The sequence below is a fragment of the Mus caroli genome, unplaced genomic scaffold (assembly GCF_978045245.1).
Source record: "Mus caroli unplaced genomic scaffold, Mus_caroli_1 scaffold_8, whole genome shotgun sequence".
Classification (NCBI taxonomy): Eukaryota; Metazoa; Chordata; class Mammalia; order Rodentia; family Muridae; genus Mus; species Mus caroli.
In genome coordinates, this window is record NW_028227263.1 from 23064815 (window position 1) to 23186710 (window position 121896).

The 121896-nt window shown below is 45.4% G+C and overlaps 1 protein-coding gene across 1 annotated transcript; it reads right to left on the reverse strand.

The window, feature by feature from the left end:
• Window positions 1-22854: 22854 nt before the first annotated feature.
• On the reverse strand, window positions 22855-121486 carry Cacng3 (calcium voltage-gated channel auxiliary subunit gamma 3). Its single transcript, XM_021168202.3, has 4 exons — window positions 120660-121486; window positions 37748-37831; window positions 30171-30311; window positions 22855-23877 (listed from the first exon to the last, which is right to left on the reverse strand). The coding sequence occupies exons 1-4, from the start codon at window positions 120868-120870 to the stop codon at window positions 23366-23368; spliced, it is 948 nt and encodes a 315-aa protein (XP_021023861.1). The 5' UTR covers window positions 120871-121486; the 3' UTR covers window positions 22855-23365.
• Window positions 121487-121896: the final 410 nt, after the last annotated feature.

Genomic DNA, 121896 nt, shown 5'->3' on the forward strand with positions numbered 1-121896 from the left:
ACATGTTTTTTTAAAAAAATGACTTTCTATTACATTGTAATATTGTATACTAGAATATACCAACACTGAGTGATTAGCTTAATGACTTTTTACATAAGTACATGTTTATGTAACCCAGCCTACATAAATGGTGTCTTACTCTAGAATGTTACTTCAGGCTTTTCAGGGGAAATTTTTTTTAAAAAGGCATCACTGTTTTAACTTCTATCACCCTAGCTAGTTTGGGCTATTGTTGTGCTTCAGTTAAACTCAGTAAATGTTAGATTACAGCTATGGCTAGGCAGTGGAGTATACCATTAATCCCAGAACTCAGAAGACAGGAACAGGTGGATCTCTATGAATCTGAGGCTAGCCTGGTCTACATAATGAGATCTGGGATAGCCAGGACTATACAGAGAAACCCTGTGTCAAACTATCACCCACTCTTTTTTTCTTTTTTCTTATTTATTTATTTTTATTAGATATTTTCTTTACATACATTTCAAATTTCAAATGCTATCCTGAAAGCTCCCTATACCCTCCCCTTGCCCTGCTCCCCTACTCACCCACTCCCGCTCCTTGGCCCGGGCATTCCCTTGTACTGAGGCATATAAAGTTTGCAATACCAAGGGGCCTCTCTTCCCAGTGATGACTGACTAGGCCATCTTCTGCTACATATGTAGCTAGAGACACGAGCTCTGGGAGTACTAGTTAGTTCATATTGTTGTTCCACCTATAGGGTTGCAGACCCCTTTAGCTCCTTGGATACTTTCTCTAGCTCCTCCACTGGGGGTACAGCTATGCATTTGCTTAGGCTGTAAAAACTGATTACATGGGAATCTAAGATAAGTGAAGTTGGCTGTTACACTGTTCTCTTAAAGACAGATAAAACAAACAGGCTGGGTACTCAACAGGATCACAGGCTAAGTCTTTTTTTTTTTTTTTTTGAGATTACTTTTTTATTTATTTATTTTTTTTAATATTTTTATTACATATTTTCCTCAATTACATTTCCAATACTATCCCAAAAGTCCCCCATAGCGCCCCCCACTTCCCTACCCACCCATTCCCATTCTTTTGGCCCTGGCATTCCCCTATATTGGGGCATATAAAGTTTACAGGCTAAGTCTTAAGTGACTTCAATGTTATTAACCCAGCTGTGAGGTCTAGCAAAAGTCCCAGTCTCTTTGAGTGTATTTTCATAAAGCCATATCGCTACAGTTGATGTCCTGTAAATGGGAACTCCACAGCCTGTGACCAGCACACATTAGTGAGAGCAGCGAGACACAGTCACTTTTGAGATCAATGCAGGTTCTCATCTATCCCAGTGATGATGGGAATTTGGTTGTTTTCCGTTGGTTTGGGTTATGTGCAAAGCTCCAGTGAACATTTGGTATGTGTCGTTGGATGTGCTTATTTTTCTCAGGTACCTAGAAGTGGAATCGTTGGGCAGACATGGGTTTAGTGTTTATAGACAAGGCATAAATTACTATTGGTGTCTGTTCAAACATTTTAATTTTATTATTATTGTGTGTGGCAAGGCACATTCCACACTGCACATGTGGATGACAGAGGACAATCTTCTATGAATATATGAAACTATGTGAGCAATAGAACAAAAGGGGGCACGCAGGGAACAGGTACTGTCAGCCTTAGTGAGACTCTAGTCTCAGGTCTGGTTTTGAGAGCTCCTGCGATGCAGATGCCAGGTTCACTCTTCCTAGAACTTGAGGCACGCCTAGGACATGGTGACTCAGACAGACAACAGGGCAGAAGACCAGTGGAGGTGGCTTAGCCAGTAAAGTGTTTGCCATAAAAGCATGAGGGCCCCTAGTCTGGATCCCCAGCAGCCGTGGCCCAAGTTAAAGTCAGACTGCAGCCCTGGGGAGACAGAGACAGGAGGATCTCTGAAACTCATTGCCCGGCCAGTGTAGCTGAATCAGGGAGCCCCAGGTTCAGCGAGAGACACCGACTTAAATTGTAAGTTGGAAAGTGGAGGGTCCTGCGTTCAAGAGGGACACTGAGACAGGTTTCTTGAGGGGAGTAAAAGTTGAGTAGAAGAAGCATTACTACCACGGACAAACAGACAGAGAGGAACGGGAGGGCTTTGAAGAGCTCAGAGCAGCACCAGAGTCAGGGTAGCAGTAGTTGGGGGAGGGGAGGATCTGAAACAAGGAAATCAGGATGCGCGTGGCAGAAGCAGGACTCTCTCCTTATATCTTTCTGAGGGTAGGAGTGTTTTCAAAGCACGAGCTTGCAGCTAGGCTCTCTGATTCCCAGGCAGGCGCAGGGCAGAGGGCAGGGTCAGGATGAGTAGCCACCAATACTCTCTTTAATATAAGTTCGCCTCTTCAGGTGTGGTGCTTTGCTTGGGAATTTTCCTCCTCCCCTAGGCTCCTACTTTTGACTATTTGGCCTCCAGGCGATAGAACTATTTGAGAAGGATCAGGAGATGTGGTCTTGTGGGAAGAGGTATGTCGTCGGGGGTGGGGGTGGGGAGCTTGAGGTTTCAAAAGACTCATGGCTTTCTCTGCCTGCTCTGCCTCCTGCTTGTAGATCAAGGTGTGAGCTCTCAGCAGCGGTTCCAGCTGCCTATCTCGGTGCTCCTGACCTGACATCATAAATTAACCATCTGGAACCCTATGCCCACTTAAACTCTTTCTTTATAAGTCACCTTGGTCATGGTATTTTATTACAGCAATAGAAAAGTAACCAAGACACCCGATAGGAGATCTGGGCAGCTGTAAGTCTGTTAGCTAGGAATCCACAGGCAGTGTTTCAGTAGAGGCTCTGGGTATCTGAGAGGTGCAGGGCCACTGCAGATTCCTGAGCAACATCCGGATTCTAACATTATACACTTTCTCACTGTCCTTTTCCCCTCTTTAGACAGACAGAGTCTTAGTGTATGACCCTGGCTGACCTGGAATTCTTGTAGATCAGGCTGTCCTCAAACTGACAGAGATCTGACTATGTGTTCCCCAAGTGCTGGGGTTAAATGTGTGCCACCACACAGGGCCCCTAACATTACATTCTTACAGAAAGTAACCGAGGACAATCTCTCTCTCTCTCTCTCTCTCTCTCTCTCTCTCTCTCTCTCTCTCTCTCTCTCTCTCTCTCTCACACACACACACACACACACACACACACACACACACACACACACATAGAAGGGGAGGTAGGCAGCTCCCTCCAGTTTGGGATGGTGACTGTTGTAAGCTGATAGTTAATAATCTTTTGACTGCTGTGTCCCTGAAAGTCTTGAGAAATTTTAGTTTCTCTTTAGTGACTTCAGCCTGGAAATGGGATAAGAGAGGATATAGAGGACCGACCACCTGTGTGGTACTGGTGTTTGGGTGAACACTTAAATGGTTAACATGTCCAGCAAGGTACAGAGTGAAGCAGGAATGTGACTTTAATGGTTGAGGTGGCCAAGGAAACAGAAAGCAGAGGCAGATAGCAAGCTTTCATTCTGCTTTAGTTGCCCACTAGATGGCTTCAGGCCCAGGGCAAAAAGTCAGAGCTTTTAGCCCAAGCAACCTCTCAGTCCTTACAGACTCAGGGACAGAGGAGTCTTTTCCATTCAAGGAGAAGCAGGGACAGGCCTCCAGAAGAGTCACTTTCTAGTGTGGGACCTTCCCAGCCCCTGCTGAGCAGTTCTATAAAAGCTCTGGAGGGGAGACCTGCCACAGGGGGGCCATTGTGGAACTGGGGGTGGCTGGGTGTGGACTCCATTCTCGTGTATGTGATCTTGTGGAAATATGAGTTATTTCTGCCCAGTGTTGTGACAGAATTATAAAGGATACGAAAGTGTTAACATTTCAGAAACCCGGCGCTGTCCAGGCCTAATATTAGTCATGAGGGAGTTTAATATTCCAACAGACCTGGAAGGAACTGGCCTTGTTAAACCCCCCTGCCTTTGTGTTCAAAGCAGACTTTATCTTCTCAAGGTGGAATGGCCTTCCATTTACATAATGGCTTTTCTTTTGTTCCTCCTGTTGTCCCAATTAATTGCCTTAGAATATCCGACCTCTGTGATTTTCTCTCTCTCTCTCTCCCACCAAGAACGATTTATGATCCACTTCCCTCTTGATATGTAAAATGTAAAGAAGTCCAGACACTTCAAAGGCTTCTCGGGGCTCCCCCAGGTCTGGACACTGACTGTGGGGTGCCAGAGAGTGGCGGAGCAGGGGCATGGGAGGAACGTGAGTGCCTGGCTTAATCAAGATGTCTCCTTATGTTATGGGAGGGTGGCTTGAAAGGAAAGGTTTTAGGATGGGAGTGTTAAAAACCTTGTGGGGGTTTGCTTTCCTGAGATTTGGGGTGAAGATAGCCTACATAGAGACAATAAATAAATAAATAAATAAATAAATAAATAAATAAATAAATAGACAGACAGACAGACAGACAGACAGACAGACAGATAGATAGATAAATGCAAAATATCCATACTTAACAATCAGTCTGGGCTCATTTGGAGCTTGGCCTTTAGTGACCCAGCATGTCTTATGCAGAATATCTGGAGCCTGACCTATATTGGCCCCATGATACTTTACACCAATGGCCAGGCTCAAGAAATATCAACCCAGTCTGTAGAATTTACTATTTGAGAAGATAATGAGAGGTCTGTCTGTCCCCTTAGCTATAAACTAGCAGAGGACTCATGCAATGAGACAAAGTAATTTCTCTCTCAATTGCTACAACAAAACAACAAAACAAAAAACAAAAACAAACAAACAACCTACTTCTCTCTCAGGGACAGGGTGCTCTCTTTGGGAACTGGCTGCCACAATGTTTTTCAATAAATTCTTCTCCTCATGTCTTGGTAAATTCTTTTGCTGCCAGTGTCACCAGACTTCCTATGCCATCTTACACAGTCCCTGTGCCTTTGTGTTTACTAACACCAGCTACATTTCTGTGACTCTGTCACAGAAGACAGAATTTCCCTAGAAGCTGTATGAGGAAAGAGTCTACGTAGTTAGTTAGTTAGTTAGTTAGTTAGTTGGTAGATTAGGGTTTGAGGCTTTCTAGCTTGTTTCTGTTTCTTTAGGGTTGTGAGACAATGGTGCCCAAGTTCCCTCACAGGTTTTGTCTTGCTTAATCCTCGAATATTCAAGTTGTCCTTGTTGGGGATGTGTGTGTATGTGTGTGTGTGTGTGTGTGTATCCATTTTCTCTCCCACAAGGGTGAGAAAGTGATGGTGAAAAGACAGGGTTTATTCTAGACCGCTCTGAGAATGGGGTACCATCCACCTTGGAGCTTGACAAAAGTTTCAGGACTACGAGGAAAAGAAACAAAAGCAGGCTGAGAGCAAGAAGCATGCACAGTTGCACTCTAATGAACCCATGGTCTGACTGCACAGTTACACTTTAGTGAAATCATGACACAGTTACACTCTAGTGATCTCATGGCACAGTTGTTACACTTTAGTGAACTCATGGCATAGTTGTTACACTTTAGTGAACTCATGGCATAGTTGTTACACTTTAGTGATCTCATGGCACAGTTGTTACACTCTAGTGATCTCATGGCACAGTTGTTACACTCTAGTGATCTCATGGCACAGTTGTTACACTTTAATGAACTCATGGCATAGTTGTTACACTTTAGTGATCTCATGGCATAGTTGTTACACTTTAGTGATCTCATGGCACAGTTGTTACACTTTAGTGAACTCATGGCACAGTTACACTTTAGTGATCTCATGGTCTGGCTACCAGACTCTGGTTGGATTGGTGGCTGTCTTGGGTTTTCTTCTGTTAGATCCTGCTGGCTCCAGAGAAAGTATTGCTGGAGTAGGTAGTTGTGCTTTCATTACGGGATGACCCTCTCCCTGTGGGCAGGTAGCTCCCATTGTTCTCATTGGATGATTTATTGTCCCTTCTGGGGTATGGGGTAGCTTCCATTCTGTCATGGGATGCTTAGCTTGAGAAATTTAAGCTCCATAACCCCCCCCCCCAAATCTCTGGATTACATTATCTTGATGTGTTCATCTTTAAAGGAAGCAGGTCAATTTAGGGCTAATCGACCTTGTGTTGCCAGGCTTAAATGGTTAAGTGACACTCCTTGAATGATTGGCAGGTCTGGGTTCATAAAGAGTGACTCAAAGTTTAAGGCATCAAGAGAGGCAGCTGTGGCCCCACAGGCCATTGCCTAGCCACAATAGCTCCCAATCCCTCTTATGCCATGGAGATGGATTCTGTTGGCATTGTTTTGTGATATTCAGGAAAAATCTCCCTCCTATCTTCTCATATTCAACATCTGGGTTCCCCAAATCAAGTTGATAAAAGACAGTTGAAGAAAAGAGAGGAAGCATGCAATTTTTACTTGTGGTTAGCATTTTAATTTCATATCTCCCTGGAGGACAAAGGACTGTTTCTGGATAGAGAGGAGACAGATGTGGCCCATAGGAAAATGGTGGTTTATAAAGGTACAAGGAGAAACCCTGTGTTATGATGAGGTATTTAATTTTAATTGGGCATGTTAATTAGGTGAGCCAAAAGGGGGCTCTTGATGACTGAACTTCAATACTTTGATAGCCAGACCTTGGTAATCAGCCCCAGGAGGAGGAAGTGGGCAAATAGGGAATAGACCTTGGTGGCTAGCTTAAGAATGTGATCAAATGTTTTTTAGCAAGGCAGAAGAAATGGGAGAGAAGGGCAAGGCTTGCCAGAGCCACATTTGCCATGCCCAGGCTGGCTAGAGGCCCTTCACTGAGAGTTTATGCACTATTTTAATAAAGAGCAATTTTACTGTGGAGAGTTCGTGAGACAAAGGGAAAGAGGTTGGACTTTTGAGAGTGGTTAATTGTGGGAAGGTAAATATGTGGAGGGGGTTTACTGGAAGGTTAAGTGTTGCTTGAGTGAAGCTTAGGTGTGCAGATGCAAGTTCGTGCCCTCCCCAGACGTGAGCCAGTGTTTCATCCTGGGACAGAAGAAGTGGGGAGAGACATCCAGCAACGGATTTATGCAGCAACGGAGAAGGCAGACAACTTTGCCCACCTCAGCTGTGTCTCAGTTCAAAATAATCTTCATGCCGACAGGGCATATTTGGGGTGGCCTCTGATCCTGTTCAGCATGAGAGTAAATAAAGTCACAGAGAGCCACTGAAGTCATGGAGAAGGGATTTGAACAGATCTGTTTCCCAAGTCAGGGATGGTGTGGCTATGGTCGCATGGGCTGAGCGCTTTGTTACAAGGTAATCACAGTCATATGGTTAAAAGAGTCTACACCCAGGATACTCAGTTCAAGAGAAACAGCTGCTGCGACTTGGAGGTGAGAAGCAGGCAAAGAAAGGAAGAGGACTTGAATCAAATCAGCAAACTTCTATCAGGGGACCAGAGGGTTAAAAATCAGAGAGGCATCAACACCAGAGGTGGGGGTAAAAGAAAAAAGCAGGGACAGGAAGGGATGGAAAAGAATATAGACTGTTAAGGACACGCTGCAAAGAACTGGTTTATGTGGGTGTGGGGGCTGGCTGGGTAAGTCTGAAATCTATGGGGTGGGCTATGAGGAAGGGCAGGCCGGGTGCTCTTGGGAAGGAATGGATGTTTCTGCTCACAGGTGGAATCTCTCTCTCTCTCCTTCTCCCTCTCTCTGACTTTACATTGATTCTTTGTGAGTTTCCCATCATGCACCCCTATCTCACTCATGGCCTCATCTCTCATATCTGCCCTCTGTCCCTGAAACCTTTCCCTCAAAAGAAAAATAAAAAGCCAACAAAACAAAGCATGAAATACATCTCATCATAGATACTGTAGTGTGTCACAGTGTGTCCCACAGCATATCCTTTTGTTCAGACATCTGAACTTGCAAATGTTCACTGAAATGAGTCATTGGTCTGATTCAAGGTCTCTGGGTTCTTCTACACTATCAGTACTGGATCCTCGCTTGGGATTCCTTTTGGGATCTTGTCATTGCCCTGTGCCATGGAGATCCTGCAGCTTTGGATCTGCAGGTCTGGCTCCTTTACATGCTCCAGCAGTTCATAGATGTTGGGGTGGGTCAACTCAACCCCCTGGGAAGGAGCTGAGTTAGTCAGTCTGACAGCTCCCTCCTATCTGTATCACCAGAGCCAGGCAGCTCTATTGTGCTGCCCAGGAGAGGTGCAGGGCCCATTCTCCCTAGTGCTGCAGCAGGTAAGAGGCAGGGCCAACTCTCCTGCTCTTCTGACCCCAGGGCCAGTTCTTCCAACTGCTGAAGGTGGCAAGTATCAGGGAGGGTATCTCAGGACTGGCTCGCCTGTGCCTCCATCACCAGCTCTACTGTGCTGCCTAGGCAAGGTATAGGTGACCCCACGCAGTGCTGTAGCATGTGAGAGGTAGAGTCAGCTCTCCAGAGTGCCACAGCCAGTGAGAAATGGGGCCAGCTCAGTACAGTCCTTGGCCTATGGTCAATCAGTGTGGTCATGGCTGGCAACTCAGACCAGGGACATCTGCATAGTCTTTGGTGGTAATCTGAGCCACAGACATCAACACAGTCTTGGACCTAGACATGGTCCTCAGGGGCATCAGGGCTCAGACGTCACCATGGTGCCTGGTGGTGGAGCAGAATACTCACAACAGGCTGCTTCTCTCCGCCGTTGTGTCTCCAGTTCCATCTCTCTTCATAACAGTCAAACTGCTCCAGTTCTCTTCCTCTCCCATCTGTTCACATACTTCCACATTGTAGAGGCTTCCACTGCGGTGGGCAACGTGGCCAGAGGGCGTCTGGATGTTCTCCTCTGCCTGTGCTGAGTGGCATGTCATGTTTGAGTTGGCCCACCCCAATATCTATGAACTGCTGTAGCATGTAAAGGAGCCAGACCTGCAGATCCAAAGCTGCAGGATCTCCATGGCACAGGGCAATGACAAGATCCCAAAAGGAATCCCAAGCGAGGATCCAGTATTGATAGTGTAGAAGAACCCAGAGACCTTGAACCAGACCAATGACTCACTTCAGTGAACATTTGCAAGTTCTGAACAAAAGGATATGCTGTGGGACACACTGTGACACACTACAGCTTCCATGACGAGATGTATTTTATGCTTTGTTTTGTTGGCTTTTTATTTTTATTTTCTTTTGAGGGAAAGGTTCCAGAGACAGAGGGCAGATATGAAGGATGAGGATATGAGTGAGATAGGGATGCATGATAGAAAACTCACAAAAAAAAAAAAATCCATGTAAAGTTAGAGAGAGGGAGAGAGATTCCACCTGTGAGCAGAAACACCCATGCCAGTCTGCCTGTGCTGAGAGGCAGGCCTCAGGGTGTCTATAGCTCAGCCATGCCTCATATTAGTATTAGTAATTAGTATTAGTATTAGTGCAGTACAGTACAATCAACCACCACTGTGCTCCGCACACACTGTGTGCCAGCATGCCGGCATTCTGAGACCTTGGGTTCAGGTCATCCAGTCTGGCCTCTGGGTGTCCTCTGCTCGCCTGTGACTCTGTCTGTCTGTCTGTCTATCTAACATCTATCTATGTATCTATCTATGTATCTATCTATGTATCTATCTATGTATCTATCTATCTATGTATCTATCTATCTATCTATCTATCTATCTATCTATGTATGTATCTATCTATCTATCTATCTATCTATCTATCTATCCATCTATCTAACATCTATCTATCCATCTATCTAATATCTATCTATTATCTGTCTATCTATCTATCTATCTATCTATCTATCTATCTATCTATCTATCTATCAAGAAGCCTCAGTTCAACATTTGAAGCATTTCAATGGATTGCACCAGGTCATTGAGCATAATCCCTTTTATTTAAAGCCAGCTTTAGAATTAGTCACAGCTGTGAATATCCTTCCCAACAACATCTAGATAAGCGTTTGTGTGATTCATTTGGTCCTTTAGGTCAGCCAAGTTGTGATGGTTCATCTTGACTGTCAATTTGATGGGATTTAGATCGCTATGGAAACAAACTTCTGAGTATGTCTCTGGGGGAATTTCTAAATGAGATTAATTGAGGTGGGAAGATCCACCCTGAATAGGCAGCATCATTCCAAGGGCAGGATTTCTAAAGAAGGAGAAGGCAGACTGAGTATCAGCTCTCCGCATCCGTACCATAGACACAAAGTGCTTCAGGTTCCTGCTACCATGGCTGCACTCACCTTAATGGACTGACCATACATGAGGGCTCAAACTGCGAGCCGAAAATAACCCCTTCTTCCTTTATGTTGCTTTCATCATAGCTATGAATCAAGTAACTAATATATGTATTGAAACATAAGAATCGACCACCACTGTGCTCCATACACAGTGTGTGCCGCCATTCTGAGAATTTGGGCTCACTTATTCTTTTACTCTCTCCAAAAAACATATGAGGGAGGCCAGCACTGCTCCTTGTGTTTGGAAACTGTACTGTGTTCTTATTGGCATTTGCTTTCCTCCCTTTCCCAGGCCTGTGGTGGGTTTCATGTTGCTGCATGCTCCCCATTTGGGATGGCTCTGACTAAAAGCATGTCATAACCTGTCTATCTTTTTGTCTCCTGCACATCCCCCTGAGCCATGTTCAGATGGTAGTTTCTGTCAGCCGTGGCATCCTGGTGTGGGTAACCAGAGCGAAGCCCAGCTGCTCTTATTGGGTGCACTATATGTGTTTTTAGCTACTAGTCTTAGAAGGCTGTTATGGTTGGAAATTACCTAGTGGGCTTATGTGTTGAAGGTTTGATTTCCCTGTGAAGCTAGGGGCTTTCAGAAGGACCTTGGACTCATCGATGGGTTAATCTGATGGAATCATGGTTTGATCAACCTCATGGAAGAGATAGTGGGAACTTTAAGGGGTGGAGCTTGGTGGAAGTGGCCACTGTGGATGTGGCCTTGAAAGATATATTTTGTCCCCATCTCTCTGCTGCTTCCTGACCATCCTGAGGTAAGCAGTTTTGCTCTACCACTGTCATGTTCTGTCTCTCCCACACCCAAGGATGGTTGAACCAAGTCACCATGGACTGAAGCTCCACAAGTCAAGAGAAACTGCCCCCCCTCCCCATGGTGGTTTGAATAGGTATGGCCCCCAAAGACTTGTGTTTGAATGCTTGGCCCTATATAGGGAGTGGCACTATTAGGAGGTGTGGCCTTGTTGGAGGAAGCATGTCATTGTGGAGGTGGGCTTTGAGGTCTCATATGCTCAAGCTATGCCCAGTGTGGCACACAGTCTCCTGCTGCCTGTGAATCCAGATGTAGAATTCTCAGTTCCTTCTCCAGCACGATGTCTGCCTGCATGCCACCATGCTTCCTGTCATGATGATAATGGACGGAACCTCTGAAACTCTAAGCCAGACCTGATTAAATGTTTTCCTTTATAAGAGTTGTTATGGTCATGGTGTCTCATCCCAGCAATAAACTCTAATTAAGGCATCCCATCCCCTCTATGCTGATCCCCCCCCCCACTCCCCAGGTATTGTGTTACAGTAATGGAAAGTTCATTCAGGGGTTGTTTATTTCTGCCATATAACATCATCATAGCCCGATCATGCCATTTTATGGGTGAAGAAACAGAGCCAGAGAGAAGTTAAGCAAACCGCTAAGTCACATTACCTGGCAGTGTTAAATGCAGGACTCAGACCAAATCTGTCAGCTCTCTGCCCTGAGCCCTGTAGTCACCCAGGTTGCCGTCTTTCTAAGGCTTGGTTCTTTCAACTCCCCATCTTTGGACCAGTCAGTGCTGTTCAGCTGGGAGTAACCTCTGCCTCCTCCCTTCAAAAGACATTCGACCATGGCTGAAAGGATTTTTGCTCATCAAATGTTGGCAGGCAAGGAGAGTAGAAGCCAGAGATGGTACATCATATCTTGCCTTGCACAGGGCAACTTCAAGACGGTCACCCAGCCTCAAATATCAGTGCTGCGGCTACTGGAAAGTTGGGATAGCCTTCCACACTAAATTCCCTGTTATTTAAGTTACCTACTGCTGCACCCCACTACCACCACCCTGTCTTCCTCTCTTCCCCCCCTCCCACTCTCTCTACCCATCCTCCTCCTCCATCCTCCCCCTCTCCTTCTCATAACTCTTCACTCTACCACCTCCTCCCCTCCCCCTTTGTTCCTCCTCCTCTACTCTTCTTTCACCTTCCCTCTGCATCTCCCCGCTCTTCCCCACCTCTTCCTTCTCCTCTTCAGTTTCCTTCTTCCTCCTCTACTCTTCCCTCCTCTCCCTCCCATGCTTACCGTGTTGCCTCTTTATCTGGCCAGTGATCTCAGGCTAGGGAAAGGTCCTGCACTTATTTAGGGTGTGTCTTCTTTCCATCCCAGTTAACCCAATTTACAAATTCCCTCACAGACTACGAGAATGAGCTGTCACACCCCGATTTTTGCCTGCTTGCAACCAGTCACGTGGTCGGGCTGTCGGAAGTTGCTCAGTGAATTGACAACAGCTGATGGTCGGTGCTGGGATGATGGTCTCAGCTGACATTTGCCTAGCTGATCTGGAGGTGTGAGTGCTGATGGCTCCCCATTTGCAGATGACACTTAACTGTGCCAGGTAGTGAAATGCCAGGCTGCTGCTGCTGCTGCTGAGCCGCAGGGAGATCTCAGCAGGCTGTGTGAGTGGGCAGAGGAGTTGCCAGGGATGGGCTTCAGTGTGGGCAAGTGCTAGGTGCCAAGCTTGGCAAAAAAAAAATCATCCGATCTATACTTAGAGGTTAGAATGGAAAGGGGAGATTCTGAATCAACTGCAGGGACTTCAGCAAGAGACTCCAAGCCTACCTGACTGTGAGACTCACCTGAGCCCTGGCCAGCTCTACAGGTGTCTGAACTCCTGACTCAGGGGTGGTTTCCCAGAAGTCTGGGCTTGTCTTTCTTAGGTCCACTTTTAATTCTCCGCAGGACAACTGAGCTGGGTTTTCTAGATGTCCAGAGTTTTTTGAGAGAAGCCAAAATAATCTTGTTTTTGTTTGCTTGTTGTGTCAAGTTCTCATTTCCTCTTTTAATAACTTTCAATTTGATATAAAGTCTATCCACCGAAAAATATTTAAGAGATCAGCTAGAGCTCCCATGTGCCCCGTGCCCAGATCCATCACCAGTTAACATTTTGCCCCTGCTGCTTTCTCTTTTCCATTTGCCAATTTAAAAATAAACACCCCACTGAACAGGCTGATTAAGAATGAATAGAATTTGGCCAAGCTATCAGTTGGTGATTTCTGAAGTCCAGCCCCATTCTGAGGCCAATTAAGAATTGCTGGGGTGTTGGGGGCTGGGGACATAACTCAGGCGATAAAGCGTGTACTGCACAAACATGGATCTGCATCCAATCACCAGCACTCATATGAAAAATTAGGCATAGTGGCATGCTTGTAATCCCAGCATTGGGAAGGCAGAGACAGGAGGGTCCCTGGGGCTTGCTAGCCAGCCAGCCTAGCATGCTTAGTGATTAACAGACCAGTAGGGGCTACCGTCTCTGAAGACCAAGTGGCCAGTGCCTAGGAAACAGCACTCCAGGTTGATTTCTGGCCTCCACACGCACGCACGCACAGCCCTGTGTGTACATGCATGCCCTTCCCCCCGCCAGGCATACCTCTCACATAACAAAGAATCACTGGGGTGGAGACTGGATCTTTTTATTTTGGAAAGATGTATTTATCGCTATTTGGTGTGTATGAGTGTCTGTGTATGTGCACTACATGTGTATCTGGTGCCCATGGAAGCCAAGAGGAGGTGTTGGATCTCCTAGTACTGAAGTTACAGGGCAGCTATGAGCCGCTATGTGAGTGCTGGGAATTGAGCCTGGGTCCTCTTGAGCACTGAGCCATCTTTCCAGCCCTCGGTCCTTTGCATTTGAATTAGGTGATGCTCCCGGTGTCGCTGAGGCTCAGAATTACTGGCTGTGCTCCCTCAGAGTGGGTCTACTCTGCCAACTACTGACTTACAGAACAAGAAACAGGCAGAAGGTCTCTCGGAGTGACCCTGGGCAAGCTTTCTCCATTCTTCAAGAGAGGTATTCCCTGTTGGATGTTCTTGAAGAAGAAAGGGAGAAGGTTTAGTCTATGGTGGGAACAAAAGCATGGCAGCAGGAGGCCATGTCGTCCCACAGCGTCATCCAGTCAGGAAGCAGAGCGAGCTGAGAGCTGCTCAGGCTGCTTATTCTTCCCGTCCAGTTCTGGCTTCCTGACACGGCGTTACCCATGGTTAGGTGAGTCTTTCCACCTCAATTGACCAAGCCTTAAAGTTTCTCACAGATGTGCCCAGAAGTTTCCCTTCTAGATGATCCTAAATCCTATCAAGTTGTTGATCAATATTAAGCACCATGGAATGAAAATGGGGAAAATGAACAGGCTCTGGCCCTTGGATTTCTTGTTAAACTGGTGAATTAATTAGCCTTGCTGCTCTTTGTCTACTTTTGTCCCCAGGGAGGGTACACTTTTCTTATTGAAGTTGTATGGCAGGAGTGACTAGTCACCTGCCAATGATATGTGTGTGATTATTATCCAGAAGCAGCTCTCCATCTATGGATGCTGTTTTCCAAATCCTTTCTTCTGGACTGCACACAGAGCCACTTGCTTGTTCTCATTAGTGGATGGGACATGAAGTACCTGAAGTACGTAAGCCAAGGTGGTGAAGTATGAGTTCATGATCTTTTGGCTTTTTTTTTTTTTTTTGGTTTTTTTTTTTTTTTTTTTTTTTTTTTTTTTTTTTTTTTTTTTGGTTTTTTGAGACAGGGTTTCTCTGTGTAACCCTGGCTGTCCTGGAACTCACTCTGTAGACCAGGCTGGCCTTGAACTCAGAAATCCGCCTGACTCTGCCTCCGGAGTGCTGGGATTAAAGGCGTGCACCACCACGCCTGGCTGATCTTTTGGCTTCTTACCATCTTCTCTTCCTCGCTCTTCCCATCGTCCAGGTGGCATTTGCCATTATGATTCCAGAGCTCAAGATAGCACAGCATTGATACTGAGTCACTGCTGGGAATGGAGCCACCCAAAGGGACCACTTGACCAGAAACACTTGTTCTGGTCTTCGTGGAGCCAAGAAATGAAGGTCCATGCTGATTTTGGTGTTGATTTGCCATGATATAATCTAAGTCTCCCTGACTAGTGTACACTGGCTAAGCAGAAGTGAGGTGTTGGCTGCTGCCAGAAGCATTTCACCTCAGGCATCGGAAGCAGGAAGCGATCATCAGGCCCAGATCCCCATCGTTGTAGCCAGGTGTGTTTCTTGAACTTGTGGAGATTCTCCTGCCTCAGCCTCCTGAGTACTGGGATTACAGATATGCACCACCATACCCAGTTAGATCACTGTCTAAAGATGGATTTGAAGGACTGAGAAGATAGCTGAGGGGTGGACCACTTGCCAAGAACATGCAAGGCCATGATATCGATTCTCAACACGGCTTCCTTGAGGTCCTTTCTTCTTTTCTTTTTTTTTTTTTAAACTTTATTTATTTATTAACTTATTTAAAATGAGTACACTGTAGCTATCCTCAGACACACCAGAAAAGGGCATTGGATCCCTTTACAGGTGGTTGTGAACCACCATGTGGCTGCTGGGAGTTGAACTCTGGACCTCTGGAAGAGCAGTCAGTGTTCTTAACCGCTGAGCCATCTCTCCAGCCCTCTTATTTTCAAAGAAGCAATCAGCATGGCAATGGTTATTTCTCAGGAGTCACTTGTCTTAGCTTGGTGCCTTGGGCCTGTCCACTGTCATTGTGATGTCTTTGATTTCATAGTTTACCAAACCCACAGACCCTACCACTTGGGTTCCTACATCTCTCTCTGTCTTAGCCCTCTGTGGACTGGGCTGGCTTTGAGGCAGTGTTCCTGACTAGACATCACTCTGGCTGGGCTTCCTGACGTCTCTCAGAGGGCCTTAGCTGCCACAGTATTGTTGGCTTGTTTCTTAGTTCTAGAAACTTGTAGAGATATCAGTTCTGGTCAATGCTTATTCAGTAATTAGGAACAGAGACACACTTAACAATTCTCAAGGTTAGGGGGACTGTGAAGGAGTATAAGGCACCCAGGGGTTTGAGAACAGGGTGTAGTTGGACCTTGAGGAATAAGGCAGCTAAGTTTTAGAAACCAAGATAATAGCAGTGGTTCTGATATCCTCTATAGAGCTTGCATTACACCTCCTCCCTCCTTGCTTCCTTCCTTCCCTCCCTCCCTCCTTTCTTTCCTCCCTCCTTTCCTCTCTTCCTTTCAGTATTTGAGCCCCATCAGGCATTAGGCATGGAGAATACAGTAGAAAACAAAATAGCCAAGAAACATGCTTGCATGGGAAACTTGTGAACAATTAAGTAAATGAATCACACACTAAAAGATAAAAACGAGCCATCAAGGGAACAGATGTAGAGTATAGTAAAGAATCGTGGGCCATTAACCTTAGAGAGCCCCTGAAGAATTCTTCTCTGAGGAAGTGACTGGTTAGCTCAGACCTGAAGGTTGACAAGGGAACAGGTATTTAGAGAGGGGAGACTTCAAGTTGAGGAAACATCAACTGCAAAGGCAAGAAACTCACTTAGCTTGATCAAGGACTAAAACTGGGAGATGGCAAGACTGGGGTGCAAGTCCCAATATGCACATTGCATGGAGTATCCACGAGTAGGTCAGCAGCCTCTTGGAATGCACGATCCTTCTGAACATAGGAAAATGTGGATTTACTTACTTAAGCACCTTTGAAACTTTGTAGGTTGTCGTATGCTGTTTGTCTCACATGCTTAAGGTCTGTTCCCTAACTGGTGGTCTAATAGTTGAGAGGTAATTGGATGCCAAGGACTCTAGCCTATAATCAATCCCTTGATGGAGTCACTATACAACGGTGTATTGGGAGGTGGTGGTATATAGTAGGCGAAGCCTAGCTGGAGGAAGCAGATCTCTAAGCACTGGAGAGACGTACCTTGGCCCTAGCACCTTCTATATCTCCTTGCTTCCTAGCCATGAGCTGGGCAGCTCTGCTCCACTGCAGTTCCATTACCACAACATTTTGCCATACTAATGCCTTGGGTATTTTGTCACACGAAAGAGAGGCTGACAATGTCGTTATTCTCTTTACCACGTGGGTCTTGATCATTTTAACTTAGCCTTGGTCCATAGTTAATGTTCTTCCTTCAGACTCTCTCAAATCCTCTCTGTTTCCTAGAGCCAATTAGCAATTTAGTTAATATTCCCAGGAAAGATCATTTGATTGGTCCATCTCATCTTTTGTAGTGAAGCCTTAAGTTCCAGACCACTGGCCATCCAGTGGTCGGCTTATCAGGGCTTTGGTCAGGCCCAGTCCTCTGATTTATCAGCTGTGGCTGTGAGCAGAGTCATGTCCAAAACGTAGTGATATCCACTTACTACGATGATACTGTCTGTGAGCTTAGCCTGAGAGGGATGGACTCAGAGATGATGGTGGAAAGGGGTGTTTTCCTGGGAATAGCTCTTACCAGACTTCAGAAAATAGAAAATGTTCTAGTTTCTCATGTGTGTGTGTGTGTGTCTGTATGTGTCTGTGTGTGTCTGTGTGTGTTGCTCGTGATGAGAGGGGAAGGAGTGTGAGGGTCATAGGTAAATTTGCAGGAGTTGGCTCTCTCCATTATCCTGTGGGTTCCGGGGAACAAACTCAGGTCATCAGCTTTGGGAGCGAGCACCTTTACCCACACAGCCAACTTTGTCAGCCCTCTACTTGACCTTTGGAGACAAAGTCTCTCACTGAACCTGGAACTTGATGCATTGGTTAGACTGGCTGCTCAATAAGCCTGCAGGGTTTGCCTCCTGTCCTCATGGAGATTCAGACTTATTTCACTATGCCTGACTTTCATGTGAATGCTGGGGACATTAAGTCAGGTCTTCATACTTATGCAAGCAAGCAAACACTTTACCCGTTGTGCCTGATTAAGACTCTCAGGTGACCTCAGACTACATGAATGCACTCAAGGCCAGCACGCCTGCAAATCCGCAGCCCCTGGACCCAGCTTCCTGGATTTTATTTTATTTTTTATTCCCTCCAAGCTCCCGGTCTCCGGGTGTTTGCCTTCACCATAAACCCACCTCTTAAACTCTCCTGTTCTTTTCCCTGAATAACTAACCTTTAGGTCTGATTCTAGCATTAATTTCTTTTCTTGATCACCCCCTAACATGGAAGACACTTTATATAGCACCACACTTTATTTGGTATGCATTCCTTTAATGGAACAGGGCACCATTTTAAACAATGTAGATTGCTATGCTCCCTGAACACTGTCTCCCTCAGCAGACAGAGAGTGACACAGCACAGAGGTCATTTCTGTTGAGATCATGGCTGCTTCTATGATCTAAGCCCTGAAGGAGCTGAATCCAGGGATGATTGAGGAAAGCAGTATTTTCCTGGGAACATCTCTTACCAACTTCTGAAAATAGACAGTATGTATTAGAGTTTCTGATATATCTTGGACTAAATAAAATGTGTATGTGGTAGGTGGTAGGTGCTTGATAAATGCTTCTGGTAGGTGGCAAATGCTTGATAAATGCTGGCTGGTGAAATGGCTCAGCAGGTAAAGACATTGCTGTTAAGATGACCCAAGACCTATCCTTGAACCCACATTGATGGAAAGAGCAAACTGATTCCTGCAAGCTGTCCCCTGCTTTCCACATACCTCCCATGGCAGAGTCCCACTCCCAGTAAAATAAAATAAATAAGTTAAATAATACATGTTAGCCGTGTGAAGGGATGAAAGGAAGGCTACAAGAAGTGGAGACTCTGTGGCCAGGGAACTGACTGCAGTAAAGATTTCACAGAAGGTGTGGGGATTGGTCTTGGCTTGGACAGGGAAAGTCTGGGGAAAGAGAAGTGAAGACATTGCAAGCAGGGATAAGATTTATTAATAAGGCAAAGAGCTGGAAATCAGTGTGATATAGCCAGGGTACTTGTTATGTAGCCCAAGATTGTCTCATTCTCACAATCCCCCTGCTTCCACTGTCTCCATGCTGAGAGTGGAGGTGGCGAATGGCTCCTGTGGGTGGTATAATACTTCAATTTCTTTCCCAAGTGATTTATGACTACAAACCCAACCACCCTTAAAAAATCGAGTTATATTTATATTTTATTGTTTGGTCAGTTGGGTAACTGGTTCTAATGATGGGAACTGAGGACTTCGTGGGTTTGAACACAGGCAGATACAGCTGTTCAGAGTAGAGCTTGAATACCAGGACTCGCCAGCTTTCCGAGAAAGCACAAAGGATCTGGTTTCAAGGCAAGGGAGAGGACTGAACACTGGAAAATGGCCGAGAAGCCCAGCAGCTCTGGTTCTGAGGTTGGCAGAAGAATGTTGCTGGTCTGGAAATGGTGAGTTGGGAAAGGACCCAAGTTTGGCAGAGGAGACGGAGTGCCCCAGGAGGGAGCCACCGGGAAATCTCTGTGATGGCTGTTGCCTAGGCTCTGGGGTCAGGAAGACATGGGCCATGCTTCTGTGTTGCTATGCATTTGTTAGTTCAACTCTATCCAATGGTTTAATAACTGCCTCAAAGGTTACTCAATGGGACAGAGTAAGTGGCGTTTCTAACATGGTGTTTGACATGGAGGTTGGAGGACTGGTGCAGGGGAAGGGATGTGTGTGTGAGTGTGTGTGTATGTGTGTATGTGTGTGTGACTGTGAGTGTATGTGTGTGTTTGTGAATGTGTATTTGGTGCAGGGGAAGGGATGTGTGAGTGTGAGTGTGTGTGTGTGTGTGTTTGTGAATGTGTGTTTGCACATGCATGGAAGTGTTCATGCCCATGTATGTACATATATGTGGAAGTCAGAATAACCTCTTATGTTGTTTCTCAGGAGTCATCTACCTTGTGTTTTGAGACGGTGTTTCTCAGGGGCCTGAGGCTTGCCATTTTGACTAGGCTGGCTGGCTAGTGATCTCCAGGAATCTCTTGTCTTCTGGGCTTGTTGGTGAGTGCCACTGCCCTTGGAGATTTTATCTGCATTCTGGAGATTGAACTCCTGTGAACAGCAAGCACTTTACTGACTGAGCCATCTTCTCAGCCCCTCTCATGGGGATTCTGATGATGAGGATTGACCAGAGTCCTGACTACAACCTGGGGATGCTCTTAGTGCATACTTGATGCTAGGCAGTTGAGCCCCTGGTGCCAAAACTTTTCCAGGAGCAGCCTGGATGGCACAAAGTGTCCTTCCAGGAGCAAGGGGGCCATATTTCTCCTCCAGCTCTCTAGCTTTTGCACAATAGCTTTATATTGATGTTCTGGGCCAGCACCCAGCTAGTGAACCACTGACCCAGATTCCCCGATCTTGATTAACTCCTGGTTTGTAAGATGGTCTGGAACTGCTGTTCCCTCCTCACAGCGTATGTCATCTACCTGATCCATTCACTAGATCCTTTCTGCAAGGAACCTTTCTCCAAGGTTGTCTGCAGCCCACATGTAGAGGAGGCTGGTCCTCTATCACAGCATCATGTCACCAAGTGGGACTCCTTCCTCCTTCTCTTTCCCGTTCCTGTTGATTAAGCCAAGGGAAGAGGCAGCTTCCCGAGCTAGGCTCTCTTTACTGCTCCTAGAATTTGGTGATATGCTTTTGATAAAGGGTAGCTGCAGGGCCAGCAACAGCTAGAAGACAGCACTACTATTTTATTTTTGTTGTCCTTTTTCCAGTTACTCTTGCTTATTTGAATTAATTCCACTTTCTAGTAGATAAGCTATATATAATCACCTCCCAAAATCTGTTTAGGGAAAGAAAAACTGAATTTATTTAAAGAAAACATTAGGTATATAATTGTGTTATGGGGGTAGGAACCGGCTCATAAAGCTGGCGCTCAGGGGGCCGAGGTTTGAAAAGTGCTGGCAGAGAAGGGGGTCCTGCCTCATGGTGGAAGGGCTGCCTACAAATGTGACTCTGCTCATTAGCACCCAAGATGCCTTACACACCTCAAGTCCCGACTTCCTCATGGACTCAAATGGAGAAAATGATTTCTAGAACATGAGGATATTTTGATGATTAAAAAGATAATTGGGGATGCATGTCAGCTGCATATGACAGCTGCTAAGGATCAAATAAAGTTAATTATTTCCAGTGCGCACTATTTTAAACATTTGTTTACTGGGGGGTGGGGGTGGGGTGGGGTGGGGGTGGGGGTGCATGTGCATATACCAGCTGTATTCTCCTTTTAGGTCCTGGGCTCAAACTCTGGTCATTAGGCCTAGCGGCAAGCACTTTTACCCACTAAACCATTTCCCCATCTCATCCCACCTACAGTGTGCACTTTATCATGACATTCACAGAGTAAGTTCCTAAGTTGCTGGGGCTTTGATCATGCCATAGAAGGACTCTTGGCAAGTCTCTCACCTTCTCCTGCTTTACTTGCCTCATTGGCCTATAATGATATTAGCAGTGTCATCTTTATGGGGCTCCTGGGAGGATCAGGCTTTGTCTTTTTTAACAGGTATATGGCCTAGGGTGATTGGGCTGCTAAGTGTGAGCACTTGAGGCAATGACCCTGTATCCCTCTGGGGCAGCATCCTAGGTGAGCAAGTTCTGTGGAAATGTGAAGCCCTGCATATGTGCCCCACACACTCCATGACACCATTATTGGCAGAGGGGATAAACCATTCCTGCTTTTAAAACTTAAATAGCCATTCAGCTGTGCCCTCACAACTCTTAAGGCCCCAGAGCCTGCATAAGAACGCTCTTCCCTCCCTTCATCTAGAATCACTTCCATTGGCTTTTATAATGTTCTCTCCAGTGTGGTGTGCTGTGGCCTCTTCAGATTTATGTGTTGAAGCCTTAAATCTCAGTGAGAAGAGATATGAAAGCATAAGGTCGTGGGTATGCCCACCCACCTCATGGTGACATTAGTAGTTCATAAGAATAAAAGAGATACCACCCCCAACACACCACATGAGGGCACACAAGAAGGGAGCTGTCTACAAGCCAGGATGAGGGTTCTTGCCTAGAGTCAAATATATGGACACCTTGACCTTGGATATCTCAGACTCCAGAGCAGCGGTTCTCAATCTTCCTACCACTGCGACACTTCAATGCAGTTCCTCATGGTGTGGTGACCCCCAGCCATAAAATTATTTCCATTGCTACCTTATAACTACAACTTTGCTTCTGATATAATTCAAAATGTAGAATGTCTGATATGTAACCTCTGTGAAAGGGTTGTTTGACCCCTAAAGGGGTTGCGACCCACAGGTTGAGATGCAATGCTCTAGAGCTAAGAGAAAGAAATGCCTGTTGTTTAAGCTACCTAGTGCAAGACATACTACCTAGAATCCATGTATAAAATAAAATTATATATATCCATCATCTGCCTGCTTGTCTAATATCTCTCTCTCTCTCTCTCTCTCTCTCTCTCTCTCTCTCTCTCTCTCTCTCTCTCTCTCTCTCTCTCTTATTCCTGGGCTGGGGATTTTGTTCCCTACCTAGCATGCTCAGTTCTCAGCACCACATTCAGACTAAACGTGGTGGTGCACGCCTATGGTCCCAGAACTTAGGAAATGGAGGCACGACACTTAGGAAGTTTAAAGCCATCTTTTGTTACACAGCAGGTTTGAGGCCAGCCTGACACCATGAGACCCTGTCTAAAAACTGTACATAACTGTATAGTGATCCTTTAAAATTACTAATCATTACACATACAGATCTTACTTAAGCCTCACATTTCTATTTCAGATGAGGAGGCTGAGTTTTGAATGTCAAGAGCTTTGAACGTCAGAGTTAGGTCTTGAGTGGCCAGCACTCCCACTCCTCCAGGAGCCACCAGAGGTTCAAGTGGCAGGAATAGGCTATAGAGATCTCAAGGGCCTCAAGTAAAAGGGGGAAATCATCCCTCATGGCTAGTGAGAGGAAGAGAAAGTTGTGGTTCTAAGAGTGACCTGAGCTGAGCTGGTGGTGGGAGAGCAAATTTGTGTAGGAAATACTTAGAAAACAAAACCAAACACCCCTAGCTCCATTGGTTACAAGGCAAAAACCTTTAATAACACGAGTGCTTATTACATGAGCTGCTTCGGGGCACTGACATCTGATTTCTGGTCATGTTTTTCTAACACTTAAAGGTGAATGCCTCTCTCGGGGCCACCTGTGTGGTGGGTTTCACGGAGAGTTTGTGTGGGTGGACAATGGGAACAGCTATGCATACAACTGTTAGGGGATTTGGAAATCCCCCGATGCTATGACTGCACCTTCGACTTTAGTCAAGTCCTTTCCCAAGGAGGGAAGAATGTCGTGGTCCTTCCAGGAAAGAAGGAAGAAAAGAAAACACTTGGCACAGATACACAGAGAGGGGTAACATTAAGGGACCAGCGAGAAAAGTTGGGGGAAGTGGACGGGTTAAGGTCTGGGGGATGAGGGACCACTGTGGGAGGGGGCTGAGTCCATTTGGTTTCGTTCTTTGTAAGAAGTGATACCATCACGAGGACCATGCCATGCAACCTTAGAGACATCTGTGTACACTTCCCCCAAGGCTGTGCTGGGCGTCGGGGCAGAGGTCAGAGGTCAGCTCAGACAGGCGTGGTACGTCTGTTGGCCGGATTGTTATGCAATGACTCTTTGAACTCTTTGGGTGTGGAGTTGTGGAACTGTAGAAAAGCATGGTCCCGGTCAGAGTTGAGAAGGGTCCCCATGGTAAGCTTAGAGGGGTCCCGGGAGAGGGTGAACATGGAGATGTCGGTGGAAGGGATGGTGTGGAAGCCTTTGCTGATGGGAGACAGGTCTCGGGATCTGGGTTCAGTGGAGCGAGAACTTGACCGTCTTCGGAATCTATACCTGTAGGGCGGCAGGCGCGCAAATGTAGACTTCTTCAGGAGCTCTGAATGGGATCTGGCACGCAACTGCTGATGTTTCTCGATATAGATGTGCACGGCGACCACGCCCACAATTTCCGCGATGATGAAAGAGAAGGCTCCAAAATAAAAGGACCAGCCATAGGAGTAGCTCTTTTTAGAGTCCCTCTGCCCAGGGTCTCCAGCATTGGCTGAGATATAAACTATGATGCCGATGATGTTGCTTAGCCCTGAGAGAAAAGGAAAAGAAAACACACATTCCATAAAGCCTCAGAGGCAATGACCATTTTTTTTTTTTTAGCATTGAGATACTGATAGAACATGTGGAGGTAATGGATTAGGGAGAGGAGGCAATGGATTAGGGCCAGGGAATCTCACAGCTGAGCTCTTCCTGCAAAGGTTGTCTGTTGGGAAATGAAGAATTCTGATGCTCAATCCTGGGCAGGGCACTGCCAGCTAAAGACTTTGTCTACTTATAGCAAGTACCAGAGAACCCAGAATTCACTCATTTCCCTTCAAAATAACCCATTCCATCACCACTTAATTTTGACACTAACTCACAAGAATGGCAAAATGAACAAGATATGGGTCCCTGACCTTAATCTCCTCACCTGCAGCTGGAGAGACTGACATGGAAATGTAATGAGAGCAGAATGCAACAAGGACCCCATTAGAGATGCACATGAGATGACTGAGCACAAGGGAGAGAGGGGGAGAGAGAGAGAGGAGAGAGAGAGAGGAGAGAGGAGAGAGAGAGAGAGAGAGAGAGAGAGAGAGAGAGAGAGAGAGAAGAGAGAAGAGAGAGAGAGAGAAGAGAGGAGAGAGAGAAGAGAGGAGAGAGAGAGAGAAGAGAGAAGAGAGAAGAGAGAAGAGAGAAGAGAGAGAGAAGAGAGAAGAGAGAAGGAGAGAAGAGAGAAGAGAGAAGAGAGAGAGAGAGAGAGAAGAGAGAAGAGAGAGAGAAGAGAGAAGGAGAGAAGAGAGAAGAGAGAAGAGAGAAGAGAGGAGAAGAGAGAAGGAGAGAAGGAGAGAAGAGAGAAGAGAGAAGAGAGAAGAGAGCCTTCCTTTGAAGTCGTGGTGGCATCTGAGTTGGATCCTGACAGCTGACAGGAGAGGCAAGGCTGTGGACCATGAGGTGTGAGAGAAGGGACAGAAAATGACTTGCAAGGATGTAGTCTGGATGCTGGTGAGGCTGGTGGCATCCTGAGCAGCAGGGAGGACCAGCTAGGGAATAGGGCATGCTAGATATATGGAGCTGGAAATGCTGATGAGAGCGCACTGGACACACACAGGGTGCAGGTGTAAGTAAGAGGTGAATGAAACTCCGGAGGAAGGAAGAGCACTTACATCTTTTTGGGGTGAGGGGGACTCAGTGCTATGAATGGACCCAGAGCTTTGTATAGACTAAGCTAATACTCTACCACCGAGCCACACCCATGACCTCCCAGTCTTTTTCTTTTCTGCACAGAATAAGATACACTTTAGGTCAGCTATTATTGGCGCACCAGGAATTAGAGTACACAAAGCTATTAACCCTGAAGACTCATTCCTAACTCTTGGTTATCAGCTTGACCATCAACCTAAATTTTATTGATGCCATCTAATAGGCTTGGGGAAGGGGTAGAGGACCCAGTCAAACACACATGCAAACTCCACCTCAAGTTATTATATCTGTTGCTGTTGCCATGGTCCCTGGACAGTGGATCTCAGCTTCTTCAGCCTTTCAACAGGGACTTAACCTCAGGTCTTTCCAGGGAGCTTCTAGGTCTTCAGCACAGATTGGGACTCAGAGGCTTCTGGCTCCTTGGACTGAGCAACCCAGAGGCTTTCTGCTTTTCTAGCATGTAAATGTTGCTGGATTATTTACCTCTCTTGGGTATAAGCTAACCCAATATTGCCCCGTGCCATTGTGTTTCTCTAGAGAGCTTTGGCTTAGTAATACACCTACTTTCCTCAAGTGGCTCCAGGCTACATTGGGAATAGCCAGCTGCTCACCCCTTAGGAGAGGAACTGATTCCCTCGGCACTGGTGAGAAGGAACAGTATTCCGGCTTCTGCTCACATTCACTTGCTTGACTCACAGTATCAGTCCAAAACACCTCTTTTTGTATCTTAATGTCAGGGGCTCAGGCTTGCTGCCAACAATGACCGAGGGAGCTGGTGTACCAGCTGGCATCTCCTGGCATCTAAAGTTTCACTACCTGGCAGGTGGCACTGTATGGAGTCTGTCTCTCTTTGGGGGCCCCAATACCAGGTGATGAATAACCCTTGCTGGAGCCTCTCTGTTGAGCCCTCCCCCCACTCCTAAATGTCCTGTACATTTGATATCCCTAAGGTTGTACAACCAAAGGGTTATCTGAAAGCTTTGTCTAGAGGCTACAGAAATGGCTTGTTGATCTTTCAGGGACTTGAGTTCAGCTCCTAGCACCCATGTCTGGTGGCTTAGAGCTTCCTGTAACTTCAGCTCTAGAGGGTCCCACGTCCTCTTCTGGCCTCTGTGGGTACCCCTCCCCCAAAACACATAAATAAAAAGAAAATAAACCTTAAGGTAGAAAACAAAGCGTTGCCAAGCAAAGTTACTTCAGTGCCAGCATTCTGATCGGCTGGTGCTTATGTGTGAGGTCTTATAAACATTTTGTTTATGACTCTGGTCATACTCAGTCTAGGACTTGCCCCTGGCAGGGAAAGGCTGGGTTCTCCCTCTGCCCCATATTCTCCCCTGGCCTTTCCTGGCACAAACTTTCTCAGGTAGGCAGCAGGTTCTGATCAGTGAGATGCCCCTGATACAAGAGATGACAGATCTGGCTCTGTCAGTCTTCACCGTCCCCCCTCCACCCGCCCCAGAATAAAAACCGGCTTCTTTCCCCCAAGTGTCAATTTGCCTGGATGATTAGCGGAAGACACATTCTTTTATATTAAAATGAACATGGATATAATAAGGAGGAAAAAGCAGAATTCACATGAATTTTTCAGTTAAGTGGGAAACTGACTTCAAAGAGACTTCAGCTCATTGATGCTTCTGCGATGCCCCGAGTGCCCAGGGCCATGTTCTTGCTCTCCCCTCTGACAGCAGGGAAATATGTGTGACAAAGTTTAGAAAGTCCCCCAAAAGAGGGCTTTGCTGGGGGTGGGGTGGGGTAAGAAGGTTCATGGTAATGCACAAAGGTCCAACTAGTTTAAAGTGGCAGGAAGCTAAGCAAGTTATCAGTCATTCGTGGGGCATTTGTTATAAGCCAGACACTGGGTAGCATCTTAAGTGACTTGTCTTATTTATTTTATGGTGCTGGTGATGGTACCCAAGGCATCGAGCATGCTAGGCAAGTGCAGTGCCATTCAGCTACCTGCTCCTAGCTATGAGTCTTCCCTTCGCCAGTTCAGTGTATTCCCTTCTATAGATGGGGGAATAACATGGATTAGTAAATTTCCATGTCCACACAAGTTAGGAAATGATCAAAGCAGAATTTGAACCCAAGACTTTTAGCCACGGTGGGTTGAGATTTCAGTAATGAGGGTCTTAGGGACAAGACACTTGCTCATTATGATTGCTCCAGCTTTTAGCCCAGAGCTTGACCTGAAGCAAGAACACGAGGTGTGTTTGTTGAATGAATGAGTAAGTGAATGAATGAATAGAATTGATGTACACATTAAACACACAAAGCACATAACAGTTACTTTATGTTGAGCCACACTGGGTGCTAGCCACAGTTTTGAATTCAGTTTATGGGTACAGATTCATCTAATCCTTTAAACAGCCTCCAGAGGCAGGGTCATTATGGCCTGGGCCTTTTAGGAGGGGAAACTGAGACACAAAGCAGTTTAGTCACTTGCCTGCTGCTGTACAGTGAGGATATAGAAGAGGGGAGCTCAGCACTGGGTAACCTGGCTTCAGAGCGCATGCATTTGTACCTTGTTAACAGGCCCAGGACACAGGAAGTGCACAATAAAAGCCATAAATTTTAGCACATACAGGGCCTTGAGGAGCATGGGGTCTTCCAATACTGTCATTTTATAGGTGGAAAATTTGAGGCTCTTGGGGCTCTAGAGGGAGGGGGAGGGGCTCTAATCCTAGACAAGTATTCCCTCAGGGCTCTCATAGTCCGCTGCATCTAACCTACCTGTCATCCCTCACAATACTCCCATGCAAAGACAGTAGCTGATGACACTTTCCCCTAACAATCCCCTGGGGGGACAAAATAATGATCTTATCTTGTTCTTAGTAAACTGTCACATCAGCACAACACTGGTGCAGATTCTCCTGGTTGGTCAGCCAGAGCAAGGACAGGGCTACCAGTGGGAGGAACATTCCTCAAAAGCAGTTAAGCCTCTGGGTTTTCTAGTTAACGCCTGTCACCACAGAGCATGGTCAGAAGCCATAGCTACCTCCGGCTGACCTGTCTCCTGAATAAGGACAGGACTTTCTCCCTGGTCTGTAACGTGAATGGGCTCTCTGAGGGTGAGAGTGGGATTCTGTCTGTCCAGCTCTCTCTGTAGAAGGGGAAACTGTGGGGGAAAGCCTGTGCAAGGCCTCACAGGGGACCGGATGCTGGGCTTCATGCTTGACAATGTCTTGTTGCTGCTTTTCAACATTGTAACTTGCATATCCAGTGGCCTTCCAGCAGCTCTGTGGAATGGGAGCCGTTGCTCTTTGCTGTGTTGGAGGTGAGGAAGCCAGGGGTACCAGCAGGCTGGGAATAGTTCCTAAGGCCACACAGGTGGAACAAGAACTCAAATTTTAAAATGTGACTTATTTACAGCCAACTTTGGCCCGGAAATAATGCAAGGAAATCCCAGAAAGAAGCAGTTCATATGCTTTAAATAGCCTTGTTACAGTTTATTATGATTCTTCTATTTTTAATATTTATTAAGTTCTTACTGTATGTAAGGTATACAGTATACTTTCATGTGTGTATGTTTACAGAGTGGATATTGTATGTAGTGGATTTGGTATTCCTCTTTGGTATGAGGATCCACTATGGTCCTTGGAAAGCATCCCTGTGGGTAAAAGAGGACCACTGAATAGTATTCTGAAGGTCACCACCAAAGCTGTCTTCCTCTCCCCTGCTATGGTGGTTAATAAGCACTGTCAACTTGATAGTATCTAGAATCTTCTAAGAGGAAGAAGGCCTGAGCCTTATCTGCGAGGGACACTTGAGGCTGTATTGATTAAGGTAGGAAGAGCCACTCTAAATGTGGATGGCATCCTCCTGTGGTCTGGGATTCTGGATTGAATAAAATGAAGAAAGTAAGCAAGCAAGCTGAACATCTGCTCATCTCTCTCTGCTTCCTGACTGTGGGCAATGGATCCAGCTGCCTTATGTTCCTGCTTCTTTCTTCACCACGACAGACTGTACTCTTAAACTGAGCCAAAAGAAACCCTTTCTCCCCTAGGCAGCTTTTGTCAGATACTTTGTTGCAACAATGAGAAAAGCGAGGAGTCAACTTTCCTTGTTCTCTGCTTCTCTAAAGACTTTCATCCTGTTGGCATTGACGTGCCTGGAGCAGGGGGGGATGGGAAGGGATGACAAAGACATGAAAGGAAGTGTGGAAACCCAGAAGAATGAGAGGAAGACGAGGACACCGGAGGAGGAAGGGTGGTGGTCGGGGGAGAGAAGGTAGTGAAATAGGACACATTTCTGAAGGTAGTTGTGTTTGAATATGCTTGGTCCATGAGAAGTGGAACTATTAGAAGGTGTGGCCTTGTTGGAAGAAGTGTGTCACTGTGTAGTGGGTCATTCAGTGTGGAAGAGACCCCCCCCCCCGGCTGCCTTCAGAAGAGAACCTCTCCCTGGCTGCCTTTGGATCAAGATGAACTCTCAGCTCCTCCAGCACCAAGCATGATGCCATACTTCCTGACATGACTATAATGGACTGAACCTTAGAAAATGTAAGCCAGCGCCAATTAAATGTTTGCCTTTATAAAAGTTGTCTTGGTCATAGTATCTCTTCACAACAATAAAACCCAAACGAAGACAATAGTCTCTCATTTCCTGTTCACCCTGCACTTCCGCCTGCTCAGCTGGTGTGGATGGATGACTAGGTCTTCCCCATGGACATCTGATGCTCTCCAGAGATGCTTGGGAGGATATGGGGACTTGAAAACTTGTAAGATTGTGAACAGCAATTGACTGGCAAGCAAGCATCTCGAAGCTCTCCTCAACCCTTCTCCATTCCTGTATCTCTTTTCTCCTTCTCTCCCTCTTCTCTCCTCTCTTTTTCTCTTGTCCTCTCCTTCTTCCCTCCTTACCTCCTTCTTTAGGGTTTCACTATGTAGCCCAGGCTGGCCTGGAATGGTGACTCAGCTTCCATAGTCTTGGCTGCTCTTTGGTTAATCGGTGTCCTTATCTCTTTGTCTCATAGACTCTGACATCGTGTCTCCTCCTTGTATTGCCTTTGCAGCAGCCTTGTCTAGAGTCTGGGTTTCTTATTGGCTAACAGAATCCTCAGCTGCACACAGGTTGATTGTTCACCATCAGTGTGGCTCTGGCTTTGGTTTGTTGTCCGGTTACATCTCAAGGCAAGACACTCACCTGCAGAGACGAAGAAGATGCCAGCGCTGAGGATCACACTATGCCTGCTGCGGTGGAACTCGCTGGCAGCCACGCAGAGTCCGCCGAAAAACAGCAGAGTGACGCTGAGGATGGGAAAGACACTGGAGGCCCTCACAGCTCCTGTGGAGAGAAGGAGAGAAGCTTCCATCTATGTTCCAGCCAGCCCTGGGACTCACCTGCTACGGTCATGTAGTGTCTGTGAACCAAACAGTGCAGAACTGGAGAGAAGTCCACATCCCATAGAGGTGTGGGACCAGCACCAGTCACCCAGGGGCCTGTGATCTGGAGGCCCAGTACCCGACAGCCTCTTGAAAGTCTAAGCAATCCTACCAGTCATGTGCATTGTAAATTATTGTCTAGGGACTTGGAGCTTGGAGTCACTGGGGACCCACTTTCGGCTAGCCGGCATCCTCTTAACTCCCCACTTCCAGACTTCCTGGGATGGGATGTTCTGTCTCAGTCTACTAACCAGGTCACCCTTCATTTCTGACGAGGGCCTGGGAGTGAACACAGGGAGAGTCAGACTTAGTTGCAAGCTCGAGGTCCTTGCATGCTGTTTCAGTTACTCCTGGGTGTCCCGTGCACAACAGAGGGCAATGTTAAATAATTAACGCCAGTGACAACCCAAACCTGACCATGATAGGGGAGGGAGGGTTGATTTGGGGTCTGTATTCTGAGCCTGGAACCCAGGATCTTCATTTTACATCTGGACTTGCAAATTATATAGGCAGTCTTGAATGCAGGGATTCCTGTCAGCCCATTTGCAGCTCATCAAGATGCAGAATCTTAAACACCTGTATTTGCATAGTAAAGAGCCTGGCAATACCCATTCAAAACCCATTTAGTCACAGAATGATTAGATGAATTTATGTATTTATTAGGCGCCTACTAGATGCCAGGCACCCCACCAGGTGCTAGCGAAGCCACAGCAAAAACATTTAAGGACCATAAAAGGCACAGCACTGTCCTTGGGAGACCCCCTGGGTGCCCTGCTGTGAAGCTGGTGGCTTCCTGGATCCTGGAGAGGTCTGAAGGCTCCATGGTAGAAGTCAGTATGACTAGACAGAACAAGAACATACATGACCTCAGCTTCTAATGGGTTGCGCCCTGATGGACCTTAGGACACTGGAAGTGCTATAGATGCAGCAGGCAGTAGATCCAGGGGTCATTTTCTACCTGGTTGGGGAGAACCTCACAGCGGTACAGTACACAGAGTGTGCCCGTCTCCCTTCAGCTGAAAGGCTATCTGGGAGCCTAGTTGACTGCTGCTGTACATCATGAGAGAATTATTTCACATATTGGTGGGTTAGGGAGAGACTCAAATTGGAAATGTGAAATGAAGCTTAGCTGAGCATGCGTGGCTTTCAAAACCACTGTAGGGTTTGCAAATCCCAAGATGAAATGCCCTATGCCAGGGACTGGCTGTATTTTCTGGCTTTGGTGGAGGATAGGAGGGCAGTTTGGGGGCAGCCTGTATTTTACGGCACAGAAAGGAGCAAGCACCTTTGTACAGCTAATGGTTGGCTTGTTCTGAGCTAATCTGCATACACGCATTATTAATGGCTTGCTTGTTCTAACTCTTCTGCCCAGACAGCACCTGGAGGAGTACAAAGAGTTGACTGGTAAGTGCCTAGGTCCAGATGTCCAGAAAGATAACCACGGGAGCACCTACCAGAGGGACAGGCTTGGGTGCTGCTGATAGACTGCCTCATTCTCAGTAACAGTGCTGGCTTGAGAAGAAGTGTGACACGGCAGGGCTAAGATTGTTCCCGCAGTCTGCTCTGGCCCCTGGCCCTCCCAATAAAGCTTAAATATCCAGTAACAGGGAGCACAAGCTTTGTTCCAGTTGCCTCATGGTCAGGCCTGGATAAAGAACCTGAACGGATTCTGTGCTCATCCATATATTAAAAAAGCCACAGGGCCCACACTCATGGGTCTTATGCTATAGTAGAAACCACTAGAAGGGCCAGCCACATAGTCTGCAGGGCCTTGTACAAAGGAAAAATATGACGTGTCCCATTGCAATATTAAAATTTCAAGGTGATGACAGCAGTGCAGTGATGAGGACTTTCTCTAGGGTTGGGCCCTGAGTGATTGACAGGACTTCAGGGATCCAGGTAAGAGTGGGCGTGGCTTGGACTAGTGCCGGGGACCATGGAAGGGATTGAATTCAAATGTTTTCTATGTGGAAGTATTAGCCGATGGGGAGATGATTCTTGAGTTTACTCTCAGTGTGGAGCAAATGGTGCCTTACTGTGGCCCACCAGAGGAGCAGAATAGGGGCAGGACTGGCAAGGGTGTAGCTCATTTTGGCCACCAGAGGTTCCGAGCTCCGGTCATGGCACTCACAGTCACGTGACTTAGCTCCAACCACTTTGCTAAAAGGAAAAAAAAAAACCCTTTCTAAGACAATGTGAGCAGTTTGGGTTGGTTGTGTGCTTGGGGGTGGTAACAAGCAGAAGGGGCAGGGCACAGTGGAGTGGGTTCTCCTAAGGCAGAAGACATGAGCTCGTCTGTATTTGTCTCCAGCTGTCTTCTTCTTCTTCTTCTTCTTCTTCTTCTTCTTCTTCTTCTTCTTCTTCTTCTTTTTCTTCTTCTTCAAGATTTATTTATTTATTTAATGTATGTGAGTATACTGTAGCTGTCCTCAAACACACCAGAAGAGGGCATCAGATCCCATTACAGATGTCTGTGAGCCACTATGTGGTTGCAGGGAATTGAACTCAGGCCTTCTGCAACAACAGTCAGTGCTCTTAATCTCTAAGCCATCTCACCTTAGGCTACAGGCCTGGGCAGTTTGTGATCCTGGCTAGCTGTGTCCTTCCCATCCCTCTGCTCCCAAGGTGACATTTTAGGAGGGATTTCAAACTGCCAGAAAAACTGGTTGAGAGAAAAGAGACATGGGAGAAGGGATCCTGGGCCCTAGAAGGACCAGATTAGATCAGTCCCCTCTGAGCTGTGGCCTGCCCTGGCTGTCCTTGGTACTGCCCTGGATTGTGCTGGGGGCTCAGAAAATGAGAACCTGAAAATACAGTGGGGTTTTGTTTTTTGTTTTGTTTTGACATGCTGAGTAATTTGATTTAAAGTAAATGAAAAAGCTTTCAAAAAGCAGGCTCAGTGTCAAGGTCCTTCTGACCTTGGTCATCCTCAGTATCCCAGCTTCATGCCCTGGCTTCATGTGCAAGTAGAACTTTTCTGTGAAATTCTCTTATCTGCCCTAAGACTGGCCCCACCTCAGAGGCAGCAGTGGCTCTAGTCCCTTCCCCGAGTCTCTATTATCTGAACCCATTTCACAGGATGAGTGCAGTCTGCCGACACACCTGGACAGACTTCTGTTTGTCACCCATGGCTGCTTCTACTTCCATTCCACAGAGAATCACTTACAAGCCATGTGTGTCCGGGGTGTCAGGGTTTGTCACAGGCCATTGCCTGTTTAATAGTCCCATGAGGGTTTGAGGAGAGCTGTATGCTTTCGCCATTCTCTCCTTTCCCTATGGAAGAAAGGAGTCTATAGGTTCCTGAGTCATGTTAGACTCCCAGTCCTGCTCTGGTGACCTTCAAACGTGATGTGATTTGCTCCCTCTTCCCCCCCACATTCACACATTTGTGAACCTCTTCCTCAGTCGAGTGTGTTTATTGCTGCTTCATTCCAGTAAAGCCTCAGAAGGTGCAGTGGGGGAGGGTTCCCCTTCACCTCAAGACTCTCAGGAAGTAGAGAGGATGCTCACAGGAATTTTGGTCCTCAAACACACCAGAAGAGGGCATCAGATCCCATTACAGATGTCTGTGAGCCTGTGAATCCAGGTAAGCTGGCTGGGGCATCTGGAGTGTAGGGTGTAGCTTAGGGGGTCCAACCTGGGGAGCAATTCATCAAATAATTCCCCAAAATTTCCATGTTTGATGTGTGGGTTTTCAAATGGACTCTTGGCCCAACCCTCCCCCTCCCTCCCCCCACACAAAATTGTGTGTGTTTGGAGGTCAGAGTGTACTTTGTAAAAGTCAGTTCTCTCCTTGCAGCGTGTGTTCTGGGATAGAGCTCCTGGTGTCAGCCTTAGAGGCAGGCACCTTTAATCGAGGAGCCAGGGGTTCTCAAGCTGTGGGTGGAGACCCTCCTTAGGAGTTGCACATCAGATAATTCTGCATATCAGATAGTTACGTTGCAATTTGTAACACTAGCAAAATCACAGTTATGAAGTAGCAACAAAATAGTTTTACGGTTGGGAGGGGCACTATAACATGAGGAGCTGTATTAAGGGGTGGGAGTCAGGGTCTGAGCCATTTTGCCTGTCTGTGAATCAACCTTTAAAGAGACCATTTGCATTGTGAGTTGGCAGGGTTTGCTTGAATATTCAGTGTAATGAGTTTATTTGATTAAAAGAATTTTTTAATTAAAAAAATGATTAACCTTTGAAATATGCCCCAAGGACATTAGAAGTGATAAGGTTGATTATAAAAGTGTATATTTGGACTGGCCTGGTAGCACAAACTTGTTATGCATTCTAGCAAGGAGGCTGAAGCAGGAGGAACACAAGTTCCTGATTGAGATACAAGGTTACTTCAAGGCCAGCCAGGGTAAACTAATGAGATCCTGTTTAGAAAAAAAGAAAGAAAGAGAGAAAGAGAGAAAGAGAGAAAAAGAAAAGAGAGAAAAGGGAAAAGGTGAGGGCCTGGAGACAGCTCAGTGACCTAGAACTTGTTTGTTGCTGGTTACAAGTGATGCCCCACCACACACACACACCCCAAAGATGTATCTGAAGCATGTGAGTATTGCCATGTGTAGAAGAAGGACTATAACTGAGACCAGAAATGGAGCAGGTCTTCAAAGCCAGCTTGGTCCAGAAAGCATCCCTAAGACAGGAAACTGAGCTTCTTCTGACAGAATGGTGGGTAATGAACTGCTAACTGCATTGCCTCCTGTAAGCTATCTCAATCTAGAATTGTACATCAATCAATCAGATTTGCCGTCATTTGCATGGTGGAGGATGAAGACAGGATTGGGTGATAGTAGTTTCTTACCCTGTTTCTATCCAAATGAATGAGGCCAGCTCCAAAAAAGAAGACCCCATCCCTGTCCCAAGCAGCCCAGCATCTTATACAGGCAATTGTTCTTCCTGTTTTACCTGCAGCATAGCAAAAAGCTTGTCATTTTTCTTCTCTAAAGCGTGGTGAGGCTGTTTCCACCATGGCTCAGTAGCAACTTGGTACCCCTGTTGGTGGTCAGCCCTCTCTCTGCCCACAAGCAAGATTTAAGTAGGTTCTAGAAACCCTGGCCACAGCCATTTCCCTTTTTCACATCTGGTACCCAAGCTCTCAGGGGCTGAGTTCAAGTCTTGAGAGTCAGAGGTAAGATGATTTGAGTGTAGTTTCATCATTGGCCAGAGTTGGGATATCTTCAGTTGATATGACTTAGGCCTTATTAATTAGCCTTCTATGATGCCATGAGTTAACTATGGCAAGTCAAAATTCTTGTACTGGAGACTTAGTCTAGAAATCTGCTCATGGCATTTGTAGTAGAGTCCTTGGGAGGTAACTGGAATTAGATGACTTCAGAGGGTGGGGCTTTGATGTAGCCATTGCTGGCTTTAAGGAGAGGGAGGAAATTGGAGATGACAGACTTGCTTCATCTCTCTGTGTGATGTCCTCTGCTACATTATTATGCAGCAAGATAGCCCATGCCCGTGGCTGCGCACCATGCTCACGGGCTTTCCCAAACTGTCAAACAAAGACGCTTTTCTTCTACATGAATTCCACAGGCAATACTCCATTGTGGCAGCAGATGGGGATGGGACTAAGATGCAGGGCTTTAAACAGCAGCCTGCACTCAAAGTCTAAGAGCAGAAATGGAGAAGGGAGGCTGGGCAGCAGCATCTGTTCATCTCCCTCTTAGTCCCGATTATGGAGGTCATGTGATGGGGAGCTGTCAGTTGAACTGTGAGCTAAAATAAACCCTTGGTGCCTAAGTTGCTTTTGAATCAGGAAACTTCATCACAGCAATGAACAAAAGAGACTGAGACCAAGATTCTAAAATTCTTGGCAAGAAAACCGTGTACTTGCAAAGGCCCATGCTTAAATTCCGGATTCTGTGGCTGTTGGTGAAGCCGCTGTTGGGTGGTGGTGGTGGTGGGGGGGGTGGTGAAGGAGCAGAGGTCTCTCCTTCCCCAGAAGGAGGGAGGAAAATGGTCAGAAAAACAATCGAGCTCTCCAAAGAATTTAAAATTGGTTTTGTGGGATGTGGCTTGAAAGCCATGGTTCTGCTTAGTCTCCAGTAGGGCAGGTATAAAATCATTTTGTCCAAGCAGGAAAGAAATACAAAGATAAACAATAAGGATTCTGGGAAAATCCCACTGGTATTGACTTCAAAGCCACTGTTTTTTGAGGGAGTCCTGTTCAGGTGCCATCCCCCACACTCCACCTGCCTCGCTCCTTCCTTTCTCCCCTCTTCCTTCCTCTCTCCTTCCATCCCTTCCTCCCTCCTTCCTTCCCTCTCTCCCTTCCTCCCTCCAGCCCACCCCTTGCTTACCTTCTTCTTCCTTTCTTCCTATCTTCCAGCCCCGCCCCCCGACCCATGCCTCCATCCCTGGATTGACTGTAAGCCTATATTCTATCCACTTTGGCCCCAAGATACTTGACCTCTGAGTCACAAAACCTAAATAAGACAATTTCTTGGAAGTTTAATTTATAGCCTCAGTATTAAAAAAGTCCCCTTAATCCTAGCATTCCTAAATAGCAAATTAAGTAATTCATTGTGATTTCCCTACTGCTTGAACTTGATACTTGTTCTTAATGAGGTGTCACAGGCATCCTAAACTAAGCTTCCTGTGCCTGGACCAGTGTAAGGCTCATCTGTATCTGACTCTGCTTCTGTAATCCTGTGTGGCAAGCCAGAGCTGACATATACACCACCTCATGTTTGGTCCAGGGCTAATGTACTGCACATTCTCATATGTATTTTTTGTGACCTTGTCAGATCATTGACATGATGATTTCCATTTCAAAACAGATGAAGAAAGTTAAGATAGTGAACTATCTTGTCCCAAGACCAACATCTCATGGAGGAGGAAGTCCAACAGGGACAAAGCTTGGCCTGTCACATTCCAGCCCCAAACTGCACTGGTTCTCATGGAAAACTCCTATAGAGTCACTGTCCCTGTCCCAGTAGGATTGGAATGGCAGAGATGTCAAAGGAGAGGTGAACTTTGGTTTGTATTTATCTTGCCAGGCCTTGCCCTTGGGGACCCCACCCATTAGCACATCACCCATTAGCACTTTGCCATTAGCACCTCACATCACCCGCTTGGAGAGGTGAAAACTGCACTGAGTGGAAGAAAATTCCTTAGATTTTCTTCTAGGGAGACTAAAAAGAACCTTTCAATTCGTTTTTTTTCTTTTCTATTTCTAGCTCATTGAAATGAAAGAAACTTCAACATCAGAGCCTTGGGAATGTATGTCTACACTTTGAGGTGGATAATGAGGAGCCTGACACTCATAGGTAAGTGGGTGATGGCAGCGGACCCTCTCCTTCCTCCATGGGAGACTGGGGAGGTAGGGGAACTTACGTAGAAGATATTCTGCTGTATCCTGTTCATAGTCTGCATCTTCTGGGAAGTGATCGATTTTCTTGCACACGCCTCGGAAAGCTCCTGTGAAAACAGACAGGGCCCTGAGCCAAGGGGACAGTGTTACTGGGACCCATGCTGGGTCTGCAACTCCATGTTGTGTATACTTCCCTGCTCATCAGCAGCTGTGCATAGAGGCCCAACAGCTGATTCATGTAGGGTGCAGAAAAGAGACTAGTTGCTGTAGTTTGGATCGTGAGTGTCCTTGGGAGACCCAAGCATTAAAGATAGATAGACCTGGGGCTGGGACTAGAGTTCAGTGGTAGTGTGTGTTCCTAGCATGCCTAATTTCCATCAAACATGCAGACAACAGACAGACAGACAGACAGACACACACACACACACACCTCTGCCATTGGTAGGAGGGGTTAGAACTTTTGAGCCCAGAGGGAGGAAGTTAGGTCATTTGGTGCATGCCTTAGAAGGGGATTTTAGGAGCTGGGCCCTTTTCTCTCTGTTTCCTAGTCACCATGAGGAAAGCAGCACTGTCCTCCCATGTCCTACCCAACATGAACCACTCATATTCTGTCTCACCCAAATCCCCAAACAACAGAGCCAACTAACTATGGCCTGATACCTCAGACTTAATGTCCACCAATCATTTCTTTTCCTTAAGAGTTGATTTATGCCAAGCATTGAGATAAACACCTGAGGTGGGGTAGGGTGGAAACAGTAGGGATGCGGGTTCAAGACCTGTCTGGAATACATGGCAAGTTCCAGGTCAACTTGGGAAACTGAGAAAGACTTCCCTTCAAAAGTAAGGCGATGGAGGCAGCTCAGTGGTAGAGCACTTGTTTAGTATGCTTAAGGTCTACACACGCACATGCACACAAATGCACATGCACACACACGCACATGCACACACACACATACACACACACACACGTTTGTCTCTAGTATTTGTTGGAGTGATCCACAGCTGAGTGATTATCAGCTGAGATAACAGCTAATAAATAGATAGGATAAAAACTAAGACTGAAATAATGGTGCTTTTCAGACATCTCATGCCATTGCTATCTTAGAACCAGGAAACACAAGGGCTTGGTGTGAGGGTCTCTGCCTAGCCTGCCCTTGGTGAAGTGTTTGATTTATCTTCCCATTTGACAGATGAATAAATATCTTCTCATTGGACAGATGAATAAATGAGAGTTTCACTTGCAGTCACTCATGTGAACAAGGAGCCAACATTCCACTCTGGGCATTGGGGAGTATTCTCTTGTCTCCAGCCTGCCAATCCTGACCATAGCCCCCTCCAGTCCTCTCTTCCCTCATGACCCACCCCTATCCCCTGCCAGTGTGGGTCATTCAGATCCACAGAGAAGCCATCAGCATTTTTCTTTCTTTCTTTCTCCAGCATAAACTTGACTCAACTCATTGTGTGTGTTTGTTAATCATTGTGGGTGTTTATTAACTAGCCAATTAACCAATCTCTGGGGCAGCTAATGACTCTGTCAGTTCTTATAAATGACAAACAGTATTCAGAATGTCTCACAGCACAGCGAGGAATTATGCCTGTGTTTCCTCTTTCCTGTCTGCAAAGACAGAGGCAGGGAGGTGGGGCACAGCACGGTGCAGAGCAAAGCAGGAAGGGGGTTAATCAGGCAGAGCCAGGCTTGCTTCTCAGAGAGGTCATTGTAAGATGAGGAAAGGCCATCTATGGAATATATATGTACATGTACTTCTTGTGAAGCTTGGGCACATAACCATAATATCTGCTGCTTATTAAGTATTTCTGGGGTGGAAAGAAGGCTTCATGGGTAAAGCCCTTGCTGCTAAGCATAAGGATTTGAGCTCAGATCTCCACTATCCACATAAAAATCCGAGTATGGTGATGCTGATGGCTGCCTATAATGAGAGGGCTGGAGAGGTAGAGACAGGAGGATTCCTGAGACCGCCTGAGCAGACAGCCCAGCTGAATTGGTGAACTCTTAGTTTAGTGAGAGACCCTGTCCCAAAACATAAGGTGGAGGGCTGACAGACGGACACAGTGGGTTTAGCCACTCAATTTTGATGATCTGCAATTAATTTTCAGAACCCACAAAAAGGTGGAAGGAAAGAACAGATTTCAATAAGTTGTCCTCTGACCCTTCCACACATGCTCTGTGGTATGTGAGTCACACACACACACACACACACACACACACACACACACACAAGTTAAAAAACAAAGATGGCTGGGTGTGATGTTCCATGCCTTTAATTTCAGCACTCCAAAATTGAAGACAGGCAGATCTCTGTGAATTTGAGGCCACCTTGGTCTATATTTTAAGTTTGAGGCCAGGAAAGCTGAAGCTACACACAAATACTATGTGCTTAGAAAGAAAGAAAGAAAGAAAGAAAGAAAGAAAGAAAGAAAGGAAGGAAGGAAGGAAGGAAGGAAGGAAGGAAGGAAGGAAGGAAGGAAGAAAGGAAGGAAGGGAGAGAAATGAAGAAACACTTGAAGAAAACACAATGGCCTCCATACACATAAACATGTGCATACATATATACACACCAACTTATACCCCTGAATATATATACTGAAATAAAGGTGTTTCCAATGGGCCAGGCACATGGATGGCCCCACCACCCAGGAGGCAAGGCTGTTACTATTGACATTTCTGATGAGGCACCAAGGATCACAGAGGCATCCTAGCGTGTGAGGCTTCAAAGCCTGAGGCTTCACCATCAGACTCTGAATGCCCATCACTGCTGTGTCTAATATTCTTGCTCCTATGATTATCTTACAATGCTAAGAGCGCTATCTAGTTAACTCCTTACTGCTCACTACTGTGAGTAGGCTCCGAGCCAGCAACATTTTACAGTAACTGCGATGAGATATATAGACTGCCTCTTCGGTTCTGATTCTTTGCTCACCAGGCAAAGTATAGACTCCGAATCCAGAAAAGGATCCAGGGGAGAGGACACAAGGAAATTCTCGGAAGAAGAGAGATCATATCTTCTCTTCTCATTTTGAAAACAAAAGATATTAATTTTCCTCAATTGTATTAGAGCTTCACTCTCACGTTTCCGTTTGTGGGATGTGTTATATCTTAACGAAAGACCCATGCAGCTCGCAGTCTTCAGGGTGATTGAGTCATGGGAGCTCTAAGTTTATCAGAGGATCTGATGAATTATAGCGCAACAGACTGGACACCATAAGAGAAGGAGGAGAGTTGGAGCAAGTGGGTTCTGGAGAATTGCATGCCCAAAGGCTGTATCTTGCCCTCAGCCTCATCCCTCTTTTTCTCCTTCTTGTTTGTAGCAATGGCTGTACTGTCAAAAGAGTAGCCTGCTCTGCCATCAACATGCCTCGCTGCACCCTTACTTAAGAGTCATGGGTTCAGCTGATGGCAGCCTGGAGCCTTCGAAACTGAGAGCCAAAAGAAACATATCCCAAGCATTTTTTTTTTCAAGACAGGGTTTCTCTGTGTAGCCTTTGCTGTCCTGGAACTCACTTTGTAGACCAGGCTGGCCTCGAACTCAGAAATCTGCCTGCCTCTGTCTCCCAAGTGCTGGGATTAAAGGCATGCACCAACAATGGGTAGTGAACTGACACTGGAGCTAGGGAGATGGCTCAACAGGTAAAGTGTTTCTTGCACAGGTGCAGAGACCTGAGCTTAGTCTGTCACACCTACAGAAAAATCAGGTACGGCATCATGTGTCTGTCACTTCAGTGCTAGTGTGAGGGTAGATCCTGCTGGACATTCAGGCTATGGACCACTTTAAGCATCTCACATGATTTATACTCTATAGCTCTCAAAATAAATAATTTTTGCGATCTAGTTTACAGACAAAAAAAACCTAAAGATCAGAAGCTTTCCCTACATTGGCAAGTACACAGTCACTCTGGTGTACTGTCTTACGAATTCCAAAACTGAAAGTCCTAAGGACTGTCATGAGTTTTGATTTCTTCGGTGGTTTTAGAAGTGGGAACACAATACTTTCCCAGGTGGCTTGGTGACAGTTTTGTGGCCATGTCTTGCTATTAACAATGGTGATGGTGCTTACCTTGTTTTCCCCACCTTTCCTGTGCTTCTTCTCTGAAACAGGCCAAGGCCACGTGACAGGGCAAAAGGCTTTGAGAGTGGGCAAGGGGCTTTGAAGAGAGTGACCTCACCTCACTGTGATCTGCTTTATATATTCTACAGAACATTTCACAGGAAGAAAAAATTCAGAGGGAAACAATGTAGGCTCTCTTAAAACAGACCACTGGAGATCACTGGGGGGATTAGGAGGAGAATGTGGGGAAGAGCCTTGAAGATATGGGCACAGGGGAAAAATTCCTGAACAAAACAGCAATGGCTTGTGCTGTAAGATCAAGAATCGACAAATGGGACCTCATAAAATTGCAAAGCTTCTGTAAGGCAAAGGACACTGTCAATAAGACAAAAAAGCCACCAACAGATTGGGAAAAGATCTTTACCAATCCTAAATCCAATAGGGGACTAATATCCAATATATATAAAGAACTCAAGAAGTTGGACTCCAGAAAATCAAATAACCCTATTAAAAATGGGGTACAGAGCTAAACAAAAAATTCTCACCTGAGGAATACCAAATGGCTGAGAAGTACCTGAAAAAATGTTCAACATCCTTAATCATCAGGGAAATGCAAATCAAAACAACCCTGAGATTCCACCTCACACCAGTCAGAATGGCTAAGATCAAAAATTCAGGTGACAGCAGATGCTGGCAAGGATGTGGAGAAAGAGGAACACTCCTCCATTGCTAGTGGGATAGCAAGCTGGTACAACCACTCTGGAAATCAGTTTGGCTGTTTCTCAGAAAATTGGACACAGTACTACAGGAAGATCCAGCAATACCATTCCTGGGCATATACCCAGAAGATGTTCCAACTTGTAATAAGGACACATACTCCACTATGTTCTAATAGTTATAATAGCCAGAAGCTGGAAAGAACCCAGATGTCCCTCAACAGAGGAATGGATAAAGAAAATGTGGTACATTTACACAATGGAGTACTACTCAGCTATTAAAAACAATGAATTTATGAAATTCTTAGGCAAATGGATGGATCTGGAGGTTATCATCCTGAGCGAGGTAACCCAATCACAAAAGAACATACATGATATGCACTCACTGATAAGTGGGTATTAGCCCAGAAACTTAGAATACCCAAGATACAATTTGCAAAACACATGAAACTCAAGAAGAAGGAAGACCAAAGTGTGGACACTTTGCCCCTCCTTAGAACTGGGAACAAAGCACCCATGGAAGGAGTTACAGAGACAAAGTTTGGAGCTGAGACTGAAGGAAGGACCATCCAGAGACTGTCCCACCTGGGGATCCATCCCATAAACTACCACCTAACTCAGACACTATTGCAGATGCCAACAAGATTTTGCTAACAGGACCCTGATATAGCTGTCTTCTGTGAGGCTATGCCAGTGCCTGGCAAATACAGAAGTGGATGCTCACAGTCATCTATTGGATGGAACACAGGGTCCCCAATAAAGGAGCTAGAGAAAGTACCCAAGGAGCTGAAGGGTCTGCAGCCCTATAGAAGTAACAACAATATGAACTAACAAGTAGCCCCAGAACTCCCTGGGATTAAACCACCAATCAAAGAAAACACATGGTGGGACTCTAGCTGCATATGTAGCAGAGGATGGCTTAGTTGTCCATCAATGGGAGGAGAGACCCTTGGTCTTGCAAAGATTCTATGCCCCAGTACAGGAGAATGCCAGGGCCAGGAAACGGGAGTGGGTGAGTTGGGAAGCAGAGGGATGGGAGAGGGTATTGGGGATTTTTGGAGAGGAAACTAGGAAAGGGGATAGCATTTGAAATGTAAATGAAGAAAATATCTAATTAAAAAAATCATGTGTCTATATGTAGGTATATGCACATGAGTGCAGGTACCCACAGAAGCCAGGGGTCTTGGATACAGTAGGGGCTGGAGGCACAGGTCGCTGTGTCCAGCTTGAAGTGAGAAACCAAACTCTCTAAGAGCAGTCTGTGCTCTTAACCCCTGAGTCATCTGCCCTGCCCCCACTTTCGGTTGTGTTGTAGTTTTGTTTGAGACAGGGCTTCTTATGAGCTGGGGGTTCAGGATCAGGGTAGACTGACAAGGCAGCAAACACCTGGGATCCTTCTGTCTCTACTCCCTAGTGCCTACATTGCAAGCATGTGACATCACTGCTTCTGGCTTTTTCATATGTGTTCTGGGGATCAAACTTAGATCGTTATATTTGTTCACCAAGTACTGTATCAACTAAGTGATCTTTCCAGCCCTGGCAGCCAGGGCTTGTTTTTTGTTCTTGTTGTTTTTGGTTGTTGTTTTAGTTTTATGCATATAGTGTTGTGCCTACATGTACGCCTGTGTATCACTTATGTATCTGGTGACTGAAGTGGCTAGGAGAGGACATAGCATCCCCTGGAACAGGGGTTACTGATGGTTGTGAACTGCCTTGTGGATCCTGGGAATTGAATCTGGGTCCTCTGGAAAAGCAGCCCATTCTTGGAACTGCTGAACCATGTCTCTAGCCCTGGCAGCCAGTTTCTAAAGGCCCAAAGTGGCCCGTGATCTCATTTTCTGTTTAATCAGCCAGGAATAGTATTTGCATATTTAGATGATTGAGAAAAAAAAAACAAAAGAAAAATATTATTTTATGATATGCAGTGAATAAAGTTTTACTGAAAAACAGCCATGCCTGTTTGTCTTCAGTCCCCATGCCGGTTCTCGTGCTACTAGGGCAGACTTGAGTATTTGTGACACAATACAGCAGGAAATATTTACTTTCTGTCTCTCTAAGAGTCTGCTGAGCTCTCCATGGTCCAGTAAATTCTGCTCTCTAATAGAAAAAGTGGAAATTAAAAAGGAATGTGGGTTTTTGCAGGGTATAGGGTGTGTGTGTGTGTGTGCTGTCACTGAACCTGGAGCTAGGTGGGAGGCCAGCAAGCCCCAGTGATCCCCCCTAAATCTGCTGTCCCCTCAGCACTGATCACAGGGGCATGTGGCCACACTGCCCTTTGTGTGTACCGGAGATTCAAATGGGGGTCCTTGGACTAGTGCAGAAGGCGATCTCACCTGCTGGCCCATCAGCCTGGCCCGGCAGGCCTTTAAGAAATTTGAGTCAAAAACTGTTTTGCTTGGTGATTTCGGTTGACTTGTATTCTTTAACCTGCATCTTTAGCTGCTTATTGTGCTTTATTTAAAAAGTTAAATGTTTAGCGCAATTTAAAACTCAGTGTGTTTACCATGAAAATCAGATTTTCACGGTTTCTTTTTAAAAATAAGGAGTTCGTTGTCACCTCTGTGTAACAAACAATCCATGTAGCCAGACATTAGCACTGTTTTTCAGTCTGGGCATGAGTTCACCAGTTTGTTAGGACCCCCAGTTAACTTGGTGGTACCCCATGTTTCTGCAGATGGATAATTCTGCTCTCTGTGAATGAAGCATGGTGAGTAAGAGGCCTCTCTTTGGAGTCACTTCTCAGTTTCAAACTGATCACTCACTAGTCATTGTCGTACTTGGTGAATTACCACTCTAGCCTTGGGGAGATGATGGTGGTGATGTGATGGAGTTGTCCTGAGGTTGAACTGGTGCAGCCTCAGTATCTTCAGCACCTGGTGCTGCTCTCTGCAGCCTCCTCACACAACTTCCAATCAGGCAAACACATAAAGCATTTAGTACAGTTCCTGGCACACGGAAAGAACCCAGTACATCAGACCAATGACGATCCCTGGTTTTGGTAAATATTTTAGCATGAGAAGAGACGGAGTGGTAACACTGTGGTGTGATTTTTAATAATAGTAAAGCATCCTGAAAGGGAAGACTGTCAAGGATTCCCCCAAGGAAGATGCCACACGGAGCATGGAGCTGTTGGCACCCCAAGTCAAATGCTTATCGTAAAGTGAACCTCGCCGTTCATATACGTAGCATATTGCTAGCTCCCAGAAATAACTACCAGTTAACATTTTTATATCTCTTCTGTGTTTTTTTCCCCTCCTGGGCCTCCACACAAGATTATTTAGTAGGGCTGGGATCATATACTCTTCTCTACTTACATTTTCTTAGAATAGTTCCCCATATCTGTACAATTTTTTGAGAATCTGTTTTGCCATGTAGTCAGGGTGGCTTTGAACTTGTGATCTTCCTGCCTCAGACTTCTGAATGCTAGAATTACAGGTATGTGCTTTAAAAACCATTCTTGTCAAGAATAAAGGCGTTTTAAGGGGGAGGTGCTTGTACCCCTCCCTTTAGTTACCAGACTGGACCCCAAGGAAATGGAATTTCCCCAGGAGTCTCCTGCTGGGAGAAGGCAAGGCTTGGCTTTGGTGCCAGCTGGAAGAAGAGCTTAAAGAGACTTTTTCCAGTTCTGGCAACTTGTCAGAATACCTGACAGGAGAAACTGGAGTGGCACAAAGATAGGTCAGTGGTGGTAGGAGCATGCTTTGGCCAGGACCATTTAGATACGCAGATCTCTGACCTTCCATTTAAACCTTGTCCGGACCCCAGAGACAGACTAGGGAGACAGTGGACCCCTTCCTTTGTTCCTCTTCTAGGACACACACTGGATAGATCTTTATCTGCTCTACATTATTATTTCTCTCTCTAATGGCCTTTTGAGGACAGCTGGCTGAGCCTAGCTTGTTATAACTGCTTGTGCCCAGGCTCTGACTCTTAGTAGCTCTGGTAGCATCACCATGCACAGATTTATTAATACATCTTTTTAAAAAGGAAGGGGAAGGGTGAGTGTGATTTACCTACATGCTGCAAACAAATGGAACCTAAAGAGCTATTGAAAGCATTCAGATTGTAAGGATCAAGTCAGGATACAAACTCGAACACCATTGTGGCTCAGCTTCAAGCCGAAGTGCCAAGGCAGAGATGCTGCAAAGAGGGTGATGGGAACCAAGAAGAGGACCCTGGGCATTGGTCTGGGGACTGACCAGGTGGCTAAGGGCAAGAAGTAAGGGGACTCCAGTACTAAGGCAGCTGGGAAACCTGGGGTGTGAGATTCAGTGGGTCACAGGATCCTGGGAAGAATTTTGGAATGGAAAGAAGTGATTCTTTGAGCTGTTGAGGTCTCATTGCAGAGACTGATTTTTATGGTGGTTAAAGTTTCATTCTGCATGGAGAGATTATTCTAGTAGCTTGACTTTGACTGAGACACTGGAATCTTTCCTTCCTAGGAGAATGAGTGTGTTCTCAGCTCACCATGCTTCTTAAAGGGCAGGTCCCTGAAGCAATCCCCCTGAAATCAAGACTAGGAGAAGAATGCTTGTGATCATCTCTGTTAGTTCCCATGACTCCATGCGCTCCACTCAGCATAAGGACTGAGATATGAGCAATGTGGGGAGATAGGATAAAGGCAGCATTCCCCAGGTGACAGAATTAGTTTGTGAGGGAGGCTGAAAGCAATTTTCTCAGAAAAAAAAAAAAAGGTTAGAATAAACTGAAGGGCTCAGAAAGGTATTTTTTTAAACAAGATATTAAGTCATAAACAAAGCTATAATAATTAAGTCCTTGTGGTACTCATATTAAGAATTTATTAGAATAATTCTTTAATGCATAAAACATCCTAAAGATAAGCAGCCTATTATCTCGTATTTAGATAAGCTCTGTTAAATTAAAAAAACATAGGTGACATATGGTTCAAACAGTATAGAAAGGATTCAGAGGAAGCAACCTCACACACACCAAAAATTATCTCCCTGGTAACTCAGGAAGATGATTTCTGTTAAAGGAATGCTGAGTGAAATCATGTCTAAGTTGAGACTGGAAGGTTAATGAGAAGCTAATCAGAGGAGGTGGTTTCTTCATGCAGAGGGGATCTGGTGTTATGACGACAGAATCCAAGAAGGAAAACTTGTTTGGGAGCTCAGAGTCTCTGCAGGTGTTAGGGGTCGGTGGAGGTTACCCTGCAGAACAGACCTAGAGTGTATGGGTAAGAGAGGATGGGAGAAGTGGGGAACCTGGGGAGGGGATGTGTGGGAGGACTGGGCCACCAAGATTGGTTTGAGGTTCTGGGGATTCCCTGGTGGTCAAGACAAAGAGGATGCTTGTTCTCAGACCTGAGATCCTCACTGAGAATCTAGACCAGTTACTTAGTGAGCACAATGACTATATTTTGAGGCATAGGCATTTATCCTTCTACATGTAGATCTGTGCCGAGTTCAGCCCTCATCAGAGAAGTCTTTCATTGCAGTGGATGGTGGTTACTGCTGAGACACACTGGTCACAGTACACTATTACCCTTCCTCATTTCTCCTCTTTTCATCCAGTGGTCCCTTTTCTTCTCCCAAATAAGTATGGATGCTGACAAAAGAGAACATGTGCCATTTGTCTTTCTGAGTCTGGTTTATTTTGCTTCACATGGTAATTTCCAGTTCTATCCATGGATTAGGGTTATTATAGCTATGAAGGAACACCATGACCAAAGCAACCTGGGCAGGAAAGGGTTTATTTGCCTTACACCTCCATATCACTCTTCATCACTGACAGAAGGCAGGGCAGGAACCTGGAAGCAGAGGCCATGGAGGGGTTCTCCTTACTGGCTTGCTCCCCATGGCTTGCTCAGCCTGCTTTCTTATACAACCTAGGACCACCATTCCAATGATGGCATTACCCACCATGGGCTGGTCCCTCTCCCACCAATTACTAATTAAGAAAATATCCTACAGCCAGATCTTATGGAGGCATTTTCTCAATTGTGTTCACTCCTTTCAGATGACTTAGCTTGTGTCAGGTTGACATAAAACTAGCTAGAACAATCCTTATTCTTGAAACTTGAAAATAACATAATTTATTTTTTATGTCTAACTAAAATTCACACACACACACACACACACACACACACACACACACACACACACACACACGTGTGTGTGTGTGTTGCTAGGAATCAAACCCAGTCTTGTGCACACAAAGCAAGTGTTCTACCACTATACACATCCTTGATATGATAGTAGTTTTCTATTTAGTGGGGGCAGTTAGTGGTGGCTCTAGGTAGGGTGGTAGAACAGGATTTGAGCTTGGATCTAAATGGAGAAGAAGCCAGCTATCTGAAGATTCATAAACCATCTTTCAGCTAAGGGACTGTGAAGACAGAGTCTGAGAGGTATGCTGAACTCCATAGTTTGAGAAAGGAGAACAGCATGGTCCAAGGACTGTTGTGTCAGCTTCACTGGGCTATCAGCTGCCCTTCCAACTGTTTCTCTATTTCGGATCTCTGAAATATTTGGAAGGCTGGGTCATATGTCTATTGTAGTCAAACCTAGTTTTTCCTTAGGGTTAGGAGCACTCAGTAGAGTTGTCCTAAAAGATGTGCATGAAGCCAGGTGGCTCCCAAACATTCTAGTATGGGAAGTGCCCTGGGAGGTCAGGCATTTGTGGTTTTATATCCTAAAGATCTTTTTAGCTATATCCAAAGAAAGTATTTGTTCAAATCACTTGGGTTCAACATGGGGATCAGACTCCCCATTCTGAGACTTTTCTTTCAGATTCCAGCAAGATGATCCCAGTCTCAACCTAGGAAATGGCCATCAATAGTCATAAAGAAGGCACAAGACACTCATCTGGAATTTGTAGAAACAAGTCAGGCTCTTGCAGGCTGGAGGAAACAGTGGTTCCCTCTTCAATGTGTATATTTTGGAACACAAGCTCCAGCACTCTCAGATGACTTTGCTTACACACTCACTAGTTACACGCTCTTAAACAGTTGACTGAAGGTTTGTGTTTCCTCCAAACTCCTATGTCAAAATCTTCATCTCCAGAATGATGTTACCAGGAATCAGAGTTTTAGGAGACTGATGGCATCAGGAGGATGGAGCCTTCATGAGTGGGATCAGCATCCTTATACAGGGGTCTCATGCAGAGAACCATGAGAAAGCAGCCCTGGGCAGCCTGGAACCATCCAGAACTGTGAGAACTGTCTATTGTACACCTGGGTTATCAGCGGTTCTCAACCCCTGAGTCACAACCCCTTTGGGAGTCGAATGACCCCTTCAAAGGGGTCACCTAAGACCAGAAAACATAGATATTTATATTAAGATTCAGAACAGTAGCAAAATTACATTTATTATGTAACAACGAAAAATGTTATGGTTGGGCGTCACCACAGCATGAGGAACTGTATTAAAGGGTCTCAGCACTAGGAAGGTTGAGAACCATTGTGGTATATGGTACTTTGTTACAGCAGCACAGGTCAACTAAGGACATTGTAATGGCTCATACTGTTTGTCTACTTGACAAAATCACCTAGAAGACAAGCCTGTGGGCATGTCTGTGAGGAAGTTTCTAGATTGGGTTAACTGAGCTGGGAAGATCCACCCTAAACTTGGGCAGCACCATTTTTTGAGCTGAGGTCACAGACAGAGAAGTATTCTTGCCTGTGGGTACAATGTGACTACAGTGTGACTAGGGACCTTACATTTCTGCTGCCATGTCTTCCCTTCCTCAAAACTGCAGGTTAATGTAAATCTTTCCTAGCTTGCTTTTTATCAGGTAGTTTGTCATAGTATCAAGCAATAGGCACCAACACCTTAGTCGAGCTATACCATGAGGTTTGATCTCTTCCTTTGAAGTCTTGATAGTCTTCTGACTAGGGGACGTTTCAAAAAAAAAATTGAAGTTGGAGGTGGATAGATTGTTGCATCAATCCAGCAAAGTACGTTCTGTGCATGCCTGAGGGACTGAGTTTGACCACCAGAGTCCTCATAAAAAGATTGGAATTCCCAGCGCTGAGGAGACAGACAGGAAGAACCCTAGGCTCATGTCCAACCAGCTGACTCAGTGACTTAAAGTAATAGATCCCATTCCAAAGAATAAAGTGAAAGGTGACTGAAGAAGACCCCCAAAGTTGACCTCCATTTCCCATGTGCTTGTAACTCCCCTGTGCCCCAGAGAACATCTGGGGTACCTGATGAATGTTCTCACAGCCTTGCCCAGCAAGCATTACCCTAGGTCACACGAGGAAGTGAGACGTATGGCTGCCAAGGCCAGGATGGCTGGGTTTGGATCTGACCTCTACTACACACCAGATGTAGGTTACCTTAGTCCCATCTCAGTTTCTCCCTACATCCGCTGAGAACATTACTACCAGTTATGGAGAACTTTAATGTGAAGTCAATATTTGCCAAGGACTTGATTCATCCATTTCTTTTTGAGACAGATCTCATGTATTCCAGGCTGGCCTCAAATATTCTCAAGCTAAGGATGGCTTTACCAATAGATGAACGCCTGATATTTCTGTCTAGGGGAGGAGCTAAGATTGCAGGTGTGGACCACCATACCTAGTTTATGTGATTCTGGAGTCAAACCTAAGGCCTTGTGCATTCTAGTGAGCATCCTCCTTACTGAGCTGCATCTCTAGTCCTTGTCAAGCACTTTACAACAGTCCTTAGTGCATGGAATTATGCAAGTATGTGTTAATTCAACAAATGCATTTCAAGTCAGAGAAAAAGACATAAAATTAAGATTTGATTAATCTGAGAACTCAGCTCTTAGTAAAATTCTCTTAATCCACAGCACAGGGCACTGTGTATAGGTTAGAGGGGACAACAGCTGCTAATACCATTATCTTTATTTTGGGCCTAGAAAGGAAATAAGGATTTTCTTCCATCCTCATAGAGATGCATGGGTATTTATGCAGATCTGTGCGTGTGGGTGCATGCATGCATATGCATGTACTGTGTGGAGTTAACTTAGGCAGGGAGCCTAAGGAGCTTGTCACCCTCCAGAGAGATTGGCCTGAACCATCTGCTCTGTCAAGTTTGGTCGGGAACTAGATAGAGTTTTGTTTTTATGTTTGTGTTCTTTTGTTTTTTGGAAGGGGGAGAGAGAAGTCTTGAAAGTAGCTTTTCAGCGTGTGTGTGTGTGTGTGTGTGTGTGTGTGTGTGTGTGTGTGTATTTGAGTGTATGGGTGTACATGCACATAGCTGGCTACTCAGACCCAGGGGTCCTCATATCTTTGACCCCCTCCTCTTCTGCCAGCACTGGGATTATAGGCCTGTGCTTCCTTGATTGACTTTTTATGTGGGTGCTGGGTGGGTATCTGAATTCAGGTCCTCTCTCTTGCATAGCCAATGTTTGGACCATTTCCTTAGCCCTGGTGCTTGTGGTCTCAAGTTAAGAAATTATTTGATCTAGAACAGATAGGACTGGGAAAGCAAGATTGTCACCCAAGTCTTAACTTCCTAGGCTTGCGGTTCTGAAGGAGTCAGGGTAAGCTGCAGCTATGACAAGTATCCTGAGAAAAATCAATGTTATGGGAGGAAAGATTTACTTGGATCATGCTTTCAGAGGTGATGGTCTGTGGTCAGATTGCTCTGTTGTCTGTGGGCCATGGTAAGGAGACAAGGAACGTGTGGCAGTGTAAAGATGGCCAGGAAGAAGATAAGAAGAGAGGAAGAGAGATGAGATGAGATGCACAAGACTATTTCCTCAACCGGACTCCACCTCCCACAGTTTCCACCTACCCAAGGGTCCATACAACTAGGAATCCATCAGTTGATTAATTCCTAATAATATCAGAGCTCTTATGGTGACACTGGGTCTTGGAACACTGCTGCATGCATGGGGGAACACAGTGCAGGTGTCTGTGGGCAACATTTCCTAACCAAACCATGGCACAAGGGCAGATTCCCCTCCAACAGAAGTCGAGGATGCCATCAAGGTCTTTGACTCATCTTCAGACAGGACCATCCACATTTATTTCCACTGGATTGTCAGCACCTACACTGATGCGCCTCAGGCAGGCTTTGCATGGCTGTAGTTCCATACAACTTGATAGACAGTCATGGTGGCCAGCAAGCTCTGGGTAGACACCTCGTATTCAGAATGAAGAGAGGTGCCTCACCAGACTACATAGCCAAGCTCCATGCCCAGAACCTGGTCCAGTCCACAAACAGGACCAACACAGTAACTGAAACTTGGTTAGTACCCCAGCCACGAATCCAGCTAGTGTGCTTAAATTCCAGACCCTCAAGGCCAAGTTTAGAACACAAGGCTAAGGCTATGGAGAAACCAGAGTTCTAGGTTCAGCAATGTAAGTCTTCAATTACATCCCCATTGCAATAGCTTTGTCTTAAGAGACGGGGAAGAGTAAAGGTCATGTTCTTAGATGCTTCGGGAGCTAAGAGGGCAAAAGTAAGCTCTTGCCCACAGGAATGCTTGTGTTAGAACAACACATCTGTATTGCCTAAAGAGTAGGGGATGAAATCCACCCACAGAGCCTCTTACCTAATGACGGTGGCACACATGGAGTATCTGAGCATCCCTGGTGGCTATACCTGTAGCCAGGTCAAGAGGCGTGGTCCTCAGGGTAGCCATGGGAAGACACTCCCTTCTCAGGAAACAATGAAGGGCAAAGATGGGCTTGCTGCCAATTCCATCTTAAACTTGAAATGGCTTATGAAAAGGTTTGTTTCATCTGATCTTTTCTAAGTATGTACTGGGATGAACCAAAAAAAAAAAAAAAAAAAGCAGAGCGTTGATGATTTTGGAGGTGGGTTGAGAGACCTCATTTTTCTGATAAAGTTGCAACGATGGACCGAGGTGAAATCCCTTAAGACAGGACTGTAAAGTTTGATTTTCACAGCAGAATCATAAAATGGGTCAATTTTGTGAAAAAGTATGTTAGCTCGTCATCAGTTTTCCCAAGGGCCTCTGTTAATCTTTTAATATTCAAATCATGGGATGCCTATCACAGCCTCACCCTTTTCAGGACCCCTCCCCTCGTTAGCTGAGTCCTGAGGCGCTCCTTCCTTCCAGTTGGCACATTACATTTCAACCTCCTATTTGCTTTGTTCTGTCACATGTTGACAGAGCTGGCAATCAGAGAGAAAGCTGCCAGACATAGACTGAGCATCACAGAGTGTTAAAGGGGTGGGGAAAAGCCTGTGAGTAGAGGCTGCTTTTGTAAGTGGTTGGGTCATTAATGCACATACTCAGACTAAGACAGAGTTCGCTTGCCTGTCCATATGCACGGATTTAAGATAATGAAATCCTGGATAATGAGGACCTTGAACTAAACTTGGTCTCTTTGAGCAAGATGAAGCACTTGGGGTATGGCAATTATGAATTACTGCCTCTAATAAGAGAAATCAGAAGAGTGAGAAAGTTAATGAGAAATAAATATTAACAGAGATGTTTATTGCCTCTGGTGCAAACCCTGAGCCATTCTTTTGTTTCACAGATGTCCTTGGAGGCACCCACATTCCATGAGGAATGATCCAGACACTTGGAGTTTATCAGTGACTGAAAGCAACTGTTTTATGTAATAAACGCTGCAGAAGGAGTACTGGAATGGGTTGTGAAAGATGCACATGAAGTTGGGTAGACAAGGGAAGATTCTGTGGAAAGGTAAATTTTAATGACGAAAGGAAGCCATGCCTGGGAAGATATGAAGAAAGCATCTTCCATGCAGAAGAGAAGAAGCCCCACAAAATATCCCATCTTTGAACTTAGATGAGGAATTTGGTAAGAAAGGATGGGCTATCTTTGCCCACTATCCTCTGCCCACAATGAAGCATCTTGGTTTATTTTTAAAGAGCCTGGTATTAAATTTTTGGCTCAATCAGTCAATTGGGTGGGTTTAGAAGCTTTGGAGTAAACAGTTTTCCCTTGCCCTTAATTAGGTGGATAATTAAAGGGACAACTAAATAACTAGCTTATCTCAGAGCCCAGGATCCAAAGATTCCCAGGCACAAAGCCAAGAGGCCAGCCCTCCCACAGTCTACGTCTGGATTAGGGTCCAGGTTCAGATTACCTATGCATCCTGCCTCCGGACACAGTACCCATGATTCCATGGGCTCCAATGCTTGGCAAACCAATGAGACAGCAGTATCATTTGTCCGGGGTCCCAACCAAGTAGATGTGTGGAGAAGGAATGAAGATCAGAAGTTATTTGATTGTTGTCACTTACAAAAATTAAAATAAAAATCATGGGAAGATCTAAAGCCTGTTGGTCTTGCTCCTCTAATGGCTTGGTATTATTCCTTGAAGGCTGGCTGTCAGTGGGTCTGGGATGTTTACTGGGTCACTCCTGCTTAGAGTCCCAGTATTTGTGACCATGTCCTGGTAGGCACTGGGAGTGTTAGGAACTTGTTCCCTCTGCAGACCACAGAGCTGTGGATTTTGGAGGAAGGGGTTAAGAGAGACCAAGAGCTATGGATATGGTTTGTTCATCCCAGCTTCTTGCACACAGGCCCAGCTCTCTTCCAGTGGGGCAAAGCTGGAGCCATTTGTGTGAAATTCACCCTAACTATTGCTTAAAATATGAACTATGTTCTTGGGCCTCCTTTGATTAAGGTCTCTGAGAACTTACGCTTTGCAACAGCTCCCTGTAGGATCCTGTTGCATATTAGAGTCTAAGAACAAGGCTCTGACCTCAGGAATGAGCTTCCTCGATAGCCAAATGGCCTCCCTGGCACATCACCACATCTGCAAAGAACTGTACCCCAAGTGTCTGAGAGGTTGACTGGAGGCTGCACAAGAATTCCTGACAGGAAGTAACTTAAAGAAGGAAAGGTTTGTTCTGTCACAGTTCACAGGGAAACAGTCCGCCATGGCAAAAAAGGCATGAAGGTGCGAGTGGGAGTCCAGCTGGCCACCCCCACAACCAGAAAGCAAAGCGTGAACAGGAAAGGGGGCCAAGATACAAAACTTCAAAGCACATTCCCCCAGTGACCCACTTCCTCCAGCAGGAGGCTCCTAAAATTCCATAACATTCCCAAACAGTGCTACCACCTGGGGACCAAGTGCCCAAATCCTATGGGAATATCTCCCATTTGAACCACAAATGATGGGCTTGGAGGCTTGGTGGGACGAGTGAAACTCTCTTGCAAGATTTGAGGCAGAGGCCATTCAGGACTTGTGCTGAGGTTCAAATATGCCCCCCATAGTTCACATGGTGGAAACTTAAATCCCAGACCAGGCACAGAGAAGTGGGACCTCAAGGGGTGACTGGGTTCTAAGGACTCTGTCCTCAAGAGTAGATTATGTTGTTTCCCTGGGCCTAGGCAAGTAATCACAGGAGTGGGTTCCTAATAAAGACATGAGTACAGTTACACACACACACACACACACACACACACACATCACCACCACCACCACCACCACCAACCACTTCAGCCATGGCATGAAGGTCCTCAGCAGAGGCGGCTCCTTGACCTTGGACTTCCTAGACTCTAGCTGTAAGAACTAAGTCTCCTTTCTTTAGAAGTTACCAAGCCTCAGGTATCATTCCAGCAGCACAAAACAAGTTAAGATGACTCTAATCTTCCCACTATGAAATATCCCGAGTCCTGGACCCCCGATGCTAGCTTGCCCATCCTGTGGGACCTTGTCCTCACGTTCACTGTCTAGTCAGCAAAGCTCCTCCTGCCCTTGTCTCTCCAGAGCTGAGGTTACAGGCTCTGTCATGTCGTGCTTTTTTAGAGGGGTGGTAGGGATCTGAACTCCTGTCCTCATACTTGCCTAGCAAGCTCTTTACCGATTGAATCACCCTCCCTGCTCCCCCGCCTTCCACCTTTTATAAGTAGCACATATGGCCCAATGACAATCTGGCATGTGGAGGCTTGGGGTTCAAAAATAGTATTTTTAAACCCCAATTTGACACTTTTTCCATTAAAAAAATTCAGAAGAATCTTTTAAGTGCTGTTTCTTAATTCCTGAGTGATGTGCGCTTGAATTGCCACCCCTGCAAGTTCTATAAACATGCGCAGAATTAAAGCCCCAAACTGGAGCTTGTGTTTAGCTGTGTATAAAGAGTCACACTTAAAAAAAAAACCAAAACCAAACCAAAACAAAAAAACATTTTGTGCCATTCTGGTCATGCTAAACTGAGAAAACGAACTGAGTCTCCAGGATTAATCTCCAGCTACCCTGGGCTGCTCATTTCAACCTTTGCTGGTCAACTCTATCCAGCGCTAACAGACTGGCTCACCAGCACATCCACTGGGGCCCTGACATTTACCCGGCATCTTTTACTCTCTTCTATTCATTAAGCATGGGTGGTTGCCACAGCAACCATTAACTGCACCTGACATCCAGGAATAGTTCTGTCGTTTTCTGAGCAAACACCACACCAGGGTTTCATTGAGTGATATGAAGACCTGATTGTCTTCCTTCTGACCTGCGTGGACACCCCGGGGCCTCTCCCTTGGGTCTGAACTTCCCACTAGGTATTTTTTCCTGGATTCAGGGTCTGGGACGGGAGAAAGAAGATGGGATTCTCTGTCTCCTTGCCTCTGCGTTCTCTATGTTTTGGACTGGGCCTTGTAATATGTTCCAGACTGACTTCAAAAGTCATAATATTCCTGCCTCAGCCTCCTGAGTGATGAATTATAGGTAGGCACTACTGAGTGACGCATAAGTGCATGCATATATATTTGTGTAAATGTAGAGGCCAAAGGTCAGCATCCGGTTTCTTCTTCAATAATTCTCTGCCTTAGTTTTTGAGACAGAGCCTCTCACTGAACTTGAAGCGCACTGAATCAGCTAGACTGGCTCACTAGCAAGCTCCAAGGTTTCTCCTGTTTCTGTCTCTGCAAAACAGGATCACCGAGCATGTCTGGATTTTTTACATTGCTGCTGGGGAAATGAACTCACTCCGCATACCTGTGTGGCAAGCACAAAGCCATCTCCTCAGCTGCTTTCCCCTTCCCTGAATTTTTATTGGTATTGCGGAGGGAGGGGTGCAGAAGGACTTCCCTGAGTGGACTGTGTTCAGGAAGACAAGGTGTGGACAGGGTAGAAGGGGCCTCCAGATTGATCAGAGGTTATGGGAATTGATGCACTGTGATGACATGATATCCATGTGGACATATGACTGTGTGTTAATGAACACCTATCTATGGCTTCTAGGCCTTTGCATATCTCTACCTGGGTCACTGTATCCTGGCTCTCCATGGAGCATTGAGGTGCTGGTTTTCCTTAAGCATGTCTCGTGACTTCTCCAGAGCTTGCCATCCCTAGTGAGACTGTTAACCATTTGTTATTTCCTGCCCTTTATGCTATAACTTCTTCAATAGCTTACGCCTCTCTGTGTCTAAACACCTTGGCACAGAGTGTCGACTTCATGAGCATTTACTGAATATCTGTCTATCAGGTGCATGTACTAGAGGGGATTCTGAACGAGAAGACTCTTTGTTGATGCGTAACATGAATCCCTAGGCTGGCCTATAAGGGCATCTGTGACCTGGCCCCTGAGCTTTCCAGATCTGCCTTACCAATGCCACAGCTTTTGTTCCTCTTGCATGTTCAGAGCCCTTGCACATATAGTAGGCCTGCAGCTTCCTTCCCTATACATCCCCCAGTCAATTAATTTCTACTTGGCCTAAGATCTCGCCATGATATTCTTGGACTGGAGGTGTTTGATTATTTGTTCCCACAGCACCCTGTGCTTCTCTTCCAAGAGCATATTATAAATAATTAATTATGGTTTCATTACGTCTGTTGATTCCACTTAGTGTAACTTTCAAAAGAACATCTCTATCTTGCTCACTGCCATCTTCTCGGTGCCTGGCATGCAGTAGGTTGTTAACTAACAGATGGGTACTCCTAGATGCATCAGTATAGAGTGTTCCTTACAAGTCCAGTTTCATCTTTAGGCCTTTCTTCACTGCCCAAGGCTCTTGTTTTATCCATACATCTTTCTGAGCCTGGTTTCTCACCTCTCTCGGGGCTATGGATTTTTGGTGTGGTAGTATTCAAGTCCTTCTTACCCCTTAGACTTTATCTCTCCCAGTGAAGAGAAGGCTCAAAATCATGGCGCGTTCCCCACTGTCCCACTCAGCTACTAGGTTTGTCATTTGCTGCCAGTAGTCCTTGCTGAGACTAACTGACCTCTGCTTCTGAATGGGCTGTAGCCTGGAACTTGCAGTTTATTACCTGGGTTGACTGTAGGTCAGCAGCAATAGAGAGAGTGGGGTACATTTCTCTATGGTGGTCAGTGGCCTGAGGCTATTATCAATGAAATCTGCCTTAGCTGTCTGAGGATTTCCCACTTTCTTTCACAGTGAGAAACCCTACCCTACCCTCACCTCACAGTAGGGAATGGCATCTCCCACTCAGCATGTGTGTGTGTGTGAGTGTGTAGGGGTGACCCAACTATCACTTTTAGGTGGTATAAGGCAATGTGAACTTATGGAGACAAGAATACTAGTGTTTTTCTGACAGATTTCATTGTTTTTTATTTGACTCTTTGAGAAGTGAATAAAAGACACACAGAAGGCATGTGTTTAGGGGGATGAATACATGCTAAGTGTTATATAAAAGCCACTTTTCTTTTCCTTTGTGCTTTTCCAGGGAAAGGAGATACTTCCATTCATGTGTCAACATTTGTTTATTTAACAGAGGCCTATAAAAGTTGAGGAACTTGACACAGTTGGTGAGATCCCCTTGTTATCCAATGTTTTACATAAACGTAAGGTTAGAGTGACCTGGGTCTGTGTCCAGGACCTGTTGCTTACTGGCTGCACATGTTTATGAGGCTGCTTAGACCTCCCTGCTTAACGAATGAGCACTTGCACACTTTGCTTAAGATGAACACATTGTCACTATTTAATAACAGCTCCAAGGGGTTGGAGAGATGGCTCAGTGGTTATGAGCACTGACTGCTCTTCCAGAGGGCCTGAGTTCAATTCCCAGCAACCACATGGTGGCTCACAACTACATATGAGCTCCAGATGCAGGGAATCCTATGCCCTCTTCTGGTCTCCACAGGCATGAGGTATGCATGTGGTTCACAGACATACATGCAGGTAAAACACTGGTACAATAATTATGGCTCTATATGGAAGTCCCATACAGAAGTTCCATTTGCCAGTCAAGAAAAAATTGTGCATAATGCAGTTTATGAGAATGGCATCCTCAGGAACTGGGCAGTGTACTGCCCTTCCAGAGCAATCGTCGTGCTATGATGGATACTCACTGGGGTATGTTGACTTAGATGTAGACATGTCCCAGTGTGCATAAGAGGCAGAATGTGTCCTTTCCATGGTAGTTATCCCTGTTGATTGTGGAAGTGCAGAATGTAAGAATGGCAGATTTGTGGGGATTTTGCTCTTTTTTTATGTGATTTTTTTTAAAAAAGTGGACTATAATGTTATAGATGCATTTACCTTTGAAGACAGTCTTCATTGTATTTTTCAAACTTAAAAATCTTCAAAAGCCAGAGATAATGCATAAGAAAATGTTTAGCTAGCCCTGGTGGGGCACACCTATTATCCCAGCACAGATAGAGGCAGGTGGATCTCTGTGAGTTCTAAGAACAGCATGGTCTACATAATGAGACAAAAGTGTTGCTAAGAACTTATCTGATTAGGGTTTATATTATCAATAAAATCCAGCCACAAGGGAGAAAGGGGCTGTAGCCGAGAGCCTAGTGCTAGGTAAGGAGGGAGCAGGTGAGGAGGACAAAGGTAACACATTTGAAGAAGCTCCTGCTGTGTGCTGGGGTGACCAGGATGCGCTGAGGTACATATGACATCACATTGCTTTGCTTGGCTCTGGCTGGATAGTGCCCCTTAGGAGCACCATAAACACTGTTATTTCTGCCTTACCTTGTATTGCTAATGTGAGAGCATCCAAGCAGCGAGTGGGTCTTCAACAGGGTATGGGTGGGATGGGGATGCTAGATGTGAGATGCCAGCCACCACTACACTTCCTTTCCACCTGCCCAGCTTCTGCAACTTCCCATATGGTACCATCTGAGAAAACTTGACATATATGATGGCCAATTGCCAACTTGGTGGACTTTTGAATAACCACAAAAACAAACTCTGTGAGTTTGTTTGCATGTCTGTGAGGGGCTATCAAGAGTAGGTTAATGATATGGGATGACTCATGTAAGTTTTTTTTGGTTTTATTCTGAGGAGTGGGGTCCCACATGGAAGGACAAGAAGAGCCAAACAGTAGTCTTCATTGTTTCTGAATGTGAGTGCACTGTGACCTTCTGCCTCGAGCCCCCGGGTCATGACCTCCCACCATAATGGAGGTCTTATATTCTTCTAAAAATTGTGAGGAATCCCTATTCCTTTCTCTGTGTATTTATGGTGTGTGTTTTTAGTGTTTATCTTCATTTCCCTTTAAGTCAACTCAATTTCTGTTTTAACTTAAATTTATTTCCAATGGAAACTTTATATCGCAACTGTAAATGGAAAGCCAGTACCTGCAGCCATAAATAGAAGGCTACTGTAAAAATAAACACAATAAAATCAAAACCATATTATGAAATTCTGGCTCATTGCTGTGAATTGAAAAGGAAATATCTTGCTCGCTGTGTGATGTGATGTTATTTAATGGCAGGCTGGGAAGCTGAGCATGAGCCGCAGCGGATGCTACAGCAGCTACGCGGTTGGGTAGCTTGCCTGGTGGAAGGAGGGTGCTGGTTAGTTTTCAAATCTCATCAATCTAGGGTGCAGGACAGTGACTTTCCATGCATCATCTGGCTTCCCCCACATGGTTAGGACAGATGGCCTCTGTCCAAAGTCACCCACACTCCCTTGATCCTTAGCCCCTCCACATTCTTCCCATGCTCTCCCCAGTCCCCAACAGGGAATCTCTCCCTGAACTATAAGATCCTTGGGCCAGTGTTTCTTGGATACTTGCCCTTCAGGATGCTATAATGTAGCCAGGAACTATGAGCCTGGCAATTAGTGTTGGCAGGAGGGACCACAGAGTACTGTGGTCTGGGTGGGAAGAAGAACATCAGAGGCCAGGTACTGAGTGGGAAGGACGACATCAGAGGTCAAGTACTGAGTGGGAAGGGGAATCTCAGAGGCTCGGTACTGAGTGGGAAGGAGGACCTAGAGGCTGGGTACTGAGTGGGAAGGGGGACCTCAAAGGCCAGGTACTTAGCAGAAAGCTGATATTGGTTCATTTGTTCATAAAAGATACAACTAAGTATTAATGATGAGTGTTTGTTGCATACTGAGTGCTACACCGGACTCTAGCAAAACAGAGGGTATAAGAGAAAGGACAACATTGTCCCTGCATGGGACAGGTCCTGTGAGGAAGCCAACAAAGCATCAAGACAGCCAGTGACAATAGGAGGACGCAGAAGACTTTCAGAAAAGGGCATTTTGGCTGAGACCTGATGCTGAACATGAGCAACTACACTGAGAACAGGAGAGGAGGCATCCAGGCAGCCAGAGGCAGGAGTCTCACCCCAGGAGCCCTATACTGGATTGTGTTTCTCAAACTTCTGTGGGGCAGAGTCCCTTGGAGGGTTTGTCCAGGCACAGCTTCCTGGGCCATTCCTTTAGAGATGGGATTTAGCAGGGCTAGGGGTTGGCTGGAGGTTCTGTATTTCTAAGAAGCCATGTTGCAGCCAGGACACCTTCAACAGAAGCAACTTAGATAGGTCCACCTGAGTTTCCAGCTTCCTAAACTGTGAGCTAAGTCAACCCTTTCCTGATTTATAAAGAAACCAGCCTTAGATATTTTGTTATAGCCACAGAAAATGGACAAGTACAAAAGCTGTCTGCAAGCACAGATGTCATTATTTAGGCAGAGTAGTTCTGTCTCGAGACTTCTGTGCCTGTCCACGGGGTGGTGCCCTCTCTGGTGCAAGTATGCCAGAGAAAACCTGTGATCTGAGCAGCATGCGGGGGTGGGGGTGGGGGTGGGGAGTGAACTCCATTTTTCCAGAGCTGTGGATTTGGGCTTCAGATAAGAGTGATCCAGGCCCATGTCCCACCTGTCCTTTGTGGACATGAACTCCTTCATAGTCTCCCTCTGGCAGGAAGAGCACACCTCCATGGCTCCTCTCTAGCCACCCCAGCTCCTATCATTTATTTCCTGGAAGTCCCTTGGAGATAGTAACCTGGTAGGAAAACTTGGTGGCTCAGGAATCACCCCCATTCAACTCATCCTTCTTAGCTTTGTAACCTAGTTTTAATTTCTCAGCATCCTGAAGCCTTACTTTCTTCATCTGAAAACTAGATGACACAGCTGAATTAAGTAAACCACCAGAGACAGACCATATGGACAGCGATGGGGTGATGGCTCTTTGTCGCTTAGTGGATTACATGTGGAACTTCTCCATGCATAGGACATTCCTAGCTCCAGCCAGTGGCTGGCACCATCATGCCAGCACTCTAGACTGTTCCATTGCTGCCCAATTGCATGCGCATTTTTTCCTTTATATTTCACTAGTAAGGGCAGAAGAGCTCACAGAAATAAAGCCACCTAAGACAGCCCAGCAAGGCAGCTGTGCTGGAATTTGCACCAGGTTTGAAATGTGCTCTGCATCTGGAATTTGAGCTGTCTGTCTCCCTCTTCTCCATGTAGTGCACTGTGTCAGAACCTTCGTGGATGCCAGGCAAGGGAGCTGAGTCATTTGCTCCCAGGAGCTGAGGCCTGATAAGGCACCATCTCCATCAGGAGTGCCTATGGCTGGGGAGAGGACCTGGCCTTCGGGAGGTGGAGTGGAGTTGCAGGTGTCTCAGCGAGGAGGTTGGGAAAGCAGCCAGAGTGCAGGGAAGCCACAGATGGATTGATTAGGAGACGCCTCAGTGAACAGCATGGGCCCCACGCCAAGCCAACTCTGTGGGGGACACAGAAGGGGGGCATGACCTTCCCCCAGGATCTGTATCTCACCAGGGACAGAGATCACAGGTTCCAAAGAGGAAATCCCACGTTTGAGCAGGCAGAGAGCAGGCTGAGGTCTGGGGGCAGGGGCTGCAGCTTGGGCTGGAAGGAAAGACTGAGTAGTGCAGTTTCAAGGGTTGCCACAGACTGGGCTGGCAGGAAAAGTTCTTGCTGGGGGCTGGTGGAGGACATGAGACATCAAGACCATACCTGCTCTTAAGCACCTCCAAGTGGGGGTGACACTGAGGGTATTGTTACAGCCTGGCTCCCAGGACAAGTTGTGCCCAGCCCCTGGCCCCCAACTTCTTCTTCAGTGAGACAGAGATAATCGAGTGCTTTCCCAGGCTTGCTGTAAGATGAGCTGACATAGCATGGTGCACACATGGAGCTCATGTATATCCATGGTATAGATAGATACATCGTTGGTTCCCACTGACTCCCCAGGAAATGTGGTGGCATTATTCTGAAAACTGGCAAAAGTCTGCAGGGGCTCTCGCCTCCTCCTCTCCCCACTGTGCCTTGCCCACTCTCCCTCATCCTCATGTCTTCCTGGGCACCCACGCAGTCAGGCAAAGGGAAAGTGAGAAATAGGATTTCTGTGAGCAAATTACCCAGGATACATAGTCTGTGTGAGGTATCCTAGCATGGGGACAGGGATGGTGGGCACAATAACGCAACCGGACAGAGTAAGGCGATGCTGTCCTGGTTGCTGAGGAGGAGCCTAGGGAAGTCCAGCATCCTTTCTTGGTGTTTGGATATTTCCTACAAAAACAAAACGTCTGGATGTGCTGCAGTGTGTAAGATGATGCCCACAGGCATGTGTGTTTGAATACGTATCCCCTAGCTGGTAGTGCCACTTAGAAAGATGATAGAGATGGTAGACCCTTTGGGGTATGGAGCATGGCTGGCAGAAGTGGATACCTGGAGGTGGGATGAGCTTTAACCAACCCATCAGCTTCAGGTCCATTTTTCTGCTTCCTGATCATTCTGTGACCAGCTGCCATTATGTGGCCTGTGACCTGTGACCTGCGACCTGTTGCCTCAGACTCCTACTGACATACTCAGCAGCCATGATGGATTCAAATCTCCTGAAACTCTGAGACAAAGTAAATCCTTCCTGCCTTACATTGCTTCTGTCTGGTCACAGCAAAGAGAAATTTAACTCATACAGATACATAGATAGGGAAATACATGAAGGAAATTTGGCAACTCTGAAGGTTATTCTTGGTTGTCAACATGACTTCATCTGGAAATTTCCTGAAACCCAAGCAGCTGGGTAACGTCTGTGAGGGATTTTTTTTCCCCAATTAAATCATTTGAAGTAGAAAGACCCACTTCTAATCTGGATCTTTGGGGTAGGAAGGTCCACCTTTAATCCAGGCCACACCTTCTGCTGGCAGCCTCTATAAAGGATGTGGAAGAAGGAAGCTTGTTCTTTCTTTGCCTGCTTTCTCTCAATCTGGCTAGTGAGCCCATGCCTTTACTGGCATTAAAGCCTACTCCTTCGGGATTCTGGCAGATACTGAAGACCAGCTGAGATGGCCAGCTTCATGGAATAGAGAAACAACCTACTGAATGCTTGGATCTTCTGATGGTAGGCAGCCAATGTTAGACTAGCTGGACCACAGCCTGTAAACCATTCTAATAAATATCATGCGTGCGTGTGTGCGTACACACACACACACACACACACACACACACACACACACACACTATAAATTCCGTTCCGTTCCCCTAGAGACCCTAACCAATACAACAAGGCAGAGTAGACCCCCAGGGTGTGATCAGTGGATACATGTTGAATTGCAGAATTGTACTCTGAATCCCTAGCTCCTATGTTCCACCCTTTGAGTGTGTGCCTACCTAGGTTTATGAAAATGAGAGAGTGGGTGAGGAAGGGGGGAGGAAGGGAGAAAGGAAAGGAGGAGGAGGGAAGGGAGGAGGGAGAGGAGGAGGAGGCGAGAGCCCTTGGAGAATTTGCCAGGTTTCAGAATGAAGCTGCCACATGTCTGCAGGGGAGTCGGAGGGAACACAGGGACATATATATTTATACTGCGAGGGCTGTGGCATTCCTCCCCACAGCATCTTGGTGGTTAATAAAGCCAAAAGGACAAGAGTTAGTCTTTTACTCAGATATGCTGGGACCAAGGAAGAGGCTCTGGTCTACAATCATGGTTTCTTACTGATTCTGTATCCTGGTGCCCTGGCTCACAAGGTCAAGGCTGATCTTGGCTCTCCGGCTGCAAGCTTAGGGCTTGAAGTTCCAAAAACCTTCTTGTTTCTGCATCATGATCAGATTCATGGGACTAGGACCAGAGTGGCTCATAAAGGACCTGTTCACTTCACTTAATGCTCTTTTTTAGCTTAAAATTCTTAGAATTTTTCTGCACAAGGCATTTATTATTTTTGTGTTGTACTGGACTCCATACAATGCAAGGATTGGCTCCAAAGTCCCATAGGATCCCCAAATTTGCACATGCTATATAAAAAGGAATGGCTAGAATTTACATTTAGCCTACACAATTCTCCTGTATATATATTTAAAATGTCTCCATTTTAAATGTGTGTTGTACATGCATATACTGCTTGCATGTGCCTGAGCACACATCTTTGTGAGTGTGTGCACATTTATGATGTCAGAAATTATGCTGAGTTTTCTTTGTTTGTGGTTGTTTTTTGTTTGTTTGGTGTTGGTTTTTAACTTGACACAAACTGGAGTCATTTGGAAAGAAGAAACATCAATTGAGGAATTTCCTCCATTAAGTTGGCCTGTAGGCAAGTCGATGGATGCATTTTTTGATTAATGATTGATGGGAGAGGGCCCACTCCACTGTGGAGAGCTTTACTCCTGGGCAGGTAGTCCTAGATGGTAGAAGAAAGCAGGCTGAGCAAGCTACAGAGAGCTAACCAGCAAGTGGCATTCCTTTCTCTATGACTTCTGTCTTGAGTTTCTGTCTCCATATTTCTGCCTTGAGTTCTTGTCCTGGATCCTTTCCATGATGGGCTCTAACCTGTAAGATGGAATTGACCCTTTCCTCCCCAGGTTGTTTTTGGACATGGTGTTTATCAAAGCAACAGACAGCAAAGCAGGACAAGAATTACCCAGCTTATTTGTTCATTCATCCGTTCACTCACTCATTCATTCATTCATTCATTCATTCATTCATCTATTCAGAGATTTTTTTTTCTGTGTAGCTCCAGCTGTCCTGGAACTCACTCTAGACCAAGCTGGCCTCAAAGTCTCAGAGGTCCACCTGCCTCTGGTTCCTGCGTGCTGGGATTAAAGGTGTTTTCAGCTGATGCTGCCACCTTGTTCTTTCAGGGAGGTGTCTTTTAACAAACCCAGAGCTTTTCCCAGTTCGATCAGGATCAGACGCTTTGCTCTGGGGAATTCCCCGTCTCCACTTTCCTTGGGCTGGAATTACAGTCAGGGGACCATGCTAGCTCAGCATGGGTCTTGGAGATTAGCATTTTGTCCCTCAAGCTTGTGAGGCAAGTGCTTCCCCAGCCCCTTGCATACTCTAAAGTGCTCTTTCTTTATACCATACAGCTCCTAACTAACTCACTAGCAAACGACAGCTCTGGGGCACTGCTCAGGGGAATGAAAACCTGCACACGTGAAGATGAAGATGGCTTCAACCCCCTGGCTGGACTTGCAGATCCAGAACCCAGGCCTGCAGAGGAGAGAGTATGCTGGTGAATTGTGAGTTGGGGGAAGAAAGAAACGTGTAAGGGATTGATAGTGACATTTGAGCAAAGTCCCTCAGAAGCCCTCCCAACAGGGAAAAGGACTCTAAGTAGCGAATACAACAGCCATGGTGTAGGTGCTGGCTCAGTATGTTGGCATTATTCCTAGACTGGGGAAGCCTTCTCTGGGGCATCTGAAGCGCTATCAGGGGATGTCTCTGTCCAGGTTCTTCTCTATATGGATGCCAAACAATGCAGAAAAATATTGAAGTGTAAAATGTAAAAGGGATTTGTGGATTAGCTTAGTGTAGGAATTGTGAGCCTCCTACCTGGGGCTACAGTAACTGAGTTCAAGACCTACTGTGAGCATTTCAAGCTGTGTGACCTCGGATGAGCTGCTTTACCTGCCAGCCTCCTTTTCTTCTGAACACGGGAGATAATAGGATTATCACAGAGGGCTCATCATGAAACATAGAGGAGTAAATTTTAGAACAATGAATAGTTTAATCAACGTGTTATTAGGAAACAGCATTTTTCTTATATTTATTTGTTGGTGGGGTGGGAGGCAGATGCCTTCGCCACAGTGGGTGCATGTGTAGAGGTCAGAGGACAATTTGAGGATGTTAGTTCTACCTTTGCTGAGTTCTGGGGATTAAATGCAGGTTTGCAGGCAGGTGCTTTTTACCTGCTGAGCCATCTTACCAGCTCCCCTTCTCCTGTTAAAACCAAACAGCTCTCAGCTCTAAGGCTTGCTCAGCGCTTGCTAGATGGCAGAGACATGCCTTCAATTAGCTGGCACTGCAGCATCAGAAGGTGTCCATTGCCACCCACCGTCTTCTTTTTAACAGATGAAAAACAGCAACAGAGAGGGCAAGACACTTAAAGAAAACACAGCTAACAAGTGGCGGGCTGGGCTTAGAACCCCAGGAGTCTGGCCCCAGAAAAAGCACACCAGGGTTGGTGCCTAGTTTGAGGAGGGCCAAGAGGAGTGTGGTACATTGGTGTGGAGATGGCCAGTAAGCTGGTCTCACGTTCAGGTCTGTTGCAGACTTGTGAGACTTCCTCACAGCCTGGTTTGATTGAGCCCAGAAGCAAAGGTTTGCCGCTGTCCTTCCTTCCTGTCAATGCTGGTTTGCTGTTTAGCATATTTTCACCCACCGTGATCAGTCATGTGCAGAGAGAGGCAGGCATAGCATAATCAAGGTCACAGAGAGCTAGGTGTGTGCACTGCAGGCCTCGCTTGGCCCAGCCCTGTGTCTCCCTGTTCCCAGCTCTTTTCCTTATTAAGAACCTAAACATCTTCCGGAAGAGGGAGGAGCTAGGGGAAGGGGGGCATCTGAGCCAAGTGTGCATGCTTTCTTCTTACCATTTCCTCAACAGTGTGTTTACCCAGTACTCTGGACATCCAACAAATGATCACTTAGATCTGGCTTGGCACTGTTTAATGGCATCGTATATATACTGACTCCTAATAGCCCCTTGGGGTACTAACCTGGTCCCCACAGTGCAAAGGAGGATCAAGGGTCAGGTGCTATCTTTACTCCTAACTTTTGTTAAATGTGAAACTGTGGCCACAGTAGGTAGGTCCTGTGCTCAAGATGGGCTTCCTGTTTCCACACAAGGGAAGGAACTCCCTTGAGAATACCCTAAGCCCCCAATGTTTTGCCCGGGAAGCAAGGCCCTTTGGAGTTATTAGTTTTGCTCCCTGCAGGGACGGTGTCAGGACTGTGTCCTGAGAGAATGTTCCATCCTGATTTGCCCTCTGTTGTCCACAGACCCAGGGCAGGATGTGGGGCCTTGGGAAGCCTCCTGCATTGTGGATGCTCCCCATCTTGGGATGAGTGTGTTTAGTACATACACTCTGGAGCTGCTGCCAAAGTTCAAATCCCAGCGCCATCACTCGCTAGCTGCATGGCCTTGATGGTTAGTTCTCTGTGCCTTCCTTTTCCCTGTCTGTAAAATGGGGATAAGAAAAGCACCTATCTCATAGGGGTTTGTGAGGTAATACGGGTTAAGTGATGAGAACACAGAGGAGACACAGCTAAATAATAGCTGTTTTTATTGATGGGTCTTCCCCTACTCAGAAAAGTCCCGTTCTCCTTCCCCCTTCTCTTACTTTTTCCTCCCTCCCTTCTTTCATTTCCTCCCTTTTCCTTATCCTTTTCCTCACCTTTCCCCCTCCTTCACTTTTTTAAAATTGAAACTTTCATTTTTGAAACAGGTTCATACTATGTAAGCACCTAGCCTTGAACTCACATTCTTCCTGCCTTAGCCTCCTGAGCCCTGGTCCCTGCCTTCTCTTCCCTGGGTAGAGACTGTCCCCTTTATAATCACCCTGCCCCCTCATACTGATTTCCCCAGTGCTAATATTTGTCCAAGAATCTTACTTTACCTGGTTCCCCTTACTTAAGCTCTGTGGTGGCTGCTTGTCATATTTCTGATTTGACCCATCTACTTTCCAGTTCTACCTATGAACATTTACGCCCTGGGTGGTTGTGCCCTGTGGCCCAGCCATGCCAGCACAACCATGCCAAGCTCTTTGCTGCCCCAGACAGCACATGGGCCTTTGCCCAGAACACAGCTCTACTACACCTCACGTGGCTTTGGCTTTGTGTTTCACTCAGCTCAAATGCCACCTCCCCAGGGAGGCCCTCCCTACTGGCCCATGGCAGAACATGATCTGATTTACTCTTTAAGAAGACAATTCTTATGCCCTGTGGATAAATCATTTCCCACACAGCATGCTCTTACAGTGTTTCTACCACGTCCCACCAGGCGTCAGGCACCCCTGCAGGAGCCTACGTGAGCTGTAATTCATCTGTTCGTTCACTCAACAGACATTGTTCTGGGAAATGTGTGCAAAAGGAACAGACAAGCCCTGGGACAGCCTACCAGGAGCTTATAGTGCAGGCAGGGAAGCGTATTTGCTGGTTTCCTCATGCTGAAAAACAAATTTTCTGGACCATGGCTAAAGTTTCTCTCATAAGTGTCAAGATTGTGTAATAAGATGGTGGGGCCTTTAAGTTCTAAACAAGTCATTTCCACCAATCTCTCTAGGCTCTAGAACATTGTAGAAGAAAGGGCAGGAAGTATGTGTGAACCAAAAGATTGGGTGAAAGGCTACAGAACACCACGCTCTAGAACAGATTCAACCATTGTAATCATACATTCACAACTATGGCTACTTTCACTTGGGTCCAGATAAAACTAGCCTTATCAATAGTCAGCCAAGGAAGGGGGAGGAGCTCGGGGAGCCCTACCTTTTACCAGTTGGCTATTGGTAGATTCTGAGAGGGGGAAGGGAACCATTGTCTTTAGTTGTAGACCCATTGCTGAGCCAACCAGACTCCATATTCATAGTCTAATGGCCTTGGCTAATCTTAGTGGTCCACAAAAATAAATGGATAGATAATGAATCCGAGAAAGAGACTTGTAGGGAGTGCAGGAGTGATGGGGAGGTGAAAGTAGTCACTCTGCAAGGTATACATGTGTACAACTGTAAATAAAAAGAACACAGAGAAAAGAGGTATGGTCTTTAAGAGGCGGGGCTTCAGAACAGCCATCTGGGGGATACCACAAACCCAAGAAGTATAGTCATGTGTCAGAAATGACAGGTTCTGTTGAAGGACCAAGAGGGCAGGACCTGACTCTATGTCTTCCTCATCACTTTCTCATATGTGACTGTAGTCACATGTAAGAGTCCGGAGGGGGAAAAAAGAGTTCAGAGAATCAGGAAGGCTGGGTTCACTGTTTTCCGTCCACATGCTAGGCACTGTGCTGGATAGGAAGTGGGTATTACTTTTATAGCATAGGTGTTTAGCGGTCATGGGTGCTGTCTTACATTGTATTCTTGTGGATATACTGACTGGAATTTTGCAGGGTAGCAGTTCCTTGGACTGGGCTTCTGGGAGGAGCTCCCATGGGAGGGGTGGTAAGGAGAGTAGGGCAGGCCACTGGGGGAAGTGGAACTGTGTCAGAGTTGTGACAGAGACCCAGTCACATGCAGAAATGGAGCTGAGATAGCCTTTAGAGATGTGTTAGAGGAAGACTAGAGAGTTGAGCCTGTTCCCATCTCACTCGAATGCTTCTGGGAAGGAGGTGGCACCAGAGTTGTACCAGATCTCCCATGCTAAGAGACATTCCCAGAGATGGACTTAGCCATGGGCAGGCTGTAGTGGCAGAACCACCCCAGTAGGATGAGGATGCTGGTGCTCCCATGCTGGCCACTTGTGCCAAGAAGGCTGACAGGCTGAGAGTCTTTGGATAGGTCAACTTCCTCTTGTCTCCTTTGCCCATTTGTCAAACAATGGCAAGGAAGCAAAGGGTGTCATGGGATAAGACAAGGGCTGGGTTGGTTAATGCAATGAGGTTTGTTATGGGAATATTCAGGGCTATGACAGGTTATCATCATTGTCTGTGATAGCATAGACAGTCATATACACTAAATGCATGTGCAACTGCATGTATATATGTTAGAGTGTATTTGAACACATGTATGTGACTACAAGTGAGTACATGAGTAGGTACATGTGTGTGAGTGTGTATGTACATGTGTATGAATGTGTGAGTATGTGCATGCATGTGAGTGCCTTGTGAGTGCAAGAGTATGTATGTATGTGAGTGAGTGTGTGATCATATGGAAGTATGTAAGTGACTGTGCAGGTGTGAATGCAGGCTGTATGTGCATGTGTGTCTATGTATGCATGTGCATATGAGTATATGTGCATATCTGTGAATGCATCATGTAAATGTGTGTTAGTGTGTGCATGTGGGTGTATACATGTGACTGTGCATGTGTGTATATATGTATGTGTGACTATGTACACACATAAGTGTGTGTGCATGTGTGAATTCATGATGTATGTGCATGCATGTGTGCATGCATGAGTATGTGTGTAAATGTATGAGTGTATGTGTGGGTGAGTTCGAAAGTATATTCATATGTATGAGTATGTGTGCATGCATGTATACATGTTTGGATAAGTGTGTTCCTGTGTTAGTGTGTATGTATGTGTCAATGCATGAATGTGTGCATGCATGTGTGTTCATGTATGTGTGTGCAGGTGTGGATGACAGCAAGAGTACATGTGCATGTGTATGTGCATGTATGATTGTATGCATGTGTTAGTGCATGAATGTATATGCATATGTGTGTACATGTATGTGTATGTGGATATGTGCACATCTGAGTACATGAGTGCTTACATGTGTGTGTATGATGGGAGTTGGAGTAGACAGGAGCTTGGGGGTGGGGGAAGGGATGGCTAGGACATTGGAGATGGGAGCTCTCTGAGCCAGCCATGCCCTGGTTGGAGCTCGTATGAATGGGTTAGGGAGGTTCAGAATGAACAGAAGGAACCTGGCTGTCTCATGTTCTCACAGCCTACTAGGTGGTCCTTGTAGTGCTGCCTACACTGTGTCCAGGGCAGAACCCTGTCCTTTCTCTGCTTCACCCTCACATAGCTAAGGAGATTTCCATATCTATTCAGCTATCACCCTACCCAGCACCTGTGCTTTGTCTGCAGACAGGGAGGTGAGGAAGGAAGAAGAGCTGCCAGGGATGGGTGGGGGTGGCAGGGTGGAGCGTGGGAGGAGGTAGGGGTGGTAAAATGTAAGATTCCCTAAACTAAAAGATTCCCAAAGAGCTGGTACCAAGAGCAGCCCGCAGGTGGCATGGACCCCCTCACACATCAAGAACTACAGTGCATATGAATGACAGAGGACAGGCACAAGGAGAGCCAACCTGGCCACTCCCACTCAAAGCCTTCCCCTCTAGACCTTGAAAGGCACCAGACCATTGTCATCCTCAGGCCTAGGGATGGTTGAAACTTGCTGCCCTTTGCTAATGATTTCTGCTTCACTTAGACTTCGTATTATAGAGCAGCGAAATGGAGTAGGCTAGTGATTTCCCAGATGCCTGCCTCACTCAACTCAAGATCAACATCTCCCACCACAGTGTCCTAACTGCTGAGCCTACATCTGTGTGTCACATCCCCCAGTGCAGGGCTGTGCCGCAGCTCCACCATGTGCTAGTGGCTCCCACTCAACAGTTGAGCCTTTGGGAGCTTGGATTTCCCAGAGACAATGTGCATGGGGGTGAAGGGAAGAAGGGAATTTATTCACTGATCACTTTGCTTCATTGTCACAGGGCTCACCAGCTTGTTTTTGTAAGGTATTGGGCTAGTTGCTGTGTTATAGAGGCCACTGTGTTGGACTAACGCTTGCAGACCTCCCAGCTCATTCCATCTCCGTCTGTTTCAGGAATGCAGGAGCCTGACTTCCAACAGAATGAGCTGATCTTTCAGGGCCTCCACCAGCTCTGCTTCCCCTAGGCACTGACTACACAGGCCTGTTCTCTTTGCTAGAATTCACTTACTTACATATGTGTGATGTGCACAACTCTCTGCACTCATGCTATACCATAAGGCTAGATGGCTTAGTTGGTAGGGTGTTTGCCCAGCATGTAGGAAGTCCTGGGTACCATACCTAACAACATATAGAAAACCTGGATCATAGCAGTATGAACTTGTCAGCCTAGGGCAGGGCAGAAGAATGTCAGAGGATCAGGAGTCTAAAATCATCTTTGGTACAGAGCAAGTTTGAGGCCATCCCGAGTCTATCTTAGAAAAATGAAACAAAGAAACAAACAAACAGAAAAAGCAAGGCTAGAGAACAAGACTTATAAGTTCTAAATACTAAGAAGGAGTTGTGGCCGTTAATGTTATTTGTCAGCCTGTTAGGATAGGATCTAGAGTCACCCGAGGGACAAGCTTCTAAGCATGCCTGGGTGGGGGTGGGGTGGGGGTGCTTATCTTACGTTAATTGAGATGGGGAGCCCTGTCTACTGTGGGTGGTACCATTCCCTGGCTGGAATTCTGGACCACATAGATGAAGAAAGGATGCTGAAAACCAGTCATCCCTCTCTGCTCTCTGACTGTGTGTGGAATGTGCCCATCTGCTTCAGGCTCCTCCCACCTTCTCCTCCCGCGATGCTCTTTTCCCTTGAACTGTGAGCAGTCTCCACATACTCTTGAAGAAGCCCTTTCTCTTACAAGTTGCCTTCGTCAAAGAATTTTAACACAATAAAAGAAAAACAACTAAAAAAAAAAAGAAAAACGAAAACAACTAAGACAGTAGTATATCCTTTCCTGTGCTTAATTTTAAAATCTATTACCTTAACATATCAAAAAATTATAAAATAGTCTAATAAATTCTAGTTTTTTGCCATGATGACTAACTCATTTTGAAAAGCATTCTCTCTCTCTTCTCTCCTCTCTCTCTCTCTCAACTGCCTGACACATGTTCTTACTCAATGCCCGTGGCTCCATTTGGGCTATTAATCCATCTCACTGGTAAATAACCCTCAGAAGGTCCCTGTCTTTCTGGAGCTGAAATGCAATGAAGGAAAATACATAATCCACCCACAGACGTCCAGACACAAGTTTACTTCAGAAAGCATTGTATCCCAGGGAGAGGACTGAAGGCAGACACAGAGCTGTTGGGGGCAGACAGGATGGAATGGGTCTTTGAGAAGGTGACATTTAAAATAATTGCAAAAAGCAAGCCATGAGGCTCTAGGTGGCAGCACACAAGGGTTTGGACTAAGAGCTTCCTGGACTGTGAAGAGAAGGATGTGACTTGGTCGGTAGAGTGCTTGCTGGGCAAGCTCAAAGTACTACAGCACAAAGCAGCTATGGTGGCACATGCCTATGATCTCAGCACTTAAGACAGGAGGACTGGAAGTTCAAGCTCCAGGCCAGCCTGTGATAACAAGATTGTGTTTTAATCAATCAATCAATCAATCATCAATCAATCATCAATCAGTCAATCATCAATCAATTAATCAATTGGCTGGTGGAGCTGGAATCCAAAAGAGGAAGAGGGTGTTGGAATTGAAGCTGGAGAAGTAAGCAAGGAACCCACTGGACATTGCAGCTGTTTTAACCCCTTGCAATTTATAATCATCTAGAGAACTTAAAAAGCATTCCTGTGCCAGGGTCCTACCATGACCCGATGAAGCCCAGGCATCCATATTTGTGTGTGTGTTTTAAAACAAAGAGCAGGAGATTAACTGTGCTACCATTGAGGACCACTGACGTGGATCTGAAAGTCTACAGTTTCCTAAATACTTTTAGTGCCCAGATCCCCAGGGACTTTGTGAAAAATGCAGATTCTGATTCAGCTGGGTGGAGTCAGTTCCTTTCATCTCTTTCAGCCCCCATGGGAGACTGATGCTCCTAGTCCAAGGACCACATTTGGAGAAACAAGGTTTTTGTTGGTGATAAGGAGGCTTATTTTTACAGACTGGTAGGAAGCCACTGGAGAATATTAAGCAGGAAGGCTAGCACGACCTTACGGATGTTTTCACAAGATTACAGCAGCTACAATGTGGAAAATAGATTGCAGAGGGAAAATGGAAAGCTGGAAGCTAAGTGATGAGGGATGAAGAGAAAGGCTGGACCAATTGTCCAGGGGCATTTGGGCTTGGGGAGGGAGATGAGACGTGTACAATGTTCAAAGTTTCAATCTAGAACCCTGCATCTATCTCCCCACTAGATGCTCAGTGCCATTCCCGAGAAGTGACTCTTACACGGGGAAGACTCCCAGGTCCAGATCTATCGATCTCTCAGCCACAGGGATGTCTGGTAGCAGATTCAGAGAGAGTACAGATGCCCAGAATCTAGAGCTATTAACTAGAGAGCATGGTCTTTAATGTCCCAAAGACTTCAAATGCCTTTGTTGTCTCAAAGCCTTTGTCACTGGTCCATAGTACCCTCTTGGGTGAGAGAATCTGGGATGTGTGCCAAGATGAATGAATGAAGTATGTTTTTCATTTGGAAGCCTGCTACTGCCAGATGGATAATAATTCCCACAGCCCTATTCCCTGCTTTGGATGGTGTCTTCGAATCAATTCCCATAGTTCCAAGGAAAAAGACTCATGCCTCAGAAAAGTCAAAGGAAACAGTGAGATATTGAGGCAGGGCATGAGGGATGCCTGGCAGGTGGCAGGTGGGTGCCTTCCCTGCCTTCATATCCTTTGGGAGCTGAGGGGCACAGCACTGGGCAGCACTGTGCAGAGCAATGGGTTGACTTGTGGTTTTCTACCTCTGCTGGGTTACTAAGATTTCATCTCAATTCATCAAATTCTGAAGATTAAGATTTCAACTTGTCCAGAAACTCATTAGTTCAGGAAATACAGGTTGGGAGGGAGAGCAAGGAAAGGAGAGAGATTGGAAGGAGGGTTGTGAAGGAAGAGGAATGGGTTGGGGAGGGACCTGTATAGAAGGGGGAGAAGGAAGAAGAGGAGAAAAAGGAGGAGGGAGAGAGAAAGTGAAGGAAGGAAGATAATGAGGTCGGAGAGCAGGAGTGCTTTTGCAGACAAAATGGCATGAGTTACTTCTGGTGTACTGACCCGCACTTGAGTGTTTGTTATGTCTGTGGATTACCGCCTAAGTGAGCTGTTCTGTGTCAATCAGTAAGAGAATGAATGTACTAAAATATAAACTTCTGGACCTTCCAGAGGATGCACTTTGCTTGTCTCTCATAAAGGTGAATGACTGTAGCCAACATCTACAAACTATAGGAGTTCACAGAAGAATGCAGATTTCTGATTCTTCTAATTCAGAGGGCATGACAGCAATAGGCCTGTGTTCTTTTAACAGGCTTGGAGTTCGCTATGGTCTATACCCCCCCAGTCCCCTTTCTTCTGTTTTCTGATGGTGCTGGAGATTGGACCCAGGGCCTTGGGCAAGCCCTCTACCAGTGAACTATGCCTTTTTTCTCCTTTTTTCCTATACAACTTTTCTGGTCTCTCTAGATACCTGAGGTTATGGCCTTGAATACAGATTCAAGAGCCTATTGCTTGCCTCGTGAGTCTATGAGCCACTGTCGGGAACAAAAGATCGGCTCTTTATCTGGGATGGAAAGGCAGTTTGGAAGCAGTTCAGATCAAAAGGCCTTAGTCATAGCTCAGAAGAAGATTCTACAAAGTGAGAAATAAACATAGAAATAGCTTTAGCTTCCCATCTGGAGCTCTTTGATATTCATGGTCTCTGGTCTTCAGAGTGGGTGAGCTGTGCGGTCAGGGCTTGTGGGTTTTGATCTCTTGAAGCTAAAAGGACTCCAAGCCCCATGAGAAATGAGAACCTAGGATATACCCTCCTCTCCTCTCCTCTCCTCTCCTCTCCTCTCCTCTCCTCTCCTCTCCTCTCCTCTCCTCTCCTCTCCTCTCCTCTCCTCTCCTCTCCTCTCCTCTCCTCTCCTCTCCTCTCCTCTCCTCTCCTCTCCCCTCCCCTCCCCTCCCCTCCCCTCCCCTCCCCTCCCCTCCCCTCCCCTCCCCTCCCCTCCCCTCTCCCCTCCCCTCCCCTCCCCTCCCCTCCCCTCCCCTCCCCTCCCCTCCCCTCTCCCCTCCCCTCCCCTCCCCTCCCCTCCCCTCCCCTCCCCTCCCCTCCCCTCCCCTCTCCCCTCCCCTCCCCTCCCCTCCCCTCCCCTCCCCTCCCCTCCCCTCCCCTCCCCTCCCCTCCCCTCCCCTCCCCTCTCCTCTCCTCTCCTCTCCTCTCCTCTCCTCTCCTCTCCTCTCCTCTCCTCTCCTCTCCTCTCCTCTCCTCCTCTCCCCTCTCCTCTCTTTTCCTCCCCTCCCCTCTTCTTCCTCTCCTCTCCTCCCTTCCTCTGCTTTTCCCTCCCCTTCCTTCCCTCTCCTCTTTTTTCATTCCCTTCCCTCTCCTTCCCCTCCCTTCTCTTTTCCCCTTCCCTTCTCTCTTCCACTCCCCTTTTCTTACCTTCCCCTAAATTTATTAACTCTTAATCCACAGCAAAACTCTCCATCCTCACTCACCAAAAACAAACCAAATAAAACTAAAACTTCAATCTCAATATAGCAATATGAAGCAAAAGATTCTGAACTATAACTGCCTCTAATGAAGGAGAAGTTGGGAACGAGCTATGTGAGACTGGATTCAAACACAAGACAACAGTCTGAAGCCTTGTTTAGCTTAAAATAAATAGACAGAAAATAACCACAGCCAGTTAAAAATGTGTCTTTGTACATGAAGGAGTGTGCACACATACATTCCCAAGCTCTGTCCCCTGAAAGGATCTGGAAGCAATAGCAGTTTAGAATTTGGGGCATATCAAGGACCAGGTCCTGATTTCTAACTCTCTTCTTCAGTTTAAAGAACCTGGAGTTCTTGGGAAAACAACTATTTCCAAGGCCTAAAAAGAGAATGGGCATTTTAAATCACAAAAGAAGGAAGTATTCAGGATAGGAACTGTGAAGGTGTGTGAATGTGATCATGACCAACAGCAGGAGCTGATGCTACAGTTTGAATCTGAGTCAAATGCTTACTCTCTAGCCATGGTGCTACTTCAGGAGACAGGGTCCAGCTGCAGGCAGATCCTTCCTTGGTAGCATCTCATCCCTGGTCTCTTCCTGTCTCCACCTGCTTGATTGTTTCCTCTCCATGATGGGATTAACGGTTGTTTCACAACACACATCTCCACAACCAAGGTATTCTGCCTGGGTCTGAAGGGCTAAGCAAGCACAGACTGAACTCTGTGAAACCATGTGCCAGGACAAATCCTTCAGTTTCTGTCAGGCATTTTGTCACAACCCTGAAAAAAATGCAGCTCATGCCAATGTGGGACAACTGGAAAAACAAAACAACTAAGGTAGTGGTGGATTATGATCCAAAGTATAAAATAAGAATGTGTGCACCTGCACCATCTAAGTAAGTCGAGGAATAAATAACTAAATGTGGGAGAGTAATTCTCTCATGTAGAAGAATTCCCAATAATTTATGTAGCTGTAGCCCCCTCAAGGAAGCAGAACCAAATCCTGCTACTGAAGTGTGGGTTGTGAATAATGACTGCCTCCCAAAGTGCACAGTAAGGGAATGGAGAGGGACAAGTCACTGCTGTGAGAAACTGACAAACACCAATTCAGCTGTGGTTGAGGTGGTCAGCAGAGCTAAGTTAGATTGATAAGATGTGTTCTTGAATGATGTGATAGGAAAGACAACTTACCGTTGTGATTTTCCCTCAACCCTATAACTCCTCAAGCAGTCATGAGAAAAGCTGCAGGCAAGACAGACTGAGAGACATTTGCTGGAATGCTCGTCAGTGCTTCTCAAGAATTGTCAAGGTCATTGGCAAAGACATGGAAAGTTTGCCTAACTGTTCATAGCCTAGAGCGGCCTCAGGAGGCACGATGACTAAGCGTAATGGTATGCTGGACCAGAGAGAGGGTTCTGGGTGAGGGATAAGGAGACTGGTGCAAAGTGTAGGACTCAGTCGATGAAAACCTTTCAGTGTTGGTTCATGGCTAAGAACAGGTGTGTGGTGCTTGTGGATCAAGCGCGTGTCTCATCAGGAAGAAGGTAGGAGCTCTCCATGCCGTCATGACATTCTGTGTAGACCCGCAACTAGTCTGCAATCAGATGTATTTAAAGATATGATTCATTTGGACTCAATAATTGCAGTTCTAGACCTTTTATCATAAGGGAACTGTTGGCAAGGCATATAAGAACTCATTTACAACATGTGTGTGCAAATTAGTGGTTTGTAAAGTCAACAAATCCCCAATAATGGAATTAACTAAGTAAACTATGGTATATCATATAAATACTGTCACGTAATGGTGCAGTAACATATTTTTTGATGAAGAAAATCTGATCGCCATATCTTAACTAATGAAAATGTACATTACAAAAGTATAGTCTTACTTTGGTTAAAAGTAGGTGATAATATAAAGATAATATAAAGGTGTTGGTACACACCTGTAATCTCAGCCCTTAGGAGGTTGTAAGTTCCAGGTTACCCTGGGATAGACAGTCAGACTATGCCTCAGAAATATAACAATTATGTATCCAATGGAGCTTAATTTTGGACTAAGAGAATAGAAGGATGATTATTTCTTGTTACTTTCAAACTTTCTTATGCTGGGTTTTTTATAGTACAGTGTTTTATGCTAATTTCTTATGCTGAATTACTGCTACAGTAAAAAAGAATGTATGCCCATATGCATGAATACATAATTCTTAATTTTTAAAGGGTAGGCAGCGTTCTAAGGCCAGGCATTGAGTCTTCACTCGGTTTTCTGTGACCAGCTGTTTGGTGGTAGGACCTAGTCTTTCCTCTTTGTCAAGATCACTAAGGAAACACAGGGGCAACCCTTTTCTGTTCGTGGTATTCTGCCATCCACATTGGTAAAACAAAAAGCAAATTGGCTCACATGTGGTAGGAGGATTCAGAAACTTTATAGAGAACTCCCCATGATTGACTCCTGACCACTGACCCCTGTCCATCACCTGGTGTTTCTTTCCTCAGACAGCTCTCAGGGATCTTAGCCTCAGAGGCTATTGCGGGACAGAGATAGCTAGCTAAATCCTAGCCCCTTGGATTGCTTGGCAGTTGAATCTAGAGGATAACTGCTGCAGCACATAGAAGGTTAAACAAATATCTGCTGAGTGGATAGGTGCTTAGATAGATGGATACAAGTATATAGATGGGCAGATGATTAGATGGGTTGGTGGATGAAAATAACTGAAGGAATAGATGGATGGAAGTGAGTCAGTGGATGGATGATGGAAGGACAGACAGAAGGGATGCATGAAGAGGTGGCTGGAAGGACAGAGGGATAGATGAAAGGAACTAGGTGGATGCATGGAGGGATGGATGCAAATATCTGGATGGACAGATGGTTGGTTGACTTGATAGAAGGTTGTGACCGAGTGAGTAGATGGACGGGCTGATGCATGGATGAGTGAGTATATACACGGAAGGAGGCATGGGGATGGACATATAGATGGTTGGAAGGACAGATAGATGGATGGACAGACAGACATGTTCTCTGCTCAATTTGCAATGTGTCCTTTCTTGTTTTCAGTTCTAGGTTCAAAGGGTTTGGTTTGGGCTTTTCAGAGGTTCCCCATTCTGTATTATGGCATTTCTTACCCCATTTGCCTCTTTGGATTCCCTGCACTGGTTCAAACCCAGCCATCATTCCAGAGCCTAACTGAGGTAGATTTGGAGTGGAGGGTGAACCTAACTTCAGTATTACTCGATACTTCTCAGACCCACTGCCTTTAGCTGCTCTCTCGGCTCCCACGCCTGTTGGAAAGGCAGTGACAGCTCAGCATCCTTTGCAGACCTCACCTGGCTTGCACAGTCTGAATGGACTACCTAGAGTATCACCTTCTCAGGACTTCTGTGACTCAGAAATGCATCAGGAACTCTCTCCTCCCTCTGATGGTAACTGATTGAATTATTTAGACACATTACTGATTGCATTGTATACTAAAGCAGATGGAGGGTTAAGTTTTGAATATCTTCACTTAAAAGAAGGAGGAGGAGGGGCATCACATGAAACCTGGAGACCTTGAAATCTTCACAGGCTGAGGGCTCATCCTGCTAAACCCATCCCTTCCTCTCTGAAGGATGCTTTAGGAGTGTCTTCTGAGATAACAACAGCATCGCTTCAGCCCCCTGAGTTGCCTTTTTTTTTTTTTTTTTTTTTGCAGCTCTTATCACAACTGTAATTGATTAATTTTTTGTGCACAGTTGGGAGCCTGGTGAGGAAGCAGTTTGATTTTATTTCTGCAAGGGAGACCATTGATATGCAGGTCCGGAAGAACTGCAAGTACGGAAAAGCACATTCACAGAAAAAAAACATGATGTGAAGTTGTGGAAACCTATCAGAGAAACAGTCTAACGGTGTGTGAGGTAGATAGATGGAACCTTGGATGCAGACCACGGAGAGGATGGAAGAAGACAGGACCAGGAACCAGATCATGGAGAGAGAACTGTAATGGTGGCCTGAGGGATGCTAGAAATCTGGACCTTGTCGGATCAGGGGAGACACAATTACAGATTTCCGTGTCCTATGATGTGATTCAGCACCTTGCCTAGACCGTCCTCTTTAGAGGCAGTAGGGCACAGTTGTTAAAGCTGATGACTTGGTTTGAATCCCAGTTTTTTGAGCTTCCTTCCTATAAGTCAGAAGGTTTCTTTAACTTCTTGAAGCCTCGTTTTCCTCATCTGTAAAATGGAGATGATGCTAACACCTCCAAGAGTTGTAAGGATTCAGTGGGTTAATGTGTGACACATGCGTCATAATGAACCTAGAATATTCTGCCCTCACACTGATGCAGGTTGACGTGCCTGCAGGCTGGGCTGAGGTCTGACTTCTCAGGATGTCCTAGTCCATAAATCACATGCTCACTCACCAAAGATCAGCAGTTTTTACTGCTCACACTTTATACAGCCACAGAGGCCTGACTGGAGAGCACACACGCATTTCTGGAGGCTCCGCTCTAGCTGGCACCAGCGACAGGAGTAGCAAACTGAGGATATATTTGGGGTTCCCTCAGACTAGCAGCCACCCCAGGAGCAGCAGGGAGAGTGAAGGCATGTCCTGAAGTTGTTTCTGGCATGTAGGACATATATATTATAGCTTCTAGGGAGCACATCTGGATAGGCTCTAGAGAACACACCTGACATCTGGTTTTAGACTGCAAGCCCACAGAAGGCTGGATGGAGCCATTTGGACCTAATACAGTTACGTGGAGACTTAGCAAGAGATGAGAGCAAAGTGAGACAGGATCTCCTGTTAAATTGACAGGGGGGAGGTGCAGGATTTGGTCTCTGGAGAAAACACAGCCCAGCACATTCTGCCTTAGACCTGTGCTTCCCCTGTGCCTGCCTAGATCCCACTTCATTCTCAACATCCAATATCCAGTGAGCACTGGGTATCTATCAGTAGAATGAATGCAGGCATACATGAATGCACGGATGCTCGTGTGCATAGGGGCAGTTACTGTGCCTGCCTAGCATTACATTATCCCCTGCACCAGGTACCAGAAGCACTGGCTATCTATTGGTAGGATGGATGAATGAACGAAATGCCATTCGTTCTTCAAGTCCTTTCATGCTTACTCTCTCATTCCATTTTTCTACAGCCCAATGGAACATTTTTCTAACATTGCCAGATAAATTATCGGTGGACCCTTAGAACTGGCAAGATGCTGCATCTTGTCCTCTTCAGTTCTCGTTGTCTCATCTATGGTTGCACAGTGCTTCCAGAACATCCTTCATTCGTTTTGCTAGGAGTCGAGGACAATATGGGCTCATTGCCATCATCTGCGTACACTTTTTGGACTGTGTCAGTCACTTGACCCCCCCCCCTTGCCAAGTGTCCCTTGGCTAAAGAGACAATTATCTCCTTCAGTGCCCTGGAACCTGGACCTTCTGCCCAACAGAACAGACAGCTTTTCCTCTGCCTGTGGGCAGCATTAATGAACAGTGGATGGGAACCCCAGGGCTTTGGCATAGGTAGCATTGTGTCCCTTGGCGTTGGCTAATGCAGGGGATTTCTCACTGCCAAGCTGAGGCGATGCTGGCTCCTCTGCCGGTGGGGAGCCTTCCAGTGCCTTTGCCCAAAGTCTTTGCAGAGATAAGAGTTTTCAGACAAGGAAAAAGAAACAGAATCAACCTTCCTCGAGGCAGGGGAATGTTCTCAGAAAGGAGAAGAGCGAAGGGCAGTTTTCTTTGAAAACCCATTTCCCAAAGCCAGCAGGAGGCTGGAGGAAGAGGGTGGTCAGCGATATGAGCAAGGGGATCCAAAAGAGCAGCCACGGGTGTGTCTGTCTGGAGTACTGAAGGTGTGTGCCCTGCGCAACTCACTATGTGACTGTGTGTGCAGTCACTGAGCAAGAGCTAACATGTCTCCTCTAGTTCTCTCTGGCACGTCTCACTGGTCCAAAAGAACCTGCTGACAAATGTTGACTGAAGGTTTTGCCTCTCTGGTCCTCAGCTCTCTGCAGATGAAGCTGACATGAAACCTTATCATTGCAACGACCAAAGCTATCCCAGAGTACTTCCTTGTTGGCTGTAGGAGTCAGAAGCACCTCAGTGCCACCCACAGTGTAGTTGTTGAATCATGCAAGAGAGGCATCTTTTGGAGGGAGATATGGAGTCCCACAGTATAGCTCAGACTGGCCTTGAACTTGAGACCAACTTGTTTCTACCTCTCTAATGCCATGTTTGCAGGCCTGCACCCGTATGCCTGGCCTTGGGTGATGGGTTTCTTACCTTCACGAGTGTATGAAGGTTCTAGGGTAACTTGGCTGTATTTCATTATATGTTCTTGAATGGGGGGGGGGAGGTTCTGTAAACAACTCTATCGTCACCCACTTTGTAGGTAAGAAAGCTAATGGTTCTGAGAGTTCCAAGCAGCTCAAAGTGTTCAAAGTAAATTCACATGGTTGCAACACAGATGCAAGATTCAAACACAGGCAGAGTGGTCCCAAGGTCTGTGCTTACCAGGTTATCAGACAGAGTGGCAAGGCTAAGGAGACTGGGGACTTCCTCCCATTCAATAAGGAAAGATGCTGAGGCGGCAGTGCAATGGTGTAGCTCTTGTCTAGGATGTACAAGGTCCTGGGTTCGATTCTCAAGCATGAGGTTGGGGGTCACCTAAGTAGGGGTGTGGTGAGTTGGGACGGCTCAGTGGGTAGAAGGTATTTTTTTTTATGCAGGCCTAAGAACATGGATTTGACCCCTAGAACCCACACTGAAGTTTAGGGAGAGAATGGACTCCATATGGTTGTGCTCTGCCCTCTGTACTTGTATCACAGAATGCAGGCTCCACCCTGACACACCATACATCACATTGATGATGATGATGATGACGACGACAGTGATAAAATGAAAACAAAATAAAGAAACAAACCCACAGAGTACATGGTTACTTCAGGGCATACCAGCAGAGGCAGTGCTGACATTGGAGCTGAGATAAGAACCCAGGATTCTTAAATCCAAAGGACAACAAGATTTCTATGTTGTTTCCCTTCCAGAGCTGTGATCAAATTCCCTGATGTAGACAACTTACAGGGCAAAAGGCTTCCTGCACAGTTTTGGGGGGCTTCATCTGTCACAACAGGGAAGGCATCTCATGGCTGCTCCGTCCACACCTTGGTGGCCAGGAGAAGTCTGGCTCTTCGCTCCCTGTCTCCATTTCCCTTTTTACGTCCCAGAAATGCCACCCACGTTCACGGTGGGTCCTCCTCCTCAGTTACAGCATACTCAGAGGTCAGGTTCACCGCCCATGGTGGTTCTAAATTCAGTTACACTAAATGAAGATTGACAATCACAGCAGGTGACCCAAGTCTAAGCAGCCAAGATCTGGATGACATGTCTACACAAACAATTATCCAGATGTTCCTAAGAGCCAGATGTTTGCTCTGCAATGGGCTGAGCATCCAAGCAACTGAATACACATCTTCTCTGGTGACAGGAGTTCCTGTCAAGCCCCTGGGCAGGTTTGCTCCTCAGCAGGCAACGCTTCATTCCACCCCCACCCCTCTCTTGCTCATTCCCATTCTACCTGAGGGAGATTTGGGTTCTTTTTTCTACTTCCTTTTATTTTTTTTTCCTCAGGATTATTATTATTTTTTTGTTCATTCCAGCTTAGATTTTACTCAAATTTCTTAGGACTGACTCAAAGGAAAAAAAGCATTTTGTTAAAATAGCTGTGTTGCTTTTAAACAATTTGTCCTCCTACTCTCCTTTTCTTTTTGGAAGACAGAAACCGAATATAGATTTGTGGGAGAGAGATAAAGAGAGAACCATAGGAGAGGAGTGGAGAGGAGAGGAGGGGAGGGGAGGAGAGGGGAAGAGAGAGGAGGGGAGGGGAGGGGAGGGGAGGGGAGGGGAGGGGAGGGGAGGAGAGCACTGGGAATGGAGGTGGGGAAGATGAGGAAGAGGCAGGGGTGGGAGGTGGACCTGCGGAATCTGAGCTCCAAGGCCCTATAGGGACAGAGCCCTCTCTGTTTCTGTTGCCTGTGATATGTTGCAGGAACTCAGACTATCTCTGTGTGTGGGCATTTTCGTTTATTACTATTGTTAATGGCTTTTAAAGCATATATATTGCACATAGTGACGGATTTCATAAAGATATTTCTGTCAAGAACATCGTCTATTTTGACTATTTTAACTCCCGTTCTCTCCTTCCGGCTACTCCCTCATTAGTTCACTTCTTTTTACTTTTATGCCACAGATACGCACATGATTACACACACACACACACACACACACACACACACACACACACAGGAAGTACACATGAGGAAATGAAAGCAGTATTAACCTTGCTGAGCTTGGCTTATTTGACTTACTATGACAGTGGGGTCAAAGAGGAACCAATGCCAGCTCCCTGCAAGATCTTATGTTTCTGCTTAGTTGCATTTAACAAGGAGAAGCCCAGAAAAGCCAGCATCCTGTACCTGAGGGACCAGCATAGTCAGGGATTTCTGCTGCTGCCTCCCCTGGGGGGCCTGCTGGAACCTGGGCAGCTTGGCATCATGGACAGGACATGTGCATTCAAAGTCCTCCCTCCAAGCATTAAATGTAGGTGTTGCTCAGCTCTAGAGTCTTCCTCAGCCTTCTTGGCCTTGATCCATCCTGCCTGTACTCAGGAGTGCATCCTGTCTGCTGTGGGAGTCCTTACCTGGTCAATATCTATCCCTCATGTGCCTCAGTCTCTCTGGACACTGGCTTATGCTAAAACCAACTCACCTTGTTCTACCCTCTTTCAAAACCACATCCTCCTTAGCACTCGGCTCCCTTCATCCCTATGCTGCTGTCAGCTTCTTTCCCTTATTATCTGAGTGAGATACAGAGCTAGCAGGCTGTCTTTAGTGTGTGCACTGGTCAATGCATCTCCCAGGCAGCAATTCACTTCTTTGCTACAGTAATGCCAAGGTATGGTAGTCTGTTGTATGTATGTATGTGTGTGTGTGTGTGTGTGTGTGTGTGTGTATGTATGTATGTGTGTGTGTGTGTATGTGTGTGTGTGTATGTATGTGTGTGTGTGTGTATGTATGTATGTATGTGTGTGTATGTATGTATGTATGTATGTATGTATGTGCACATTGCTCGCAGAGTCTAGAAGAAAGCATTGGATTCCCTGATGGCTACAGACAGCTGTGAACTGCTGTATGTGGGTGCTCAGAACAGGACTAGGATCCTCTGAAAGCACATACATGCTCTTCCCTGCTGATTCATCTCTCTTGTCCCTTCCACTCCTGCTCCCTTCTTTACTGATTAAAAGACTGAGGCACAGAGGCATTAAGAAACTTTCTTTCCAGGTCACCCTGCCTGGAAACAAATGGTGGAAACAAGACTTGAACCCAGCACAGTCTGACTCCCTACTATGCATATTCCTAACCATTGTGCTAGTGACTCACTCCTGTGGGCCTGGCTTTCACCGCCACAATTTCCTCTCCCACTCCCTCCCTTCCTTTCGTCTCTGTTTCTTTCTGTGTCCCCACCCCCTCTCTCGTGCGCATGTGTTCATCTTTCTAGAAAGGCCTTGTGTATATAACCTAGACTGACCTCGAATTCAAGATCATCCTGCATCAGCTTCCTGAGTGCTGCAGTTACAGGTATACCATACACGGATACCAATATACTTTTTTAAAGGAAGACTGGGAAATGGCCTTTCAGATCCAGGTCCTTTTACCTCTTATCTTCTTCCACCAAAGGATACTGTCTCCACTTTCCATCTGATTAGTGTAGCCTATATCTGGACCACTGATCCAACCAACTGTAGACAGAAAGAGTATGTGTGGGAAAATGCATCTATACTCCACACAGAGAGACTTTTTTTCTTACCTCATTCCCTAAACAACACAGTGTAGCAACTATTTACATCTCATTAGACACTACAAATTACCTAGGGATGGTTTATATACACAGCCAGATATACTGGCACCACAGGCAACATACAGCTACTACATCTCACATGAAGGAGCTGTATTGGAATGCTTGATGCTCACATGGCCTTTAGGTGCATAGTCACAGGTCATCAGAGGTGTGGCTAAGATGCAGGCAAGTCCTACAATGTGTTCTATTTGGTACTGTCCCATCTGCAGGCTGTCAGAGCAGCGACAAAGTTTCACAAAACAACTGCATACAGCTATGGAGAACTGACCACATGCCCATAGTAATCCATCATCAGTTATAACTTCCATGCTGAGCCTGTGAGAAGCCACTATGCTTTGCCTGTCAGTGATGAAGAAAGAGTCCTAGGAAAGTGAAGCCAGCATGCCAAAGTCACCCAGCTACAAAGGGGCAGACCCAGGAGTCCGCCCATGTTTCTGAGCATCCTCTCTTATTGCCCCTACTAGGAGACACAACTTTTTGTTATGTGGCATGACATTCTCTAAGGAAGGGAAATGTTCCTGTCTGATCTTGGTACCAAGAGAAATTGTGCTGTTCTAAATTTCATTTATTTTAGGTGTTATTTATCGAGCAGTAGCTAAGTGGCTGAGGTTGTGATCAACATCCTCCATGATGCTTGTTTCATTTTATCTTCAAAATAATTTCATGGTTGCAATTATTATCCCTAATAGAGGAAACACCACACCAACAAGATCTTATGATCTAAGTAACTTGCCCAGGGATGAGGTATGGATGAAGTCTGCTTGGTAACTTAAGCCAAGTTTAGGCATAGGTCTGGAAAGATAACTGATTCTACTATTTATAAACTAGGCGACCAACTTGAGCTACCTAATTTCTTTCATGCCACAGTTTCTTTATCTATGACATGGGCATGATGGGGACTGAGTTAATTCTTCTAAGGTAATCAGTACAATCTGCATGTAGTTGACTGCTGAGAGACTCAGTCCGCACCTCATCTTGTTAGCTGCCCTTAACAGAAACACAGAAGCTCCAGGTCTGCATCTCTAGACTCATTTTTGCCTTGGTTCTGTTCTCGTTCTTCTTCAGTGCAATCTCATTGCATAGCTAGAAATCCTCTCCATCTTTTCAGAAGCAAAATGAGTGTAACTCGGCAAGTATACAAAATGGTGAGTAATTCTGATTCAAGTCAAGCTTACTATACATAGTAGGTCTTTGTTCCTCCCTCCCTCCCACCCTCAAGTTACAAGCCTATCTTTCTATCCAAGACTGGGAGCCACACTGTTCTTAGCTACTACCCCACATATTTCCTCCATGTTGAGCTTTCCTTGTCTGTGAATGATAGCCAATATTATGGCACTCTCTCCAGACTTTTAGTACTGTTTGAAAAGATTTTATATAAATCATTATTCTCTATTTCACAGATAAGGAAACTGAGGCACAGAAGAATTAAATAGCCTCACTACAGTCTTGCAGTTTATAGTGAGTAGAACCAGCTGTCTGTAAATCCAGGCAGTGGAGTCCCACGGTTCCAAACCACTAGTCCATGCTACCTGCAGTTAGGAGTCCAGCTGGAGAGCCTTTCTGAAGTAGCCACAGATGTCTCCCAGAGTAGTTGCTGTGTCCCTATTAGTAACTAGAAGGGAGGCCAGGGTCCTGGGCGTGAAGCCCTCCCTGTAAGTGGGTGGACCCGCACATATTGGAGGCTGAATCCTGTGAGCTTCAAGGCTCCACCTTCTGTCCGGCTGCTCCAGCTCTGGAGATCTTGGTCTCCACCTGCCAACTTGAAAGTTTTAGCATCTCAGCTGTTTCAGAATTACCAAAGCCCACAAAATGCTAAGGTGCTTTTTTTAGGGTTTTTAAAAAAATGTGTCTTTTCCACCATCACACAACAATCCAAAGGAAAAATTTCAGGTTCTTTGCCAAATGCGTATTTTTAAAGATTGCATTTGGCCAAAGACCAGAGATGGAACGTCAGAGAGGACTGTGGGGGTTTCCGAGGTACATCCACGAGGACCAGGAGCAGCAGAAGGAGGACAGCTCTTTCTGTAGAGCTCTGGGTTGCCTGGGTGCAGTGGAGGCTTAAGTTGGTTCCAGCTCCCTTACCACATTTGTTGACAAAGTTTTCCCTTAAAACATCATTTAACCCAGAGGGTGGCCCAGAGGATTCGGGGCTCTATATGAATATCTCTGCATGGCTTGGACAACAATTATCAATTGGCTCTTTAGTGGACAGTCTCCATACTTGTTGTTGTTGTTGTTGGTGGTGGTGGTGGTGTGTGTGTATGTGTGTGTGTGTGTGTGTGTGTGTGTGTGTAGCAGGCTCCCACCGGTGTGAATCGGCTAAGTCATCATCTTGTAGCGCTTCCGTTTGGGACTGCAAACATCCACCAACAAATAGGAGCCTTGCTTTCTAACGAGCTGGGGATGTGTGGAAAATAGAATCACTCACAGAAGTAGTGAGCCACAGATGTTCCATGGTGACAGCAGGCTGTGCCAAGCACAGACAGTATGTGTGGCCATAAGACAGGAAGTGTTGTCCAAGAGCCCAGGAGACAACGGGATGAGGACAGCTGGAAATGGAGCCTGGCCTCTCCTCCCCCAGGCCCAGCCTTCTACAGAGTTGCATGACACCCAGTCTGGAAGTGGTCCAGGAAGCTGAATGTTTAGCTTTGAATAACTGCCATGAAAGTTTTTACCTCCAAAGCAAGGGGAAGAGATGTTTATAAGGAATCAGAAAGCCGTGGGTTCAAATTCAAACTCCAGTGCTAGCTAATGGAATGTCCTTGTCAAGTCAATTAAACACATTTTAAAAAACACTATAAAATAGGAAAATAAAAGGACCTATTTGCAAGGTTGTTGCATGTATTATAAGAGACAGTGCAAAGCCCTTGCTATAGTGACCACTCATGGGAAACTCCGTAAATAATGGCTGTCATCATCACTAGCACCAACAGCATCATCTTCCACACCATAGTCCTGACGCCCTACTAAGTAGTCTTGACTTTTTATAATTCCACTTCTTCCCTTTCCACAGTAGGATTGGAAAAATTATGATTAGTTCACAGAATTCATGTTTATTAAGTTCTAGGACAGGACCTAACACGTAGCCCTCAAAACACATAAATCCATTCCTCTCTCCCCTTTAAGTTAAATTTCCATTAAGTGTGGTTGAATTTGATATCAAGTTTCCCAACTTTCAATCCTGGTGTGGTGGCGCATGCCTTTAATCCAAGCACTTGGAAGGCAGAGGCATGCAGATTTCTGAGTTTGAGGCCACAACAAAGTGAGTTCCAGGACAGCCAGGACTATACAGAGAAACCCTGTCTCAAAAAACAAACAAACATACAACAAGCAAACAAACAAACAAACAAACAAAAAAGTTCCTAACTTTCTTTTAAAATGTGGTTGGATTTAATTTTCAAGAGGCAGAATCTGGCTAATATTACATGGCTGCACTGAGGACCCAGAAGCCAAGAGGGCAGAAGCAATGACTTGTCCAGAGGAGATGCTGCTGTGTCAGGAAAGACACGGTCATGGGATGCTATGGTGCTAAGGATGCTATGAGACTATGCATCTCCCAGAGCCATTGCTTAAGGTGAACAAGTTAATGCCGTAACCCAGGTCATTCTGACTCCGTTGACAAGCAATGGTGGTATAAACCTTATTCAGATCAATAAAGCATTACAGAGATGTATTCAGGGAGAGAAGCAAGTGGAGAGACAATATCTACAGAATGTTATAACTTTTAAATATTCATTTTATTTCAATGTAGGTGTGAATGAATATGTGGCTATCCATGAAAGCCAGAAGACAGTGTTATGGTGAGGAGCTGCCTGGGTATGGGTTCTGGGACTTCTGGTCCTCTATGAACGAGCTCTTAACCGCTGAGTCATCTCCTTAGATCTGCTCTTCAGTGTTTAAAAGCTAACAATGTCCCCGCACTTATGTGCACGTGCATGAGTGAGTTTTAAGACATGCTCATTATATCACGTCACTATGACAAACACCTCAGAGAACTCCATTAACCATGGAGAAGTATACCCTCACTTCAGAGCTCTCAGCCTAGGCTCAGCTGTTCCATTCTCAGCTTTGGGTCCAAGGTGAAGCAGAATCGTGATGGTGGGTTTGTGCAAAGGAGGCTTCTCATCTCATAGTGGCCAGAAAGCCGACATCCTGACCTGATGGGCTTCTTCCTCCTACTCTGGTGCATCTAGCCCTCAGTTTATTGGACAGTGCTATTATCCGTAGTTAGGATGGGTTTTACCCTGCAGTTGTGGGCACTGGGATCTGGACTGAGGTCCATGCCAGTCATCTCTAGAGATGTCTACATGAACAAACCCAGGCATGGGTTCTAACAATCTTCCAGGCACGTATAAATCTAATGGAGCTGGCCATCAAGATGAACTATTACATAGGGGTAAAGAAGATTGTGGTGGAAACAGACCTCATTGTTCATGCTGCTAACTTTCCAGTAGGGAGAGGGCAGGTCTAGAACAAGGTCTGTTAACACTGATTTTCTATCTTTAGATAGTTTTGCTGGTTGTAGGAGATGTATTACTCTTTTTTTTTTTTTTTAGATATTTTCTTTATATACATTTCAAATGCTATCCCGAAAGTTCCCTATACCCTCCCCCCGCCCTGCTTCCCTATCCACCCACTCCCACTTCTTGGCCCTGGCATTCCCCTGTACTAGGGCATATAAAGTTTGCAATACCAAAGGGTCACTCTTCCCAGTGATGGCCGACGAGGCCATCTTCTGCTACATATGCAGCTAGAGACACGAACTCTGGGGCTACTGGTTAGTTCATATTGTTGTTCCACCTATAGGGTTGCAGACCCCTTCAGCTCCTTGGGTGCTTTCTCTAGTTCTTCCTTTGGGGGCCCTGTGTTCCATCCTATAGATGACTGTGAGCATCCACTGCTGTATTTGCCAGGCACTGGCATAGCCTCATATGAGACAGCTATACCAGGGTCCCTTCAGCAAAATCTTTCTGGCATATGCAATAGTGTCTGGGTTTGGTGGCTGATTGTGGGACGGATCCCTGGGTGGGGTAGTCTCTGGATAGTCCATCCTTTTGTCTTAGCTCCAAACTTTGTCTCTGTAACTCCTTTCATGGGTATTTTGTTCCCTATTCTAAGGAGGAATGAATTATCCACCCGTTGGTCTTCTCTCTTCTTGATTTTCTTGTGGTTTGCAAATTGTATCTTGGGTGTTCTATGTTTCTTGGCTAATATCTACTTATCAGTGAGTGCATATCTAATGACTTCTTTTGTGATTGGGTTACCTCACTAATGATGATATCCTCCAGATACATCCATTTGTCCCTTATTTATAATAGCCAGAAGCTGGAAAGAACCCAGATGTCCCTCAACAGAAGAATGGATACAGAAAATGTGTACATGTACACAATGGAGTACTGCTCAGCTATTAAAAAAACAATAAATTTATGAAATTCTTGGTCAAATAGATGTATTACTCTTACAATATCTTAAAATGGACTTTGAACAATTGTTGTTCACAAATTTTAAAATGACACCTGTAACTTGATTCAGGAGATCACATACCTAATATGGCTGCTTGAATGAAAATATCCTGCATAGGTTCATAGGGAATGGCACTACTAGAAGGTGTGACCTTGTTGGGGTAGGTGTGGCCTTGTTGGAGAAAGTGTGTCCCTGGGGGTGGGGTTTGATGTTTCAGATGTTCAAGCCAGGCCCAGCGTGACTTTTCCTGCTTCCTGCTGATCAGGATGCAGAACTCTCAGCTCCTTCTCCAGCACCATGCCTGCCTCTGCACTGCTCTGCTTCCCACCATGGTGATAATTGACTAGACCTCTGAACTATAAACCAGCCCTGACTAAATCTTCTTTATCAGAGTCACTGTGGTTTTGGCGTCTCTTCACAGCAATAGAAACTTTAGCTAAACCACCTAAGAGGATTTTTCCCCTATTGAGTCTGTGAGGGCAGGAGCTGCATATAAGACCAGCACAGTGTCTAAAACAGAGTAAATCCCATAGAATAACAAAACAAAATGTGTGTGTGTGTGTGTGTGTGTGTGAGAGAGAGAGAGAGAGAGAGAGAGAGAGAGAGAGAGAGAGAGAGAGTGGGTCTTTCATTGGCCAGTGAACTGGGAGTGAGTTCACGTGCAGGAGCATCTTCCAATAGTGACTGTGCTTAGCTAAGTGTCTGTCTAGAGCTATCTCCTTGAACTTTCTCTCTTCCATAGTTTCATCAGTGACTCGGTAACCACAGGCATAGCTCGTAGTCAGCCATTGCGCAGATGACACTTACCTGAGGGGGGTGGGTTATGACTTTCCTGGGTGTAGGCTAGGATCCCCAAATGGGCCTCTTCATGTTAAAACATACCAATTTCAAAAAGATGAAAGTTTAAATCTGGGTTAAAAAAAATCCCAGGAGCAAAAAAAATTATTGCTGGAAATGGCATTTGGCTAGCTGCCTTCAAATAGCTCTTCTCGGCTTCTTAAAAAATACATTAAAAACCCAGAGACAGAAACCTCAAAGCCTGGAAATTGAAGACTGAAAGACAACGTAATGGCACAATCTTGGAAGCAATGACACCAATTATAAGTGCACTTGGAGACAAAATGAGAAAATAGAGAAGGAAAAAGACAGACTTGGAAGAAAATAAATGATAAACAATCTCACAGTTCAGCTCCCCTCAAAAACATTTATACATTTCTATGAAGCAAGTGATGTTCTAGGAAACACAAGAGACTCCAGAAAAAAGGGCAGATATTGACAACTAAGACAGGAAAGAAAGGTCAAAGAACTTCTTTCCAAATGGCCCTGGGCTCAAAGGGTCATATGTGAAAATCATTCTACTCAGAGTCCAGAGAGTAATTTAACCAGGATACTAGAGTTCTGATTTTAAAACTAGAAAATGAACACACATGAAAGACAAGCTATATGAAAACTTCATTAGCAAATATGCCAGAAATTTTTGTATCAGACAATCTATTTCAACGTTGTATAGTAAAGGAATAAAGTTCAAGAATAGAAAGCACTGTCCTCATAACCAAGGTATTAACACAGATTAACCCACTAATAAACAAGAGGGGACACCTGATGGTTTCAATAGAGATAAAAGAACCTGAGTTTCCTCATTGAATTAACATTGTCACCAGGGGAAATGCTACAAGTCTCAATACTATGATGAAGAATACCTCTCTAAGGCACTAGCAACTATCCTACTTTTTGATTACACTCTGGAAGGATTACTCACTTTGGAAGGGCAAGAATCATTTTAGGAGTCAGGTAAGAGGCAGACCACCGGGCCTAGCAGAGATACACACCCACACCTGTAACCACGCCCTGACAGGAACTGTCATCCAACATCTCTGTTAGAGTTAGAAGAAAGGTAGGGTGGTCTTGGAACACTACCATTACTTAATGGTTCTCTAAGGCTCAGAAAAAGGGAAAGGGTGGGTGGGGGGAGAGTGTTCTCATTAGTAGATGCTATGGAGGGGAAACTAGAAACAGAAAGGATATTAACTGCAATGTAATTGGCGCTAGTAAGAAAGTTCACACAGCTTACAGACAGCACGTAGATAATTATAGGTCAGTAATAGCTTTCTCTTAATGGCCATCCCAATGCTATTTTAGAAAGTACTCTGGAAGGCACCACCCATCGTCAGGAGCCACCCAAAATATAAAGAGTGTCTAGACCTCACGTTCCCCTTGCCACGCCTCCAATCATGCACTCGAATCAGCCCCCACCTCTCCAGCTTGCTTTTGTCAGATACTCTGCTCACCAACAAGTCTCTACAAAAGAAAGACATAAGACATTGATAAGATGAAGGATATATCTTAAACGTAAAATGCGAATGTTTTAAAGATGATGATTGTGCTCAAGTCTATCGATTAAGCTTATTAATATCCAAATGTTTCGGGCAACATGAAAGAATGATGAGGAAGTGTTTGGGAAGTCCAATTATAGAAGCCAAGGTCTGACCAAGAATCATCCTGGAAAGTTACAATATGAGAGAGTCTGAGATATAAATATAGGTTAAACCACAGTGACTGTTAATAAATTAACCTGTTCATATGTGTGTGTACATGTATACAGTGCGTGTTTGTAACTTGAGTGAGATAAATTTAGTAGGGAGGCACTGATTTCTAAGTAGGTCAATGTACAGCTTTAAGTCTCAGAGTGATTTTTGGTCTGAAGTTCCTTGGGTCCACAGCTCTGTTCATCTCAAGCCCAGAAAGTCATGGGAGGCAGCATGGTGGGGAAGTCTTCAGCTGAGACTGTGAGGAGCCAGGAGGAGCTCCAAGCCAGTGCCGTTTACTAAATATTTACAAACCCTCACACTGTGTTACTGCAGCATCAGAAGGATTCTAGTCTCTTGTTCAACTATTTCTTTGATCTTTGACCTCAGTGGAACTAAATTTCCATTTTACCCTTGTAAAAGGAGAGTAATGTGAATGTGCCTGAGTCATATCGCATTCATAAAGCTGTGATGGAAAAAAACACAGCCACATCTGAAATCTCTGTGTGTGTTATCCGCATTGCCGTGACCCAAGTGCCTGACAGAAATCAGTTAAGGGAAAAAAGGGTTAACTTTAACTCAAGTTTCAGTTACTTTCAGTTCATCATGGCTGGAAAAGCATGGCAGCATTCCTGATGTTGTTGGGAGCATGCATTGGTGTCTCCTCATAGCATGACTGAGCAGGAAGCAGGTTACACGGGTCAGAACCATTAGCGACTATCACTTTCAAAGAGCTATCCTTAGTAGTCTCCTTCCACCGCCTCCTGAGGGCTTCATAGTCTTCAAATAGCACCACTAACTGAGGACCAAGTGCAAGAAAGACGAGGCCATGAAGAACATTCCAGATGCAACCACACCATCAACACCAGAGTGGTTATGGTAGAGTAACATCTGACAGACTATCCCAAGGCAAGGTGGCTCTACAATGCAGGGTTAAGAACCCATGCTCTGGGGAGAGGCTGTCTCAATCTGTAGGCTACTTTATTTATTACCTGTGGGCCTCTGGGGAGGACACTTAACTTTGGTTTTGTCATTTTCTAGTTGTGTATGGCTCCTTGGCAACTGACTTTATCTCATTATATGTTCCCCCTGTTATTAAAAAGATGGTGATGATAGGACCTACTTTAGAGGGTTGTTATAAAGAGCAGGTTAGGGAAAGGATGTATCCTTCCTAGAACACTCCAATAGTACCCACTGCTGGTCATTACCACCACCTCGAGGGAGCGGTTGGTTTCCTTCTCCAAGGCTGGTGCATGTGGCCCAGGCCTCGGCCAATCATCCCTTTGAGACTCCTCGTCTGAGGCAATTTGTTGGTAATGGGTAAGTAAACCAATTAAAGCCAATGATTGCTTGCTGGGAATGACATTCACACTCAGTGCTGGATTTAAGGACAGATAATCATTGCCCTGAGAACCATGGTAAACCATCATATATTCCTGAGTTTGCTGTCCATTGCTCCAAAATCGATTCAGCAGAGAAGTTGATGGAAAGAGAAATGTTGCTTTGGGGAATTTGATCTCTGCTTCAAACTGTACTACTGCTATTAAGGCAATATGGTACCTTTTCACCCTCTTTTCCGTATACATGTGTGATAGCTGGGTATGTACATTGCGTGCCTGTGTGTAGAAGCCAGAGGTCAGTGAGGTTAGCTGTCTTCCTCTATCACCCTCTACACTACTTTTTGAGACAGGATCTCTCACATCCAAAGCTTGGCAACTGGCTAGATTGGCTGCCCAGCAAGACCCAGGGAATCCTCCTGCCTCTGTGTCCCCAGCATGGGATTGCAGGCAAATGTTGCCAGACATGGTTTTTCATGTGGGCGGTAGGGATTTGAACTCATGTCCTCAGGCTGGTGGGATAAGTACTTTACCACATGACCCAATCCCCCTAGACCTCCCTCTTTCTTCTTAATATGATTACTTTGCAACAATGAATTCATGGGGATATGATAGCATGATTATATTATTATGGCCTCCAATAAAAGGCTCCCCAATTCTCCAGAACAGATTGGGTCTGGCCCTGTCATTAACATTGCATTTCCATCCTGAACCTGAGAGTAGTCACATGATTATGAGTGATGAACCTTCCTCTGAATGATGGGCACATTACGAGTGCAGACAACACTGCCCTTTTCCAAATTACACTTGAGAGCACGGGGTGAGAGACAAGTCAAGAGCTTCAAACCCATGACCTTCAAGTAGTAGCCCCCAGGCTGGAATGGAAATTAGCTAGAAACCATCATTTCAAATTTCAAAAGGTCACCATTTATGAAAGGGTTCCTTGATGCTTGCTCAGAAACAGATAAGTCAGACAGAGAGGTAACGATGGTTGCACACAACCTGCTTTGGCAAGACCCAGGAAACCCTATCTGTGCCCAGTAAGACTACAGTGACCTGAGATGGCTTCCAGACTTTTAACGTCAGTTAACTTGTCACATGGAATCTCTTCTAATGGCTTCTCATCTGGCTCTCTCCATTAGGAGAGGTTAGGATACACAGGTTTGGCTGACTTCTGGTCAACAAGGCTGTTATCTGTGCAAGTAATTAGACAGGTCACCTCGTGCTCCCCTGTAGCACACCCGATGGCCCTCCCAGCACCCCATCTTGACTGTTAAATGGGAAGTGATAAATCCAATGTGTTTAAAACCCAACTCATTGTCTCTCACCCTCACTAAACTTCCTGTCACCCAAGAGTGTCACTGTCAATTTGAAAACTAAAGGGAAAAAAAAATCTAGAGTGCTTTGACCTTATTCCCCTTCACCCTCTGCTATGACAACCAGGAAGTTCTGCCTTGAAACATCTTCTCAGCCTATGGCCAATGGCCCATCGGCACTGCTCTCTTTGTACAACAGGATTCTATCACTGTTGATGGTCTATTGTGTCAAGGCCTGTTTTTCCCCTTTTCTATTTATGTGTATGCACCGCACATGTGTATGCTTGCATACATGTGTGCATGTGTGTGTGTGTTCATGCACATGTGTGCATGTGTATGAGTAGTTGGAGGCCCAAGACTCATGTCTGGAATAATCTTCAAACAACCTTCCATCTTATTCAACTGGGAGGAGAGATAATTGGGAGGAGAGGATCTCTCAATCAAGCCCAGAACACACAGGAACGGGAGTCTCACTGGCTAGGGTGCTCTGGGGAACCTCCTATCTCCCTTGGCATTAGAGGTAGGCCACCCACTCCTCCAGGCACATATATATATAGGTTCCTGGGATCAGAATTCTTGTCCTTATGCTTGCCTGGCCAAGACTTTAATGGATTGCTCTCCATAGCTCCCAGTAAGAGGTCTCTTAACCAGTCTTCCAATTGATTTTTCTTTTCCTGTTCTCTGTTCCTACTCCAGACAGAACTTCAAAAATAAAAATCTAACAATGTCAGATTTGTAAAAACTTTTCTTTTAGTGTGTGTGTGTGTGTGTGTGTGTGTGTGTGTGTGTGTGTGTGTGTGTATGTACATGTAGGTATGGGTGTCCATGAAGGCCAGAAGAGGAGGCTGGAGTTAGAGAAGGTTATGAACTACCAGATGTGGGTGGAGTTAGAGGAGGTTGTGAGCTAGCAGATGTGGGTGGAGTTAGAGGAGGCTGTGAGCTAGCAGATGTGGGTAGAGTTAGAGGAGGCTGTGAGCTAGCAGATGTGGGTGGAGTTAGAGGAGGCTGTGAGCTAGCAGATGTGGGTGGAGTTAGAGGAGGCTGTGAGCTAGCAGATGTGGGTGGAGTTAGAGGAGGCTGTGAGCTAGCAGATGTGGGTGGAGTTAGAGGAGGCTGTGAGCTAGCAGATGTGGGTGGAGTTAGAGGAGGCTGTGAGCTAGCAGATGTGGGTGGAGTTAGAGGAGGCTGTGAGCTAGCAGATGTGGGTGGAGTTAGAGGAGGCTGTGAGCTAGCAGATGTAGGTGGAGTTAGAGGAGGCTGTGAGCTAGCAGATGTAGGTGGAGTTAGAGGAGGCTGTGAGCTAGCAGATGTGGGTGCTGGAACTGAATCTTGGTCCTCTGCAGGAGCAACAGGTTCTCTTAACAGCGGATCTACTTTTCATCCCCAAATCATCCTTTCAGACTTTCCACAGAATGCCCATAGAATGATGTAAAACTAGGTATATCTTCCAAGTCCAGCAACTTCAGCCTTGCCAGTTTCTGTGCTCACTCCACCTGTGGATGCACCCTGGCTGAGCCATTCCTGGCTATTTGGGGCTCTCTCCTGCTCTTCCTTCAGTTGCCAGATCTACATACATGCTACTTCCTCTTTTCAAACACACATTCCATCTCTCATCTCTCTAATACTCAAACATCCTCTGGCTCCTGTGAGAGTTGTAATTTTCCTTCTGGATGATTCTTTTTAGTCCAAGGCATGCCACAGAGTCCTGCAATCTGAGTGTAGATTCTGTTCTGAGGAATTGTTGTGTGCGTGAGAAATGCTCCCCTTCCCCAGGCTGTGCCCAGGTTTTTTCTTTTGTTACATAGAGATAATGAGAATAGTTAACAGGCTCAGATGTGGGGGAATAGATCACTTAGCATGGATGTTGGCAGATAAACCTCAATGTTATATATGTTTATTAGTGTTTTACCTGCTGGGATGGTTGATCTTCACTGTCAACTTGACTAAATTTAGAATCACCTAGGAAACACATCTCTGAAAACATCTGTCAGGGTGTTACCAGAGAGGTTACACAGAGTGATCCTCATCTATGCCCATACCTTTGCCCTGTGCCACTGGTAACTTCCAAATGTGGATTTGGAGATCATATTGCTATCAACATTCTAGAGTTTTCTTTTACTAGAGTTTTTCCAATTATGACTTGGCTTATCTTTCTGCATAGCCCTAAGCTAATTCTACATGGTTCCCAAATTATTTTAAAAGCATCAATTCAAAACTAGGCTCAGTGGCATATGTCTGTCATCCTAGAACCTAGGAGGCTGAGACAGGAGCATAGTGAGTTCAAGCCTAGCTTGGGCAACATATTGAGAAAATCAGAGTGCCAAAACCAAAAGGAAGAGGATGTAAGATGTAAGCTCATCCAACCACAAACTAGCAGAAGCAGCTGCAGACCTCAGCCATCCTTTCTAGTGGATAAGATCACTCATAAGGGTGTAAAAAGTGAGATCATAAGAACAGAGGAGGGGGGCAAGGGAGAGAGAGAGAGGGAGAGAGAAGAAAGAGAGAGGGAAGAGAGAGAAGAGGGGGACAGGGAGGGGGAGAGGAGAGAGAGAGAGAGAGAGAGAGAGAGAGAGAGAGAGAGAGAGAGAGAGAGAGAGAGAGAGAGAGAGAGAGGAGGCAGGGAAGGAGAGAGAGGAGAGAGTAAAGAGAGAGGAGAGGAGAGGAGAGGAGAGGAGAGGAGAGGAGAGGAGAGGAGAGGAGAGGAGAGGAGAGGAGAGGAGAGGAGAGGAGAGGAGAGGAGAGGAGAGGAGAGGAGAGGAGAGGAGAGGAGAGGAGAGGAGAGGAGAGGAGAGGAGAGGAGAGAGAGAGGAAAGGAAGGGAGGGAGAGAAAGAGGGGGAAAGGGAAGGAGGTAGAGGAGAGAGAGGGGAGAAGAGGGAAGAAGGGAGAGAGAGGAGAGAGAAAGGAGAAGAAAGGAGAGAAGGGGGAGAGGGAGGGAGAGAAAGAAGGGAAGGGAGGGAGAGAAAAAGAGAGGAGAGAGAAAGGAGAGAGGGGAGAGAAAGAGAGGGAGAGGAAGGGAGAGAGAAAGGAGAGAGAGAGGAGGGAGATGGGGAGAGAGAGGAGAGAGATGGGGGAGAGAGAGGAGAGAGATGGGGGAGAGAGAGGAGAGAGATGGGGGAGAGAGACAGACAGACACACACACACAGAGAGAGAGAGAGAGAGAGAGAGAGAGAGAGAGAGAGCACTCCAGTGTTTCTGTGTATTACAGGGGTGTCTGTTACTGTCTTGCTGCTGTGACAGAACATCTGACAACTTGAGAAAGGATGGGTTTATTTTAGCTCACAGTTCAAGGCTACTGTCCACCCAAGGCAGCAAGAGGCAGCTGGTCATTTTGTATCTGCAGTGAAGAAGCAGTGGGGCAGATGCTGGTTCTCAGCAGCAGGAAGACTGGCCCAAAAGAAGGATTGTTCAGGAAACCCCAGCAGTCTTACCCACTCTGTAAAAGCTGCCTCTTGACAGTCTCTTTAATGCTAAGCTACAAAACGGTCAGTTTATAAGTTTAACCCCCGTGCACCAAATGCCTGAGGATACACAGCTCCTTCTTCCCGAACTTTGCTTCATCTCAGAGGGGAATTATGTCTTCACAGATCTCTGCTCCCTGTAGAGTCAGCTTTGCTTTGTCGGCATTCCCTAACAAAGCCACACGACGTTATGAATCCTCTAGGACCCATCAAACGTTACCTCTGCAGGGTTGCTTTTTAATCAAAGCCACCTCTTCCAGGACTTACTGAAACCTCACATTGCCTCTTACATCCAGAGATGGCAGAACAACGGCTTAGTCTAGCTGCAACTAAAGAGGACTCAGAGATAGAGGCCAGAGCTGCCAGGGGAGTGTTTCATCTCCCACTAGAGAGAAAGCAGAGCAAGAGGGGGGAAAAAGCTGATGACTGTGTTTCTCGTCTTTTTTTCCTTCCTCAACACTTTCAAGTTTGTCAACAAAATGAAAACAGAACGGAGGAAAGGCTTGCAAATCTAGTCTTCAGATTCTACACATCAACACACTATCATGCTTTTGCTTGTGTGCATGGTATCAATTTGGTACTTCTTGTGGCTCTCACATAAGGGTAAATGCTTATCTTAAAACTCGTGGGAAGGTGGCGGTAGATCAATTGTATGTTAACATAATACATTTATTTGAGCATGTCTGTTTTCCAGAACAAAAGTGGGGAATGAGAAGGGTTGTCTTTCTTTTCACTTGCTGGGCAAGTCTTACTTCTCAAAGTGTTTGTTTAGTGTGTACGTCTCTCTGTGTGTATACACCCAGGCCACTGTGCATATGCAGAGGTCAGAGGGCACCTTGTAGGAGTTGGTTCTCTCCTTCTACCTGGGGTCCTGGGGTTTGAACTTATCAGGCTGGGCAGCAGGCATCCACACACTGAGCCATCTTCCTGGCAAACTTCTTTAAAGCACAGTTTCCATTTACATTTGATCTGTTGTCAGATGTTTGCATAAGAGTACATGAAGAAACCCCAACTTTATAGAAATATATGATTGGAAAAGATCAAACTGTTTGAATGGCCTCTGGAAATAATTGTAGCTATTTGTTTTTTATCTTACACCAAAGCCCAGTAAGCAGGAGCTCCTTCAAGGCTTCTCTTGGTGCAGACCATGGAACTCTGTTGACTTTTCATGGCTTAGCACGGGAGGATCCCGGTTCGTATGTTATGTTGTTGCTGCACATTTACTTAAGATGATATTTTTGTTGCTGTTTTTGAGACAGGGTCTCACTATGTAGCATCAGCTGACCAGGCTACTCTGAAACTCACAGACATCCACCTGCCTCTGCCTTCCAAAGTGGTGTTATTAATGGCACTCACTGTCCCCCTTGCTATTCGAGCATAATTTTGTTAACAGCATACATTTGGTCATTTTGAAAAATGATTCATTGAATTATGCAGGTCTTTTAAATTGGGCACATTTCATCACACAATATTAGGAAATAAAAAAAGAACATCAAATTGGCTCCCAGAGCCAAATACAAGTTTTCCAAAATTGTAGTTTTCACTTGAAACCCTGAATTTTATCCTTGGCAACAAATGCAGTTGGCTCTCCCTCCCTCCCTCCCTCCCTCCCTCCCTCTCTCTCTCTCTCAATCTCTCTCTCTCTCTCAATCTCTCTCTCAGAAAATATCTGCCAAAGACCTAAGCCTAAATAACCATAATTTTCCCATCAGTCAGTCATTTTTTTCCCCCAAATATGGAATTTCATGGAGGGAAAAGCAGGTAGTTTAGCTCACAACTCAGTAGCACAGGGCTTTCTTTGGAGACACCCAGTGGGCATAGGCTTGCAATGGAAGCACGCACTTCTTATATTTTTAGGATACAAAAATAGCCTTCATAATCTGAGAGTTAACAAAATATATCTTTTCTCAAATCATCCTCACCACCATCATCATCTTCACTTAGGGTATTTTAAAGTGTAGCTAACATTTTCTTTCACTATGTGTGGGTGGTACTCATGGTGATAGTGGAGAACTGTCCTGACTGGTCCTTGGACTTCAGTGGGGTTACACCTGTAGTGTGCACACCCTTGTGGTTGTGCAGCCGTCACCACAGTGGAAAAGACTTGTCTGCTCTTATCGCTTTTATTAATTTGAAATCATTTTGAAGTTGCTAGCATGATCTCTGTGGGCTGGCTTGACCCTGCCTGACCTTCATGCTGTGAGAACACTGGCTCTGGCTTTAAGATGAGAGATACTGGTTTTCAGATTTAGATGGCCTGAGTTTGAGTTTGGATCTCACAGGCTCTGGTGTGAGCTGAGGGCCTCTCTGAGTCCCAGGTGCTCATCTGTTAAGTGGTAATAATACCCTGAAGGGTCTTACAGGACTAAGAAGAGGTATGGATGCTAGCACTCAGTATATACTGGCTGCTGCTCTTACTAGGTGCTACCAGATCCCCAGTGTAGTTAGTTCATCTGAAGATGTTCTAGAACATGGAGTCTATAGAATCTGGACCATCTATGTGAGAAGAATCAGATCCAAGATCTGTCACCAAAGGCTGTGAGCCTGACTTGCTGCTACCACTTTCATAAGTTAAATCATTGGTTTGACTTCAGTATTCATTGAGTCTTGTGGCAAACAAAACAGTGGTTAGCACAGTCTAGAATATTCTCTCCTCTTGGCTGAACAGTGCCGATGAGTAAATTGTGTCTAGTCTATGCTGTGCAAATGGAAATAACCAACACTTGTTTACTTTGGGCTTAGGCACTTTTCTAAGTGCTGTACAGGTATTAATTAGTCACACAATGCTGTCTGTAATCAGCCACACTGACAACCCTTATCGTATAGCTGTGTTAACTGGGATTCAGAGAAGTTAAGTAATATGTTCAGAGTCACTTGGCCATATTGGTTGAACTTGGATTTGACCCCAAGTCATGTTGTAGCACAAGTCTGTATTAGTTACTTGTAACAGAGACAACTTAAACACAAAGCTATATTTGGGCTTATAGTTTCAGAGGGTTCAGCCTAGCATATCAGAGACAGTGTAGTGGGGTAGTACAGTTCCTATTATAATAGGTCAGGAAGTAACAGGAAGTTGTCAGGGGTAGTGTGCCCTTGAGGATCCACCCCCAGGAACCTACTTCCTTCAGTTAGGCCACACCTCCCGAAATCTCTACAAACAGTGCTGCCACTTGGGAACCAAGTATCTCAGACCTGAGTCTATGTTGGACAGTTCGGATCCAAATGAACCTGTGGGGGCCACTGCGGATCCAAACCATAATTGATTAGATTCTCTTGTTGTTTCCTTTGATTTTCTTTTTCAAGTTTATTTGAGACAAAATCTTCCTATGTAGTCTTGGCTGGCTCAGAACTCACTATATAGCCCAGACTGGCCTTCAATTTTCTGCTGTCACCCTGCCTCTGCTGTTGGGATTACAGTTATGTACCACCACACCCTATGTAAGATTGAATTCTTAGGTTCTGGCTGATGTTGAAGAAGCAGGACAAAGGGTATTTTCTGGTTTTCTCAGGCCCAAGTATTGAAGTTGACCTGTTTTAAAATTTGAAGAAAGCTTTGAATCAATCAGAAAATACGGACATTGTATCAGAAAGCCCAAATGCAGGTGTAAATGTATGCACAGAGTGATTTTGAGAAATGAGATGAGTGTTGGGAGATGCCATTTGAATGTTTTTCTCTGAGTGACTCAGAGACTGTGTTTTTGAAACCACAAAGAGAAGAAGATAGCCTTAGAAATCAACTTGACTCTGTGCTGGACACCATCTACAGTCAGCCGTGGTCACTTGAGTTGTGTTTCAAAGTCTGACTCTATTGCTGGAATACAGAAAATGTTGGTGTCTCTACAGATCCACTCTCTCATGGGATGCATGTTGGGATGTTTCTTTCTTTCTTTTTTTTTTTTTTTTAACAGCTGAAGCTGGAGCCTAGGGCCGTGTGCATGCCAGGCATGTACTGCCTATGAGCGACCCTTTTTCTCTTCTGACTCTTTTTCTTCATGATATTTTAACTCTTTCTTTGACAGTTTCATACACATTTTCAACATGTCTTGATCATGTATGTGTTTATCTATTCTCCCATCTCCTACCTGATTAAAGAAACTCATGACAGGTTACAATGTGGAGATTGACTAGACTGCACTCACTCAGAGTTCAGGGATCTTTGCAAAAGAGGGAGCAGAGTGAATGAAGGACGGGAAGGGTGTTGCCAGACAATGTCTTCTGGTCATGGCATGGCCACTGTACTCACCAATGCATAGCAGCTGTGGCGACCTACACAAGATCTACACAAGGTCAAGTTATAGTGAATCTTAATAATGAAAAAGAAACGATACAATTGACAGACGTGGTGAGTAGAGATGAGGACCCTGGACATTTTCATTCTGTAAAGTGGGAAGCTAAGACATTCTGCCCAATGTGGGTGGGAAAGAAATGAAGATTTGTGTTGTTTTTAAAAATTAGAGAGCTAATCAATACAGAGACTGGAATGAGCTGGATAAATCCTTACCTATCGTGGCAGGAAGTCAATAGGTTATAAATCAAGAAATAGAGAGATGAACATATGATTTAGAGATATGGGAATAAACACAGGGAGTATCAAATCAGAAATGGCTTTTTTAAAAAGCCATTTCTGTGGCTCTGGGAGTTGAGTCTTATAGAAATTGTCAAATTGTAATGACAAAGGATTGTCATTACAAACCTTTCTTTATATTGGATTTTAAATTTTGATGGAGATTAAGTGTCTTAATAAGTTGAAAGATATCTTAGTTACTTTTCTATTGCTGTAATAAGACACTATGACCAAGGCAACTTAAAGGAAAAAAGAATTTATTGGGGCTTATAGTTTCAGAGGTTTAGAGTCTGTGGCTATCACGACTGGGAGCGTGGCAGCTAGGTGCTATAGCAGTTGCTGAGTCATCACAGTTCGATCCACAAGCACAAGGCAGAGAAAGTGAAACGGAAATGGTGTGAACTTTGGAAGCCTCAAAGCCCACTCCCAGTGACATGCCTCCTCGGACAAGGCCATACCTACTAATCATTCCCAAACAGTCCAACAATTGGAGACCAAGCATTCAAATATATGAGCCTATGGTGGGTATTCTTATTCAAACCATCACATAAGATAGATCTTGGAAGGCTTTTGAGTAAATCAAGAACAACATGAACTTGAAGAGAAAAATGTTCTCTCTGTTAAGTGTTGACAAATGACTCAGTAAAGCAGCAAATCAGATAAATGCTACCTATTAGCCATTTAACAACATATGAATGACAATAGTTTGAACAAAGGGACAGGGGAGAGATTGTTGGCTGGTTTTGTTTCATACTGAGATCTGTTTTTGTGTTAAGTTTACATCCTTCAAAGTGTTTTAAGAAAAACATAAAGGCTATGGGCATAGTTTGGTGGTAGAGAACACCTTGAGTTTGATTCTCAGCACTGCAGAACAAGATCAAAGGCATGCACCAGGGAAAATTCTACTCAAAAGAATGTAAGAAAAACCACTATCTAGGATTTTGAAAAAGTTTAACCGTGAAAAAGAGGAACTGGATATGGCCATGTACAACTGCAGTCCCAAAACTCGGGAAACTAAGGCAGGAAGATCTCAAGTTTGGAGCCAGCCTGGACTGTAAAGTCAGGTCAAGGCCAGCTAGAGATAGAGTGTGACTCTGTTGCAAACAATGAAGTGCACATACACACACACACCTACACACACACACACACACACATACACACATAGACACATACACACACAAACACATAGACACATACACACACAAACACATAGACACACACACAAACACATAGACACATACACACACAAACACATAGACACCTACACACACACACAAACACATACACACAGGCATGCACACACATGTACACACACATACACACATATACACACATGCACACATACACACAAACACATACACACACAGGCATGCACACACATGTACACACACATACACACATATACACACATGCACACATACACACAGGTATGCATGAATGCACACACAGACACAGACACAGACACAGACACATGCACCTTTGGGGCATGCCTTCATGGGGAAGACCATGCTTTCCTGTTCTCACTGCCCTCTGCTTAGCTGTAAGAACCCAGGAGCTCTGATCATTTATATCTCCAGCCAGCACTGGACAGGTCAGTCCTCGGTGCACTCTATACAGTTCTTTCTGTGTACTTGGCATATGTGCTTTGAGCACCTAGTGAGGCCAGTCACTTTGAAGACTCACAGCCCTAAGAACATTTCCATGACAACCCGACATTGACTAATCCAGGAACTACTCCTCTTAGCAGCAGGAACTCCACCCACTGCTTGCCTCTTCAGCAGTATCTTCAAGACACAGCTGTGAGCAAAGACAAGAACCTGACCTTCCTTATGCTCTGCCGCATGCATCCTCTGGACATGGCATGGTGTCTAGCACACTGTGGCAGCTTGAGAAGCGCTTGCAGAATGAGGAACCCAGGCTGAGGGTCCCTCTGCTTGGAAACCACTTAGCTTGCATCTCTTGTTGGATTTCTAGGCTGAGCAGGGGACCCGCATGGGAGGAAAAGCCAGTTGGAGCTGAATAGGACTAGGGGCTCAATGGAGAGAATCTGTGTGTTAGGCAGAAGTTACTCAGCGGAAAGATTGGTTCTAAGCACTTTGAGAGGTTCACTAAGTACTCAACGTTTCTCAATGATGTTACTTGTATGATTTTCCCCCACATAAGAAATAAAATGAAAAAAAGCCAAATTAAAAAAAAAAGAAATAAAATGATGAAAATAAGGGATCATAGGCTTGTCTTCAGAGAAAGGGAAGAAGGAAGACAGTTCTGAGATGTTACTCTGTTGTGCCTGCCACAGGAAAGAGTTGGGGTGGTGGGTTGTGCAGGACGGGCAACCGTTTTGAAGACTAGACTTAGTGTTCTGCTCTAACAAAAATCTAGAGACCCTGGGGCAAAGTGCAGCAAATGATACCACTGAGAAGACCCAGAGCGTGTACGAGAGCCTGGGTTCAATTCCCAGTACCTGGAGTAGGAGAGAGAGGGAAGAAGATGAGCAGGAAAGAGGAAGAAATGGGTTGAAAGGGAAGGAAGAAGGAGAGAGAGAGAAAAAGAAAGGGGAAGAGGGAGAGGAGGGGAGGAGAGAGGAAAAGGAAGTAAAAGGAAGTGAAAGGAGGAGGGAGAAGTGGGAGGAGAGCTAAAGAGGAATAGGGAGGAGGGGAGAGAAGATGAGAGGAAAGAGGAGTGAATGGGAGGAACAGGAAGGAGGATGGACGACGATCGGTGATGGTTTAAGCACATTCCACTCCTTCCTAGGCTCTGAATCCAGGCCCTGTGTGAGCTGTACTCCAACACTCCACATTAATCTGCTTCTGTCCTTCTCGACCCCCCTCTCAGCCCCACTGGACTCGTTGAGAACAGGCACAGATCCCCCTCAGCCTTGCAGTTGCTGTTGCTTCCACCTGTGATGCCATTCCTCACAGAGCCAATGGCTTGGTTCCTCACTACCTTTCCACTTTGAACTCCATGTCACCTTCTCAGTGAAGCCCACCTTAATTACAGTATACAAAACTTCACACACACAAGCCCACAGCACTCTTCCCTGGCATACCTCCCCAAGGTTAGGACTGGATTCTTTTTTTCTTAAGCCAAAAGAGGTGTCCTTAACAGCAGATTCCCGGGACTATAGCTGGAAATTCATCTATGGTGTTCCTGACAGAGGCATCGGAGCTGATTTCCATAGTTTCAGACTTTATTATTCTAGGCCTGCCATCTCCCTCTGCTCAAGAATGAAGCTATAACTTGAGAGAGATTGAGAGAGAGAGAGAGAGAGAGAGAGAGAGAGAGTAGAAAGGGGCCATCACAGTCCCACATGGCACACCTTTGACTCCAGCTAACGCCATTACCTCTTGATACAGTTTTTTTTTTTCTTTTTTGCTAAAGTCTTAGAGCATTTTGACCACAGACAGACTCCTCTTTGGTAAAAAAGTAACACGTTGGAAAGAAAGAAGTAAGAACGACTTTATAATACAAATGTTAAAGCATAAATAAATAGCTAATAAATAGCTATTTGGTTCTGTGTCCTGCACTTTTCAAGGAGTTAGGAGGATCTGTTTTAAATGTGCGTCTGTGGTGACTCCTTTGAACTAACGTCCATGAGGGATGGGAGAGTTTTTGTAATGGATAAGGTAGTGGGAGGTCCCTCCATAGCTACTCATGATTTCTGGAATATTGCTTTAATTTAATAAGTATGTATCATTGTATTTCTAGGACAGAAATGCACGACTCCAAACAGCAGATGCTACAGAATGCAGAGTGGTAGCAGTGCCAGCCCCTACATGTGCAGGTAACAACTACAAGGAGAAACTCAGGCATGGAGGACAGAAACAGTGTCTGCTGGGTGTGTATGCAATATGTCCACACAGCATGGATTTACTTTCCTTTTTCCCTTCCCCAAGTTTGCACCCAGAGTATTGGGAGAGCTTGAGGAGGAGACCGTGTGTGTGTGTGTGTGTGTGTGTGTGTGTGTGTGTGTGTGTGTGTGCGCGCGCGCGCGCGGGGGGGAGTTGTGTTATATCCAAGGACAACACAGAGGACAGCAGACAATGGCAAAGAGATCACAGAGTCAGGAGAGCCATGCCTCTCAGACTGAGGGCTTCTGGATTGTGAGACCTAATGGCTGGAATTCTACAGGTACTATAAAGAGGGCAGTTCATAGGCACTTCAGAATCAAACATATAGGGCCGAAGAGACAGCAAAACAGGCAAAGTGCTTTCTGTACAAGCAAGAGGACTTGTGCTCAGACTCCCAGTGGCCACATGAAATTGGAACACCATGGTGTGTGCCTGTAACCCTAACACTGATCGTGAGGAGTGGAATGGACAGGAGGATCCTGGAGCTTGCTGGCCAGTCAGTCAGTCTAATAAAACTGTTCAGCCACTGAACAGTTAGCATAGGCACACTAGAAGCTTAAGCTAATCAAATTACCCTCCAGCCTTCAATGAACTTATTGCATTTTTTGGTGAGTGTATACTACACGCTGGGCTCTGGGGCTAAGCTGGTGGTTCCTGGAAATGGGTAGCCAGGGTTCTTGGATGATGTTTCTTCTAACGTTCAAATTAAATGCAAAAATGATGATGTTAAGACTTGCCTACCCTTTGTCTTATCCAAGCTGTCCGTTTTTGGCTCACTCTTGCCCAGAATCAGTAAGAATAGAGCTTGGTGATATATTGGTCTCCTGTCTGGTGTTCTTCTAAGATGGCTGAACTCCTGTAAGCGCTTTGTGAGAAGCTGGCCAAAAGCTGATTTCTGCCTGACAGTGCATTTAAAGCTCAAAGGAGTCAAATCAGTGATGTGCCCAAAGTTTAATCCTCAGTAAAGGCGACAGTCATAAATCTAACAGTATCCCCAATTTAGCAAGCCTCAAGGTCCAGTGTGGAAGCAGTGGGAGGAGGCTCATAGCTTGTGCCCTGCATAGGGTCAGCTTCCTTGTGCTTCTTACTTCCAAAAGCTCCCTGCTTCCTTTTAAAGGCAAATGGCATTGGATCTATGGAGGGAAGTTTCTTCATAGCCCAGTACTATGTTGTTGAAACCCTGTGAGTTTTTAAAACCTTTGCTTCTTGGCATTGCCTTCTGGATTTACAATCAAAATTGGTGTCTCTTAACGTTATGTTCATATGTGCACATGTGCATATGCTCACGAGTGTGCACACTCACACACAGAGGTGTGGGTGTGGTAGCCAGAGGTTGGTGTCAAGGTATCCTTCTTTACCATTCTTTCTCCAATTTTTTTTTTTTTTGGAAGCAGGGTCTCTCATGGAACCTGGGTCTCACTAATTCTGCAAGACTAGCTGACCAGTGAGTCACAGGACTTTCCTGTGCCTACCCCCAACACAGGTATTACTGATTTGCACCACCACTCATGGCTTTTTTTTTTTTTTTTTTTTTTTACATGGTGCTGTGGGTCCAAACCCAGGTCCTCATGCTTGAGCCTCAGGCACTTTGCTGACCGGGCCACATCCCCATCCCTAGCATTAAGACTGCTCATGATATTTGCAGCTATTGGATGGTTGTGTGCTAGTGGCTGACCTTAGGCTTTCCCTGTTGCCTCTGTTGTCTTGCTGGGGGCACAGAAAGGCTATCAGTAGACTGGCTTTTAGGATAATCAGATGATCTTGTTTATGCTGTGTATCCAAGTGCCTGGCACATAATTAATGAAGACAGTAGATGGGAGAACAAGAATCCCATCTCTGTATGGAAGTCTAGAAAACAGAGGTAATGGTAATATCTGTTTTCTGAAGAAGTCATGAGAACCAAGTGATACTTGTTAAATGCTTGAGTAGAACACTGCTGAAATACTGTATGTCTGCTGTTAAGCAGATAAATAAACAAACATTCAGGGGGTGGCTAGGAAAATGAGCACACAGCCTGACACAATAATAGTAACATGGCATATGGAAGGTGATTGCTCAGTGTCAGCTGCTATTTGTATTGCTTTCCTGTGACCGCCTTCAAGGATTGCCATAGTTCAGTCTCCTGCTCCTTTCCTGGAAGCATGTGGATCCCACAGGCTTGCCAACAGCATCCCACCCAATTACCAATATCAGGAGGAGGGAGCACGTGTTCCTTGGAGATAGGCTCCTTTGTGTGACCCAGGATATAGGACCACGGGTAAATCTGCCTTGCAGAGCTGTCTAGGAGGGGAGTACTTCTAGATACAGCTGGGACATGTGCCTGATTTGAGGGTAAATGCTGGTCACCCCTTGAAATCTCTTCATCTGCATAGATGTTAAAACTTCTAGTAGCTCCCCCTTTTGAGGAGGCAATAGAGCCTTGTTTCCCAATGACAGCAATCCCGTGCTCTTTAAGGATCCATGTCTAGAGCACTAAGAGAGAAGAGACCAACACTTCTCCTACTTAGCTCATTGTTGTCAGTGCTTGTCTGGCTAATGCCTGAGTGGTAAGACCCTATATTTGGCTTTCTTATGAAGGCACACGCATCTATTGGAGGGCCTTAGGGTCCCTTCCCTGTAACGCTCTTCCTTGATGTGAAATGACTAACTGGACTGTGCTTGCCCATCTCACCTTGGCTCCTACCACTGGCTGAGCCTCATGCTGCTGAGTCTTCAGTTGCCAACCCAGTACCCTGTAACTATTTTTTTTAAAGATTTTTCTACTTTTTAAAAAAGATTTATTTATTTTATCTATGTGAGTACACTGTTGCTCTCTTCAGACACACCAGAAGAAGGCATTGGACCTCATTGCAGACAGTTGTGAGCCACCATGTGGTTGCTGGGAATTGAACTCAGGACCGCTGGAAGAGCAGTCAATGCTCTTAACCACTGAGTCATCTCTTCAGCATTCCTGTAATTATTTTTAAAGCCTCTTCTTCTAGTATATAGATTCAGGTCTGCATGAAAGAACATGATTGAGTTGGGGGCTGACATATAGTCCCCTGTTGGACCTCAAGTTTGGAGAACTCAGGTAATGTGACTTCTTCAAAGCATTGTGCAGATGAGCCAAGGGCTTTTCAGCCAATGAACATCTTTCTCCAGTAAGATGCCCAAGCTTCCATCAACTTACAGAACCTCATTATCCTAAATAGGTTGCTTCATTGTCATGCACTCTTTCAACATGTTTTTTTTCCCTCTCGACCTCCTTGCTGAGGTCAACACATGTACAAATGTGTAGCCATACTGCCTGAAATGTAGCCAAACCAGAGGTGAAATACTAGCCTCTCTTTTCACTACATTTCCTTGCATGTTTTGAAAGATTCTTCTTGGAGCCCAAGGTAACTCACTGAAGGACCACACTCACTGGAAGGAAGGAACACTGCCATAAGAAAGCTAATTTACCATCTTAAAGCAAATTAATTCTCTCTGACATGAATGAACAATGGCCAACATATTATTAACATATTATTAACAGAACCACAGAAACTGCAAAGGAAGAGGTTGAAAAAGGCTTGCTGCTCTTAGGTACCACACTTCACATCTGAAATGCCTCTGGACATATCCTGAATGTGTGATCTGCAGCAGGATGCACCATTTGGAGAGTCCTTGGTGTGTTTAGATCTTTGGCTTGCAGAACTAGTTCACTAGAGGAGGCCTTTGAAGGCACTCACTAGTTCCTGGTTCCTGCCATGTTATTTCCTGTCATCTGTGATGTGCACAATTGTTCTCTGCCATTTGTTTTCACTGCCCCAATGTTTTTCCCAAATGCCCGGGCCAAGCAATGACTGACAGATCGAATGCTCTGAAACTGTGTTCCAAAATAAGCCTTTTCTCCCTTAAGTTGCTTCTGTCTGGCATCATTTTGGTGATTAGCATTTGCACAGTGATCCACCCGCTAAGGAAACAACCAGGGGTTTAGCCATCCCCAAGATTCCACACCCACTGATGGATGGGACTCAGGTAAGACCCCAGACCTCTGCTGTTGCACCATACTCTTGGAGCTGTTACTAAAGATGAGATTGTTTCTAGTAGAAGAATGCGTCTCTTAGAGTGTCCAGGGCAAGGGAAAAGAAATCAGTCCTGAGACTCTTTTAAAGCTTCCGTTAAACACTTCTCATTTGGAAGTGCTTCCATATTGCAAAGTATAACTTTCAAACTATTACAAGCACATTTCTCCTAACGTACTTAGTTGGCTGATGTCAAGTTTTACTCAACTCAACAGTAAGAATTCAACTCAACCGGTGGAATCCTAAGACTGGTTTAACAGAGGAAGTAATTTTTTTCCAGTAACAAAATCCTGAAATAAGACTGTAAAGTTAAATGAAAAAAAAAAAAAACTGACCAACTTGCTGGAGAGCTTAAGCCGCTATATCTGGGGGTACCTTTTTCTACTGACCAGGTATCATTTGCACTGCTCCTGAATAAACATTTAGGTTCACTTCCACAATTTTTGAACTAAATGAACATACAGTTACTGGATCTGAGTGCATTTCTCAACACACAGTACCAAATCATTGACCAGTCTTGGAATGTGGGTGAGCAGTCTTTCTTGTACTCCAGAGCATACAGTTTCAAGGGATGAAACCAACAGAGGGATTTCCCAGGTATTTACTGTCTGTGATGGAACCACAGAACAAGGAGCAGAATGCTGTCTGAGGTAGAAAGAAGATGCCTGAGATCACATCTGGGATTGAGATGTTGTTGATCAATGAGTTGAGCACAAATGGACAGTTTCCATGGTTGGATCAGGGTCATGACCCAAGGTGTATAATTGGAGTGTAGGGGTCAGGTGCATCCTATTTTCTATCTGGATACCATTTACTACCTGTGGAAGTGACTGGGCATCTGAGCATTAAGTTTTCTACCAGCTAGATCAGTTACTTCTATACTGTGGTACCCAAAATATCCAACAGGCTTTACTCTTTCCTTCATGGATTTGAGGAAGTCCTGGGAGGCCTCAAGAATGGGTGGGGTGGCTTCAGAAGTGGTGGGGAGCTTAGGTTTCTGTTCTGACCTCTACGACCTACCCAATCCTAACTCAACCCACAGGCACAGCAGAGGCCACTTGCTTGCATCCAGCCTTATGACTCTGGCCCACTTTCTTCTTCCTTTTGACTCTTGAGTTTATGGGTGAGGACGAAGAATGGAAAGAACCAGAAAGGTCAGGAGTAGAAAATCAAGAAGTGCTCTCATTTGTTCTGTGCTATGGGTTAGATAAGATGACGTGTGAGATCTAAGAATGAAGAAGTGGCTGTCTCTAAGCTCTAAGGACACAGACAGTGTAAGATCCTGGTACCTACAGAGGTTGCATTCTGTCAGTCAATATAAGATAGGAAAAGTGTGCATTGATGTATCTGAAGGCGTCTAGCACAGGGCTTGGCACAAAGGACATAGTCAATAATCCCCCTCCTTTGTCTCCTTCTCAACTGCATCTTTGCAGCTTTCCTGAAAGATTCTGAACACATAAATAAAGCTGGAAGCCCATCTGGCTGAAAAAAAATCAGCCATCTGCAGATTTGGAAATATGGGGGAACTTCTAATGGCTGGCTAATTTTTTTCAGTTTTCAGCCAGATGTTTGGTGTCATTCAGGCCCATCTGCAGTAGAAACAGCAGTTTATTGAACTTCCTTTCCTCGGTTTGAAGTTCCCTAAGTTTTAATCCTGAGTAAGCTTTCTTTTCTTAATATCCAAAGACTTTTGAATGAGTTATACAGAGTAATTCATGAACTGAATATGAAAATAGAAATTTGCTTTCAAAGGCCAGTTAGGTAATTTTTAGGGTTCAAAACTGGCAACCTATGGACAAAATAAAGCTACAATGTAAGTAGTTTGGGCAAGTCCATGTTTTTAAAGGGTAAACTATTCGCTTGTATTTTAAAATTCAAATGATTTGAATGCTTGATTTTTCCTTGATCTTTATTCTTTCTATGTTTGTCCATATGGTATATATGTATGTATGCACCTATAGCTACATGTGTTTTTGTACCTGTGTGTGCATTCATGAGTGCACAAGTATGTATGTGCACACACAGTGACAAGAGTCTGTAGTTGGGTGTCTTCTTTGGTTGTTCTCTATATGCTGAGTCAGGGCCTCTCACCTGAACCTCAAATATCCTAATTCAGCCAGTCTAAGTATCCAGATTGCTCAGAAAAATCTGTGTTTGCCACAATGACTTAGCACTTACGTGGTGGAGGGATCTCAATCCTGGTCCATACATTTGTGTAACAAGCATTTAACCTATTGAGCCATCCCCCTGCCCCATGCTTGCCTCTTCTTTACCTGACCTATTGTTTGTGCTGCTTTCCTTCCTCGGACCTCAGTTCTCTCAGTCCTAAGGTAAGAACGTTAGATTGATACACATTTCCCCAGAGTCAAACTCAATTCAAGCCAGATGACAGTCGTTCTTTAGATGTTCTCTCCAGCTTGGTAGAGCCCCCACTACGATCTACTGCCACAAACATTGAGAATAAAGTCTGGTCATCACATGTCTCCCTACATGTACTGTTGAGTATGAAATGCTTTCTTTATACTTTCATGCATACTTGCATGCTTTCATGCATGTAAGTTCATGCATGACCTGGATTGGCCACATGAACTTACTATTTCTTAGCCTCATCTGAAGTTCTTAGAGCTGATTAAACTGAGGTCCAAGGGAGAAAAGCAGCATGAACAGTTTACATGACTCTTAGGGACAAAAATGTGATTAGCACCCAGGGTTCTTTGTTGCTAGGCTAGTGGCTTCTCCACCATCTACATGCACTGCCTTGTTCGGATCTAGGGCTTTATTTTATTTAATTTTTTTTTAAATGAGAGAGAAGTCTACTGAACACATTCTCATTCAAATTCACACACTGCCTTTGAAAACATGCAGCAGGTTGGGACTTTGTGAATGCCTTGCCTGCTTTCCAGATAATGAGTCAGGCAATCGCTTGGGTTTCTCGCTGTGGGTGTCTCTGCATAGGTTGATTGGTTTCTCATTCAAAGTGCATCTTTTGCTGCTCTGAGTTTGTTCTTGTCTGGTGGCTCCTGCATCTCTTCCATCGATGCACAGATAAGCTGAAGGTTTTCAGATCTGCCACTTCTGAATGGAAAAAACCATGTGTCTGGGCATTCTCACAAGTCAGTGTTTGTACCGGCAGCAAATCAGCTGCTAGAGCATGAACTCAGGCTCTCTAGCAACGGTCTGAGAAGCTTCAAGTCTTAGACTACATAAGACCTGCAAAGTTGAGGTGTATGACCTTGGGCAAATTATGGAATGTCTCCCAGCCTCAGTTTCCCAATCTACAAGGTGAGGGTTTTGATAGTTCCTGCACCTCTGAGCTCCTCTGAAGATGAAAAACCCAATTGTTAAAAAAAATTGAAACCGGTACTACAACATAGCAAGGGCTGAGTATAAGTGACACTGTGCAGAGTCATAGGGTGACAAGACACAAGAAAGCATCTCTTGTGAGTGCTGTGGTCCTCATGAGCATTCAGAGTCATCCCCAGGGTCACTGTAAACATTCATTACAAACAAACATGTTGGCACTAACATCATAATTTCTTGAAGGACTTTTAGAAAATTTAGATTCCAGGGATGTACCATAGACCTAGAGGCCTGGAATGTAGTTGTGAAGTCTGATAATCTATTTTTAAAAACCTATTCATGAGATTCCAGTGGCTAGCCAAGTTTGGGATATATATATTAGATTTGAATACTTCTGCTGTTAGGGGACTCATTATTGCTTCAAGCCTCTTACCCCACGCTGGTTAGTTATTTATATTTAGGTAAAACACCGACCCCCTTGAGGCCACAAAGAACATTTCAAATCTCTCTTCCAAATGACAGCCTTTCATAAGTTTGCATACAGCTGTCATGTCCCTCCTGAGTATTTCCTTATTTGGGGCAAAATATTCACATTGTCTCATGGCTCTTAACGTATGAAAAAAGAACTCTTCTAAATTATGTGTAAGGAAAAAATGATTTAAAATACTCCTTACATAGGTTCTTTGGTGTTTAGAAAACCAGAAGATGAGAATGTTGCTATTCTGAGACAGACAGGAGCTAGTGAATAGAAATGGCTATCTATCTTCATCCTTACAGAGGATGGAGATCCTAGAATATATGCTGTCTGTTGCATGTGTCTTCCCATGCAGAAAACAGAGGTTCCTGCAAATTTATTGAGCACCTGATGTGTTCAACCCATTAAAAAGAATCTTCGCTTCATATTTTCGCCAGGCCCATCTAGATGGTAAAAACTTTTCAGGTTCATAATGGTTTATGTATCTTTCCGAATGGAATGCTTTAGAACATGAGACTTAGCTGAGAAAAACTATAGGAAGGCTCCAACAAGTTTTCTCAAAAGAACTGACTAGCCCAAGAACACATCTCCAGTCCTTCTAATTCTTCCCCAATTTCCTTTCTCAGTTACCCGACTGAAGCCATGGAACACTCAGTTGGGGCTTTGGTCCCAGGCATGAACTGTAGGCCCAGAGCAGCATGTTGAAGAGAGGAGGAAATGCTCTTTATGCAGGATTGAAGAAAGGTTCAGGAAATGTAGGCCCTGATTTTATCCTGACAGACATTTAAATAAATGAGGCAGGGTGAAGAATGTCAGTATCAGTGTTTAATTTTACATTTCTAGAATATTTCCAAGAGGCAGAATGACTATAAATGACCAAACCTGATGTACTTCTGTATGGTTTTTAGCTGGGGAAGAACCTGTTTTTTTTTTTTTAATGCCACTTATGTAGGCATCATCTTATATACCAATCACAGCATTGCAAAACTGATTCGATTCATAATTGCCAACACAGCAAAGGGAATGGTGGAAATTCTCCAAGGTGAATGACTTCATGCTAGCCGACTGCAAATGGTCAGAAATAACCACATTTTAGAATTTCTGTCAGTTTACTGGCTGCAGTGTACACTTCAGTAGTTCTAACTCAAGACTATTGATTCTGAATCAGTCATTTCTTGGGTTAACTGAGAGTTTAAAGGGACAAATCTCTTAGCTAAGAGTATAGAGACCATTTGCGGCAGTACTTGGTGATTTCTGACTTCACATGAAGTAGCCCTTTCCCTCCTGGGTTTCCCACCAGTTGCAAATCTGTGTTGGAAACAGAATCGACTGTAGTGGCGCTATAGGCAGGAGAGTTCAGAGCGTCAGGACGTGGGAAGGAGGCCAGAGAATGATGCAATATTACACTAGCAAGTGATGTCATAGCATTAGTTCCCAAGTCATTTACATAAATGCGAGTTCCCAAGAAACCCTGAGAAATGCCACAGGGAATGCAGGGGGAGGAACCAAGGGAGATTGAGGGGAGGAAGCCTGTATTTTCCTGACTATCACTGTGATAAACTTCACTGACTTCCTGGAAGCCAGAGAAACAGCAAAAATCAACCAAGCAGACAAAATCCCTTCTTAGTGGCCCTTTAATCTAGTGGCTCCCTTAGGTAGCAGGTTCACAAAGCTTTGATTTTCTTCATTATTTTTTCACTCCTTGTGATACCCAGGTAATGTCCACTGAAACTGACAGTCACTTTTCAAGTGGCGAAGCAAGTTTACTAGTGACATAGGCTACCTAAGAGCTCCACATTCTAAAAATGGCCTGCCCACCTCATTATAATTTAGAACAAATCCTCTAATTTTTAAAATTAGAAGCAATGAGATGCAATTCTCAGAGTCAGTCTTATCTAAATGTCAAGGAAATACATTTGCTGGTGATGGGCGTGATTTATGAATGAAGTCAGGTGGATAGCAAACACCAAGACTTCAGTTTTATTTTGAGCCTAAATAATGAAACACTTATTCATAAAGACATTTTCTTTAGATGTGAGGGTGTGGGGATTAGGGCTTACATATTGTTCCCTAGTATAAGTTAACAAAGGGAGTTCATGACCAAACACAGAAGAGGCTGGTCTGATTAAAAGATAAAAAACCAGATCAGAGTGCCCCAGGTTAGATCAGTCCCTCAGCACCTTCCTGTCTTCTCTCCTTCCATTCCTTAATAATCCCCATTCACCAAAATGTAATTAATCAAATCCAAAGTCTCCTTCTATAGACAGAGATCCAAGCAGTGCACAACATGCTCAGAGTCTCGGGATTAGAGGCTTTCTCAACTGCAGAAGGTGTTTAAGAGTGTTACAAAATCACATCACATTTGGCATAGACCAAAAACAATCAACAAGACCCAACCCTTCCATCCACACAGCACCAGCCTCCGTGGAAGCATAGTCTGGATCCTCACACATTTCCAACAACAACTTAAACTATTTTTCTTCCCCTCCATTGCCTCTATTTCCCACCCAACACATGTCAGGACATTAGAAGCAGATCATTCAGAGCCAGTGAGAGGAATTTGCAAGTACCTTCCAAGCAGCAGGTCCTCCACAGCCCGGAGTGGGTCATTACTTCTTCATTCTTCCTGCTGGTTTCATTGTCACTTGTAGATTTAGTCCTGCACACACCTCTGGAATATAGCCAGTAGTCCGTGCCCACTGCAATGGTCATTAAACTAAAAGCTGCGAAGGCTCCTACAGTAGTGATCAACATCTGGATACCTCTGTCACACATCCTCATAATTCTTCATGGTACTCTGAACGGCTGGGGGTTGGAGGGGTAGATTCAGTGACAGACGGGAGAATCACTCTGCAGCTGGGTAACCTAGGACGGCCTCTTCCAAAAATCCAGATCTCCTTTTGTCAGCATCCACGGGGACTTTGGGAAAGCTGGGATTTCCTGTCTTGAGCTCTCTCCAGTTCCCCGAGTCCTCTATGGCCCTCGGGAGGGTGCGGGCTCCAGGGGGTTGGTCCACATCACTGCCGCGGTCAGAGGATTCCTGGGTTGCTTTCATTCCTCAGGAGCTTGGTGAGGACTAGCGTTTGTGCAGGGCATGGCTTCGGAGCTTGGAGCTGCCAGCTTGGTTCGAGATGCGCCTGGTTTCTCACAGCCCCGGGAGACTCAAGGCAAAAGAAACCCAGAGAGGTCTGGTGTGTGAGCGTGTGAGCGTGTGTGCGTGTGTGTGCGTGTGTGAATGTGTGAGTGTGTACGCGTGTATGTATGCGTGCGTGTGTATGTGTGTGTGTTTGTGTGTGTGTGCGCGCGTGCGTGCGTGTGTGCGAGCGCGTGTGCTGGGGGTGAGGGCGGATGGCAAAAAATAGCTCTGCTGGGAGGCGAGTCGCTGAGAAGAGTGTTCACTGCTTCCCCAGCCTCCCAGGAAAGCTCTCCGCCTGCTCTCCACACCCCCGCGCAAACTGGAGAAAAGGGAGAGTCCTGGGGCGGGGGCCGGCCACTTGCGTCGGAGAGCTGAGGTCCGTGGTGCTGAACGGACAGCTCCTCTCCTGTAGCCCAGCCTCCCACTTCTCAAGGCCGGGTCGTTGGAGGTCCGTGGTGCTGAAGGGACAGCTCCCCTTGCCGCTGCACCGTTCCTCGTGGAGCTCCTAGTCTAGGAACTCCCGGGTGCTGAAGGGTCTCTTTCCTAACACTCTCCTAGTGCGTTCCTAGAGCCAGCCAGCCAGCTCAGCTCTGCGTACTCAAGCCCACAACCAAGCAAAGTTTCGGGAGCCCAGGGCAATCAGCATCAGGGCTCCAGGGCACTGCAGCACG

Bases quoted from the DNA above. Each gene is read 5' to 3' on its own strand.
- Cacng3 (XM_021168202.3), bottom strand. From the start codon at position 120,870: ATGAGGATGTGTGACAGAGGTATCCAGATGTTGATCACTACTGTAGGA. The intron at 37,832-120,659 runs GTACTTGCAAAT...CTGTTTTCACAG, and splicing joins GAGGACCTGCTGCTTGGAAG to GAGCTTTCCGAGGCGTGTGC. The intron at 23,878-30,170 runs GTGAGTGTCTTG...CTTTTCTCTCAG, and splicing joins CATCTTCTTCGTCTCTGCAG to GGCTAAGCAACATCATCGGC.